This window comes from Lycorma delicatula, chromosome 4 (assembly GCF_047948215.1).
Source record: "Lycorma delicatula isolate Av1 chromosome 4, ASM4794821v1, whole genome shotgun sequence".
NCBI classification, from domain to species: Eukaryota; Metazoa; Arthropoda; class Insecta; order Hemiptera; family Fulgoridae; genus Lycorma; species Lycorma delicatula.
In genome coordinates this window covers 72094268-72238077 of record NC_134458.1, presented here as the reverse complement: position 1 = coordinate 72238077, position 143810 = coordinate 72094268, and the positions used below count along the sequence as shown (strand labels likewise).

The window sequence follows — 143810 nt, the reverse complement described above, 5'->3', positions numbered from 1 at the left end:
TTCTTCTTTAAACCTGTTCATTACCTTCTCATTCCTCATTTTATTCTTACATCTTACTTTTCCATCCCTCTCCATATCCATATCTCAAAAGCCTCAATCTAGTTCCTTGTCTCTTTTATCATCTATGCTTCACTTCCACACAAGACACTCCATACAAGAGTATTTAGCTATTAGCATAGCTAACCTCTTCCTTAATTCTAAGTCTAGACTTTATCATACAGTAATATCAGTCTTCTTACTGAAGGCTTCTTTTGCCATCACTATTCTTCCAATCACGTGTATGGCAAGAATGATTGTTCTGCTATAACTCATAACCTCTATCAGCTGTTCATTGAAAGTATTGTTTCATTGTTAGCTATTTGCAATTGTGTTTAAAAGTCTGTATAAAATGAGTGCTCCTTTGTCTGATTGCACTAAGGAAGAAATGCAAGCAGTGATATGTTTCTACAATTCACCCCCCTGAAACCAGCAGTTTCACCTCTTCTGAAGAGTTGTTTGAGTGGAAGCAAGATCTACAAATGGATTGATTGCTTTAAAAATGGTAGGATTTCTCTGTGTCATGAACAGCAGCAAGATAGAGCTTCTACTTCAAAGACTAACAACAATAGTGAAGCAGTTAAACAAATGATTCTTGGTAATCATCGAATTACAATTAATTTGGATTTACTTGCATTTCTCCTGCGACCACCCTATTTGGTCGCCCTAGAGCATGAGACTGAATGTCTGTGCTATGATGGGCTACTGTGCCTTGAAACAGTTTAAGCGACCTAGTTCCTAATAGCTCCTGAAGCTAACCTAATTGTGTAAACGGTATAAGCACGGTCTATTACAACAGTTGCTTTTGTGTCCAGCTGTTTACATGTTACATATTTTCTAAACGGGTTAGGCGCATCCCGTCTTATAATAAAATGTATGAGCATCATAAATTAAAAATTTCTCTTGTTGATTTAATTAAATTAGGACAGCAATTCGCTGCCACGCCTTGGTCACTGTATGCCAGCAAGTACCTGCTCATGGTCGACCTTTACTCAAGGATAGCTTCCTCCAGCAATGTGGTTGGAGGCCTCCCATAACCAAACTACAGATGCCGGTTGAACAATGCAACTGTATCAAAGATCTCCCATATGATCCAATAGTGTGTCTCACACCATACTGACTCACTGCTTATGAGTCGCCAATTTTCCAGTTGGCCTCTATGTTCCATGGTAATCCAAGCTCTGGCCCCCTCGAAGAGCAGGGCAGTCATACATTATATAAACATTCGACTGGACCGCTCTGAAGACACATAGCTCATCAGTTGCCAGGCAGAATCTGAAAAGATATTGTTCAAATTTACATGGTTGTTGAGCACTTGGGCAACTGTTAAAACCTTAAAAATGCACATCCCATGCGTGGTGTTGCCGCATCCCAAATACCTCAGCCTCCTGACCTCTTTGCAACTTCCACATAGCTGTCTGAACTTTCAACTCTAAATTGATTGCGAGAGCATTTCCTAATACGGTATTAGCCTCGTAGGAGGTTGTTTTAAAAACACCAGAGCATACTACGAGAGCTCTGTGCTGGGTACTCCTTAAATTTAGAATAAGTGCTCTATTTCTTTCTAACCTATGTACCCATGCAGGTGCCATGTATGTGATCATACTTTTGAAGACTTCTTGGTACACCATGTACAATTGGCGGCCCACATCCCATAGTCCTTCCAAGCAACACTCCTAAGTTTGTCACAAAGACAGCTTCCACCGCTACTTGTTTGGTGGTTGCTAAACAGGAACTTTTCATTAAACGGTACATGTACGTACTTGTGAATATTCAGTTTATTTCCCTTAAATGTAGATATTTGAAAAATTAATCATAAGTCCACTGCATTTTAATCAACATTTAAAAAAATGAAGATATTAAGATGCACTGAATATTAAGTTATTAAATAAATTAGAATTATACTTTCTTATCTATAGTTGAGCAGTATTTGTTTTTTGGTGAAAGTGTAAAATTATATAATTTAAGGGATTTAATTAAGTAGTGGTTCCTCATAGTAGTAGTATAGATAAGAGGTCTGTTAACACTATTGTTAAGTGTGCATGAAGCAGAAAGCAAAAGTGATGGTTGATCTTTCTGTGCTTTGAAATAACGGTTGTCTCTTTAACAATAATTTTGTCAAACTGATAAACCGAACAATGTTTCTGACATTATCTCTTCAAAATTCTGCTTCAGTGCTCTTCTAAGTTTTGTGTTAGATAAAAGAAAAGTGAAATTGTAATTTTCTTTCAAATTTGATAAAGTGAAGAATGGTTGAAAGTATTTAATATTGTTTTTGTTTTATTACAGGATAGCAAAATTTTACTAGAATTATTGTTATTAATATTATATTTTTATGTGAGTCTACACAGACTCTTTTATTTTTTAGCATCAGGTAATTATGAATAAATTTAACACATGCTAATCTTAAATTACCATTTGACATGATGAAAATTATGTTTGATGATATCCTTATAACTTCAAAGGATCTAAAGTTTGAATAAATTTACTTTGAACTATGCTACTTTGAACTGTAAAATATTAAATCTTTTTCTAACTGACTTCAGAACTCTTTCTTTTATGGTAAAATTATAAAAACTAGCTTTTACTCTAAGTTAACTTTCTTTAGAGACTGAAGAGTATCTGTACAATATATATATATATATATATATTTATATATATATTTGTCTTATATATGTCTTCTTGCCTCCAGACAGTTTTCTTCTTCTAGAAAAATGGCAATTTCATCTCTTATTTCATAAATATATTGCAAAAATTTCCCGCGTGATAACCATCTTGCCTTGTAATAAAATAGTATCGCTGAAATGGTAGAGCTCTTTGTTCGCTCGATTGGCGATTAGTGTGCAAACAATCACGTGTGTTTAACAAATTACTGTTTGGAGGATACTTCTCGGTATGTTGGAAGAAGGGTATTGTTAGATTGTTGTTTAAAAGAGGCGACAAGGATCCTGCTGTAACTTGGTCGTATAGGCACTTGATGTTGCTGCCCGTTATTGGTAAGGTCTTCAAAAACGTTCTGTACCTGCATATAAATGTGAGGCTGATCTCACAAAGCTTATTAATGTAATGGAAGATCAGTATGGGTTTAGTCATGGATAGGATACCAAGGACACCATACTCCGTGTGATGAGTGTGGTAAGAGCTAATGAGAAGGAATATGTCCTGGAAATTTTCGTGGACATCTCCAGTGCTTTTAATAACCTGAGGTGGCCTTCTGTCACATATCAATTGCAAAAGAAACAATGCACTGATAGTAAACTGCGAGTAATGGAAAGTTACTTCAAGCATTGGGATGTGCTGCTCTGCAAGGCCAGGCATGAGGTAGGCTGTCCAAGGGTTGTCCTCAGGGCAGCATGATGGATCCATTGTTGTGGGTGGTGGAGTTTGATTCCCTTCTGTGGCTGAGATTGCCCAGCAGGTGTCTCATCATAGCTTATGCCAACGATGGGCTCCTGCTGGTCAAAGGCAGTTCACAGAGGGAGGTTGAGCTCCAAGCCAGCCAGGCATGCAGGGTACTTGAGTTGTGGGTTCATCAACATAAGATGACGTTCAGCCTGGAAAAGACCTTGATGATGCTTCTTAAAGGCCATTTGATAGTGAGGCCTTCGTATTAAATATTTTCAAGTTCAAAAGTACCTTGGGGTGTTTCTTGATGAGAAATTGGAGTTCAAAAAACACCTTAATTATGTCGCGGAGAAGGCCTTTTGTTCCTTCTAAGGTATTTGAAGAGTGGTCAATCCTGATTGTGGTCTTAATTTTAAGACTATGAGTATCGTGTGTAAGGACGTGTGTGAGACAATTATGCTATATGCAGTGCCTGTTTGGGCAGATAGGCTAAAATTAAAAAACTGTCGAGATACATTATTAAGAGCTCAACACCTTATATTATTAATGGTAATGGGAGGTTACCGTAGTATTTCACAGGAGGCAGTCTTGCTGATTGTAACAGATGAATTGACTTAAGGAAAAATTCACAAGATAGAACGGCATGGCAATGCTTTATGGCAGGCCAGATGGGATAAGGCAGAGGGTAGGCATTATACTCATGATCTCTTCCCAGACATTGTTGGTTCACCCTAACAAGTATGTGATGCTATTTCTTTCTAGTCATGGTGCCTTCTGAGATAGACTCCAGCAATTTGGCCTGGCTGATTCAGGTGTGTGTCCGGATTGTAGATGACTAGATGATGCATATCATGTAATTTACTATTCCAAAATATACAAACTATTAAGTTTGCACGGAGACTATTTTTTGACCCAGCATTATCGAGTCGACATTAGATCTTCGTGAGAATTGGTTTTGCCAATTGTCACGAAGATCTGGGTAATCATTGAAAATTTCATTGGGTACCTGGCAAGAGAACTTATTGCCAAGGGAATGAAGGGTTCCGCCTGGTCTTTCCTGTGTTTTGGTTTTGTTGTTCATATGTTATAAGGTTTGATGTATTTGTAGTGTTTTGTTTGTTTAATTTTATTTTTATTACTTATTTTGTGTTATGTTATGGTTGCACGTTGAACTCAACTTCTAACCTGTCAGGTAGGTAGTTGTGTTAATCTCAGTTACTCATGTCACTCAGTCTTGTTAAAGACTCAACATAGATGTGTTTTGTTTTAAAGAGTTCATTTCCTAGCAGTACACTGATGGGAATATCACATGGGGTATTTGCAACGGTGACATTCTGTCTGAGACAAAGACAAGGCTGAGACTGAGACTGAGATTCCTTTAACCGTGGTAAAAGATGACCTCTGGTAAAGCCCATAAGGGCTAGTACAAAGGGGGTGGCATGGCAACCGAAACTGCCACATGAAGGGTGTCTTCTCGTATGGGATCAGGATGTACTGCACCCATGTCTTTACGAAGTGGAGAAAAGATTCTTGATTTTAGGGGACTCATTTTTATATAATTTAATATGGTTACAATCATCATTAGCACAATATTCATACCAGGACTCATTTCTTTGGAAGCCAAAGCTTCTCTGTGGATCATGCAATGTGATCCACAGTCACAGTGTGACAGTGGATCACAGTGTGACTAGACAGTCACACTGTGAAGATTTTTGTTTCACAAGTTCTTGTACACTTTGGTATCTTCCAGACATTGAACGAGCACCACTGGTGCATATTCCGATGCAATTTTTCCACTTTTTGTTTGCCTCATTTATAAAATCATTTAAAACATCAAATTGTGCCAAGTGGTGTTGCTTTGAGTTATATTGGTTTTCAGAAAAGTAGTTCTTCTACTGCTGACATACCATCACAAAATCAAGCATATGTAATGAAATGAGCATCTTTATTGCTATCTGTTGACTCATCAAGCTGAATTGAAAACAATTTGTCACACAATTTCCTGAAAACCTGATGCTGTACATCTTCAGCTATATCACCAATTCGATGGGCAACAGTATCATTTAATAGAGGTATGGACTGCAATTGCTTGGCAAAATTATCTCCAAACATAGTTTCTACAATCTCAATTGCAGCTGCCAAAATAAACTCTTCACCAGTGGTGTGAAGCTTTTTACATCTGGCTATTTTATATGAAACTTTGCAAGAGGCAAGTAAAGCTTTTTCATTCACAGACAAAGTTTTTTTTTAAAAAATGTAGTTTGCTTTTCATATGATATGAATTTTAATTTCAAAAATTCTCTGTGTTTATTAACATATTCACTATCAAGCATTTTTTTTCAATTCTCTGTGTTTATTAACATATTCACTATCAAGCGTTTTTTTCAAATGTCTTTTAAGCTTATTAGGTTTCATGCTGTCTACTGCCAAAACTTTTGAGCAAATGACATACAGGGGCCTTTCTTCTTCATTTCCTTCAGTACTGATAAACTCAAAATTTAAGTATTCTAGAAAATAGTTTCTTGATTTTATTTTCAGAACCACGCTCATCTGTGCACTTGTTGATGCTTCACTAATGCTCGCTTACGCCCACTTAAAAATTTATCCATGATTCTGTATAAATCTACTGTGGTGAATATTTAATACTGTGGATTGCAATTAACATGCAAATTACAACATACACATTCATGATAGATTAGATAGCAACAGGATCGACTCAACTGAGACTGGCTGGAATCAAACTAGGTGTAGCATTTATACATGTTTGCGCAAATGGTCACGCAGACATTCCAGAATGTTCAAGACAGATCAGAAATTCTTGCGAATCCACGAGACTGTCTGATATGATAGATATAATATAGAGAGCAATAGAGAGGCATCGATTCTGGCTTTGTCAATGCAGCAGATTGGTGGTGCCAAATATCAATAATTTTATTTATTCTTGGTGATTTGTAAGGTTTCTAATTAAGGTTGTATTATGGCTTTAGCGTCAAAATACATTATTATTATATACATTTTTATTGTATGAGAGGGGGAAGGGCGTATGAGTGAAAATTAGATCGCAAATACTGAAAGGTTGAGAAACACTGCACTACTCTAAAGGAAAAATCACAAAAACTTAAATTATCAGGAAAAACTGTATTATCAAGGGGTATTTTTAAAATAAATTTAAGAAAATCTAAGTAAAAGAAAAACGAAATAGAAATAACAGGACCATAATGGTGTGGGTGGGGTTGAATAAGTGGGATGAGGTAAAGGCCCTCATCTTGAAAATTGTTATTCCTTTTGGATATTTATTTAAAAATTTGAAATGCAAAAAATTACTAATAAGATTGAATACTTCTTTTTAACTAACTTGTAAAATTATTTGTATTGTTGTAAGAAACTATTAGTTAAATAAAATTTTCAAAATTATTGAATCTTTATACGTACTTAACTGGAATACAGGTATGTAAGTGAATTGGATCTTTTAAAAACATAATGACAACTAATTCTTACTTACATTTAATTTTTAAATATATAAATCCCAATTTTATATACATAATCATTTAAACTCTGTTGGCAAGATCCAGTTGTATAAAAATAACATCTTTCTAATGACCAACATTCTGCTTTATACAAGTTTAAATCTGTTGAATATTTATTACATCACTCTTTGCAGAATCTGCACAGGAATACAACTAACTTCTAATTGAATTCAACTCCTGTATATTTGAGTTTTTAAAAAACACCTCCACTGAATGAAAATATTTGTTGAAAGGTCAAGTTGATAGGCCAACTACATCATGTTTTCATAACTAAGTACATGAAAATGTGATTACTAGATAACATAATTATGAAAAAAATCAGCAAACATTGTTGGTCAGTCATGTAATGAGTGGCTAGCAGTTCCATATTTTTAAGAAAAATTATGCTGGATGAAGACGATGAAGTAGTACCAGTTTTTCAAGAACTAAACTGGTTTAAAAGAAGTGAAAATAACAAGCTATAGCAACAATGACAGCCCTTTCTCTACCTTGAAAAACATAAGGCTCAATAATTCCACAAAAAGAAATATTGTGCTTCTTGTACCCAGAAAACTTTGGAATTATGAAGTTTTCTAGCATTAACTACTATCATTATCTGAAGTTTTGTGTATTAGCAAAATCTCATACATGAAGTGATAAACTGTATGAATGATAAATGACTAATATAAAGTGATAAATACCGGTGAATGATAAATTAATTTATGTTTATTGATTTTCATTAATCTACTGAAAAAACATCTGGTGAAATTAAACAGAGGGTTCATATCCTTGTACATGTAGTGAATTATTAACCTGAATTTTCTGGGTAGATTTTTATACAAAATGTACAAATTTCTGTCTGCAGATAGCCTGAGGAATGCAGAGTGGTTAAGGCATTTTTATAATAAGAACTTTTTTAAAAATATGTTTTTTTCTTTTATCAATTAAATGTAAAATAATAAACATAAGAAACACATCAGTTAAATGATGTGTATATAGGACCATCTAAACTCCTTGTTAATAATTATAAGGCAAGAGTCCAGCTTTCACATTTTAATGTGAACTGACTTTTTCATCAAACAGTATTTACCTAAATATTTGAAAATGGTTAATTCCTAATTAGTGTATATTTGGACCTTGTTTTTTTATATGCAATGTTTACTATAACTTCCATTCTAGAAATAAATTTTAAGAATTTTTTTTAATAAGTAAATTTTTTATTTTGATCGGTACATAGTAATACATTATATAGATCACATCAGGAGTGCGTAGAAATGATACCACATGAATAACAAAAAGAGCTGAACAAAATACACAATTAATTATAAAATAAAAAGTAGACATAATTAAATGCCATAAAATTATTTAAAATATTAACAAAGTATAATTATGTAAATTAATTTTGAGTAGTTAATCTATTTTCCATATATTAATAACTACAGGTCTGCAAAATAAAAAATAGAAAGATCAGTGGAAGTAAAACAGTTTTTAAAATTTTGCAGTGATCACATTCTCTCATAAAGTATACAGTTGAAACTGTATCAATAATGTTTTAGATCATTGATGTTTTGGGAAACTGCTTTACTAATTAAATTTTCTACCAGTTATATTTTACTTTTCAATTTCCAGAAGTTGTTACATCCAGAAATTTTCTAAGTGTTGTGGAAATGTTAGGTTGTAAAAAAATGGATATTCCATTTTAGTTACAATCCTAATACAGTATTTATTTTTATATAGCTATAAATAATTTGTATTACAAACAGTTTAATAATTTAATTTTAATTTTTATATTCCATTAACTGCTATGATGATTAGCTACTACAATGTAGCTATTAGATTATGGTACTTTAATTTTGGTGTACTATGGGAATTGCTTTATTAAATGTAGCAGTCACTATTTAAATCTTACCCCATTTAGTTCATTTTCCAAGAAGTTTCTCTGAAATTTTACAGCCATAGCAGAACCATTGGGATATAAAAAATGAATTATGTAATTACTAGTTTAGGTATGAGTACCATAAAAAAATTTATTATTACTACTTGTGTGTTGTGAGTTTTAGTTTCTGAAAAAATGAAAATGAAATGAGATTTTGTAATACTTTTTATAATAATATATACAAATAATATTTATTTACATAATATACAGCATATTCTAGGGAACATCACAAGTTCCCTCTTCCTATTTTTTACATTTTTATATGTTTTTGCGTTTATTTAGATTTTTTATATAAAATTTTTTTATCTATTTTTTCGGGGTCTTCTGCCTGAACAATCCACAATATTCAGTCACTGGACATCCCAAACCCGCACTTTACCTCTTATGACATTGGAGACTCAATAAGTCCCTCCATTAATCGTAAACTACTACACAATAATAATAATAATATATACAAATAATACCTATTTATATAATATACCGCATATTCTAGGGAGCATCACAGGTTCCCTCTCCATATTTTTTTTTTTGCAGGGCCTTCCTCCTGTACAATCAGCGATACTCAGTAAATTGGACATCCCAAAAGAAACCATTACCCATTTTGTTCTTCAATATAGGAATACCTGATGCAGAAGAACCAATTGCCGCTACTGACATGCGATCTACTAGCCAAACGTTACCGGAAACAAGGTCGACGAGCGGTTCAGAAGCCAAAATTACATCAAAATTTTCATCCCAGGATAGGTTCGGTGACTGCTTACTCCAGTTATTATTTATTTGTAAAAGTCTTACCTTGTCGAAGGACAACAAGGGCCACAGTCTTGTGGCCCTCCCTACCACATAACATACATTTCGTAGCATCCTCGGATTGGGCCCGATGGTGACCCGGTTTTCCGCAACTGAAACAAAGGTTTGATCTAGCAACACCTTTGCAGACTGCTGAAACATGGCCGACAGCCCAACACCTAAAACGTCTTCAATCTATCAATTACTCCTCTTCTTTATCTCTCCTATTCTTCATTAACAGCTAGTGAAAAATAATGAGGATATGTTTTTCATAAAGCCTGTCACACAGAAGTTCTTTGTAAATTATTTAACAACCTTGAACAAATTTTGACGTATTTACGTATTATCGAGCACATTGTTTCAATGAAATAGAATTATTCTGCCGAGTGTGAATTTGGTTGACTATCAACTAACATATTTGTTATGCAAATTCTTCTCATCTTCTAAATCTTTGGCTACTGTTATTTGGCAACTTCTGAATTTCCTGTACTAGTGGTGAAAAGTAAATTATATTTAAGCATAATTTATATATATATCAAAGACAAAAGTATGAAAACCAAAGTATGAAAAATCAAGAGTACAGAATTTGATAATGGTTCTTACCTTATGCTTATTATTTTTTCTAATAGCACTTTCAAGGTTTTCCCTCATCATCAGTTAAACTTTTTCTTCCAAATCACACATTAAATTCAAACCATTAAAATTATAACTTATAAAAATATGTAGTCATAAAAATAAAAAAAAATTAAATTAAACATTTTTTAATATGCGGGTAGCTACACATACAATACTGTATTCATGTAAATAGATTTCTGCCACAGCAGCCAATTGAGAATAGAATAGTATATGGGATTACCCATATTCATAAAATTCAATTATGGGTTCGTTACGTTGACTATATCTTGGTAGCCTATGAACCTGTTGTAAATAATGAATGCTTAATAATTTAAAAAAAACTTAATTCCTATCATAATAATTTAAAATTTACCTTTGAAACCGACAAATACAGAAAAATAAATTTTTTAGATGTTGACATAGAAATCAGTAAACGTAATAAAATTATAACAATTGTATATAGTAAACAACTGTATATTGTAGTAAACAACTGTATATTGTAGTAAAAATGGATATAACACAACATTAATTGATAATATTTATTAAAAACAGAAATTAAAATCTAATAATGAAACAACGTTAATACCCATAAATAATAAAAGTGTTGATGAAAATATTTATATAAAATATTCCTATACTCACAATGTTATTGAAAACTTGGTTACCATTTACAATGATAAAATATATAAAATAGCTTACAGACCACACAATCATAATAAAACATTTAAAAATGTATATGATAATAATGATCCTAATAATTTATGTGGTATCTATAAAATAACATGCAATGATTGTAACAAAATTTATAATGGGAAAACTATTAGATCATTTAGGGCAAGGTTTGCAGAACATTTAGATCATATAAAAACAAGTTAGGGTTCTCCAATCTTGCAGACCATTTAATAATCAATAAACGTTTCATCATCGATTCGGGTACAAATTTAATATTTTGGAAAAATATTATATATACAAGTACAAACAAAAGTTTAATTTGATTAATATACAGACAGAATTTGATAAGGATTTTCTTATTAAAACCACCTTACATAGCAGCACATTTATAAAATTTAAATAAATTCAAATAACTTCAGTACAGTAGTACTGCATGTGTAGTTCACCACATAATAAAAAAAATTAATTTTCTATTTTTTTAATATTTATGACTATATATTTTTATATGTTATAATTTTAATGGTTTGAATTTAATGTGCGATTTGGAAGAAAAAGTTTAACTAACGATGAGGGAAATCCTCGAAAGCACTATAGAAAAAAATAATAAGCATAAGGTAAGAATTCTCTACTCTTGGTGGTAAACGGTTTTTATACTTTTGTCTTTTGAGATAATAGTACAGAGGGAAATGGAAAATACAATAACAAAAGAATTGTTTTGCTAAGTTAATAATATATATATATATACATATATATAAATGTTTGGTGTGACTAGCCCTTGAACTATCAACCTTCTTCTGTATGGGAAAACTAGTGCTAACCATCTGAGCAACGATTACAAACAATAATCAGGTACACAAGGTAATTAAGCTAAGAAAAAACTATGTATACATTTCATAAAAACAACATTTATTGAGTCATGATAAAAATATTGTATTTAATAAAATAATAAAGCTGAAATAAAAAATCTTACATTCTAAATCTACAAAAAAATATGAATGACAACAGATTAAATCAATGAAATAAAAGTGATTTAGTGTATTTCAAGTTATAAATTATTTGGATGTATCAGATAATATACATAACCACTATAATTTCACATCTTTACATATTTCAATAGGACGACAAGAAAATACACATGAAACTAAATGAACAATGCAAAAAGCCATTTACATAAAAAATTCTTACAGAATTTGTGAAGTGTCCAAAAAGTATCTACATTCTCTTACCTAGGATTAATTACACCGCTAATGAAAAATACTTCTAATAATGTAAAGGTAAGGCCTTTGTTTCTTCACTAATTACATACACAATGCATGCACGTCTACATCACACAATAGATTAACTGCTACCATAATACAATGTTCTGGCTTTTTTATTTGAATTACAAATTTTAAGCGAATGTATTATTAAACAAACGCGTTCATTAAACACAAATTAATGTAGAAATCTATTTTTACCAAACCAAGATGAAAGAAATTACCTCCTTCCCTAAGAAAATTTTGTTGATTGGTGTAAACTGATATCATTATCAAACTCATAATTAACGACCATCTAGAAAAAAAGTTCAGCAAAATCCTGTTTAACTTATTTATTTTGACATTACACTGCCTCACAACAGGCTATAGGTCTAATTACAATCTGACAGTCAGGTTTCTCAACTCTTCAGGATGGATCAATCCTAACACTGACATTAACTGGAAGAATATGACCATAATGACTGAATTTAACCTAAATAAAAGTAACTGTACTATTTCTCAGATTTTAATCGATTAGGTGTTGCAGCATCACTAAAATGGTTGATATGACACTAACTGCTGCTCATCTGCAGTAGCAGATTTTGTTTTTTTGCAATATCTTGAAAAATGTACTTTTCATTAAGAAAATTTATTAACAATGAAATAGATTGTGATATGCATACATTATAATGGTAATATGAAAAATAGGTTGTACACTAATGTAAAATGTTTTCATGGTACTATCGATCACAGCTTCAGTTAGTCAACACTAGTTAAAACATTCAACTCCTAGTTCTTTCTGTAATTTGTTCACTCTTCTCCCGATACCATTCCACAAAAAATGAAGATATATATATGAAAAAATACAATATTTAAAAAAAACACAGTTTTATTACATGAAAGTACTAAAACCTTCTTCTAAAATTTCTTTCAGGCTTAGAAATGCATAACCATTCCTGTTTCATTAATTTACCTAGACCTGCTGACTATTAATTTCATTAGTCACATTAAATTTTAAAAATTCCAAAAAAATGTAAGAAGGATAAATAAACTTAATTTAAAAAAAATAATAGAGAAATGCTCAACTTTTATAAACAATATCCTAAAATTTTACAGTACAAGGTTAGTTTTAAATAAGGCTAATAAGACTTTTAATTTAGTTGACTTTTTTTTTTTAAGGAAAGAATACAGATTCAATAAGATACTTTAAAGATATTTGATAAAATTAATAACCTTTTGAGGTATAGCGGTAACAAATTATGACTAGACATTACAATAAATATCGACAACTAAAAGCACTTTTGATACAGACTATCACTAAAGATGAGCATACAATAACACCACATTGCATTTATGGTAGCTGATAATGTTAAATGATTCAATTTCTAGTAGTTAAATAATCTGCAATAGCACCACATCATTTTTATACTTATACTAACGTAACATTAAAAACTAAACACAAGACATACTACTATGCTTATCCAAACATAGTTTTTCAGAATCAGTTGAACAGAACATACTGTTACCATCTCTTTTAAATAACATAGGACTTTACTTTTCTTTATCAAAAGTAGCGACTGCTTATTTTTGTATATTTATTTACTTAATTGTAAATAATCACGGAGCAACTCTAAGATTCAGTAATAAGTTAATAGTAGGAATTTTTTACTGTAGACAAAATTGTTTGTATGAATGTAGACAGCTTCATTTCTAAATAGATATAATTTAAACAGCTTTGTATTCATACAAATCAAATTTTTTTTCTGTTTAACCACCTTCACGGTGGCCATACTAAATTAATGTAATTTAAAAGTAATGAATGTTTTAGAAAAAGGTTTTTATGTATATTAAAATAAAGAAAACTTTTCACGTTTGAGATTATGAAAATTAAACTATTCTAATTAATTTATTTTAGATACAAAATGTTCATACAGTTCAAATAATTGATCAAAGGGTGGCCTAATATATACATATATATTAAATACACTAGCCTTGCAATCCTGACAATGTGAAATTAGGAAATGTAAGTAGATAAGAATAACCCACTGGGCTGGTCTAGTGGTAAATATGTCTTTGCAAATCAGCTGATTTCAAAGTTGAGAGTTGGGTTTCAATTAACCAAACATCTCAGAAATGGTCGACCTGAGACTGTAGAAGACTACACTTCACTTACACTCATATATATCATCCTCTGAAGTAATACCTGACAGTGATTCCCGAAGACTAAACAGGAAAAAAGTAAATAAGAATAGTGAATTTCAAGAAAGGATGATTGTCAAATGGTTGAAGCAGAACTAAAATAATTGTTCTTGTTATTGATGTAGTACCTTAAGACAAAAAAAATAAACAATAATAATATTTAACTATTAAAGAAAATACAGCAAATTTGGTTAACAACAGATCCATAATTAAATTTGCACCTTTACTGTTGTTAAAATATAATTAAACATAAAAAGTTGACTACTTTATGGGACATAAAATCAGACAATTAAAATAATGCCAAAAAAATTATCAAGGGGTAACATTATTTTTTATATTGTAACAGAAATTTTTAATTAGAATATGTCTTTCATTTTCCTACCAGTTCCTTATTACTTGATCGGTCTTACAGTCTGACAGAGGAATAATATGTTGTGAAGTGAGATGCCTTCCAAAGTTTTGATAAAAGTACCAACTGTTATATTGCAGTAATTATTAGAATAATATCAATAACATCTTTAACAAAAATGACAGTAATCATTTTTCCAGGATAAACACTAATAGAGAAAAGAATCCAAAATTAGTTGATTTAAAACGAGAGTAACCATGACAACAGATTATAACAAACATGATTACTAAAATAAAAAGCTGTTAAAGGAAGCAAGTGTTGCCTGCTAGATCATCTTCTGCTGGTTCTGTCAGCATTAATGACTTTGTTCTTGGGGAAAATTTCCCAATAGCCAAGTTGAGAAATAATGGGATATTAAAATGTACCATAATCTATTTAAGATGTCTTGCATATTATCTGTTTAAGAATATCATACATGTATTTATAATGAAGAGAAAATTTGAAGACAAAAATGTTTAATGTCAACTATATATTTTTTTATTACTGCAGAAGAAATTATTTATATATATACATATATACAAAATAAATTTTGATTTCAAAAATTAAGGTACCCTATAAAACTTAATAGATAATATAACAATTTATACGAGTAAAACAACTGTTTTCAAAATTCTTGTTCAAGAACATGGTTAGAGTGAATTCTGTCGATATGTTAAGAGGTCATGTGTCATTTATAGCATTTATATTTTGGCATCTTGCCAAAAATACCTAAAGAGGTTAACTATTTCAAACGGATGCGATATGAAAATATAATTTCTGTTCCCTAATTTGCAGGCAAAAGTTAAGAGAACAAAGTATTAAAAAGTCCATAAAATTATTTTTTTTTAAATTAATTAAAAGGTTTTTCATTAATATTAAAATCTTTTTTATATAACAAAAAAAAATGTAGGAGTTAATTTTCTGAGGTTTCACATTCATCTAAAAATATTATTTAAACTGCGTGAGGTGGCAACACAGTTTTCGTTGCTAAAAAAAAGTTGGAACAAAAAAACTCAGGCAGAAGACAAAAGAGGCTGAAATTTTTGTAGTCAAGAAATTCTCTAGAGACTGAATTTCCATACAACTCCATAACGAAAACTTATGTTTGGATTTACTATACCTAATAAATGTACAGTCCTGGCTTTAAATTTTACTATTTGACATAAATCATGTCATTACATGAAAAAATACAAAAAATGTACAATACATACAATTTAAAAAAAATTAACAACATATTCTATGATAGAAACAGTATCAAGAACCATGATAACATGATGTTAAAGGGAAAATATATCAGTTTACAAAATAAAATATATGCTTTTTTATATGTATTTTCATATATTATGTGTTCAACATTATATTTTAAAGATTATAACTATTTAAAAAAATATCAATTAGTATACTTGTTGTGTGTATATGTGAATATATATAAATAAAATCTTAAATTGACTGAAAATGTACTAAATCAAAAGCATTATCTATTAAATGTACTTTCCCTAATTTAAATATCATTTTAAATTAATCATCTTTTTTAACATATAGGGTATTGACCAATTTTTCAAGTTTAAAACTTACACGTGAATCATGAAAGAGTACTAAATAAGCTTTTGATTATTAAAAACGTATAAGCAATGGTAGCATACAAGTGCTAAATTTCCAAATAATTAAAAAAAAAGACAGAAATCCTCAACTAATGACAGTGTCTTAGACACATGAAAGCACTTTTAATATGACAATTTAATATTTTAATAGTTTTGATATTTTATATATTAAATAAACAGTGAAACATGTTTCATATATTTCATACACATATACAGTTCATTAAACAAGCTTTAAGAAGTGTCAGAATAAAATTAATTACCCAATGTAATTCAAAGCTTCAAAGATAGGGTTTATATAAAATAAATGAAAATAGTACTTGTACAAGACTAGATAAAAAAAACCTCAAGCCTAATATACTCATATGATTTCATTAATCCAAAATGCCATATAAGAAAGAAACAAAGTCTTTTTAAATTATAGAGAATCTAACAGTTGAACAATTCTCAGAGATTTAACTTTGTTTATATATTTTTTAGCCATGCACTTGGCTTTCGGTTTATGTATTGCAAATCTGATGTTTGCTGTCAAGGTTGTTTGTCAGTAATCCTGAAATGTTTTATGGGTAGAGGCTGTTTTGTTAGGATATTTACAGAACAATTTTGTATTTATTGCCATACTTATTGCATTTATTATCAATAACTAATTAATTTATAAGGTGCAATATTATAATTAATATCCTGTTGCATCCTGGGTTTGACAGTAAACTGCATTATTTTACAACCTGTTTCTACTGTTATGTGTCACAGAATTCTAAAAATTAAAGGGTGTGAAATAGGTATAAAATTCCAATAGCCAAAATTTTGTCTGAGAAAATAATTTCTACTGATCATCCAATTTAATGACATTTTGCAACATATTTTTTTGCATTCATTAGTGGTTTATGACAACAGTTAATATCACTTAAAATTTATAATAAAAAAAATCCTTTTATGATATGTCTAACTTTATTTTTAATTACAAAATTATAAATTTAGTAAGAAAAATAAACAAGAAATTGGAATGAGTTGAAATTGAGAAGTCTACAATCAAATAGAAATAAAGAATACAAGAGGAATATCAATTAAAAAGTAAATAAATCAAAAAGTTACTTAGTTTTTGTAAAAAAAAAAAATCCAGGCAAAGAGTAATTACATGTAATAAAATAAAACTAAATACACAGGACATTTGCACTCAGGATAGGCATTTTCAAATTGTATCAGGTCTTGTCCAAAAAAGCTGCCCATACCTGATGCAAGAAAAAATAACCCTATAATCCAACATAAACAATGCCTTACTAAATGGTGATAATAAATGTTCATAAGAATTATATTTTATAAAACTATAGATTGTGTTGTACATAACACAAACTTAAAAAAAGAAAACAACACATGTAAAAGAATTTTATACTTATTTTCTAATAATACAAGACAAACTAAAGTACACATCAAATTTACAATTGTAATTATACATCAAATTAAAATATACATCACAACACTATATGCAAAACAGTATAATAAATATATTATACATTTAAACAATAAATAACTTATGAAAATTATCTGTGATTTGTGCATTATATTTAATAAATATAGTTAAAACAATTTATGTAATGTAAATATGATTTTAAATGAGTAGTATGTATTTCATAAGTATCAAAAGCTAAGAAAAACAAAATAAAACAAACAGCATGCCATATGACCTACAACTTATGATATTAAAAAAAATATTTAATCAATCTTGCCTATTAGTCCATTCTTTATATAAGTAATTAAAAACATATATATAATTTTATTTTTTGTTTTAATATAAACATTTTTTATTCTATTTCACCAAAGATGGTTAAAGAACATTATTTTGTAAAAAATTTATTTTATGACTAACGTAATTTGTAAAATTAGGAAGAAATATGAATTTTTATTTATAGTACATATTTTTTAGGGAAAATAGAAGTATTAGTTTTTTATAAAATTTTGTAGAAAAGTTGGCAATTATGGTTAACGGTTAACAGTTAATATATTAACTTTCATTATGATAACCATTTTTGGTCTGTTAGGAATGGTCCAGGAATCTACTCTACTTTTAAGATTGTAAAAATTATAAAAATTTATCATTTAACAATTAGTCAAAGAAAATAATACATTAAAGTGCACATTCTCAAAAGTAATTTTTGACCAAAATTCAACAATCTCAACAAAAATCTTTTACTGCCAACAAAATTATATATAAAATGATATTTAACCACTGAATATTATTAAAATTTATTTTGTTAACTTTAAAATCTAATCGTTATAGAAAGACTTCTAAAATGCAAAACAGAAACATATTAGTTTTAACTATAAAAAAAGTATGCAAAATATAGATCTATACAATTAATTGAGCATATACATACTGAAAGAGAGTTTAAAAAGAATTACACTGACTGTAACTACAGCAAGCTGGGATTAATTTCCATCAGAAAAATAATAATCTTAAAATTACTTATTCTTTCAAAATACTTTAAATTCATAATTTTATTATAACTTTGCACAACAAGAAATCTGAATTTCAGTAGAAATTTATAGGATGGAAAATCTGGATCCAGTAAGCATTTCATATATATAACCTACAACAATTAAAACTTTTTTAAAAGTTAATGCAGTTATTATTAATATGTACAATATATATTGGTAGCCGAGTCTGGCACCAAACATGACGTTCCATCAGGAAAATATATTTAGTCCACTGTTATAAACAATAATTCTTTCTGAGTAAAAGTACTTAAATAACATCTGTGTGCCTTTATTTTATTGTTTTTTTGTTGCTATAAAAAGTAAAAAAGTATTTTTTTTTGTTTTTAGAAAGATATATTTTAAATAAAAATAAAATTAAAAAATGCAAATAACAGCTTGAAGTAGAAAAGGCACCAGTTCTAATAACACTCCATATAAAAGTATAATAAAAAAATGATGAAGGGGTATCGATAAACAAGATGATGCAATCTCATTACTTCCATCCACAAATCACCAATACAGTAAAAAAAGTTCATATACTTTTCAAATTCTGTTAGTAAAATCATTTCATTACCTAGATAACAATTTTAATGTACAAATTTATTTATACTATTTTCATTATGAAACTCGTCAAAATTTGTTGCCAGCAAAATATGAGCCACAAGTAAAATAGTCTACACAAATACACTGTCCAATACCTCACTCTAGAATGAGAAAGATAGTATCCAGATTTTTCAAGAAGGAAAAGATCGGAAAGGATAATAATTACTGTTACCTGCTCTTTTCTTGCACGATTAGTTCACTGAATATCTTAGCATTAATTAATATTAATTACCTGATAAAAATAAAGGTATCAAAATGTAATTTTTTACATTATCAGAAATGCCAAACAGGTTGACTGTTTCGAGCCTCTGCAGACTGTCAAATGTCCATTCAGAACAAATCAATTTTTATAGCATATCTATTCCATAGTTTTACACTAACTGTTAAAGGAACAGATCTGTTATATTATTTTTAAAGGACAATTAATTTTGTTATCATCATACAATTAATTTGTATCGTGACATAATTTCCATTGAAATTTAAAATTAGTTACTAGTTATTAAAAAAAAAATTGTAGTTATAAAATTTAGCTGATGAGTATAAAAATTATATTAGTTTTCATTTAAACTTTTGGGCCAACATAATAACAGTTAATTTAATTTAACATACTACAGTCAGTTCTGGTACAACTGTACATTACTAATTAATGATAAAACAGAATAAAAATTAAATATGATCTCAATTATGAATATACATCTGGAATTTTTAGGTCGTATGAGTAAAATAAATGAACTATTCTGCCAGTTAACTAACAGTGATAAAATATATAAAAAGCTCACTACTTCTCAACAGTAGATCAAAGAAGAATCAGAAAAGTTTTTTTAAATGCTCCAACTATTAGTTGGAGAAATGGCCAAAATGCCCCTGGTCACTTTAACAATCAGTGACCAGGGGCATTTTGGTCATTTCTTTGCTGCTATTTTGGCAGCAAAGAATACAAGAATTCAGTTTTTTGGTTACCCGAAAAAACAGTACAACCTAACAATTTCACTTTACAAAGTAATTTTAGAATTATCAGTACTTTAATACAATTCCATAACTTATAAAATTACCAGTTACCAACACTGACTTTGTATTTTTATTTTAAATCTATTTTCCTTTAGTTAAACAAAAGAAATTAGTGCAGACAAAATTTATAAAATATTTTAAACCAGTTTTTTTTCTAAATATCCTAAATGAGGCAGAAACTGTAATGCATAACAATTTTACAGTAACTATATGCTTTTAGACTTAATTTCCTACATTTTCCAAGAAGAATGAGATGATTATGATGCATTTTTAAGGCTAGTTGTCCTTCCAAATGCCAACTTTCTATCAATAGTAATTTATTAATTTGCAGGTGATGCACAATATCACAAGCTGGAGTTATTTAAATGGCATCTGTGTTAACAAGCTCCTGTATATGTTTCTGTATACTGAATATTAACTAAAACGTAATATATCCATAAGTGTTTAAAGTACAAACAAAAGTTACTTATTATTCCTGTCTAATCATACATTTATTTCATAAAAAAAATTCTATGTAAATTAGACTTTTCACAACACTTGTTTTGGTAACATTCATCCTCCATAAAGCTTCCTTCTATATGCAGGATTTCATCAAATTCAACAAAAAATTTGAAATAAAAAATTATATGTTAACTAATTATATTACAACACCTTAAACACATTTGGATTATGATATGTGTGTAATGCATTTAAGTTATAAATGATTATCTAAGTGAAAAAGTAGAGGATTAACAGATTTAACTTTAAATCAAACCATCTTTATAAATTTCATATACTGAAAATGTAACAAACAATTTTATGTTTAGAAAAAATGTTGTGAATTTTAATGCATTAGAAAAAATAAGTTTTAATGCTATCTTATAACTTAATTTATAAATTAAAATAATAAAATATAACAATAAATTTAAAATGCTGTATTTACAGTAAGCAAGTAACAAATTTTATATGGACATATTTAAAATTTAACACTTTTTGTACTGTTAAATATTATATTATTAAATTTAAAAGCCCATTTCCAATCATTCTCTTCACACCGTAAATATATAAAAATATGCATCTAATAAAAAAAATATATGTTTTTATTTTATTTTAATATTTTTATGAAATATTCACTTCATTTAAAAGCTTTGAAATTTGTTAACTCTAATATATTACAAATTACTTCTTAATTAAAATAACACATTGCAAGTGAGGGCAATAATTTTTTAAGGCGATATACAATTTTAGACCAAATATACATGAAATAATGTTAAACATTTTTGAAAGAAAATCATTTTCAACAAATTTAAACAAATGATTTGATTCAAATTAAATATAGTTATCTTTTATTTTTTTTTTGGAGAAATCCGGTATAAAAATAATAATCCATCATAAAGTCATGATAAAAAAACAATGTAATATAGCAATTAACTGCAGTTACCGAGCAATGATAGTTGATGTACAATACATTGATATATCAATGGTAATGGATGTACTGGATTTATTGTATTTAATGCTCCTGTCTGGCTAATTAGTAATTTCATTTAGCTAATAACATTTCAATTACCTGGGGAAAATAATGATACTGAAAGAGATTTAGAATATGATAACGTGGTAATAATTTTAGGTTCTCCTCTAGTTATCCTGCAGCACCTATTTGAAGAGCCTGCTGCAGAGATTCAACAGTTGCAACCTTTGACATGGATTGAAACTGGCAGTTTTGAACCTCTCCCAGCTGCATCTCTGTTTGATGATCCAATTGAGACCCAATATTTAAGTTCGATTGAAGGATTTTCAAGGTATGTACCCGATTATTTATTTGATCAAATGGCCACTGCCACAAGTAGATTAGTCATAGAAAAACTGGAATTCCTAAGAAGGTAGCTAACTCTTAGCGAAATGAAAAAGTTTATTGACATAACCATCATTATGGGTTATTTGAAATTTCCAAGAATAAGAATGTACTGGGTGAAAAAAACTAGGGTACCACTGATTGCAGATCAGATGACCCGAAATCATTATTTTCAAATAAGAGGTACTTTAAGATGCCGTGAATATAATGTTGTAGATGTAGTGGAAATACAACAGGATAAATTTTGGAAGGCTCATAAGTTATTCGACTGCATAAGAAATGCATATTTGTGTAATCCCCAAAGCTGTAATTTATAAATTACAGCAAATGATCCCATTTTGGTCATGTAGCTGCTTGTCAATACTTAAAACTAAAACCAAACCCATGTGGCCTTAAAAACTTTGTATGTTGTGCATCCTATGAGCTTCGCTTGTACGTTTTTATGTACGAGGGCAAAGGGAGTGAAATTAAATCAAATATTGATGTCATCCATTTGGATGTTGGAGGGAAAACAGTAATGAAACTTGTTCAAACTTTGCCAAACGGTTGCAATATTTATGTTGAGAGATTTTTTTACATCAATTCCTCTGTTAGATAATTTATTTGCCAAAGGATTTCATTGCACTCCTTTAAAAAAGTGTAGTGCCTTGTTCTATTATCAAATGGTTTGATAACAAGACCTTTCTAATAGCATCGAATATTCATGGAATTGCTCCAATTGATAAAGTCCAACGTTATTGCAAAACTACAAAGGAATATATTGATGTAGATTGTCTGCTGCCAATAGGTAATTACAAACATGGGAGGAGTGGTTCTCCTTGACCGGTTGATATTATTTTACAGAATATGTGCACAAAAAAAATTGATAGTAAGTGTATGTTTTCATTTTACTGATTTTGTGATAGTTTCATCATGGATTGAATGGAGAAGATATATTATAGCTAACAGTACACGTACACTACGTTGACTAGACCTTCTTGATTTCCGTCCAGAAATTGCTCTAGCCTTACTTAACCATTGTAATTATGATGTGGGTAGTGAACCAGAAGAGCCATTACAAAAAAAAACAAAAAGTAGTTCCCTTGCCTTCAGAAGAAAAACGGAAAAAAGGTGCATTACACATGTTTGAGATACCACCTAATGTTAAACCACGAAGATGTCAATTCCCAGGATGTGAAAGTCAAAAATGTAGAATTAAACATACGACTTGTAATGTCTTTTTATGGTTGAACACAAACTGAACCTTTAAAAAACTTTCATGAACTTTAAAAAAATCAATTTAGTTTATATGTGCAAGTACTAAATTTTGTTTGTGAAGAGACCTAATGTAACCAAATGGTTACATGCCCTTTTACAGTCTGAATAAAAAAATTCAAAAATAAGTGTCTCTATGGCTTTTTTAATTCTTTTTAACCCATTTATCCATAAACAAAAGTAATTAAAAAAATCCTTGGGTTTGAGGGATTATAAACAAAAAAATATGTAAGCCATACCACTGGTTACAATGGGTCTCATGAGGTTAAATAATCCTATATAACAACAATGTAAACTCGCAATTTTCTTAACTAAAGTACTGTTTTGCATTTGGGAGTTTACAAGAGGAACAGTTTTTTGGCTATGTTTATATTGCTTTCTTTACAGTTTTAAATAATTATTTTATAAAATATATTTTTTATCTCATTTTTTATGATTACTAGTGGTTTTGTATTGTCTATGTTACACATTTTAAGTTTTTTCTTGAAATTTGTGCATTTTGTACTATTGTTGTTGAGTAGAACATAACCTCTAAGATAACAGTAGTTGTCTATTTATAAGTTAGGTTTCAACATTTTGATTTTTTTTTTAATTTTAGTGAGACAATAACAAATTAAATGTGACAATGTATACTAAAATTGCTTGGTTCTACGCTTATAAGGGTAAGTTAAATTTTTAATTTTTAACAGAGGGTGATATTTCTTCTATTTTAAAAATTATTTACATAATTATTAAAAAAAAAAATTATTAATTAAATGTCCATGCATTAAACATATATATATATATATTACATACTAACTTCCATAATTTTTTATCTTAAATGGGTGGTGTTTTATAGGATAAATTATTAAATTTGGATTTTAAATTATTTCAAATTAATGAAATCAATGATGAGCATAAACAAGAATATAACAAAATAAAACTAAAATAATAATAATAATAATGATAAGAATTAAAAATTACATAGACATTACAACAAAAAATAATTTTTCATGATTTTCTAAGACTGTACGATACACTAAAGGACCAGGTAATTACTGGACAGAATAAATATCACTCACAAAAACTAACTACAATTATGTAATTAAGTGTGCAGGGAAGTGAAACTATGCCTGTTGTGGATTAGAGATTTCATCAGAACAAAAATATTTTCTCAATATTACCTAAATAAAAAAAATTACATGAGGGGAAATTATATGATTGATTTTTTTTTGAAAATACTAGCAAAATTTATTTTCAACACCTATTCATTATGCTTTCAAAAAAGCAGAAGTTTTAATCCTTATAATGTAACCTTTTGATAAATTAAAATAGAAAATTTGTTGCTTTTTATTTTCACTTGCTTTCTGATGGAATATTGCTAAAATATTACTTTCAATTCACCTACATAAAGATTTAAAACAATCATTTTTATGGTATACGGCATTCAATGATTGGAAAAAACTAAATAAAATTTTTATCTAGTTGTAAAATTTACAAATTATCAAGAATTGATATGGTCACAAGTTGAATTGGATTGGAAACCAGAACCTTTAGTTTAATAATCAGTAACCCTACTGATGGACCTGGAAAAGCAGTTTATTATATTTAAAAATGTAATACTGCTAGAAAAAAATTTACGATTTGAAGAAATCTGCATTCCATGTAAGAAAAAAGATTTTAATCATTTCAAAAATATATAACAATTAAATAGTATAAACTGATTATATTAAACAGTAAGTCCTGACATGCAATGTGTTAATATAATTTAAACTGTTATAGGTATTGGCATTTGAGTTGTCACAATGGTAAGGAGTTTAACAACTAGTCATCTCTAAACACGGGGCATAACACAGGGCAGAGTGCAAACACTGAAATCTTTGTCATATCGACACTAATGCCTGTTAGCTATTAATTTGTTTTGTCTGGCCACTAATATACCCAATGTTTCTAGATCGCTAGTAGTGATTTGTGCCAACTGAACAGCCTAGTACTATAATAAATATCTGGCTTATCTAATTCATAAATAATCTAGATATCTCTTAACTGTGCAAATTTCACTCACACGTATATACAGGCAGGTTTAAAAAAAATTTCAAGGAGACAAAAAAATCTATATCAGCAGAAAAATCTAGCTTCTAAAAACAACTGGTCGTTGAATTTTTAATTACTGATGTTAAATTAACAAATATTATGTCATTATGCAACAAAATTTATAAAATTAATTAAAGATATTAATGCTACAAAAAAGTTTCTCACAAATACCACTCATACATTTAATGTTATGAGAAGAAAATGCAGTCGTATTTTACTTTATATAAATTAGTTATCTCCTAGATTATATTTTAATATTATCATTATATTTATAATCATCTTATAGTTTATATATAAATATTCCTATACATTTTAAATTATTTTCATAACATAATTAGTGTTAGTTCATCCAAACTGAACTGATTTTCTTATCTAAATTCAAATAAGAAATAACTTTACCAATTTATAAATAATATTTTTATTTCATTTACACAAGGGTAACGAAAAAGTTTATAATAATAAATGATTTTAATTTATTTATTAATAAATATTTTAAATATAGATAACATATTACTAATTATAATCTATTAAAATATTAACTAATTTAAAAATGAAAAAAAGCAAAATAATATTACATAACCTACACATTACATTCAATTCTTTTTCTTTTTTAATAAAATGCTTAAAAATATTCTAAAAATGTACAAAATATACAATTAAATAAACAAACTTGTTTGTTAAAAGTGAATGTAATTAATTAATCAATTTATTTATATAATATAAGCATAACACAATATTTTTTCCATTTTTCTAATTTAAGTTTAATGGTATAACAAATAACTACTTAAATATTCAGTCAATTCTTGATGATATATTAAAGTGCAATCATTGGTTCATAAAGTTCCAAAGTCATGACAAAATCATAAAACTCTTTATGCAGAAAATTTAGATAAGAATTTACAGAGTCAACATAAATTATTCAGTGCACTTTAGGGATTAATAAAAAATGAACAAACTATGTAGCATGTGTTGATTTTTTCAAACATTAGTGTAGGTATTAGCTACTAATACTGACCTTGAATGAAATTCTGGCGCAACGTAATGACACGGAGGATTGTCAATTGAGCAAAGGCTACTTTGCAGGAGAAAGCAATGTGTGTACTATGACTTCATGAAAGAAGATCTGTTATTACTGTTAGTGGATATTTTCATTTAGAGTACAGCCATGATCCTCCTAATAAAGACTTGCAAACACTGGTGTCAGCAATCTGAGGATACAGTAAGTGTAGTACACAAAACAGATGCTGGCGACCTCCTTTCTCCAAGGAAGTTGTGAATTGAGTGAGAAGCCTGGGTAAATAGACTCAACGTATGAGTTTAGAACTGGGAATACTGTAATCAACAACTGTGAAGGTTTTATGCAAGCACCTAAAACTTCATGCATACAAAATACAGTTGGTGCATGCAACTGAAGATGGCAATAAACTAAGCTTTACAATTTTGCTGTGGACATTCTTGATAAAGTAAATGAAGATAATGCATTTTTAGAAAAGTAATCGTTTCTAACGTAGTTAGTTATCTTCTATGTTTCTGGTCAAATTAACTGTCATAATTGTTGGATTTTAGGTACCGCGAATCTTCATGCTTTTTGACAAACATGTGGTACACTGAAGATTAACATTTGGTGAGCATTGACAGCTTATGAAGTGATTGGACCATTCTTCCTCACCGAGCCAGTGGTTACTGGTTATTTAGACATGTTAAAGGAGTACGCAGTAGTATAAGTGGGACATTGGCAATAAAACATTACTCCCAACAAGGTGGTGCATCACCACACTGGGGTTTACATTTAGGGCCTACCTACATGAACGTTTCCTCAATGTTGGATTGGCCGTGATGGATTGATCTCTGATATTATGCCACTCAATTTCTTTCTTTGGGGGTTCGTCAAAGAAAACAATGTTCTGAATGTGTACACAACAAAGGTTGTCAACATTAGTATTCTTCATCAATATTCTTCGTAATGTGTGGCGTGAAATTGAATACTGCCTAGACATTTCATCTACTACAAAAGGTGGTCATGTGGAATTTCTTTGAAGTTAATAAGTGTTGTAAACAAAACTGTTTGAAATGCACTGTTCAGTAATAAAAGATTCATGTAAGTTCACTGCTTTGTTATCTTTTTATTAACACTAAAATGCGCTGAATAATTTATAATCAACCTGTCTAATTTTCAATTATCTGAAGGATAAATCTGGTGGAGATTACATCAGATTAAATAACCTGTATGTCGAATAATCTGCTTATAAATAATCAAAAATTTACTGTATAAATTTGATAAAAATATGACAAAATTAAGACTACCAGTTCTGTAAAAACACATAGCCAATTATGACTGTTACATATTATACATTACTACAAAAGCTAATAAACAATAATAAAATACTGTGCGAAAAGAAAGGAACAAAAATATAATTTTTGTTTAAAAATTCGTAACAGTTTTATTACAACTGTCATATTCTTTTAGGAGTTTTAAACAAAAATTATTAAGTAATCATCAATTATAAAAATAATTTAGGAACTAAAAGTGGCACAATAAATAGACCAAAATTAGAAACGAATAAATTACAAAAATTTTAAATTCCTTGTGGGATTAAAGCCATTTAAAAATAATTCACACATATATAATCATTACTTAAAAGAAAAGATTATCACATTCTAAGAAATTATTATAATTAGATTATTTATACATCTATGCAATTATTTTATTAATGTAATTAGACAATCCCAAAGTTGGTTTTTTTTTCACCATATACTTGATCAGCTAGTAGATTAAGGAGATTAATTATACATTGAAATATGACAAAATAACATCCAAAGAAAAAATACTATTCTTTGATGAGCATGGCAATTTCAGAATGCTTGGGTTTTATAAAATGACTAACTAGGAGCACAATACTTGCTGGAAGACCAGGTTGACCATTCGATTTAAAATCTATTAGCTGGTTTTCCAGCAAGAAAATCTGGTCATAATTCATTTATTTAACAATGACTATAAAATTTTAATCGTACAGTTTTTTTCTACTTAAATCAAATTTTTAATTTATTTATTTTTATTATTTTAAGTGGCATCGACTGCTACAGTCATTAGCCAATTGTATCCTTCACTCCTGAACTTTGTGTACTAGAAAAAATGGTTTATTGAACAGCTTTAACTGCTGGCAGTTAGCTCACTTTACAGCCCTTTCAACTGCCAGTATGCTACAACTTGGATGAACCAGGTATTCTAGAAGAAACACCAGAATTTATTTATTTTAGTACACCCCTTAAAATTAAATATTCATTTTAAGCAAATACAGATAAGCCAAAGAATTTGAACATTTTTAAAGAAAGAAGTAATATTGAATTTGAAATAAATAAAAATATATTTCAGATTCTGTAGTTAAAATTTTATAGTAACTTTCTTTTATGAACAAAATAATTATTTAACTACCATGTTATGTTGAATAAAAGTTTTTATTTTCATAGATTTTATCATGAAGAAAATAATTCTTTATTGTTAAATTTTACTGAAGGAAAAATGACACGTGAGAAGTCTTACCTGGCAGAAATTCTGATTTTACTGATACAGATAAATGACAACAGTTCAAGAACCAAATCTTACTAAAGATATTGTGTAATTTCAATATCTTAAATTTATTAAACAAATAATAAAAAAAAGACTGTATTGTTCATCTTCAAGGAATATCTTGCTTCAGTCGATATATTACTGTAAAACAACCTTGTTCATAGTAATGTTAAAACGGAAAAATCAATTTATTCATTTTATGACTGATAACATGTAGATTATAAAACATTCCTATATCTACAAAACATAATAATTAACACAATTAACATACAAACAAATTTTTTCCTAAAATAAATTCTAATATATTTAAAATAATATTTCTAGTGCTAAAGGCAAAAATATTAAATTTAAAATATTAAACTCCATTATTATTTTTCTTTTGCTTTTTTTTAACTACTTAAAATTCACTGTTCATTAATGCAATCAATCAGCTTGTAATAGGTGACTTTTAATCCCAGTGCTGAAAATTATCTAACCATGCTGAAAAACAAATATTTTATAAAAGGAATAATAGAAAAGTGAAGAGTATAATAGTGCACTTTCTTCATTTAACTAAATATTATATGGCCCAAAAACATAAAAAAAAAAACCACTGAAACACAAGCGAGATGCAGACCTTGTAACTTATACTTTCAATTTGTTCCCTACAAGGACTAAATGTTAATGAGCAACCTAATTATCACAAAAATTTCTTTACATATTAAATAAAACTGAGTCGCAATAAAACTTATTTGTTCATTACTAAACAGACCTTGGTTTTATTATCAATTATGATTAATAATTTTAACCATAAATAATAAATTAATGTTTTCATAAATTAACTCTTTATTTTTTTTGCAGTTTTCCAGATTTATATATTATAAATTCATATACGGTTAAGTCCTACTTATTATTGAAATAACCAAGGACTAAGTATAAGTAGGATAATATTTCAACAAAACATGATAAATTAATGTAACATGTCACAAAAATAAAAAAATTAAGATTAAGTGCCTAAGAAATTAACAATTAATAATAAAAATGTAATTAAAATTATACACCACAATTTCTGTACTGTTAGGAGAAGACTTTTAGACAATTATTCCATGTTTGGTGAAACAATTTGGGCTGGATTTTTCATAAAAATTTAATATTTTTGAAACTTATTACCACATTTTTGGAAAGAATTATAAACCACATATTGTGCAATTGAATTTAAAACTTTTAGGGACTGCTATTCTAAGTTACCATCACCAAACCCAAATATTTTAAATGTTTTTTATTATTACTGATTACATGTCAAGCAGTCATATGCCACGTGGTCATTTGTCTTAGCAATAATGATGAGAGGGAATGTATTTCACAAAAAAAGTAATAATAAGATGCAAGTTCTCTTGACCGTCGTAATACAATTGCAGTATAAAAAGGTACCAATAATGTCTCAATTATAAGTAATTACATTATTATAGCAAGAAATATAATCTGAATTAAAAAAAAAAAAATTCAGAATTAGATACAATAAAACCCTACTGCCTCAAAATACAGTAGGTTTTCATTATTTTCTATATAAGGTACATTGGTTTCAGTCAATTAATCATGCGCCCAAAAAGATATTTTATTATTGCGGTAGAATATTTTTTGATTGAGCTATGAAACCTGTTTTTCAGTTTCTCAAATTTCTACAGTTGTTCCAGATATGATCAGTGGGAATAATAGCAAATTTTAGATTACTAAAATGTTTACGCACTGTTAGTTTAAACATTCCCCCAATACAATACCAACTTGGTAAGTGGAACTAAGAAAGTAGGGCTTAAATGTAAATAAATACTACTTTTAGTCAGAATAATTAAAATTTAACAATAGTTATACTTTAGAGGTAGAGGACTTAATGCTAAAATTGGTAGGCCTTAATCATGATAAACAATAACTATTTCAAACAGAATTTTAAAAAGGTGTATGGGAAGGGATAAACGGCTATGAACAAAATTAAAAGAGAAATAGGCCATAATTATACATTTTGAAGGCCGATGTCCAGAAACAATGAAATGATTTCAAATGATTGAAAACAGGCCATGCAATCTTAAGTTAATAAAAAAATTATATTAAGCAGCAACATTTTTCATCAGTGTGGATGGACAGAAACTCAAAGAACTGTCAGTATTGTCACTAATAAAAACTGAAGTGATTTGAACTTGTTAATTAAAGCCTCAAGACTGAATAATTAACAAAGTTTTAAAAAAACACAGATTGAAACAGAAAAAAGTAGAAAAGAGAATTACCAATTAATAAGCAAAAATAAATAACTAATAAAAAAAAGAAAAGAAAAAACAGATAAACAAACCATAAGAAATACTAATTACAACTCCAGCTTTAATCTTAGAATTTACATACATATCCATTTTAAATAGCAAACAAAACTAATGAGAATTTCAGTTATTATTTCAGCTAATGTAAAAGTACAATACATCAAACTAAGTCTAAATTTGTGAGAAATATACCAGAGCTAATTTAAGACAAACATTTTTTTTAAAGTTTTTTACGTGCTGACATTTCCTGTTATATAAAGAGGTATAAATACAATTAATTGTATTTAAACAAAGATTCTAAAACATACATATCATCACATTCTTTTTCACAGGTTTTTTCTTTTAAATTTATACTTCTTATTTGCTGTTATAAAAGTAATATATAAATATGTGTTAAAATTCACATGATTCATACTTTATACTTATATTTACAAACAGTACTACTTATAACTACTAATAAATATTTATTACTTACATAGTTCATGAACCTAGGCAATATTTAAGCAACTAACTGTGAGGTATAAAACAAAAAACAAATTAGAATATAATCTGACAGCCATGTATAATGAATAAGGTTAACAAAATTGGAAACTTGAATTTTTCCTCTTAAAAAGACAACTATTTGCGATTAATTAGAAAGTAGAACTAAGAAAACTATAAAATACATTATTTTTAAATAATATCCGTTGTATTTGTGAATTAGTGTCGTTTACCCACTCAAACAGCATGTAGAGTACAATACACAAAGGTAAATAGAGAGCAACTCCGGCAGGTAATTTGAAAAACAAGCAACTATCACAGAGGATGCTTACATGTGTACTTCAAGGATTAAACAAGATGACTTTTATGCTTACTCAAAATTAATGAGAAAATCACAGTTCGTTAAACTTACATCTATGATTTAGTCACAAAAAATGAACCATTTTAATCCCACTCAATGTCTGCTTAGAGTCTTAGAAAAGAGTTCAATCTGCTAACAGATCTGTCCTAAAGACTAGATTCTAGCATCTGAAAATAAAATTATATAAATTTCCAACAATTTTGGTAATTGCTAATTAATTAATAGAGAGCTTATGTATGATAAATAATCATAAATTAATCTAGTTTTCCAATAAGAATCAAAGTAAACACACTGGTGTTATACTCACAACAAACACAATAACACAACCAAAAGAAATTCAAACTAAAATGAAATACTACTAGAATTAAGCTGTATCACAATTAATTTAGAATAATATATTTTTTACATATAAATATTTACAAATTAAATAGCCAAAAATAACTAATGTTTAAATTACAGTAATAAAAGAATAGTAAAACCATGCACAATAATCAGCTTCTTTTCTAAATAAATATAACATTTTATACAAAATGTGAATCAGTTCTATTATATATATAAAAATATATATACTTGGCTCACTCTCTATCATCACAAATTTCTTTTACCATAATTTACACAACAAAATTATATGCAAAATATTCCTATAAAAAAGTAGATTTTGAAGAGATCCTCAATGAACAAGTCACATAGAAAATTTTTACATAAGCATCAGTAAAATTAAAATAAGAAAAAATGTATGTATCAACCAGTCCATATAAGGGGTATTATAGAATTCATATAAAGTGTATTACAACCAATTCATAAATAGGAAAATCTTAATAAATTGATTTAAAATCTTTCAATACAAAAAAGTACACAATCTAGCCAAAATAATAAAAAAAAAATCTTATCAGGGCTGGCACTACTGTAAATTTAAATTAGGCGATTGCCTAGGGCAACATGATAACAGACTTTTTAACATGCTACAGAGCACAATGATAAAAAAAAAGTATAAATAAAAAAATTAATGAAACTTCTGGATTAGTATTTATTTTTGTAAGATAAGTAACTAATAATCTTTTACGTATTATTCCTGATTGTTTGAAATAATAATAAACATCTACTGACCATTTCTGAGAGTGAACACAATTGACTAGTACGAAGGATGATGTTCACTGACTCTACTAAGATTATAGTTTTCACTAGTCACCACAGGAGGGGCACTAACTGTTCTAATCAAATGTTAATCTGCTTGCAGATAATGCTACAATAGCTGTAAAGTTTGTAAATGTAAATCATCGTTAGATTTTGTTTTAAAATGAACATTATTTCTACCTTCATTCAGTCAGTGAGATGGATCGGTAGAGTATGCAACAGTCTTGTGCGCATGTTTTTCTTTGAAAGTAAATAGATTGCAGAAACTTACAGGCAATTTGAAGTGTTTTAATTTCAGTAGTGCAGAAAGATATAACTCATTCACGGGTTGAAAAATTTTATTCCACCAGCTCAATTTTTGTTGATAAATCAACTGGAGGATCATCTGAAAATATCAATGGTATCCAGGAATAAGTTTATCAGAGTCCTACATGCTCCATTAGAAACAGAGCACAGGCCCTCTAATGATCTGACCTTAATGTCAGGTGTATTCTGCATGCTTTTACTGCAGCCTTACAACATAGTAATCAAGCAAAAACTGAATGGCCTTGACAAGAATAGGGAATTTCTTTACAAACTAGATAAAGAAATTCTCTTTAAAGAAATTCAAACTAGGTAGAAATTCTCTTAGCCCATTTTTATGTTTCTAGGATGTAAACAGAATTACTGATACTGGGCTATAAACAACCCACAGCAGAACCATCAAAGATAATTACATCCATGGTAATGATATAAACTATAATCTCAGTATTCTAATTCATAGGTCCATACTCCTTTGAATTCAATGAAACTGCTATAGCCAACTGTTATAGTGATGTTACAAATTTTATCTCATTTGATATCCATCATTATCTTACATCATGTCCTTCAAAAGTCATGGATCATTTTTGCATGTTGCATACAAGAGTGTACCGAGATAAAAGGAGGGCAATAATGTCATTTTTTTATGAACATGTATTTCACTTACAGGAATTAAAAATTCATTAATGATTAAATTGTGATTTTTTTTCAATTTTTTAAAGACATGTGATTGGTTATATCAAATATGTACAAACTTCAAAAGTTTCCTCAGCAGAAATAGGTGTGGAAGGAGGGGTGACATGAAACAAGTCTTTTGCCTGGTGTTCCAAGTTTTCTTTCAGTGGTTCTGAAAGTTACATACAATTCCACATCTTATAATAAATAAATATAATATAAAAATATATATATTTTTAATTTATTACCAACAGTTCATGTCAAAACTGGGATTATTTCAATGGTTAAATAAACAAAAATGTTAAAAATAGAATTTAAAATATACTACAAAAATTGCTATCAATAATACACTAGACTGCTTAAATAAAAATATGTAACAAATAATTAAAATACTTAATGAAATTTTTCTTGAAGAAAGGGACAAATATATTTTGGCACTTTTAAAAACCAAGATTGTTATAACTAATGAAAATTAACTAATTTTAATGAGGTTTTTAAATTTAAGCCTTGAATACTACTTCTACACGTAACTCATACATATATATGTACACATAACACAGACAAACTCACTCATCAATAAATAAATATATATACAAATATCCTATTATATATTACACATATTACGCAATTTAAAATAAAAAAGAAACAAACTAATGGGATTTTTAAAAAAATATATTTTTATTTACACAGGAATAAAAATACTTTATTTTTTTATTTTTATAAATACTGTTTTTATTTCTTGTTTCTCTAATAGGAAATAAAAACAGTGGCAGTGTTTAACTAAAAGAGTTAAAACAGATTAAATTTTTTACTGTCAATAATAAAATGAAATAACAGATACTATACTGTGTGTGTGTGTGTGTGTATATATATATATATATATACATACACACACACACACACACACACATATATATATATATTTATTTATTTTTTAATATTTCAATACTGTAAATAATTACACCCTAATATCATTAAATCTGAGATAAAATCACAATTTATAATAATCAAATTAAAATAAGTAATACACAATAATCAATGTAATACTTAATTTATATAAATATAAAATATGCATTAAAAATAAAACTACTAGAAATAAAATAAAATTAAGAAAACATTCCTTAAAATTATACATAAAGAAAATTACCTAATAAGTGATAAAAATCCACAGAGAAGATATTACAACCAAAGAAAATATTTCTGTAATAAAAGTAATTATTAAAAATATCTTAAATTATATTTCAAGAATATTGGTATTATTTTTCAGTCTATAATACAAATTTCATTTTTTCCAAAGAGATTACTACTATTTAGGCCAAACATGGAATAAAAAGAAAAAGAAATTGCATTTAGCTATGTACAAATGCTCTCTATCTTTATATAGCACGTTTGTTGCTCTTAGTGAGCACAACTCACTAATCACAGAACCTATAGATCTGTGCTTCTTAGAAGCACTTGCAAATTTTGTGCTTCTCAGATGGTTACAAAATTTACATGATTAAGAATTTTCTGAAGATGAATGAAACTATTATATTTTTAGCTGCACCCTTTCTTGTTTTTTTTTTTTTTTAGCTGTACATCACAACATACTATTGGCTACCTACTTCCCTCCATCTCTAAAAATATATCCTGGGGTACATTGAGTCATTTGTGGTACTATTTAATGAAACTGGTGTGATTTCTTTTTAATTACCAAAAATATCATAGTCCTCAGACATTACAAAAAGTATCCTTAAAATCTGGGGACTCGAATAATTGTTTCATATAATTTCAATCTACAGGTTTTCTTTCAGCTATTCGATTATCATAATCATGTCAATATCTGGATTCAAGTATTAAATTCTTAATAAAAATGCTCATTCTGAACTTATTATCTTTGGAATTAACCAGCATTCTGCATCTTCAGTTTCACTTCTTTTTTAACTATAATTAGAATCCCTCTAATCACTCTTCCTTTCTGTTTCTCTTTTATGGGCTTGCTCAACTCCTTTACTCCGTATACTTTGTTAAAAAATGATGGCAACAAGTGCCCTTCATTATCCAAGCCTTACCGCAGCATAAGATATCTGTTTTCAATAATGTCCTACTCTCCTGTTCTAAATTTATTAAAGTATTATAACCATTATTTTCCAAAACACTAGTGGGATGTTCACACCATCATTTGAGCATCCTTCTGTAAGAATTTTAGTACTTATGCTCATTAAATTTATCAGTCATTACCATATTCAGCTATATCTGACTTTTTACTTCCTGCCCTTGGCTTTTGATCATCTTACCTTTTCTCTTTCAGCACAAATTTCTCTGCCATTCTCCACAAATGTTGGGTTTACAATTTTATCTTGTTAGGTTTCTTTTTCTTCTATAGTTTCTTCTTGAGTTACACTATCTATTTTGAGCAATTCTGAGGATTATGCATTAAAGTTTTTCATAAATTTAATTTTCTATTTATGTCTTTAGTGTATAACAAATCATAAATATACTCAGTCATCTAGCTCCTGTAATCGTTTTTAATTAAAAAAATTGAAAGTCCACACTTACTTTCAGTTCTACAAAAATGTTTTTATTTTACATCACAAACTTTAATTATTTAATATTTAAATAATTATCATGAACCAAATAATTTCTTTATTCACTACTTCCATTACTGTTATCAACCAAAAGCTTAAGTATAATTTTAATAATAAGTAAACTGCTCTTCAATTAGAATTTCCCATTATCAACTAACTTTATAATCATCATTGTCTGTAACTCTCCCACTATTGAATTTTTAAAAATATAAAAACAGGCACTATATCAACTAATTTTAATTGATGTTATTTGTAAAAACTGTTTACAACCATTTCTAAGATTTGAATAATATGTCAGTAAAAAATAATTCTTGAACTGCCAATGAATAATATGATGAATTGTGATACAACTTATAAGAGTGATAGTGGTTTCTATAAACCTTTAATTTTAAATAATAATAAATACCTGTACAAAATAAGGCAGTGATAACTTTAGCCTGACTCTACTTTTACTTATTAAAAAGTTATAATAATAAAATGATGGTGATTGTTTTGCATCTTTGTATCTTTTGTAGACTATAAATAAATTCATATTCTACATGAAATTTACTCAAAAATAACTGACAAGTCGGCTATCATTTTTGGTATTAACTCCTCCCAAAAATTTATCTATGAGAAGAGCTGCAGTACCCAAAATGTGAAATATATTGTTAAGTATAAATTACTTTTAAGAAAAAAATAAATTGATGACAGAGAGTAAAGCACACTATATATATAAAATTGACCAACACTGAAGGGCAGCTGTAACTGTAGCTAGACAACCAATCAAGAGTCCTAGATATGTGAACAACATAATAAATAATTACAAATATATAAAAACAACAAACAAATTAAAATTAATTTTTCTCATATCCTTAGTAACAGAATATGCACTAAAAACACACTTATCAACATACAGTATAAAGAAAATACAAAAGAGGATATTAAATAATTACAAGTAGATCACAACATGGAACAATAATTCACAGTAATATATTTAAATAAATAATCTAAATAATTGTTTTATATGAGTAAACAATTTTCTTTGTTGAAATTAAACAGAGGTCAAATAATGATGAAAAAATACACAAACATTATTTGTTAAAAAAGTATTAAAAAAAAAACGAGGCAGTTTAGGTAAAGAAAACTTGACTATGTTAAGAGTGGAGGTGTAATAATGAACACCCCACCTTACATTTACCTACAGACTTCAATGATTATGTACAAATAACTAAATTAATAAAAAGACAAATGACAAGAAATGACTATCACATGTCCATACAGAATGCTTACAAACATATCTCACTCCCATTCCACCAGAATACTCTTAAGAGTCACCCCTCGTCATTCTTTCTTCTCTCACTATGTGTTTCATTAATTTTACCTTCCACCCATTTTGAGAAAATAACTGAATTATTTATTAACTTTACCAAAATTATATCTAACATTTTTAACTATGAACTTTACCAAAAATATACATTAAAAAAGCTGTATAAAAGAATTACACATTTAAAAAAACACTAGGACTATGAATAAGAGATGAGTTAATATCCTCAAAGTTACTCACAGGGAATGGAAATTCTTTATTAATGGATTTTTTAATGTTTGTACTTGTTTTAATTAAGATTACATAAACTTTGCCGACCACACCAGGAATGACTTTTGTCACTTGATCTGATTTCCAGTTCATAAGTGAAATGCTCTCTTCATAAACTACTAGGTTCAGACGTTGAAATAATTTGTGGATTATCTCCACAAACATCTTCAATTCTACTCTTGAATGCATTCCCTTCTCTAGCTATTCCAAAAATGCACTGCAAGTTGATTAATTTGAGTTAAATGTGGTGACATTTTCTTCAGGTAATGCTGTTAGTAGTGGCATATCAAAAAAGGCCCAGAAATAAGAGGATTAATTAATATCGAAAGGGTCTGATGAAAGAGAGGAATGATAGAACGGTAATTTAAACAACCTTCTATGTTACAAATAGCAGTATATAATTCTTCATGTGTTAAAAATGCCTTAACAATTATTCTTACCAGATGATAATTTACTGATGTCACTTGTATCTACTACAAACCATTAAAATGTGTAGACCTTGGAGGAATAAAATTCCATCTAATATTTTCTTGAGAAGTATCCAAGAGCATCATTAGTTGTCTTGAATAATATTCACTTTGAATTTTTCCAACTTTAAATGGAACCTATTAAGTGATTATGTGTCATCAACCTTACATATAATCAAAAATATTCTGAATCGTATGGCATTTGTCTTTATTAGGGCTCTGGCTTTTTTAGTAACAAGATTAGCAATAGATATTTTGAACTATATTTTTTTTATTCTTCAAAGTAACAAAACAATTGTATTATTATTCATAAACCTGATTAAATATATGTTGTATTTAACAAATTAGTCATGAGATTAATACATTTTTGAAATGAAACTGATTATACATAGTTGTTTGTAATAAAAATATTGGATATAAGATGTAAGCTATTACATAATTCTAAAAAAATTTGAATTTTAAAACAAAAAAAAACAAATGAAATAAACTTCATTATCAAAAAAAAAACCACCAAATAGTATTTTGTAAACATAACAATAATTGATTACAAAAATAACAGAAGGTTGGGTTGTTTATGAAATAAATTAGAAATTTTGTATAACAAAAATATGGTTATGAGATAAATGTGATAGGAATTCTTAGAAAACAAAGGAATGCACACAATTGCTTTGATGGTAATAAATGTGACCAGTTGTATATAGATAAGTAGTAGTGCTAATGCATGTGGCTGTGAAGATAAGATTGTATAACTGCAAACTGAAGAATTTTTCTCATTCTGCATGTGTACAGCATGATTTAAACAATGGTACAATATTAAAGCATCCATAAATGGTGCAATATTAAAACATTAATAACTGCAATACAAAAACTAGACCAATTTAAGAAAAACTCAAAAATATTTATACTGTTTACAATAAAGTATTTTTATGATTGCCAGTCCACCAGTTGGTTTCGGCACCAAAATGTTAAGACCGTGGTTATAATAACAAAATTATACCGAACCTTATACTTCTGTAGACACTTTAATGAAAATGTAAAACAAACACAATCGAATTAATAAAAAATGAATGGCAATAAATAATATGGATAAATATGAGATATGACTGGTAAATGTCCTCTACTATATGTTCACACATACATACACACACATGCGCACACACTTCTCTACCCCTCCACATGAATCTCAAGTCACTTCTACCATTATTCAACTTCTCCCACTCTAACAAACAAGTTTTCAATTATCTAATAGATCAGTGATTCCCAAGCTGTGTGCCATGGCGCCCCGGGGAGCTGCAGCCTCTTCACAGGGGCGCCATAAAAGCTTCATAATTAATTGAACCAGGACATTTATAATTATTAATTTAATGTTAATAAAGTAAACAAATAATGAAGATACATGAGTTTTATTTATTTTTATCTCTTACTTACAAGTAGTCATACTTTTACTTAGGGTAGGGTGCCATGGAAAAATTTTAATTGAAAAGGGGTGCTGCGACTCGGAAAAAGTCTGGGAACCACTGTAATAGATAATGAGATATTTATATTTATATATATTTTTATTTTCATTAATTATTGTATTTCATTAAGTATGTTAAAACTATTGTTATTGCTTAATTAATATGATGTAAATAATTCTACTAACATTATTAGAAAATAAAACAGTACTAAATAATGACCAAATCTGGGTTTTATAAATCAAAATAACTGATCTAAAGTATTATCTAATCAATATTAAATTGAACTTCTGAAATGCATAATGATTAAAATAAAATTATTGTTTTAAAAGGAAAACAGCAAAATGTAATTAACAATAATGGAATACAAAACACTAATTTGAAAAACGAGTAAAAATTACACATAAAACTTATATTAAAATAAATAAGACATCACAAAATAATCAATACATATACTAATTATTTTAAGAAATAGAGTAGTTTCAGGCACTTAAACCACAAACAAAATTATTTACTGACCTCTTATAAAAACCATTCCAACACAAAAAGTAGGAAGGATTTAAAAGAACAATATGGCTAGAGAATAAAGTTAAAAATAACAAAAAAAAAAAAAAATTAGAACTAATTATTTTTATAAGTTTTATCTTATATTGACAGGTGACCAGTTACAATGAGTGCCGTGTTTAGTAGGCCTAGGGATAGTTTCAACAGTAATTTGGTCTCCAGAAATTGAACAATTTGACAAATAACTCCAAGCTACATGAAGATCTTCAATAGTTAACCTATGATTAGTTAAATGACGAGGGTTGCAGGATTCAGAAAGACGACGACGTTGATAAGTAAATCCTGGATGATTTCTAGGCCTGATACCAGCTCTTTTTGCACAAATACCTATTACAAAGCACAGATGTTATACAAAATGGTAATAAGGAAATATTATATGAAGATATTTACAGAATTAGTAACATTTTTACTGATTTTAAATAACATTATTTTGAGAATTTTTTCAAATTCCATTATCTTTCAAACATGGTTTTTCAAAGAAATTTCAACAGAATATGATAAATTCAAACATTTAAAACACACTCACACCAGAATTTTGAACAATTTACAACATTAAATAATACTTTTCACCTCAGCCAGAATAACACTAAAATCTGGCTCTTGATAAAAATAATTCAGAAAATTCAAAATGTAGTACCCAACAGTATCAGATATAAATGTAAAAATGCGATAATTTATAGATGTATATTTGTGTAGAAGATAAATTTAATATTTTACTTAACTGAATTGTTATATATCTTACAAATTTTCATAAATGTCCTAAAATCAATAATCTGCCTGAAGTATAATACTTGACAATTAATTAATACTGATCGGTTGAGTAAATCTGCTGCAGCTATTGATCCACTCAACTGGTTTCAATTTTACATTCACTGCTTTTATAAAAATCTTCATGTCTATGTTCAATGCAATCTTTAGCAACTTCAGCATTTAGTATTCATGCAATGAACTGCTTGATGCCAATTCTCATATTTACTTTTATATACCTTTGTAATTAGTTAGGCAGGCTGGAAATATTTGGAATTGTCTATTGGAATTCAGTAGTGCTACCTTCCTATAAAAATTGTCTGGAGCACCTTGCAACTTGGAATTTTTTGGTAGATTTTTAAAATTCCACATGAGACATGCAGTTGCTACTGTTTTTTAATTGGTTAATTTTTATTGTACAGTATTTTTTTAAAGAAATATAATAATTTTAATTACTGAAAAGTAAGAATGTTCAATTATTTATGGTAATTTAAAAAAAAAAGGCTTTGCTATACTTTGCAGCTGTGTTCTGCTATATAATGTCTACTTCACAGACACTTTTCATACTTTTTATTTATTAGGGTAAACATTTAAAAAATTGTTTTACTTTTAAGTATTAGTTTTTTTTTTTAATTTTTACATTTATTATTTTATAATTTTTATATTATTACACAATAAGTGAATTAGTTGTGCACAGATTTGTTATGTATGTATAATATGTTAAATATGAAATTTTAAAATAATATGAAGTTGACTTTTGTACTTTTAATTTCATTTTTTTATGTATAATGTGTGCAAGACTCATGCATTATATACAGGTGTGTACAGAAATTACAAGAGCTAATTTTGTGGCTTTTTGGGTGAATAATAAAAGTCACAGTACTCAAAGATCTGAAAATCACGAACATAATACACGACCTGAAGATTATTTTTTAAGACATAAAAAAATAATTTGAAGTCTTATAAGATGTTGGATCAATAAGTGTTTGAAGACAAGTGGTGCTTCTGAGGAAAGATGGCATTACTACAGCATACTAGTATCTATCAAACAGTGCCATTCAAAATTTCAGACTGATTCACAGATTAGTTTTTATTTGACAGCCATTTGTATTTAAACGTGTTTGGTGTTTTTTGATACAATGGGAAAAGAATAGTATCAATCCGTTATATGCTTTTTATTTTTGGTTGGAAAAGAAATAAATGTAAAATTGGATTCTGTCTATAGGGACAGAATTGAGGGACTCTTCACAATTTATGACAACTGGGAGATATTGGTTTAATGAATTTCAACGTGACCATACATTGTTTTTTTATGAGGAGCGCCCAGGCTGCCCAGCAATGTGGTTACTGAGGAAATTGTTGAAAAGGTCCATGACATGATTCTTGCTGATCGCCCAACAAAAGTGTGCAAAGTAGCAGAGGTCGTAGGTGTGTCGTATGGAACGGCAATAAACATTTTACATGATAAGTTAAGAATGAGAAAGCTGTTGGCTCGATGGGTGCGGTGATTGCTCGGACAACAAGCAAATACAGTTATCAATTTCAAAACAGTGTTTGGACCTCTTTAAGTGAAATCCACAGGAGGTTTTATGTCGAGTTGTTATCGTTGATGAAACCTGGATCATTACAAATATTACAAAAAAAATAATAGTAAAAATATAGTACAAATATTACGTATATGCCAGAGACCAAACAACAATCAAAACAATGGGTTCCAGGCAATCTGCTCCAAAGAAGGCCAAGATGGTTCCATCAGCTGGGAAGGTCATGGCTATGATTTTTTGGGATGCAAAGGGAACAATAATCCTAAGACTTTCTGGAAAAAAGAAGTACAATCTCGGGGCAGTACAACAGTGAAGATTATTGAACCGATTCAACGAGAAATTGAAACAGACACGGCCCCACTTGGCAAAGAAAAAAGAACCATTTCATCATGACAATGCACCAGGTCCTGAATCGTCACAGCCAAATTGCATGAATTATGCTACAAATTGATGCCGCATCCAGCATACCCATCTGACTTGGCTCCCTGAGACTTCTTTCTGTTCCCCAACATGAAAATGTGGCTCGCGGGGAAAAAATTCAGCTCAAACAAGGAGGTTATCGTCAAGACAGAAGTCTATTTTTCAGAGTTTGACAAATTGTATTTTTTAGAGGGTTTAAAAATATGGCAGGGATGTTGGGAAATGTATAAAAAAGGAGATTATGTTGAAAAATAAATGATTTTTCTGAAAAACTTGCATTTCATTCCTAACACGAGTACTTATTGATCCACCTTCATACATGTTTTAAGTCATACATACACTAGGTGTTACAAAAAAAATATACATACATTCATGCTATATTTTTCTATATAGTAGATATTAATTTCAAAGCTGTACAGTATATTCAAAATCAGAAGCAGCAATATTTATTTTGTTATTGCCCCATGGTATGAGATCTTTTCACATAGCCAATTTCTTTGCTTTTTGCAAGATGTTCACAGTTTTTGGTACATTCTCCTTGTACATCAGGTATTCATATCAATCCTGTCCTACTTTTTCAATTTTCTGTTTTGACACCACATTTGGCGTGCGTTTTCCAAAAAATCATTGTCCAATTCAGCTTTTTCTTCAATGACCAAGTGTATGCCTTGTTACATCATCTTTGTCTGTTATCATAACCATTTTGCTTTCATTATCCTTACTGCAAATTCTATTCATGTTATCCACTAAGTATAATATTTAATCCGATTTTTTTTGTTGATTTTCCCCACCAAATTATTATTAAAGTCGCTCTATTGCCATAATAATCAAGTCATTCTTTTTGCTTGTCTGTAGCATTTGACATGACATAACCACCATCTTATCGTAATGTTAGAAATGTTTAATGTTTATCCAATCTTGAAATTTTAATGCATTTGGTTTATTTGAATGATTTATACGGGCAGACAATCCACTTCCTTGAATTAAAACAGTATGATGGAATTTTAGAATCATCTTTCATAGAAACTTTTCCAAATTCAAACCAAGACTTTTACAATTCTCAAATATTTTTATCATGGCTTATCGTAGATTTTGATATTCAAGGAATGATGCTACATCATGGTCTTTAAATCAAAATTTTGTTTCATTATTTTCTTTCTGTATAATAAATATCCAGTAATCAAATTAATTCCATCAGATAACGAAGAAAAAAGATTGTCATGTGGACAGATGATGCCAGTAGCATCATACAACTAATCATGTAAAATTATAGTTTATGCATAAATTATCGACTGCAGTATGCCACTGAATGTGTTTAGGTAAGATAGTATTAACTCTGTTTTATAATTTATTTTTTAATTTTTTTTGTCTTCAATCATCTGACTGGTTTGATGCAGCTCTCCAAGATTCCCCATCTAGTGCCAATTCATTTCATTTCGGTATACCACCTACATTCTACATCCTTAATTTGTTTTACGTATTCCAAATGTTGCCTGCCTGTACAATTTCTCCCATCTACCTGTTCCTCCTATATCAAAGCAGGACTATTCCAGGAAGCCTTAAGATGTGACCTATAAGTCTGTCTCTTCTTTTAGCTTTTTTTTTTGCAAATGCTTTTCTTTCTTCATCAATGTGCTAAAATACCTCTTCATTTATCATTTTATCCATCCACCTGATTTTTAACATTCTCCTATAGCACCACATTTCAAAAGCTTTTTCTTCTCAGGTACTTTGATCATCCAAGTTTCACTTTCATATAAAGCTATGCTCCAAACATATACTTTTAAAAATTTTTTCCTGACGTTTAAATAAATTTTTGATGTAAGCAAATTATATTTCTGACTGAAAGCTCATTTCGCCTGTGCTATTTGACATTTTATATCACTCCTGCTTCGTTCATCTTTAGTAATTCTACTTCCCAAATAACAAAATTCTTTCATCGCCATAGTCTTTTCTTATCCTATTTTTATATTCAGTGATCCATCTACTTTATTTCTACTACATTTCATTACTTTCGTTTTGTTCTTGTTTATTTTCATGTGGTAGTTCTTGTGAAGAACTACCTCCATTCATTGTTTCTTCTAAATCTTTTTTACTATCGGCTAGAATTACTATATCACCAAATCATAGCATCTTTATCTTTTCACCGCACTGTTACTCCAGATCTAAATTGTTCTTTATCATCATTAACAGCTAGTTCTATGTAAAGATTAAAAAGTAGTGGGGATAGGGAATATCCTTGTTGGACTCCCCCCTTTTTTATTACTGCTTCTTTCTTATGCTCTTCAATTATCACTGTTGCAGTTTGGTTTCTGTAAATGTTAGCAACTGTTCTTCTATTTCTATCTTGAAACCTAACCTTTTTAAAATGCTGAACATTTTATTCCAGTCTAAGTTATCATATGCCTTTTCTAAGTCTACAAATTTCATGTATGTCAGTTTGTTTTTCTTTAATCTTCTTTCTATGACCAGTAAAATTGCTTCCCTTGTTCCTATACTTGTTCTGAAACCAAATTGGTCTTCTCCTAACACTTCTTCCACTCTCCTCTCAATTCTTCTGTACAGAATTCTAGTTAAGATTTTTGATGCATGAGTAGTTAAGCTAATTGTTCTGTATTCTTCACATTTTTTTGCTTCTGCTTTCTTTGATATCATGACAATAACACTCTTTTTGAAGTCTGATGGAACTTCCCCTTTTTCGCAAATATTACACACCAGCTTGTATAATCTATCTATTGCTTTCTCACCTGCACTGCACAGTAATTCTCCAGGTATCCCATTTATCCCAGAAGCCTTTCTGCCATTCAAATTCCTTAATGCTCTATTAAATTCAGATCTCAGTATTGTATCTCCCTTTTCATTCTATTTGACTTCCTCTTGTTCCTCTATAACAACAGTTTCTAATTCATTTCCTGTGTATAGCTCTTAACATATTCCACCCACCTATCAACCTTTTCTTTTGTATTATAAATCAGTTTACCATCTTTATTTAATATATTATCAGATTTTAACTTATGTAACACAAAATTCTCCTTAATTTTCCTATATGCTCTGTCTATTTTTCAAATTATCATTTCTCTTTCCACTTCTGAACACTTTTCTTTAATCCACTCTCCTTTCGCTAGTTTGCACTTCTTGTTTATAGTATTTCTTAATTGTCGATAGTTCCTTTTACCATCCTTCATCACTAACATTCTTATACTTTCTACATTCATCCATCAGCTGCAATATATCCTCTGATATCCAAGGTTTAGATATCTAAATTATGGTCACTGCTAATTTCTGCTCCTGGATATGCTTTGCAGTTGACGAGTTGATTTTTTAATTTTTGCTTAACCATGATATAATCTATATGATACCTTGCAGTATCGCCCAGCTTTTTCCAAGTGTTTATTCTTCTATTATAATTTTTAAACAGGGTGTTAGCAATTACTAAATTACACTTCATGCAAAACTCAGAAGTCAGTCCCTTCTACCATTCCTTTTGCCCAGCCCATATTCACCCACAATATTTCCTTGGTTGCCTTTTCCAATGCTTGCATTTCAATCCCCAACTATTATAAAATTTTCATCCCCTTTTATGTATTTAATTGATTCGTCAATTTCTTCGTATACACACTACCGCATAATCACCATGTGCACTTGTAGGCATATAGATATTAACAATTGTTGTCAGCTTATGTTTTGATTTTATTTTGATTACAATGATTCTATTGCTAAGCTTTTTGAAATACTCTACTCTCTTCCCTATCTTCTTGTTCATTATGAAACCTACTCCTATCTGCCCTTTATTTGATGCCGAATTAATTATTCTAAATTTATGTGACCAAAAGTCATTTTCCCCTTCCCACTGAATCTCGCTAATTTCTACTACATCTTCATTTAACCTACCCATTTCCGTCTTTAAATTTTCTAACCTACCAATCAACCTTTTTTTAGACTTTGAACATTCCACACTCCGACTCGTAAAATGTTATTTTTTAATTTTCTGGTGACCCTTTCCTTGGTAGTCCCCAACCCAGAGATCCAAACAGGGGACTAGTTTACTTCCAGAATATTTTATCAAGGAAGGTACCTCCATCTTTGTTGCATGAAAATGCAGATAGCTACATTTTCTTGGAAAAAAACAGCTGTAGTTTTCCATTGCTTTCAGCTGCGCAGTACTCAGAAGATTGAGTGATGTTGATATGGCTGTTTAAGTCCTCCTGACCTGTTCCCTTAACAACTACTGAAAGAGCTGCTGCCCTCTTTCAGGAATCATTCCTTAGTCTGGCTCTCTACAGATACCTCTCCGATATTGTTGCATCTTCAGTCCAGCTACTCTGTATCAGTGAACACTGAAGCCCCCTCACCATCAGCACGGTCTCATAATCCGTGAGGGAGTTATAACTTTAACACTGAAAAAAAAATGAGTCATACAGGTATACACAAAAAGAAGTTGTAATACGTTTGCAAAGATTTTAAGAATAACAGTTGAGGTTTACTGGTGGTAGTGAGTATATGGTTTTAGAAAAATTTCATCTATCATGATATTTGCCAAACTTACACATTTCTTCTCTTTTCAATTCATGTGCTTCCTAAGAGCAATTCATCCCTAACACTTCATGCTTTTAGAGTTTGCAATGTTACACAAGACATCCTTATTTACCTGCATTATAAACTAAAATTAAATCTAGAAAATTCCTACATTAAATCTCCTGAATTTATCCACCTTCCTATACTCTCAGTATATGCACTATTTTTGAAGGAATTTTATCTTTTCGTTTCTTTAAAATATAATGCAAATCAAGAGTTAAAAAAGGAGATGCAACAACAAATCTTCACTCCATTTCATGGTCCATTCTTGTAATATACTAACAAAAGATTAAATTTTGATCAGTAATAAAAATTTACCTGTTATATACACATCCTCAATATGAATTAATGGTGTTTCTAAAGCTGTTTGATATAATCTTGTCACGACATCACGAGACATAATATATCCGGTTCCAGATAAATAGTTAGGATATATCTGACCATGATACATATAGTGAGGAGTATACCTTTAAAACAGAAAAAATACTGGTATAAAAATTGTAAATTAACTTAAAATGTTCCAAAACATTTTTCTTATTTCTTTTTTCTGTGAACTACACAATTTTAATGATTTAAAGGGGCTGTCTTTCTTAGCAATTCTAACAACTCAACTTATGACTATTAATGGAACTTTTATTTGAACAGAGAAGGCCAACAGAAGTCAGTGCTATGCTGGTCTTGCCACTCAGATGTTAGAGTCAATCATCTCCATAACAGTATCTGTTGCAGCTCTAAGCAACTGTCTGTAGTAAAACTTACATAACAAGAAAACTATTTTCTCATCAATTTTGACTGGGTAAAAACAACTGTTGCATCTGCTATATAAATTGCATTTAAAATCAACAAACTGGCAAATTTCTTTGGTGAAAGATTTATTTCATCAATTCAAATCTTTCTACAGACAAATATATATTGTAGAAGTCCCTTCTTATCTGAAAGAGATAATGTGTGTATATATATATATATATATCTAGTAATTTAAAAGAATAAAATTAATAATAATAAGATAATTTAATAATTTAAATGATTAAGCTCTTTTGAGCTTAATCGTTTAATCGTTTAAAACTCTAAAATTAGATTTCCATTGTGTAAAAACTTTTTCTGAGAAAAGGTAACTTTAGTAAACTAAAAACAAATGGTAAATGGCATACATTTACTAAATAAGTTAAAAGATTAATATGGATACAAGATATAATCAAATCATCAAACACACAAGATTACGACTACAATTGGTGAGAGAATGTGCTAAAGAGAAAGGAATATAGAACAGTAAAGAACATTTTTATTAAAAAAATCTGGAAAAGGATGAAAGAAAAGAACAAGGAAGACAAAGTTCAGTAATACGGTATATAAGACATGAGGAAGTAGTGATTGAGAAGGTTAACTTGAAGGGAGAAAATTAGGAAATGATTCATACAACCATTTAATACCTCAATGGCTGCAGCACCTTAAAGAAGGAAATGCAGCCAAAGAAAAGAAATAAAAAGATGACAAAAGTTATAAATTTATATGAAATATTATAATATAAAATATAATAAATACTGCAGCATTCTTTACTTTCCCAGCTTTTGTAATATTTGGCTTGGCAAAAAGAAAATATTTGAAAAAAAATTACCTCAACCAAGATTTTTGTATTTCATGATGTTTTGAGCGTATTTAAGATCAAAATTAATAAAACCTAACTTAGACAATTCCATACGGATGTGTACTGAAATATATTTTATTATTATATATGCATAATTAATATATGATGAAAAATTTAACAAAAAATAATGTACTTTATATGATTGCTTGTGTAAAAATAGATAAGCAACCTAAATCTATTAAATATTCTTTAATAGATTCTATTAAAGAACTGAAAAAAAAAAATCAGGACAGAGAATAATGAAGAGGCGCTCTCAAGCGGGGATTAGACTTCATTTCAAGCTGTCATGCTAGAATTTTTTAAGATATTATTTCTTTTAATGAGATGTTACCAAGGTGAGAAAAGTTTTTTCACCATTCTCACAAGGGCATGAGATAATGTAAGATGTTCTAATAAGTAACTTTTTCTATTCATGTAGTTTACATGTAATTAAAATATTTTAATTTCTCATTAATAGAAAAAAATGTGATAAAACTACTATTTATGATGTGTTTGGTGAATTTACAAGACTTTTATACTTATTTACTGACTAAGTTAATAAGTTAACTGACTAAGTTATAAGTGGTTACATATTTTAACCACTTTAACTAGTCAAGATTATACGTTTAAAATATTACTTTTTATTAGTATATATATAAAAAAAAAAAAACAAATGAAAGAGGAAATATGCAAGACAAAAAATAATTGTTTAAAAGGAAAACTTAGATCATAAGGGTAGTGTAAATAAATCTCAATTTTCATTACCATAGGTTTGGGGCCAGCTTTTTTAGACCGAATACTAGAATCACATAATAAATAAATAACTGATATATTAACTAAATACTGTCAATTATTAAAAATACAAAGATAAAATCATTATCATACCATTTACTTCCTGTATCTAATATAGGCTTAGCACTACATATCAGGGAACCAAGTAACAGATTTGAAGATCTGGTAGGTGATCTGAGTAAAGCGACAAGAGCAGGTAAATTAACAAACATGTCGTCATCTGTCTTCATAAGAAATTTTATGGAACTGCAATACCGCTGGACCCATTTTAACATCATAACACTCTTCAACGTAAGATTGTTATATGAATCAACAAATCCTTCTTGTATTATATCATTCATTTGATTACTTTCATCTTCAACTCGAGTCTAAAACCAAAATTAATCACATATAATAATTGGTTTAATATATTAGAAAATTTTAACATATATCTGTAACAAAACTAAAACTAATACCTAAAACTAAAAAAAAATCTTAATATACTTATAATACAATGAAAATTGGGCATAACTAGCTTTAGCCATAATTGGGCAAGGGACTGAATTTGTATCAAATTTTTCCAGAGAGTCAGCAACAAACAACCAGAAATCATAAAGAATCTTATGAAGGCATTTTTAAATATCCTTTTTTATTATCACATGCATAATTAATAGGCAGTTGTTATAAAAATTAAACAATAAATGTGCATACATTAAAAGTGAAGATAACAAAAGTCACTTAATAACATTAAACATTAATATGAACACATATTATGTATGGTGTCTTTTGAGTGCAACTTTAAAAATTATCTTATCTTTTTCGTCATTAACTCTTCTTAAGAATTAAAACACTTTAAATATAAGTTTTTCTAAACTACTTAATTTAAAAGAAGAATACTCTGCATATTTTTAACTATTGATCTAAAAATTTGTAATATTAACAGAGTTTTTAGCACTTTGGAAGCTACCACGGCATCCAGTATGATGGCGTGTTTATTTTCTTTTCTGAGTTAGCTGGATATTTACAATTAGGGATAGATGTGACACTTTTAGACTTGTACTTAATATTTAACAAAAATGGTAACAGTAGCTTAAGGTACACTGACTTTGTTCCTCAGTAGGTAACAGCAGCTGATCTTACATAGGCTCATAATAAAAATAAAAAACATTTTATAAATAAAATTAATTTTAAGTATGACTTTTACTCATTCTTTTTAATTGTGCACATATATACTCATTAAATTCAGAGAGGGCAACATTTATACAAATAAAAATGTATGCTTGCATTTTTTTTTTTTAACAAGAAAAGCAGCTTTAGGATGAGTTGAAATGTTAATCTGTAATAAACTGTAACACTACTTATATAAAATCACTTCAAAACTAACAAAAATACAGCCTGATATTTTTCCTGAATACTTGTGGGATAAATATATGAAAAAAATTTGGTCTTCTTAGAATACATGAAGAGTCATATGGCATCCAAATAGATTTATACAGAAGATAGGTTCAAAAGTTCCCAGAACTGCCTTTTACTGTTTAAAATAGCAATTGTAATAAGAAAATTTTTGTTTTTTACGGTGGCAGCACTCATAACATCATGATATAGTCACATCACATATTTCTGGTTTTACATACAAAAATGCTAAAGCTGTTTGTTTCATATCAAAAATGTCACTGATTATACAATGCAGATATCAAATTTGTTTTTCTTAAAAAAAAAAAAAATAATGTACTTGAACAAGCATTATGGAGAACTGAGAATGAAGAAGTAGAATTAGCAGCTTATGACTGTCATAAGCATTTTTTAATGATATCATGTGAAGATGACATTTATAATGGGTGTACATCTTGAAAAATGAAGAAAATATTAAGAATCTTGAAAATGTTATTTTAAGAGAAAAAAAACTGTCAAGGAAATAAATTTTACAGTATATTTTAAATTAGTTAAACCTTACTTGTAGAGAAACCTTATCACATGTATCCATGAAACTGTGTGACTGCGCATTTGACACTCACTAACATCAGACCTCCAGTCAAGGAAATAGCAGCAATAGTCAGGATATCAGTCAAAAATTGCCATAATGCACTGAACATATATCGAATTTTTCAACACAGCCAGTCATAAGAAAGAAAAAATCATCTCCGTGGTCTCAGAAATTTTTTTTGGATAGAAGCAAAGGAAAAGTTGATATCCTTCATTGTTAATGGGCTGCTATAAGAAGGAAGAATCCTGAAAAGAGAGAAGTAAAGAATTGCCCAACCATACAAAAATGCATGGCAATGCACCAGTATATCAATCCATGCTCATCAAAGAGTACCATTGGGAGGAGACAATGTAAATCATTACAATAATGAAACTGAAAGGTACCTGTACCTTTTTTTTTTTTTTAAAACGATAGATTTACTTTGTTTAGTGTTTTACAAGTATTATTTTCCCCTGAATCATCTACTATGAATCCTTAACAATTGAAACACACCACAAGTAGTTTTATTCTTATGAATGGTTTCTGAACATTTTCTATTTATAACTGTTTTCAATAATTATATCTTTGTATTTCACTTTATGTTAAAAAACACATTAAAACTAAGTAATTAATTTCAATATAACAATAAAAATACATGGCAAAACCTTTACTTCTGAAAATAAAATAAGTTATTTATACTTTCATTTATTTCATAAAATTATAATGCTTTCATAAATTAAATATAATATTAGTTGAGAGAATTTTAAAAACTCTGATGTCTTTTTGTTTAAGAGTTCAGAGATAAATATGAGTACATAATTAATACTATTGTTTTAATGTCTATGTAAAAGGAGAAAATATTTAATATGCCATTCTTCACATATTATCTATTGATGCCAAGAACAAAATAAGAGCTTCCCAAAATAGTAACAAAAATATAATAGAGTTATAGACTGGTACACTTAAATTTAATATATAAGAATCATTACAGAGTTAGTAACTTATTCCATTTTGCAAATGCTAAAATTTTGATTGCTTTCTTTGTTTTAAAACAATTAAGTAGTATTATCTATAAGAGTGTTATACATTCTTCTTACCTTAAATTACTGGGTCAGCCTATTTTCTTGTTTTTTATTTTAATCAATTTCGGTTGAATATCAACATTTATCACTTTTATTACATTAAATTATTAAGAGAGTAACATGTTTTTACGGGCCATTAACAATTACATCATAGTTCTAGGGGTAAAAAAGGACACCATTGGAATGACAATTGCTGATGCACATATTTTATGCTTAGGTTAAGATGACACACATCTTTTATGCTTCCTGTTACATTCATTGAACTATGTTTAGCAATGCAATTGAATACCAATTTTACGTTTATTATGATATTTAAAAAATTTTATTAGTCATTATATAAAATAACAAGCCAAAATTACTTTCTAGCTTAAACAACCTAAATGACAGCTTATTGTTTCATTTTTAATGAATCTTACAAGATAAAATTTGAATTAAAATAGTATGCCTTTCATTGACTGGTGTAATGGAAGCATTTAACACACACACACACACACACACACAAAATTATAATTTGCAATTTTTTCCTGATTTTATATTAAGTAAACTGGAATTATTAAATAAATACTCAATATTATATGATCAAAAGAGTTTTCATATAACAATAACACATGAATATGGTTATAATTAACATTTTTGAAATAATTTTGTAAAAAAATATATATTAACAAATAACATAAGGGCTGAAAATAAATATATAACACTCAGACTTATTAATAAGTGATAAACTGTTAAAATTTATAATAAAGAAAACTACAAACGTGTATTTAAATCAAGTAATATTTATCTCAAATATTTTAGAGATTCACAAAACTGTTATAATAACAATATGATCAAGTTATTTGTAAGATTAAAAGTAAGAACTGTACTTCTGTATGTATTTGTGGAAAAGATAGATCAATCACGATAAATTTGAAGGAATATTTTATGGTGTAAACAAAAACAAAAATAGTAAATTATGTAATGAAACTGTAAAAATGGCAAATAATGAAGAAGAGATAACCAATATACTGATAATACGGTGGTAATATTAGAAAACTATTATAATAGAACAGAAATAGAGATAGACACGATATGCTGGTATACATTCATAAAATATCTTTGAACAGTCCCTTACAAAAAATACGAAAAAATAAGCATAAAAGTGAGGAAATATGTAAATATTCCAATTTGTTCATGAATAGTCATGTGGTATACAAATTTTACAAAAATTATGTATAACAAAAATGTAACTTAGGAAATGGAAATTTGGAACTTTACAAAAATGAAAATATAAAAATGCAACAGATATGAATCATAAAACAAGAGTTTTTCAAATTACACCATCAAAAATACAAAATACAAAAATGTTTTGTAGAAAATCACTACAGAAAATGACTTTTGCACAGGGCTTGACTGACAAATAGAATCCAACAGACTAAGAGGTATTGAAAATATATAAACATAACTCTAAACAATCTTACAAAATACTGGCTTAATAAAACAGTACATAATATACAAAAACATAGTTTGAAAATATGGGGGACAAAAAAATGAAACAGGAAAATAAATTTGTTACAATGATTCCAACACGTGAATGGGAAGGATTAATCATTAATAATTGATTAAAATAAAGGAATATGTGTATAGCGGGTAATCTATAAATCTAATTCTATAATAGATTTGTAAAATGAAGCTTTGTGTTTAAAAATGTTTGATATTTTCTCAGTTATACTCAATCAAAGGGAAGAAAGTTAATATTTAGAAGAGAGCTTGAAATAGCTATACCATGTGTAAAGAACTCGTTTAAGCAACAGAAAATACTAAGAAACATGCAAAAGTTGAATTTATTTTTGTACTGGACAAGATAGCAACTAAATGATTATATTATTTTACAATTAGAAAAGACCTAATAATTTTTTCTCTATTTTGGCAATTACAAAAGTAAAGATGAATTCAATAATAATTAAACAAAGACTGGAATATTAATGTCTTTTAATTGAAAAAATATATTATTTTAGTTTGTATAATTTAATTTTCCAATTAACACAAACTTTTAACAAGAACTAAACCAACTAAAAATTATAAAACTAATGCCAAATTAAGGATTGGTAAGTTAGTAGTAATTTGATACCAACATCCAAAAGTCAAAATTTAAATAATTGAAGTATTTAATTTTTGGTGTATGTTTTTGTTATGGAATATTTTTCCAACAATAAACACGCTGGCTCATCCATCATGTTTACTGTAAAATAAACATATTTTTTTTAGTAAAATTTGAAACTATAGTGTATGTAAAATCTAAAGGCAGATTCTCCCTCTAGCGAGACAGCTAGTAGAGGAGGCAAGTAGAGACCAACTTGCCTCCTCTGGCGTGGTGTACACCTATAACCTGGTACACAAAACACATACTACTGGTTGCTACAAAAATAAGACTCCAAATGATTCAGACTTGTATTTATTATTTTTATTTTTTTACTATAGTTTATTCTACAACATTAATTTATTTCTGCTATTACTTATTTGTTTAGATTTTCATTTCATTATTAATTATAACAATTTTGTCAAACATGGCCCATTGGTATGTTTATATAATTAATAATTAAAAAACTCACTTACCAATAATTCTTTTATATATACGTTCAAGCACTTTCAAAATAAAATTCCATCATCAGGAACTTAAAATAATAATATACTTAATATAATAACTTAGAAATACATATTTTGCCAAGAAAAATACCACTAGATACTCTTAGTTGCAATTTCAAGAAATGTGTACAAAAAACTATAAATTTAGTTTAAAATTGAAAATATATTACAAGTAAATATATAACAGGGTACCTGAAGGGTAATATTATCTGTTCCACCAAGAAGAAAGGCAATTCTTACATCAGGATCAAGATTGGAAGCCCACGTTTCACGAATAGCACTCCTCCTATCGAAATGAGGTACAGCAGAACAAACAACAACTAGAAGTAACAAAGGATAAGTGGATGTCGTATGGCATAAATCAGCAGATGCTATAATTGATGTATTGTTTTCAGGTCGGACATATAATCCGGTGTCTCTGCTAACATTCACTTCCCAACCTTGTACCATACTCTCCCGCTGTTGTGTCTGTTGGTAGATAGGTGAATAAAGTGCAAGTACGAAGCACAGACTAAGAAAACACAGCACCACATAGCGCAGAAACCTCCGCTCCGCACTGCGGACCATCTAAAAGAAAAAAATTTTAATGTAGAAATTATAAAAATATATTTAAAAAAAGTAAATTAATGTTTTCTTCAAAATCTGCATCATCAAATTTTTCATCAAATCAAATTGGAATGTCTACAAATCACACCTACAATGACTAGCATAGTAGCATAAGAAGGGTAAAATGACTGAAGCCACAATTAATAAACTGGTTCCTGTAGACCCATTAAGTTAATGGCGGTTTAACTGCATGCTATCTGCATTTATAAATGGCAAATGATTATCATCAGAAAAAAAGGAACTAAAAACTAAGATGAGAAACCCATAAATGTACCTGTTTAAAAAAAGGTACATTCAAACTGGTTTGGAGGGTAAACTGGAGTCAGTTAAAATGCCTACAAGATTTTCTTCTATTACATATCAAGTAACATGTTAAAGATTTAACCTTGATATTAGAAAATATTGCTAGTATAAATTACAATATTAGAAAATATGGATAATATAAATATATCTAGTTAATTAATTGCCTTAAATCATCCAGACATTTAGTGTGGTCCAATGCCCACACTCAAAATTTATTACTCAGATTCTGAACAAAGAGAAAAAAAATATTTTGCCTTTACAGTACAAATTAAAAGAAACTAGAGTATATGTACACATAAACATAAACTGAGTTGGAAGTCTGTTAAAATTGTGAAATTAATGCAATAAGTGGTTTACACGTGTTCTTGTTAAATTATGTGTAATTATTCTGGACCAAATGAAGAACATATAAGATAGATTCTTTATTTTTAATAAAAGCTTACACACATTTATCTAAAATAGTGATAACAATATACTTTAAAATATGCAAAATTATTTTAGTTTTATTATAATATACCTGTAGTAAAAACACTGGTTAATTCTAGTGTAAATGCCCAGGTTACATATTTTAATAGTCAATCTATCCTAACTGTAAAAGAGATAATGAGATAAACTGCAACTTACTCTAAACTCTTTTCAAGCATTCTTTAAAATATTTATAATCTACATGCATAGACTAATAAGAAAGTAATAAAGACAAAGAAAATATTATTTCATTAAAATATCATCTACTGATCAGGCAGTGGTACAAATCACTGTCAATCAGAGATTCTGGGATTCTGCAAAATTCAAGTTTATATCAGTTGAAGATACTTTTAATTTTATTGTTGATGGTCAATCTTTACAGTGCATTAAAAATGTTGATCACAGACAGGGCAAGATCAATTGCAAATCTATGAATATGTATATACAGAATGTTGTGAATCAGCATAATACCTATAAAAATAAACATGCACACTCTACATAACAATTCTTCAATAAATAGGCTATGAAAAATAAACTGCATACTAGATTAAGTAAAGCAGGATTTCTGTTTTCAGTCTTACTGAGATGCTGGCGGGCCTCAACCCATCTTTTTTATCTGGTAGAAAAATTGACTCGGGGTCTTTTCATCTGTTCAGTTTTTACACAATTCTGGGGATGGGTCTAAGTTGTTCTAAAATAGTTCTTCTAGGAACCATGAACCTGCTCTTTGATTTCTGGAGAAAAAATAATTAATGCCAGCTTCTTTGTTGCATATACATGAGCTGGTCAGCACAATGAGGATCAATAATGTTCTGCTCCTACTCTGGGTAAAGATACCCTGGTCTCCTGAATAACTTTGGACAGAATGGTTGGCCTCTATTTGGAGGGGCCTTGAAGCACTTTTTGGGTAGCTTATTTGTCAAATTATTCATTTCCTCTGTTGATAGATTGTCTCCATTCTTACTATCCACCCATTTCCTTATCTTTGATATGTTTTTCCATGGATTTCTGCGGGTTCTGGATACAAACACACAAGATCTGAGCTATAAGGAAGTGGAGAACCTCTAAAACTACTGCATTCTTGAATTTGTGAATTTCGGTGCGGCCATTCTGCCTATGAATCTGGCAATTTTTCAATACAGTGGTTGAACAAAAGGTTCTACTTGGAGCTGGGGTGCTTTTTTGAGTAATGGTGGACCTCAAAACCCATCCCAACATAGTAGCTAATGGCTATAGCAGTTAATACCTCTAAAAAAAAAAAAAAACAGGGTATGCATCCAAGACAAGTCTGGTTTTGACAAACATTTTTTACAAAACATAACACAATACTCTGTATTATATTTAACAGAAGAAGCAACTAAATTTCATCAGAGTTAACAACTAACTAAAATTCAAAAAACATAAGCAGAAACAGCTTACATGAAACTAAACTGATATAAAAATGTGGAAAGATTTAAGACTAAGAAAAGCTATAAAATAAGATCGAAGTAGTAAAAAAAAAAAAGTGACATAACATCTAATAATATTGCAATTAATGTTATCATTGTAACTAATCTAATTCTACATATTATTGTTTATTATATTATTGTTGAACATTACAATTTTATTGTATTCAAATGCTTACTGGTTCACTTAAAAATGTAAGATTCTGTTAAAAAAATATGTTAATTTTATTTAACAAATAAAAATGTTTAGATTAAATTTTTAAATATTTCATAGAGTAATACAATGTTAATGATTTATTTATTCCCACTTTTCTAGGATTTTAAAAAATTTAGGAGGATATTTATAGTCAGATGCTGTTTCTGACATTAAATAATAACAAAGAATGTAGTATGAAAATTTAATGCTTATAAAAAATGCCAAACCTGTCTGGGATTCAAACCAACAACCTTAAGTGAAAAGTTATGTTACTGTTTCTCCAGCATGGTTCATAATTAAACTGTTAAAATCTATACATTAATCAAGATTAGCATAAATCTGTCCAGTATTAAAACTAAAAAGATTAGGCCACTACATCTTACTTTATAAAGAAGCTGTCCTTGAGTACAGTTCTCATTAATGGATAATTTAGTATGTACTATTGCTGGGTCCTGGGCAAGGTGGTAAATTACCTTAATAGGTAGATTATTTTTTCCCCATTCACCCATTTTCCTAATCCTTGATCCCTTCTTCCCCATTACAAGTTCTGTCAGTGCAGGTCTACCATGCAAGAATCTCAATGCTGAGCATGCCAGGATTTGAGCCAGTTCATCCTTGGCATTATCTGGTAGGGGATACCTATGGATCAACTCGGGGACTCAAATTTCCTGCCCAGTGATAGCACAACAAATCTAATGGTTGAAGCACCTATCATTTAAACAGATCTTTATAATCCCTCCATCAAGCATTACAGGCTATCAAATTATTATTACTAGATTCTAAGATTGTAATAAATCAAACATTTTTATTTGTAATTATGAGAAAACACCGGCAAACTAAGTGGAAAGCTCAAATATTCTACCATACCAAACACACATTTTATTATTTTATTCAGAGCAGGAATAAAAAGTTTAAGGATCAACTTTTAGAAGCTTTGAATAAGTTCTAGGTTTTTTCAGAGAGAAGAGTAAATAGCAGCCTATGAAAACAACTATAAGCTTCCCTTTCTTTACAAGAATCTCTCTTTCAGAGTCTAACTGCCATGCTTTTTAACCTTTTAGTGACCCTACCATTCTTGAGGTAATTTAAAGCTGCTTTGGAATTCACTAGAAGTATTCCTTGCCTCTTCATCCGGTTTACGTTATTTTAACCGTACAAAAGTTTCCTGTTTTGGAATTCTTCATATTTTTTTTAGATAAAAAATTTATAATTTGACTTATAGTACATTGTTTAGAAGAGCAGATAAACTGGATGACAAAAAAATTAATTATTTTACTTCTTTAACAGAAGCACTGAAAATCATCAAAAAAATATTTTGGTTATAAAATTAAGCTGAACAACTCATCTGTACATCAATGCAAGATGTCTTAGCAAGAAAATATCTGAGCTGCATAGACATTGAATAGTGACAGTAGCACATACAACATAACAGCTATAAAAAAAATACTAAACTTACCGATAAAAATTACAGAAAGAAAATTGCTTTATATGAAAACTCATTTTTCATGAAAATAACATTTCCCTGGATATATATATATATATATATATATATATATATATTATTATATATATTATATATATATATATTAATATATTAATTGACAAAAAATAATTTTCATTATCTCATATTAACTTTTCAACTAGACACAAAGAAAAGTGAAAACCAAAAAGTCAGCTTTGCATAGGACTGAAAACGCTATGAACTATGGAAAAAAAGATCAAATGGATACTATAAATTAAATGCTTCCATTAATGAATCATACTGTTGTCAAAAGCAATGATGTAATATAGCAATAAAAAATGGTAACCAACAGCATGTTTGATTAATTAATGTACACAAAGATTAAGAGAGAAAAAGATCACCTAAATATCTCTCTATACATTTAACGATATCAATTATATGAAAGCCTCAATACATCTATTACTATAAATAGAAAGAGCTGTTTAAAATAATATTTTAATGAAAAATGGTTTCATTATCATTCTCTAAAAAAGTAAGTAAGGTTCTTTTAAAAAAATATGTTATTATTTATTTAACAATTAAACAAACAGAAGTTTTTAGATTAAATTTTTAAATATTTCATAATACAATACATTGTTAATAATTTACACATATAATAGTGTATACCATAGATAAATACTTTATTCATGTAAATATAACAATAATCTTTTTCTCAAAAAGATTTTATCACCAAAAAAATGGGGGATTGCCTTAGATTTTTGGTAAATCTATACTATTGTATAAAGAAGAGGGGTTTTGTTTGTTTAGGCTAAACAAAAAAACTACTCAATCAATCATAACCAAATTTTTACCCATGTTTCTTGGCATAACTGAGAAGGTTTTTAGATATATTTCACATCAAAAAAATCTTGAAGAACCAACTGACTGCTTTAAATTTTCAGCATACACTCATATTACACCACGGAAGGTTTTAAGCCACAGACTGAGGCCTAGATCCTAGATCCTTTGTGGATTGAAATATTAAAAATATTAATTATTTCTTCACCCCCAAGGAGGTTGAAGTTATAAATTAAGATATTCATTAAGGAATAAAAAGATTAATCCTTTTTCTTCATTATTATATTTCTGCCTCCATGGCAAAGAAATAAGTTATGAATTTTTCATCGTCAAAGGTGTGTGCACTTTAGTTACCACAGCTACTATTATTTTGTCTTTTATAATTTAGTTTCGTTTTCAATTTATATAAAGCCTGAATACTTTAGTTGTTATTTATCAATATTACTCTCGCAATCATGAGGATAACGAACAGTGCAGGGGTCCACAAGGCAGAGCCCTCTGGTAGATGGGAATGGAGACCAAAGTGAGCTCTGCGCATGTCCAAGGCACCATCCTCCTGTGACACAGGAATGGTGAGCAAAGCAAGCTATGCAGCCCAGGGGTAGGCCGTGTGGCCCTAGGAGAGCCTGAGTTGACTCCGGGGTTTGCCTGGGCTGACCTGGGCCCTAAGGGTCCAGGCTCTGGCTAGATAGGCCAGCTAGTTATAGAAATAAATTTCAAATAAAAGAATAAGTTCAAAACTAATGAACATAATAAAATAAATAATAAACAATTCATGTTCCACAACACCTAAAATGTTTCATAAAGAGCATCCAGAAAACTGAAAGGTGTGATTGATAAAGTGTAAAAATCCTACACAACATTTAATAAAATGGTTCTTACAGAGCAACTGTATGAAGTAATATTGGGTGTGGATTTGCTGAATGATGTTTATAATATTAATGGCTAATAATTATAGATACACATGTTAATTAAAAAAAACCCTGGCAATGATGTTACTGAACTTTGCATGCATTTGCATAGAGCTTAAAATTTACCGCAGTGATGAAGTACATAACTGTTACTTTATGTCATCACTTATTTTCTTTTATAATTTTCAAATAATTATCTTGCATATAAAATAGTTTTAGAATGATAGTTAATGTGTTAAAAAGTTACAAAAATTGTAACAAAATCAATTCTGTACTAAGACATTATAAACACAATCTTGAAAGTTTTAATGTTTTCATTATTTCTGAAATATTCTGAAAAACAGAGATCTTTGTGAAAGTACTCAATGGATGAAAATAAAAGGAAAAATGATCAGTACAAAAATTAGTTACTTTTTAACAAATAATCATACATGCAAATCAGTACACATGTGTGCGCGGACACAAACACAAGCATTTTGAATTTAAACTATTTTTAGATTAAAAATTCTAAGTGTATTTGCAAAATTACATTTATATATTACAAAGATTTACTACAAAAAAAAATAATTTTCTAAAAATATATTAACAACCCTAACCTGCTAAACTGATTTTATAAGAAAATTTAAACTTTGAAATGAAATCTTATAATTGGCGATTTCTTTTATGAGAATTGAAGCATGTATGGATAAGTTTTTAAAATGTTTTTAAGTTGAAAAGTTTATTAGCACCTTACTAAATTAGCATCTCATACATGGTATGTTTTAGTTTTTAAGATGGCCTTGATTTAAAGTCATGAGAGGATTAATAACAATTGAAATTTTATCACATCGCTTCCAATTTTACACATGAATCTAGAGAAAATCTACCAAATCTTTCTTCTACGATCCATTATTCCAATATTTTTGATAAAATTCCTGATTACTACAATCATTTGATCAGAGCGGTTCAAATTCAATTATAAGTAGATTTCTTTGCAAAAGCATTCAATTGTGTCAAGTGGGATAAATTAATGGAAATGTTAAAAAGCCAAAGTACAGATTGGAAAGAAGAAGCTTAACTGAATCAGAAAGTCGTTTAAGAAGAGGTGATGCACAAACTGAATGGTTTGGCACAGGAAGAGGAGCAAGACATGAGTACTGCTTATTCTCAACCTAATAGATATGGAAGATTAAATAAAATGTTCTAGAATAGGATGAATGGATCAAGATAGAAGGAAGGAAAATTAATTGTATAAAATTTACAGATGACTTGGTATTTTACGAAATGAAAGACAGGATATTCAACAGATGATTTCAAAATTAGGAAACATTATGCCAGAGATAAAATGAAAATGAGTGTTAAGAAAATAAAAATAATGAGGATAGGAGATAGAATATAAAGAAGATTTTCTACCAAAAAAAATTGAACAGTAAAACAGTATGTGTACTTAGAATCATAACAGAAAATTCATGAAAGTGAAGACAAATTAATATTAGATAACAATGGCCAAGGACGGATTTAATAAAAAGAAACAATTATTACATAGTAAGATGAAGTTAGACTTGAGGAACTGTCTTGTTAAATGTTATGTTTTTGGATTTTATTACTTCTGAACAGATATGAAACATGAACACTAAGAAAAACAGAAAAGAGAAGAATAATGCATTTGAGACCTGGGATGGAGGAGATTGAAGAAGATTAAATGAACAGAGAACATGAAAAATGAAGAAAGTGAATGAGAAGAGAAGCTTAATCAGAACAATTCAGAATAGTAAAGCAAACTGGCTGGGACATATCATGAGAGAAGAAATGATTAAAACAACATTAGAAGTATCAATAAAATATTCAAATAAGAGAGGTTGGAAAAGATTAAAAATGATAGATGATCAAAAAAGAAATAGGAGTTATTAAGATCTCAAAAGTTTAGCTGGAAACAGAAGAGAATGGAGGCACACATGGTTGGTTTAAGGGACCTGTATCAGGTCAGATAACCGATTATGATGTAGATTCCAACTGTCAGTGCAAAATGCAAGAATTAGAAAAAAATGGTGAGCAGAATCAGATAACAATAGTGCCATAACTATCAAATGCATAATAGAATTTGTTTCTGATTATTTGGAGTACTTTATAAAGAATAAAACGGCTTGTGTATTGTTCTACAATACAATATGTTTAGCAGTTTAACTAATACCTTATTGAGTAAACAAGCATGCATATTTACATGATCCACATGTAAGTACAAAAAATACAATACTGTTACCTTAGAAAATAGGTAAATCTTGACTTTCAAATATTACAAATACCTTCAATTTATGACACAATCTTTCCCTTATATTTAATAGAAATAAACAAAGAAACAAGTGTGAACAGTTTAAAATTAAAAGTTAGAAGAGTTTCTTCCAGTACAAGGAATAATTAAAACCTGGCTTATCATTAAAAACTACACCCTAAACAATTAAAAAAATAAAATATTAAGTAAGGTATTAAATTTCTGAAATTGATAAATTGAAACAAAATTATTAAACATTTTTATATTCAGGAAATTTTAACCCAACTGCAGCCCAGTAACTAAATAAATATTAAAGTTAGTCAATGCAGCAACATCGGGCAAATCTTTTATTATAGTGGGCAGTATAAAATAAGTGAAAACAAACATTTCTGTGAAGTAAACATTTATCAATAAAAATGTAACTGTTTTTAAGATAGCAAATTTTCTTCTTAGAAGATCTTGAATAAAAACTTTTCTTCTAAACAAAGAAAAAATTTTTTTTAAAAATAATAGAAGTTCAGAATCAAACATCCTCTGGAAAAAATCTGAAATGCAGGTGGTTATAAGAGCCACCACATTTCATTTTAACCATTGTTCTAAAAAGTTGTACAGAAAAAATAATCTCTGTAAATGAGAAAAAAAAACAAAAACACTGTTAATTAAAATGAGAATAGTGTATATACACAAACCTTGATTAAAAAAAAAAACAATAAAATAATAAAAGTAGATATAATAGTACAACGATACAGTGTTCCGGTTAATGTCACATACACAGCATAAATGAATTCTAAACCAAAGGGTAATATTCAGAGAATCATTTATTTATATCAGGAATAGCTGAATTATACATCAAGCACCTATGTCAGAGCGTTATTCAAGAATTAAATAAATTATACAGAATTTATAACAAAAGTCGACTGCATTCACTTAAGAAATCTATCTTTAATGTCTATTGACATAGATCCAATATATTCTATTTGACAAACTGAAATAATAGACAACAAAAAATAAAACCATTTATTATTTTTATTACTTTAATAAATATGACAGTAGTACAATGTAAATCCAAGGGGGAAACCATGAGCATTTAATATATTCTAAGATGTGTACATTTCATTTTCTCAACTAAATGTAACCATGATTTCTTTGAACAAATAAGTTTTAAAAAAACAAAAGGTTGATTATGCATTTACTCATACATTACTTTAAATATAAATGGTTAAGGTTATGCTACAAACAGAAGAGATCATTTTAATACCAAACCTATAATTTTTTACAGTTTATATTTATAAGAGATGAAGTTTGAATGATCCCCAGTCACATACAAAAAAAAAAAATGTACTAAAAAATATACTTTTTTTAAAATTCCAATCCCTCTTCCACTAGATTCATACAGTATGAATCTTGACAAAGACAATCAATTGAAGCCCCTTGCACCTAAACGTTACAAAACAAGTGAAAATACCTAAAAAGTAACATCTCAAGAAATAATTAAAAATTTATGACATAAGAGAGTTAATGATAATAATAATCGCAGCAAAATCACATAAAAAGATTAAAAAGATTTAACGAGCACAGCTAATCAAAATAGAAAAGCATTTACAATAACAAAAATATACTTCACTTAGCGGCATTATGCCAGATAACTGGGCAACCATTTTCTTCCACAAAATGACATTTATATGCTGCTGTAAAGAAAGATTACAAATAACAGTTTCTATATTCACTAAACAGATTTGCGTATAATACACGTATTAATATATATACATGATTAATACTTATATATCTGTTATTTTCTTTATCAATTTATTATAAACGAAATGGCCTGTCAGCAATTTACAATGTATGCATAAATAAATTATTGGTTTAAGTGTTATGCTAATAATATATGTGGAATAATACAATATTGTAACAACATATGTTTTTGCTACAATATTATAAAAAACGTTTTTAAAAAATTTAACTTTTTTTTCTACCCTTACAAAAATGCAGTGAAAGAATGCATCATAACCCAAACAAATTTTTTATCAGACAAAATCAGAAGCCAACCTTAGAACTTAGCTGACATCAATCAGTGGACTTAAATAGGTGGTCAAAATCTATGATTTTGTAAAATACATGAAGGAAAACTGTACAAAGAATATGCAAGAGAAATAAGGAACACCTCAAAAATAGTATGATGAAAATAGTGTCCTGAGAAAGCCATTTATAAACTACGCAACTAACATATATGTATTGTTAAATATTTAATTGTTTATTTTTTCTTATAATGTAAACGGTAGTTATATTTTACTTACTAATGCAGTTTTTTTATGATTTATGTCGATTATGGCTGATTTTTCTTCATACTTCAGGTATATATAGATCAAACACTTAATTGAGTCAAATGTTTAAACCTGATTCTGTGTCAAATGTTTGAAACATTTGGTACTGCCAGACATAAACATGAATGTGCTTAAGCAATTATCTACGTTGCTAATCAATTGGTGTTCTCTATGTTTAAAATTAATGTAAACAAAGCACTGCAATAACAGAAACAGTTTTATTAATTAGTTGTTTCACAATATCTGACCCATTTTATCTTATGGATGTGATGCGCACCTGAAGTAAGAAAGTCATTGGTTAAAACTGCATGTCTGAGGGATGTTCAATCTGGTGTCATAAGGCTGAATGTCAACATCACTTCAGAAAACTTGAAAAGGTAACATATGTAAACAGTCTATTTGGCTCATTCAAGAAGACAAAGGGTAATCTAATAATTTTACACTCTCTTTCCCACTGTCTGGCAAATTTTGCTTGGAGTTCAGAACAGCTGAACTTTTTGTTGAGAACAGCTATAGTTTCTAAGCAGACTACTTCCAAAAGTCATATTATTAACAATCATTATGTTTATGGTAATTAACAGATTAATTTTGGGCCTTGTTTGACACAAGATAAGAAAAAAAAACTGATGTAAAATATGTAGAAGAAATAAAGCGCTTGAAGTTCATCTTTGTATGGTATGTTCATCTTGTTTTGAAATCATTTGTAGGTAGATAATGCTCTCTCACTAGCTGTACAAATATCCCAATCCGGGCTTTGGCTTATCAGGTAAAGATAGGCCTCTTAATTAAAATAACAGAACTAAAGGGGGACATTGAAAGACGAGAAAAATCAACCCGACCATCTCTAATATGCTCTTATTTTTTATCAAATCCTCTTCTTCCTCAATTTCAGTTACCTCAAGGGATTACTGTTTTTCTCAAACTAATTTATCTAGAACATGGCAGAAGTTATTTATTACACTTTTGTATGGCTACTGGACCAGTCAACATTTGACAATGTGTGTTTTCGAAAGGAAAGCAATCATAAGATTCTAGATCTGGTAAGCCATAAATGCCCCTAAGCTTTCTATTATTGCTGATGGTAGCATCGGTAAGGGTCAAACTTATATTCAAGTACATCTCATATATATGTAATTATGAATTTTATATAATTATAAAAAAACAAGCACTCCTAACCAGAAAAAAAGAATAGAACCTATCTGCATTAAAGATAGTCCAGGCAACTTAATACAAACATTGGGCTAGCAGTAAGGGAATAAAAATAATTTTGGTGAATTTCTGAAAAAGAAATACACTAAAAAATTAACATGGTTTTCTTTTAAACAAAACAAGAATAGAATCCCCATTAATAAATTATACTTTTTATGAAAAAATAGTAATAAAAGTCTTATAAAATTAAATTACAACCCATTGTATTAAAATTTTGTAAAATAATCATTCACACAATATGTGAAGAAATATAAAATTAAATACAAACAGGAAATACTTTTTACATACAACAGTTAAAAAATATAACATTACTTATATACCCATAAATATTGTTGCAAGTATACTTATACAAAAATAAAAAACTCTCTCTCTCTCTCCCTCTCTTAATTTAGTACATTAGCACTATTACATAACTAAAAAAAGAACAAAAAAGAAAAACTAACATGGACTAATTAAAATTAATTAATTAAATTAAATTGCATCATTCACAAAGCATTTTTGAAGAATGCAGTAATTTTGCCTACTTTACAGTGAAATGTACAAAATAAAATTATAAGATATTTTTACGTATTATGAAAATCAGCTAAAAATTTTGTTTAAAAACAAAAAAAAATTGACAAAAAATTTACACAATTTATAAAAAAAAGTTACACAAATGGAGGAAGGAAATAACCATTAAAAATTTTTTTGAAGTTGAATATCAAAACAAGTTACCAGGAAAACATTTAAACAACTTATTAGGAATTTTTTTATTAAACCACACAACAGTCCATCATTAACACACCACACAGATTCAATCACAAAAAATGAGGTAAAATGCTCAAAAAATCTGTGAATGAAAGAAAGTAATCAGATAAAATGTAACTTTTGAACTATTTCATAAAGCATAACTTGACACTGAAAACTTTTTATTCTGATTTGATGTTGAAGTATATTTCAACAGCAACCACGATAAAAAAAAATCATCTGTTTAATTTATGTTGAAAAATATTCAGAAGAATATTAGTAGATAATATTCTTTTACATGCTGCACTGATAGTAGTTACAATTTATCAGAAATGAAACTGTAGTTCGATTATCAGGCTGAGTGTAACTTCTTGATTTTTTTTTGGATGAATCGCATCACAGGAATACATCATATTGATGGTCTGAACAGTAACCCAGTTTTAATTGTAATCCCATTAATTTGCAATGTGGTAGATGAATTACAACAATTAACTGAAAATAATTAATGTGAAACTGGCCAACTTCTGAAAAAATCACTTCAAAGTTAAATTTAAAAAAAAACCACATAGTGGTCTACTAATACAATCTGTAAATTAAAAAAAAAATGGTTGGTAGTGCAAACTTTAGTTTCTCTAATAATTCTATGAAATTGATTGATTGATTTTCAGTATGATATGCGAGAAATCTTTAAATACAAAAGTTTATTTACTATAATATGCTTTATTGAACTGGAACCAAAGGTAGGACCCTTCATTCAAAAAGTAGTGTATATTGGTAGCTAGTTAAACCCTAACTGCCAAACCAAGGAATGTTATTTAATACAACAGAATTACGGGTAGGAAATAGTACTGAGAAAATAATAATGAAATATTATCGATCAGTCAAGCTTGTTCCGAACCACATGTGAGTGGATAATATTTAACAAATATCAAAACTGAATGTCATTCAGAAGGTCTGGAAATATGGTAATAAAATTCTAGATGTCTGTAGAATCTATATTCAAATAATGCTGGCAAAAATACAATTCTTTCAAGAAATGAAGCTGAATCGGAGCACAATAAAGAACAAGAAGAAACTGTATACATTAAAACCAATGATTTTTCAAAAATAAAAATAAATACATTTGATGGATAGTAGGTTATAAATGTCCAAATAACTAGAAAACACTGTTTCTCGATAGAAGTGGTGAATGAATTTGTCACTTCACATTATCTGTCCTGCTCATTATTATAACTGAGATGCATATCTTTATATGCATCTACTTGAGGAACAAAAGATACTGATTACAGTTTTTTCCCTTAAAGTAATGTTGTTCACTACACAACCAGTCCATATGGTGAGGTGATCAACATGAAGGTGTCTTGATCACATGACAGATACATGGAACAGTAAATTTAGTTCAGTGAAGAAGACAACAGAAAACCACTTCACTTCTCACTTACCCAATAAGCCTGGCATTGAATTCTTGTAATTCTTGAGGGGCAATGTCATCTTTGGGAATGACGAGTGACTCATGTCAAGATTGCCTGCAAGCATTGGTTATTGGACATATATATTGATACATGCATACACACACACACACACACACATGTGTATCAGAGTGTGTGTGAAAGCAGCCCCATCACTCAGTAGTTTAAACTAAATTTTTGTTAAAATGCATATGTTTCTTATAAGATGGGTAAAATAATGTGAAAGTTGTTAGTACAGGACTGTTTATTGCCTGCACATTTGAAAATTGCCGGTCTGTGTCGAGCAATGACTTTTCTTTATAGAGCAATGAACTTTAAAGGTTGTGTAATTGTGTGTTGTTATTTGTAACAATGTGGTTAACTGATAAAGAATATGTATTTGTGATGGAAACTTACTTAAAGATGAAATCTCATGTGTATGTGTGACAGTTCAGGAAGAAATTTGCAAAGGAAAACACCAGTGAAAAGTGTTACTCAGAAGTTAGTTAAAAGATTTTGTGAAACAGGTTTGGCGTTAGGCCAGAAATGTGCGACACAGATCAGTTTTAACAACAGAGGTTGTGCAGGACATTAAAGCAGCAGTTACAAATTCTCCTCATAAATCTTTGTGGAGAATTAACTGGGAAAAGAACGTTTCACTAGGTTCAGCCCACACTGCAATTAGGAGAATGTTGAAATGTTAACCATATCGAATGCAGGTTTTCCATTATCTAATTAATGCCGATTATGCTAAAAGGGTTCACTATTGCCAGGTTCAAGAAATTTTATACGGGCAACATTGGAATTTACGATGAAATATTTTTCGCAGATGAAGTGTGGTTTCACCTTTATAACAGTCAGAACTACCGTACCTAGGGTACTGAAAATGCACACATTTTCTTTGAATCTTTCTTACATCCACAAAAAGTAGGAATATGGTGTGCAGTTTCAAGGCAAAGAATAATAAGAGCCATGTTTTTTTTTAAACTGTAGATGCTGTCATCTATCAAGAAATTATCCAAAAGTTCATGGCACTTTCGCAAGAGGATGAGCATGATTGCTGGCTGCAACAGGACAACTCCACTTACCATACAGCTTGTTCTACTATAGAGATGCTACAGGATTTTTTTCGGTGGAAGAATCATTTCTAAAGGATTGCGGCTATCAAGATCCCCTGATCTTGACTAGTCCAAATTTCTTTCTGTGCGGTTATTTAAAAGAAATTGTTTACAGGAGCAATCCACACACCCTGAAGGGATTGAAAAAACATTACCAATGAAATCCAGGAAATAGGCAGGGTACAGCTAACAAGAGTAGCCAGGAATATGGTCAAACATGTTGATAAGTGCATAGAAGTGGATGGACATAATTTTTAACACCTTCTACAACCATAGTAAAGGGTAGACCCACGATTTGATTTGACTCATTAAACAGAAAATACTCTTAATGTATCTATAAAAGAGAATCAAGATCACGGTTAGAAGAAACAAACCAGATAAAATTATGTTTTGATAAACTTTGATTCAAGCATTAGTTCAATGTCAGTATGAAGGAAATATTGTAAATACTTTCTAATAAGAGGATTGAAAAATACTGCAAGTGATTACATTCTGGACCTTTTAATTTACATCAGAAAACAATATAAATTAACTAATTATTAGGAAATTTCTTAACAGGTAAAAACAATGGAAAGTTACTTTGATTGAATCAATCGTCACTAACCAGCTAATAGTCACTATTAATACCGTGGCTACTATTGAGTGACTATTTGTGTCAGTATAGCTTTTTCACTCTGTTATATATTTTGCTTCATCATTTTTAATTTAACAACATATTACAACATAAATGTAGGATGTAGTTTGCATATTTTCTTCCTTTTACCCTATAGTGATCATTCTGCTTAAATATTTTTAAACTACGTTTTCAAAATTTGCATTCATATTAAGAAAATAAGATTTCACATTACATGTCCATAAGTTACTCCTAAAACTCTCGTCCATAACTAGTATATTTTGTAAAACATTTGAAGGGCTGATGAAAAAAAACGATTCTGTAAAAATTTTGTACGAACATGAATTAAAAATTCATTATAAGCGATCCAATACCAATAATTCTAAATCTGATTTTTACAACTGGATGCACTACTTGTCAAGTAAGGAGGTCCACAAAATGGCACAAAAATCAGGTCTATATTAGTATTTTAACATGCTCAATTTTTTAATAATCTTAAAATCTCCTTAATAAGTATTAATGCTATTACAGCACATATTTTTATCAGGTAAAATTTTAACATAAATAATAACCATTAAAAATTTACTTAGCAATTTTTGAAAATACAATTTTGTTAAAATTCTGATCATTTTTTTCTTTGTGTTTTGTTTTGTCCGTGACAATATTTAACCGGTAATTAGAAAAATGTACATTCGTAATTTTAATAATCAGAGATGTCTCTTTATCAGTATTCTGATTAATGTTGTGGCTGAAGTCCCATTCGGCCGTAAGTAATTTCTATATACATGCTAAGGATGAAATAAATTAAAATGACTTAATTTATTATCTTTCAGAGAATTTTTCTGATCAGGTGACCAGTTCATACACGCCGCGGTTAACATGGACTTTGAAAGATTTGTACCGCTTACACGAGCTGATTCTGGGCGAAACAGTGTCATTTTTCCTGCATTTTCTTATAATACTATGGGTTCTAGATATAACTAAACTTCTCATTATTCCGTTTTTGAGATTTATGTTACTTCGTTGTTAAGGTAATGTGGAATCAGAAAAGTATCACCTTTGTAATTTAAGTTTCATACTTAAAAAAATATAAAATACATAAGTAAAAACATATAAAAAAACGTGTAAAATTGACAAAATAAAAAATTGATTTCTGTACGTTAGGTTTATCGATTAGCTATCAAGACTTGATATTAATAGTTAACTCTATTTACGAAACATTACTGCTTGTAATGTTTCACTTGTTTCATAAATTTTTCGTATGTAATTGTTCGTAAAAACAACATAAGCCTACATCCGTGTAGGTCGACAAGTATCGTAACTTCAAATTTTGTATTGATTAGATTAAATCTATACGACACGATAATATGTAATTAAAAATTATAACTGCCACATTTACAAAAGCGTTTCGTCAAGTAATTTCTATCGGATGGATTTTACTTTTCCCTTAGCGTCTTTTCAGAGCTCCGTGCTAATTTTATTATAACGGTATTTTTCTTGTAAAAAAAATTTGTCTGTTAATTTCTTCAAACTAGTTCCTGACTTCTATAACAGTCAATTTGACGTTACAATTTACAATCAAGATAGGATTGTATAGAAAACGTTTATTTTGTTCAAGCGGGAATTAATTCGGCATGTTAATTTGTTAAAACCTCGATCACATCAGCGTCGCAAAGTACGCGATTAATTATTAAATAAAACTGTTTAAAGTACATCTTTTCAACATATAAATAAATGAAATAATGTCGAGGTGAACACGTGAAGATAATAAATAAACAAAACACCTACAAAACGTAATACAATTCAGAAGGCGTTAATTAAAACGATTCCAGCACATATTTAAGGAGATAATGAAAATTTTGGTTTATTTTTATTCTCGTATTATTTAAATTAATATTGCTTAAACACCCGGGTAAGTAATTTTTACAGAAAAATATCAGAATAGTATTGTTTCTGTACTACTTAAAAATATAATTTTTTAATTTTATTTTAAATAAATCGAGCGGAAGTTTTTAGGCGGATCAATAATTTAGTAAAAATGGCAAGCATAATAAGACCATATCCTTCTAAAATGTCCAGACTGCTACAGGATTTAAACCCGCACGTAAATATATAAGTTATTTTTACCGCGTAAAGCCGAAGCAAAGGTAAGTCGACCGTCAGATTCACAACTAATCATAATCGCAACTAAATATAATAATAAACAAATAAAATTACAGAATATAGTATACAAAATTAATGTATTATACAGTAAACCAGATTTATTTATAATTACATATAAAATTATCGCTAGTAAGAACAATTATCGGTAGATAATGGGCAACAATAATTCAGAACTGGAATGTAGATATTTTGTCAATCAAGTACGTTTTAATTTATTTTCAAAGCTGCCGAAGCCCCTTCAGCAGTTTTAATAAGGATGGCAACGCAGGCTAAAGTACGATGAACTTATACAAATACGTCAATCTCCGTATGTCTTAAGCGATAGCTATTAATATTATTAATGTTTCTCGTGAAATAACTTTCCGTCTGAGTATTTAACACAATAGCCATTAGTAAACTTGTAACGCACACAATTTAGTACGCACCGGTATAACTAGTACCGGGAAAATCGGCTCGCTAGATTCACTTGTCTCGTTCGAAAAGATAATCCTACGGGCTTTATTCTGTAAAATAAATAGTCGATCCGTGAATACCTCAGAACAAGACCCCAAAATACGATCACGTCGGATAAATAAATAAAATTTATTTCGGTACACAAATCCTATAATATGAATCGATCAACATGTAAATTCCGAGAAACTTTACCGACTTCAAATGCGAGTTTTTTCATTTATTTTTTGCGTTTCTAATCATAAGTGCACGTAACATGGCCACGTCCTCGAAATCCATATAAACAAATGATAATATAAAACACTATTTTTTAGATCGACTGTCGCTCATTGCGCGCTCAAGTACTTCGCGATTACAAAACGCATTATATAATCAGTCGCGTAAAACACAGCAGTATAAAGTCGAATGCTTAAATAAATATAGACTCGTATGAGATTGCGCGACATATGACAACATCGGAGAACGACAAAAAAAAGATTTTTGATTAAAGCGTCTTTTGACTACCGTTCATATGCGCTATCGTCCAAACAAACTTAACGCTTTAAGTTACTCTCTCCTTGTCAGTAGTACGTATCTACAGCGGTTTTTTCTTTAATTAACATTTTATTAAAAAAAATAATTGTTTTTCCTTTTAACTATTTCTTAATATTGACTTTTCGTCGAGTTCTTAATTAATTTTACCACATTTACACTTAAAATAACTTCGTACGATAGAACCTACGATAACAAAATTTCATCGGAAAAATCTTTAGATTAAATCATTATTATATGATAAATTGTTATTTTATTCGGTTAAGTAATACGTATTGTACTTTATACCGTCTTGATGTATGCACGCGCAACTCCGCGACTAAACTATTTGGCCGTGATGAAATCCTTGTGCATGCAAGACCCGATTAAATATTTCAGTCGTGATCCAAATCGAATGTCCTTAGGGATGTTTACAGTATTATTACGGACCCTAGGAGATACTGTTCATTCATATACAGGGTCCTAATATCATTCTTTATTAACACGGTAAGCTATCATCGTTGCTATTTCCAAATTAGGTTACAGTTTAATTTCTATTACGTTAAATGGTTTTTAGACTGAAATCCTTAGTGCAGCGCTACAGTAAATAAATACTTTAATCGGTTAAGGGCATAGTTAGTTATTTATTATTCATGTCAGGAACGGTAGAGAGGCTATTTCACAGAAAACAAAGGAACTACTCCAGAATTTGCGTCGAAAGATCAATGGAAACCGTGGAAAGACCTTGATCGTACGTCAAGGTCTTATACGTAACATAAAAACGTGAAAAATTACAATAAAATAAAGGCTTTTATATTGATTATAATCAATATAAAAACATATGAAATAATAGGGATACAAGAAATTAAAAAAAAAATCTGTAAAAAGTAACATTTTAGGTGTCGGCTGAAAAATATTTCAGCACGTATTTACGTACACTTTAAACGAATACGAAGAAAAAAATTAGGCTTATTTAATTAATAATATTAAAAAGAGAAATAATTTTTATTTAAAAACTGCTGGTAGGAAAATATTTTAGATCGTCAGGAAACTTTTTAAAAACGAAGAGTAAATCATAATATGCTTTCTGGTAGGGCGAAGTATTACGTCTAGCGCGACTGAAGCTGAAAAAGCTTAAACGGCCAAGCGACAGAAATAATTTATAATGTTCATAAATTTATGCGTGTACAGAACAAAACGGAGCGACGAAATGGCTACGGTTAAAGTGTGGGAACATACCGTCGCGACATTAGCTTTATGGCTTATCAGGTAAAGAAATACGCGGTTTACCGCGATGTTTCCGGAATGCGATCAAATCATCCGGCTCGGGACTAAATGACATTTTCTCAAATAGCCTCTAAAAGACGGAATATGAAAATGATTTCATAGAAAAAAGTATTATACATCGTAATATAAAAAAAGGTGTCCGATGTCGTTAATTCTTTTAATTTTTCGACGAAACCGATAGCGGCAGCACGATTCGTCTTCTCAGCTGGATACATGAATTCAGAGGAGAAATATTTAAATAATTGAAATAAAATAAGCAGTGAATTCGTATTAAAACTTGAATGACGTGTTATACTACAAATTACTGTATAATTATTCAAAACTGATTACATAAATTTCAGAACGGTGCTGCGTAGCTAATCGGATAAGTTTTATATTAAACTTACAATTACGTGGCGTTACTGTAATTCTATTAAAAAAAAAAATTAACTAAAACGTTTGGTTTAATAAAATCATTAAATGTATTATTAACGAATAAAAGATTTATATTTTCTATAGATTTATGAATCTAATCGAATATAAAACCTGCTACGCGTACAAGCGGTATCGAAGCGAGGGGTTCAGTCTTAGAAAAAAATCACATATACACTCGCTCCTTTTAATGGATGCGCGGGTAATCTAAAATAAAAATCTATTCGTAGGATAACAAAAACAAAGCATCCCGTTAATCTACCACAGAAATTGGTCATCTGTATATACAGCAAAAGTGAAGGGAAGTATTTTATTCGGAAATATACTGCAAAAAATGAGAGCAGACACACACACGCACACATCTAAATTTTACACCCACAAAAGGATCTATGTATGCAAACAAATTATTTGTAATGTCAACCGATATGAACTAAAACAGGCCGTTACATCATATTGTAATTATGTATCAGCTATATAACTTAAGCAATAGCTATAACCATAAAATTGTCTAGATGAGTACAAAACTATTTTTCATTAAATCTAACAACTTGTTAATAATTGTTGATGTTCATTACATTAAACATCCTCACAGAGAATTTATAATACGTAATTTATTGTAATATACGACAAAATAAAGGTCCGACACAACCGACTGAATTCGCTACAATAAATTTATTTTCAGAATAATAAAATGAACATCGATGTAAGTATAATCAAAAATAGTGACAATACATACAATAACGTTACCTTTTTAAACAGTTAATATTAAAATTATAGAATAAGAAATAATTTGCGTGGATATAAGGCGTATCAAGGTTGGTCAAATAGAATAATAGAAAGGTTTCGATTTTTAATCCATAAAAGAAAGGCGATCGACAATATAATGTGCCTATTATATGGCGACTTCAACACAGCCGATTCGACTCTACTAACACAAAAAGTAAATTTTAAAAATCGCCGCTTCATAATAACTACTAATAAAATAGTGTTCTATCAACCCGCTAATATTAGTGTATATAATTTTTTTTTTTATTCTAAAATGGATATTACAGCTAACCATTACTGCACACTTTAATATTTCGTTTTGACAGCTATAAATTCGGTGAAAACGATACCGTTTTTTAAACCGACTTAGTATGTAACAACTTGGTTGCAGAGTTATAAATATTCAAATTAGAACATTTTACAGCTAAACACAAAAATTTGTTTACAAAAGATTTCTTACGAAAAAGTAATTAAACATCGAAACTTAAACGTAAGACGATTAAAAATTAATTCCATTTAATTAATTTTTTTACAGCAATTTACGTTTAGAACGTAAAATAACTATTCTCTATTCAAAACGGGTAAAGCACGATTAACTCTCCCCAGAATAACCGATTTTGCGCCTCATTTAAGAGGCTTACTAAAAATGTTTCTACTTTTTATGTCTTTTTCTAGAGTATTTTCCTTACGTCCACCTAATAAAGAGAATGAGGTAAGGAAAATTTTAGCGTACGAAAAAAATTACAATAAAATAATTACTATAATTTTTATAAAAACTATTGAAAATACTTCGTAGCAGTCTTTACATTCGTTTGAAATCGAAAAACTTTCCAAGCGTCGTAAAAGCTATGCTATAAAACGTGTAACTATGGCTAAGATAGCGCGACAAAAGATAACAAATTTGAAAAACAAATGATCCGGCTTTTTAGCGACTAACCACCCACGAAGAAAAAAATATACCCAGACTTACTATTTAAAAATCTCGTACTAGCTTTCTGCAAACAACGGATACAGCAACGGGCGTATCGAAAAAACTATCCTCTTCATCTGGCTGATAATATTGTCGACTATCTGAAAAATTTCGCCGTCAGCACCGTCTTTTCTAACAGAAAAATGTACTGAGTTTACAGTCTCCTATTATCGCTTCTCGGCCTCTTGGCTAAGATCAAAGTGTAGTCTCTTATCTATTATGAAGCTGATGTAGCCGAACGGTGTGAAGCGACAGTCTCCTATCTGCATTATAACTGAATCGTGTGTTATTTATTTGTATGTAAATTCGTGCTTGATATGAATAAAGATTAAACGTTTAGATCGACATATTGTGGTGGGACACGACTGACATGTAACGCTTAAGAATAAAGATAAAAATTATCTTAAATCATGATTGTAAAAAGAATTAAAACCCCATAAATTCTTGCACTGTACTATCCGGTGGTACAAGTTAACGTTTCGGTGGCGCGCTAGAAACGTTTTTAAAAATCCGGAAACTTAATGCTATATCGTATACTAAATTGCTTATAGAAATTAGTGAACGGGAGAAAAAATTACGATTAAAATATTAATTGTAGTTAAAAGTATTAATGATACATTTAACATGCAGATTCGCAGAGGTCTAATTTTGATGGGAACAAATTAAACCGGCGATTTCCATAATTATTGTGCATGATAACAACTGATTTTAATCGCACTATCTTCTCGCCGAATAAATTTTTACTCTAATCGATACATATAAAACAAATACAGATTTCTTCGTCGAGTACAGTAGTACTACTTCCCGTCATTTATTTTCTTCATTATGGGAAATTTATATCTTTGGTTTTCATAAAAGGAAGCAAAAAAGAAATAAAGAACCTAATATTTCGATTTAGCTGATTTTTTTTTTCACGAACAGCACAACTGATTTTAATGAAACGGGATAGTTTAACAAAAGAAGAGGCCTTACTTGGAGCTGTCATAATTTTATTTAAAAAAAAGTAGTAGCAATAAAATTATACTGCAAATCAATTTAAAGCCTGTTCTCAAAGTTAAATTAATAAGATATCACTTTGCCGACAAGAAATGCAGCGTCATTTGAAGTATTTTACACTCGTCTATTGACGAAAAGTTTTTTTTCATTCACTATAAAAAAAGCATCTCCATCAGGGTCTTAGGTCCAAGTCGGTTAAATTATCGTTTAGTTCGTAAACTTTGAAATACATAAGCAAAACATATTTTAACGGGGAAAAACATTAAAACGACTTTTAAAAAATCAACTTTTTAAACGAAGTCTCAGCTCTCCTTTGGCGGTAACCGTCTCCCCCCGCCCAGTTTACACGCTGGGGAGGCGCTTTAGCAAAATAATATTTCAGAGAGAGATCAATTAAAGCAAGCAAAAATCGAAAAAAATGTGTACCCTAATAGAAATAAGGAAGTATAAATTACGACCGATTTCGATTTTTTTCTGTTATTATGAAGAACGTTATTAAGTTTTAACCTAATCGACAAAGATAAAACGCGACTGTTGCAGTAGGAAACATATTTAGAATTTTGACCGAGGGTTCCCCGTTCGCGTAAAAAATAACTGATGCCCGAAGAAACCCCGGGTAATTTAGCTTCGTTTCAAAAATTGCGTTAGATTTTTTTCTACGTCTGCTAATAGTCTCGTTAATATACGTTTAAATTTTCAGTATTTTTAAATGTAACTATTCCTTTTTAACGATTCTCATATCATCTAACTTATCGGCTGTCGAGTACCATAAAATACCTGTTATCGGAAATAAAAAATTATGAACACCGATCGTGTAATCCACGAATTACGTTAGTAGACTGAAAACGAAGCGACTGCAAGTACGTTCGCGAGTGCTATTACAGGATTCATTTCATGATGCGTAGTTAAAACTTGAAATGAGTTACTGAAAAATTAACTATTTAGCGACGTTTTACTTAAACAATTCGAAATATGAATTCGAGTAACACTTAACTAGATCTACATACTCGAAAATATTAACGGATAAATGTTTTACTCGATGTATATTATCTTTAATAAAGTCGACATAAATCGGTAAGTAGAATACTTTACGACAAACATAAATCTAAGGCGTAATTAATAATCGGATCTAAAATAAAACTTTCTAAAAAAATGAAATGAGAAATATAAAGGCTGAAATTGTTTATAATGAGCTCGACTCGAGGTACCGGCTACCTCAAGCGATTTCAAGCGTTGTGTAAACATAAATTAATTATTTTTATAATGGTACTACCAACAACTTTCAAAAGCTGTAGATTACAATAAAAAATAGTTAAAATAAAGCCGCAATTTTCTAATTTCTGAAAAAGAGTTGCTTTTTATAAAATACTAACAGGTCTGCTAAATTAATCTGGGAATATTCAGTTTAGGGTAATTAGTTTATAGTAATTTTATTTATATTTTTTCCCATTATTATTTTCTTTACGTTCATAAATTCATTAACGCCTGTATAAATGTGCGATACATTACTTACAACACGCACGTCATGTGTACATGCAAATATAAAATGTTTTGTTTAAATAAATGATAATTTTACATTAAATCGTTTCGGATTAAAATTCTGTTTCTCTGACTTTACCAAAAAGGTAGAACATACATCAGAGAAACAGCAGATCCCCCTCGCGGACGACTGACCCCCGATCGTAACTTCTTAAGAGATCGTTCGATTGTATTTTGACTCTCAAAAATCAGTTACTTACAGTCCAATTTTCTAAATCTGTAGCATAATTAATAATCGGAACTAAAATTATGAAATGAAAAATAATCAGCTGAAATCGTTTGTAATGAGCTCGACTCGAGTTACCGACTACTTCAAGCGTTGTGGCCGACAAAACTAAAATGAAATATTACAGCGGTATAAAATATCATTCCGTTTAATCGTTTCAGGAAAACCGTAACGGTTGAAGGAAACCTGACACAAGACACAAATAACTTCTGAAAACGGGTTAATCATTCTACGGATTAACAAACATTCTGCAACAGATTTACCGAGGAGAATAGGAAGTGAACCAGTATCTAGTAGTCTTCACCGGTCTCGCTCGTTATGCTCCCTTTTTTAAGGAAAGGGAGAATAACGATCATCATCGAAAATCATAGTGACCTTGTTTTAATTCCTCCACCGCAGCAATAATAATAATTAACGATACATAATTTATATAATTTTTTAATACATTTTTTCAATCCTTTTAATTTTGCGATTACAGGTTTTAATATTAAACAGTTAGCTGTATTATATTACAAACGAAAACGATCTATGTTTGCTAATTATTATTAAACGGTAGTCGTTCAACCGATTCCCTTCATTTTTTCAATTTACAAGTCAGTTTTCAGTTTATTTCGGTCTATTACGCGCGTTGCCTAGATAAAGTGTTAACTTTATCAATCGTCAGACTTACGTTAACTTTATTACAATCGTCAGATTGTAATATGATAACGAGATACTATTTGATAGTTAACGATGTCCAATAATTCTGATTTCCAATCGTTTAATGATTGTGTATAGCCGAGGGGCTAAAAACACAGCATCGTTTAGCCTACCTTCACTCTGTTCACCGCCGGGACCGGGTGATTTTTACAGTAAACAATTACTCTTACAGAAAGTAAATTTAATTTAAGCCTTGAGTTTTTTATAATCCTTTTACCCGGAAGAAAAATTGGGAAACAGATTCTAAAAACAATTCGTTCGGGTTCGTTACGAATTTTTTTTATAAAAACCGGGTGTAAATAAATTATGGAAAATTTAAAGTTATCTCATAGGATAAAGTATTTAAACGATGAATAGAACAACATAACGGATGGAAAAAATTACTTTACGAACCGATTGAAACACATCACCGTTTTGAAGTACATAAATTAATCGATATAAAATATGAAATAATAAATACAGACTGTCCCATAAGTTTCCTTACATTATTTTTTTTTTTTTTTTTTTTTGTCTTCAGTCATTTGACTGGTTTGATGCAGCTCTCCAAGATTCCCTATCTAGTGCTAGTCGTTTCATTTCAGTATACCCTCTACATCCTACATCCCCAACAATTTGTTTTACATACTCCAAATGTGGCCTGCCTACACAATTTTTTCCTTCTACCTGTCCTTCCAATATTAAAGTGACTATTCCAGGATGCCTTAGTATGTGGCCTATAAGTCTGTCTCTTCTTTTAACTATATTTTTCCAAATGCTACTTTCTTCATCTATTTGCCGCAATACCTCTTCATTTGTCACTTTATCCACCCATCTGATTTTTAACATTCTCCTATAGCACCGCATTTCAAAAGCTTCTAATCTTTTCTTCTCAGATACTCCGATCGTCCAAGTTTCACTTCCATATAAAGCGACACTCCAAACATACACTTTCAAAAATCTTTTCCCGACATTTAAATTAATTTTTGATGTAAACAAATTATATTTCTTACTGAAGGCTCGTTTCGCTTGTGCTATTCGGCATTTCATATCGCTCCTGCTTCGTCCATCTTTAGTAATTCTACTTCCCAAATAACAAAATTCTTCTACCTCCATAATCTTTTTTCCTCCTATTTTCACATTCAGCGGTCCATCTTTGTTATTTCTACTACATTTCATTACTTTTGTTTTGTTCTTGTTTATTTTCATGCGATAGTTCTTGCGTAGGACTTCATCTATGCCGTTCATTGTTTCTTCTAAATCCTTTTTACTCTCGGCTAGAATTACTATATCATCAGCAAATCGTAGTATCTTTATCTTTTCACCTTGTACTGTTACTCCGAATCTAAATTGTTCTTTAACATCATTAACTGCTAGATCCATGTAAAGATTAAAAAGTAACGGAGATAGGGAACATCCTTGTCGGACTCCCTTCCTTATTAGGGCTTCTTTCTTATGTTCTTCAATTGTTATTGTTGCTGTTTGGTTCCTGTACATGTTAGCAATTGTTCTTCTATCTCTGTATTTGAACCCTAATTTTTTAAAATGCTGAACATTTTATTCCAGTCTACGTTATCAAAAGCCTTTTCTAGGTCTATAAACGCCAAGTATGTTGGTTTGTTTTTCTTTAATCTTCCTTCTACTATTAATCTGAGGCCTTACATAGGAAAAATAAATATTTTTTATGTTATATCAGGTAAAGATACAAAACATAAATCATCTCAAAGAACGTATCACAAACACCATTACAAGCATAACTCCAGCACAGCTAGTGGCCTTAAAAAAAAAAGTTTATTTTGGGTTACGTGTTCTTCAGCAGTGGAGGACACCCATCGAAATGTATTTTGAAAACAATGGTATTTATGTAGAGCATATTATATAAATAGAAATGGTTTTCATAAAAAAATGTCTATTTCTCTATGTATGGAAACTTACGGAACACCTGTATAAAGAAAGAGTTACACTAAACAGTTATCGAAATAAAAACGCAACGAGAAAATTCTCCGAAACCGTTTAAAGAACAGAAAAATTTATAATTAAAAATATGTAGATTTTTACAGTTTTGTAATTTAGAAGTTTTTTTAAATTTTTTTATTTTTACGATTTTATAAGTATTAGCGAGAAAAAAAAAAAACATTCTATCGTTCCCGGTTATGATACCGATCGATGCAAATTAAAAATACTAATCAAAAGAATTAATGCACTAGAAGAAAATGAAGGCGGCGTTTTCTTAAAATTCTTTTAAATCTGTAAATTCAATAGAAAGTTAGAAATGTCGTTGATTAATCAACGGGTAAAATCGAACAGAAATTTATGTTGTGGAAAACAACTCCCTGAAAATAGAAGGTATTCGAATATTAATCTCGGGATGGACTACATGTTATTTTTTCCATAAATCGCTACGATTACAACAATATTATTTTTTTATTACTTCGTATACGGGGAACGGCCAGATTACTCGAATAGTTTGTAAAATACAAATTATATGAAGAAAATGTTAAAATAACTTTTTAATAGATGTTACACGACGAACACACAAATTAAAGTATATATTATGATATCAACGGTTACTCTATAGGTTTCAGACGAGTAGGAAACGTGTAGGTTTATATAAGCAGGGAATCTGTATTCTGTACCGAGCGATATATCCTGTATAAATTTTCTACTAAATTGATTTATTTAATAAAATATTAAACTGTACATCCTGTTGTTGGAATAAGAGAGGAAATATTTTTTAATATTAACATACTGATAAAAATATTATCATGTGGCTTAAAAAAAAAACTGTCAGCAGTGGTTCTCGAACTCTTTTTCTCCGCCGTCTCTTTTTCAGCCAATAATCAGGTCACTTTTATTTCGAGCTTTCCATTCGATTAATACATCGTCGGTAAAATATAATTTATAAGAAAGAGAACGGTACACGCTACACAATATGAGAAAAATTAAAAAATTTTAACGCAAAACCATGTATATGAATTACTAGTAAGTACAAAAACAGTTTTACGGTATGTTCTAAAGGTTTTAATTTATCATTTTTTAATAGTTAAAACAAAAATGTTAAAAACCATCAGATTATGGAATCGACCGGTAAAAATTACCAAAACGGTAACCCGTATTTTAGTAAAAGCATAACGATAACACATCCCTATTACTTTCCCGTCAGATAGCGCTATAGCTCTAGAAGGGAAAATATTGTAATCGGTCCGATTTGGACGTATGCGGTTTTCACTAGATCTTGACGTTTTGGAACCTAAACATAAGGAACCCAAGAAGATAAAAAAAATAGATGGAAATTTTTTGGATGTTAATGTTCGTGTGTGTGTGTGTGTTCGGTGTTGGTCTCTAAATCACCTTATATCTCCACAACTATAAGACCTTTTTTGACCAAACTCGATTTGATTACTTCTATACATGAGGCAGTGATGACATTAAATTTTCAACTCAAAAGGTCAAAGGGGCGAGTCTGTAGAGTAAGGTCACCCTCAGTATCTCGAGATTTCGCCTAATTAACATCATATTTTCTAAATTGTTAACAATTATAAATAACAATATTTGCAAAAAAGCTTTTGCAAAATTGAACTCCCACCCCAAAAAAAAAAATGCTGTTGTAGTCGTTTGGTACTTGCGACGTCAGAGGTGAGCGGTAGAAATTAAATAAATGAATAATATTTAAACGGTCAATCCATTTGAAGTGTCCCAAAAAACATAGCTCTTGACCAATTCAAAAAAACTGAAACTTACCCGCTTGCTTCCTACATTTTTCAAAACCTTAAAATTATTATTTTTTTAAAGCAGTTTACCTTTGGCGGCCATTTTTGTTATGGTGTGCACACCTAATTTTGTGGTTGTAAGGGTTTACGGAAAAAATCATAACTAAAAAACTATCGGTCCTGGAAGGATGAAACAAAAAACAATTTCATCATATTCTCTCAAAAGATTGGTCCAGTGGTTTATTTACCTATCTCTCTTCTTTCTGTGAGAAAATTACCGATAAAGTTGTACATGAAAAATGGTGAAATTTCACTTTGTTTCAAGAGGCAGGGATGGCATAAACAATTTGAATTATTTTTTTTAATGTAGGCGTATGTTAGTAGTTTTACCATAAATAATATTATCGGTGATATACTTAGCCCTAAAGTTTTATGAATTTTTGAAAACTAATTTTTTTTTTAAATTAAAGTTTTGGCATCAAATAACTCTGATAGGGCTGGTGTTAAAAATCTCAAATTTGCACAACTTGCAGTGTTTTTGAATATGTTTATGGCAAATAAAAACGTTTCTTGTGTATTGTAATAATAAAAAAGTTACAACCTCTCAAAAATCATGAAAAAACTGTTAAAAGTGATACCGTTTTCATTCACTAAATAAGTACTCCAAGGGGGTTTCTTGTCTTCTTTGCACTTCTCATTTTTTATATTTACCCCCTATTTTATTGAAGCTGACGTTTACAATATTTTTAAAATAACTTTTTTTAAAATTATTAATGATAGGTCGTAATTTAACGATAACTTAACCAATACCAGTAACCTAATACAATTTTGATTCAAAAACTTACCCAAACTGAGATATCAATGAGTAGCCTACATATTTTTTCAAGAATTCATTTTTATTTTTATACCGGTTTATTTTTGTAAACACTATCGAAGAAAAGATAAATTGTAGCAAAATTTTAATTATTCTTCAATGAAATAGCCCATTTTTGTAGCAATGAAAGTTTATTATTTAGTGTAGTTAACAAACAGCTGTGATATCTCTTCTGATAATTTTCTTGAAATTGTATGAGAACGACCCGTCACACGTCGTTGTTCAATATTGTGATGTAGGACAATGTATTGCTCTTGGTCTTCGCATTCATATAGTTCTTTTTTCTGCTGAGAAAAAATACTTTTGAAACGGCTAACACAAAGAGACTTTCAGGAACTAAATTTAAATTTGGAAAAATGTGTTCTTTAAGAGCTTGCTCTAATGTTATTTGTTTTAAGTATTTCTTAAATATATTTTGATGAGTTCTCAAACGGTCACAACAGAACTGTCCATACAGGTGACTGAATTTTGACAAAAATAGTTTTTCATGATGTTTACAAACACTAGTGACATCTGAATTAACATTAAAAAAAAAAATAAGTTGTTTGTTTTCATCACTAAAGTCATAAATTTTAATGAGTTCTTTTGGCACTGTACCATAAACTGTTTTATGACACTCTTAATTCACATAAATTCCTATGGAATATTGATTGTTCTTCCATTGTTTTATATGAAATTACTTGAAAATAATGTAAAAATTTAACTGATTTTAAAATTTGCAAATATAATATTATTAAGTAAACCTTATTTATTTAAACAGTTCCAAACACAGGATGAAATTTGAGACACTCGGTAAAGATGTGAACAGGTCACTAATTGAAGTCAGACTGACCAGTCTGTAACTGGAAATCTAAATGACCCAACTAGCATAAATGAACATGTTGCAACATGAATTTTCCTGACGACTGGAAATGACTTCAAACGCCTGTTATAACATGAACACTGCAGTTGAATTGTTCAAACAAGTCTATTTCAACTATAGTAATAAGTATAAAAATATTAAAGTGTGAAGAAAATAACTTATTTAGCGAGTCAAAATGGTATCGCTTTTAACAGGTTTTTCATGAAGGTCAGGTGGGACGAATCCCCCACAGGTCGCTACACGCATGGTATATTTCCTGTAGTATCTGGTTTAGGTGCGATTAGACGGGTTTCCCCCCGTCAGTATATCACACAGTTTCTCTCCAGGCATGGTGCCTTTCCGGCGAGGTTTCGTTTGGTGGATTCGAGTCAATGCCCGGATTGTGGGACTGATGATACAGTGGACCACGGCCTCTGTCTGTCCCCGATACAAGGTCGAACGTTCACGAGCTGTTAGGGAAATTAAGAGAATGCATTCCTTTCTGGATCTTCTTATTAACTAGAAAATCCGCGAGGAGTGGTCTATAGTGGCTAGTTTTCTTCGCGTCCTTGCGGTGTGTAGGTCTGCAGAGGGAGTTTAATCAAGATACTAGATCGTGGTAGGATCCCGGGCGGCTAGGGTTCCGGCCTAGACATTGGATTGGTTGGAAGTAGGCGCATTGGCATTATGCCACGGTTATATTGGTGTTTGCGATTCGATTTGAGGCTCCCGCTGGTAGGGGTAGCCGCACCGCCAGGGTATGGTAGCCCGTAAAACCGGGGGCGTTATTTCGTTCCGCCAGTGGCGGTCCTGATCGTGACCTGGTAATGCCACGCGAGACTCCATGATGGGACCGGGTAGGAGTGTGGGGTTTGTCCCCGGCTCCTACGCGGACCGGAATGAGGTTACGTTCCCCTTGTTAGGTGGATCTAAACTGGTCGACTTATTTGGGTGTAGGTCTGAATTTCTGTTGCGTAAGACATAATTTTGATCGGTATGAGTGTAACACTGATTTACCTTCCAACTCGTTCGTTTTCTGAGGCATTCACAGTCACGAACGGTGCTGTCAAATCTGGACTAGGCGCGGGGTTCGCGCCTCCGCGGTTTTGGCCAGTTAGTTTGAGGGAATCATGTTTGGTTGGATGTGAAGATGTCCGTTTGAGGCCTACGTGAAGGCAAAATTTGATTTGTATTTTACCGATGCAAATATCTGTCGAGGCATTTCCATCCGACCGAGGCCTGGCTGATGACTGAGAGATGTAATCAGTTAGAGGGTCTAAAGACAACCTCCGGTAAAGCCCCTCAGGGCGCGGAGCGGAAAGGGTGGTGTGGCGACCGGTAACGTCACAAGGTGCGTCTTCCCTCTACGGGGTTGGGATGTACATTATAATTAAAATTTAATATTAAAAATTGTCAAAGCTGGAGATGAGTATGATCTGTCGCGTCTCGCCTGTACCGGTGCGGTGTATAGCAGGTTCGACAGATTTTTAACAGTCACATTTATGACGTTTCACGAAAAAATCATTTTTAATTTATTATAACGCCTCTAAACAGCGAGAAGTTTTATAAAATAACTTATAACAATAAATATATGAATTTTCAACGAGTACTTGAATCTATATCATATCATTTCATATCGTTCGATGACAGCAACTCAAGGGATTTTACGCTCTCTTTATATAACTGTTTATGCTCGAATAAATATAAACGCTTACAGTTTAATTTAAAATTTTATAAATGTTCAAACTGTATCGTATAATTGTTGGTTTTCATTTATCGATTATAATATTTGCCATTTATAACCGATTAAAAATGATAAATACACACAATGATAAAACCTTGATGAATTGTGCGATTCATAGATAAACACGCAGTTATTTTCTTCGGCAATACCAATACAATCCCCAACGGTTTACGTAAGAAGATAAAAAAATACTACTGTTATCAAATTTTTTGGAAAATTATTTTTATTTTACGATAATTGTTTGTCCACATCGATTCTTGTGATTCTGTAGACACCGTATTACTCTTAATATAATACTAATCTTGTAATGAAACAGCTATTAACCGAAAAAAATAATTTATTTTATACTAGCAGCGTCCACAAAATCGAACATAAAGCGAAATTGTAAATAAAAGTGACGATCTCATATCATATGACTCCGCTGTACACCGAGAAAGACTACCTCTAGGCCGACCGACACGAAAGGTTTTTTTATTTTTATTACCTAACTATAGCGTAATTATGCCGTTCTATACGGAAATGTTATGTTTTTCTACCTATTAAAGAAAGAAATTCCCAAGATATGCTGGAACTCGTTGGAGATCCGTTCCGGCTTCATCGACCTGGGCCCCGTAAGTAGTTGCAATCCTAGTTCATCTACATCTGTAACTTGTTAACATCACCGGTCAGCTTAGCCGATATACGTTGTTATATCAAAACGACAACAGAACGGTGATCGCAACATCGTAATCGGGAACGGTTTGCCTTAAAATAAAACCGGTCCGATCGAACTTCGAACTATCCGGAACGCAAGCGCTAAACCGTCTGCCCAACTCCCGTCGCACTGCGTGCATCTAGCGTAATAATAAAACAATAACTTCACGGTCGGGGTTTACGATGGAAATAAGATGTGCGATCGGCTCGATGTCGACATCGTATATAATATTACCTGATGCGTTTAAAAGTATATCCGATAGCGGCAGAGAAAGTACCAAAAAGTCGTTTTTAAAAATAAAAAAGATGTTTCATTTTCGTAAAGAATCGTCACAAAGTCTAGTTTTGGGATTCAATACATTCCACGTTATACTTAAACAACGTTACTCTGATCGTTTGTTCTCGACCGGTTCCGGTTTATTAGCGACCAAAAACATTATTTTCGCTAGGGTATCCGGTCAAGGAAAAACAGAGACGGAATCTAATTAACTACCTGTCTGAGAAGACATCGACAACAGATTGCAAAGTACTAACTGCAATCTTTTTACGCCTATAACTTCTCGGAAATTTGAGAAGTTCGTTACAATCTTTTTACACGGAAATAAGTGTTCGTCTTAAAATGCATGAAGACAGTACGACGCATAAATACGATACACGACGATCGCTTTACGAGCAAGTAAACGACCCTGAAGTTTCCAGGACTGCTGTTGCAGTTTTTATTTAGCCAAAACCCACCCGTAATCGTGTTCAAATTTCGTTAATAGATAACGTACCTTCCGTGTAACTTTATGCATTCCGGGTTCGCCAGGCAAGAGTATGACATGATTACAAATGATGGCCGGAATTCTGAACAATTTTACACATACACACACAAAAGGAACAATTAATATAGTCATGCCACACTAAATACCGTCAAATTATAGTGTTTTAAACGAAATACTTGAAGAAAGACGAATACGAAAAAATATTGGATAAACTGAAATGTTGAAGATTTGGGTCACGTTTTACATTTATCTTTAGTCCGTTCTCTTGAATTACTTCCTATCCACCAGAACTAAATCGTTTTCAGGTTCACCAATCGACCGTCAATAGTTTCGACAGGACACGTTTTGCTGTTATACGTTATCGTTTGACTAAACACGTATACTGGCAGAAACCAAATAACGATCAAGATTACCAAATCGATAAGGGCGCCTTTACTTATTAACTATTTTAATCAGAATTCAAAAAAAAAGATCATTACATCATAAATTTACTAAAAAATTACAAAAAATCAGTAGGAGAAAGTATTGAACAGTGTTTCGCTATACTTTAACCAAAATAAACCAATAAAACGCACTTTAAAAACTAATGGTAGTATTAAAACCGCAGTTTTGGTACCGGATTATCTAGAAAGTAGTTGGGTTTTTATCGAGACAGTAATAAAAATGCCGGCTCAATATTTGAAATATTGCTGTAAGTATTGAATAATGTTTACTAATGGACCACATTACTCTTTCTCTCTCGTGGTTTCTAAAAGGGGAACAGAGCAGGTCGAAAAGTGCAAACATTCGGAACACTAAAAAGAAAAAAATCGGAAGAGTTGCAAAAATAAAAATAAGACGACAGAAGTTTTTAACATAATAAAAACTCCATACAAAATGGTACTCAGTTTTTGCGGTTTGTGAAAGAATGTTAACTTTGAAACAGTCTGCTGTAAAAATATGAAACGTGGGCCTTAGTTAAAATATAAAAGGAAAAGATAAAAAAACCTCAATCGACATGGAAAAAGAAGAGAATAAAACGAGGGGCTGAGTGAGTAATAAGGATATACTAAATGCAGTTATGGAAGATACTGCATTTACGGATTATGGAAGATAATGCAGTTGTTGAAGTATAGAATACTTCAACAAACGATCCGGAAGAGGAAAAAGTTCATCGGACATTAATCGAACATAAAAGGATAATAATAACAGCAACAAAAAAGAAAGAGAGAAGAGGATATAGCAGAGAGACAATGTTAAGTAAGAGAGGATAGTGACAGAATGGGCTGATGAACACTTCCAACGACGTAAAAAACCTGCCAATCTGTACATGGTCGCGAGTTATTTTTTATTATACTAAATACATAGGATTTAGTATAATAAATTCAGCGCATTTCTGGCAATTTTACATCACAATTTTAGTCTTATAAATAAATATTTTATTCTGATCGATACGCAATAATACATTATACAGATCGTGTCGGGAACGGATAGGTACACTACCCCAAGGATAAGAAAAGGCCCCGGCATTTCTGGATGGCTCAAGGGAAAGCGCAGTAAAAACTTCATAAAAAAAATACATATCCGATCGACAAATAGTTAAAAAAAAAAGAGTACTTGCTGTTCATATTAATAATTTAAATAATAAATAACATCAAAGAAATGATATGGCATATACTTACAAATACAGATGTAGAAAATTTAGGCTTTTTTTAATCGGTATTATTTATTGTTGCCGTAAAAGAAAATCTTTTAATTTTATTTTAAATAAATCAGTGAGAAGATCTTTTATACGAGTCGGCAATTTATTAAAAACGGCAATATAAGGATAATAAGGCCCTTTCTCATAAGTCAAAGTATTGTGTGTCGAGTCGCATGAATACAGCTCTTTTGTCCAGTTTTATAGAGGTAGATTGTTATTTTTTTTTAAAGAATAAGTGGCTATTATTATACTACATCCTTTTATTATTCAGACGTTTTTAACGCGTAAAACGTAAGTTTCATTTCTTTTTAATTCTCTGTACAGACACCCTTTATATAATGCTGACGGTTTCCTCATATTTATTTTAATAAACTCCACATTGACCCGACTAGATCACCGATTAATTTGCAACGGCGCAGGCGATGCATGCAAGTTTAATGAAATTTAGAAAATTATGTAACCGAAGAAAAAATTGTACTAGGAATTCGATCCGTACGTAATAATCAAGCACACAACTCTACTCAATCGTATCTCTGTTCGATATTTATTCACCCGTCTCATAGTATTATCGACTAAGTTTTTACATTAAATTCTTCTAACAAAACCCTTTAACATTATTATAGCTGACCCCGAACGATACGATTACAATTCCTTATAGCGTTAAACTATTCTAAAATCGAGTTTCAAAGCAAAAATGGTAAATTTTTTAATTTTAAAAACATTAAAGACGATACCGTTTTGGGACCGATGTAAATTATCTTTCGGATCAAAATACATATTACATAATTCGAGTCAGAAATAGTAAACGATTTATTTCACAGATAACAAAACGGAAGAGCTCAAGCGTTTGCACGAAAGAATCAAAGAAAGACTTGATCAGAGCAAAATCATAAAATAAAAAATAGACGTGCTTAGTGCGAATAAATTTTTTTTTTTTAAAACAGTGATGCGAATACCCGTAGATAGTCGGCTAGTTGCATCTTGAAAGTAGAAGAAATATAAAGAAATAAGGAAATATGAGAATTTTTGATTTACTAAAAGCAAGTCGACACGAACGATAGATATTTTTCAAATAAAGAAGTTAGCCTACTTTTGTGTCCTGAAAAATCCATTTTGGCTTTTTCAAACAGCCCCATAATGTAAAATTTTATTTTAAGGGGTATATATAGTAATATACGGTTTGATCTTGATACAAACGAAATCGATTCGGTCATCTCATGAAAATTTACCTAATACAATCAAAATGTTTACACTGCGAACGACATTAATGAGTATACTATCTCCACGATTAGCGACGGTACAACACCCGAGAACCAAATCCCAACGGGTTTATCCATAGGTATAACTTGTTAATCGCTAGACATACAAATAGAATATGTAATGGGTATAATGATTAAAGAACAGCGGAACAAAATTTCTTCTTCGTTTATCCTTTCTACCTGTGGTATCAAACCATCCGGCCATTTCCTGCACTTTTCTATATTTCTATTCTCAGCTCTCCCTTGCCTCTCTGCCTCGTTAGTTCTACCAGGAAATCCTGCCACAATCTTAACGGATGTCTTCTTTTTTTCTTCTTCCCTCTATACTCCCTGATGCGGTTTCCACGAGTCACTCTTCTTGACCAGGTGTCCGTACCGTCTTGGCTATCTCCTTCCGAAAATATTGACTACTGGTTCCTTATTCGGCTACTCTAGCAAGAATACTCTTTGCAAACTGTCCCTTCTTATGTACTTTATTTCCGAACCGGTCCCTCGACTCTTTAATTTATCTTAACAAAATTGTTTAACTAGGAATCCAACACAAATAACTGGTAGTCGAAGCATATTCTATTAATTATTTCATGAGATTTAAGCACGGTACTACCTCCCTCAAAAGAAAGAAACCTGTCAGTATTTTGATAAAATAAAACGTAAACGTAATGTACATTTGTAAATGTAAAGTGAAAAAATAATTACTGAATAGTAAGCGAATAAAACGAAACAGTAAAGTAAACAAAATACAATATAAGCAATTTTTACGGTTTTGAAATCACTTCATAAAACATAAATGTAAGATCCTGCTATCAGCCGAATGAAAAGCTCCTAATACTTTTGCAAGATAGCCAGAAGCACTATTATGTAAAACTTTCAAGATGAATTTCTTAAAAACCAATTGAAAAAATTTGTAGGTTATTTTTAAGCATAATATTATATTTCAGCAAGTATTTTTAACGCATGAAAGCAATTTTTATATAATTATGAAAGGCAACTATTTCATAAAAATGCTAAATTTAAAAATTAATTTTTTAAAGAAAGCATACACTTCTATAAAAAGTAACAATTCTTTAGTCCAACTACTTCGGCTGCTGTTTAAATACATTAGTCATGATTTACTACAGAGACGAAATCAAGTTTCTACTATGATAAAAATTACCAAATTTAATGCAAAAGAACTGAAACATACACTCACACATATACACTATCTAGTGCGTGTTCTGTTTTCAATGAAGTTCCATTTTTGCTGATCGTATTTACATAAGGTAAGACAAACTTCTTTTACCTATTCAAAGTTATTACAGATAAAAACCATGAGAAGAAAATAGTAAAAAAACACATAAGCAGCCTTTAGGCTATAAAAAGGAACATAAAAAAGGCCTTTGATAAGGATGTACAATAGTGTAATTAGTTTTCAAAAAAATGTCTTAATTAAAATTAAACCGTTAAATTTGTCCTAAAAATCACAACTACAGAAAGTAAAGATACATCTTTTTCTATATAAATAACTTGATAGCAGCTTAATTCTGTTATTAGGCATAAGAAACACAATTTTCAATACAATAATGCTGTGATACAACAGTTACAATCATTATGAACGAATGACAATTTAAAAACCCACTATCATTTGGTAGATGATAGTCAGATAGATAACAGATTATAATAAGAGATGATAATCTACCTCGGTTTCATTTCCAATACAATATAAACATACGGGTTCTGACTAAGTCAGTAAACCACTCCAATCTACAAGAAGATCTTCCATTCTCACTAGCTTTCTCCATTCTTCATCCCTGCTTTCCCATTATTATTTCCATGGATCCTGGTCTGACCTGTACTAGGTTTACCACGTTAAGGATACTGGACCCAAAGAACCAGCAGATACTTGGTACTAAGTATTGGATGCTACCTGTGGACAGTCAGACTCCGTTTCCTATGGTTGTACAATAAGCCTAATAGCTGCAAGTTTCTATCAAGTAAAGCCCACAACAGGCACTTTGACACTGTCCTAATCCAGCTCCACAAAAAATAATAACGGACATAAATCAAGTTTTTTATGAAAGTTAAAAAGTAACTCAATTTTAAGAAATATCAATTATATGACATAAATTTATAACATTAGAAATATTCTAAAATTAAAACACCAGAATAGATATTAAAATAAATAAACAAAAACACTCTCAGTGTATTCCTTAATCAGTAGCTCTGGATACAACAGAAACCCTGATCGGAGGCAATTCCTCTGTAAATTGAGCACCCCTTTCTTTTCTTATCATTTATTCCTTCTTTCTTCAATGCTCATCGTGAAAATTGGGTCGGCTGCCTCCTTAGCTCAAACTGTGACGTCATTTTAGAAGCTGAGCTGACAGGGCAGCTATCGCTTTTTTAACTCTGAATCCAACACAAATACCTGGTAGTATTCCCAAGGATTTTTTTCCGTTTTTCTTAAAGATCTATCAGAGGCAGTCCTGAGAGTAGACCGTCCTCTTATTTTTTCCTTCCTTTGAAGAGTTCCATGTATGTTGGTTCACTTTTTTTGGCTTTCTGGGGTTGCAAAAATTATTTTCTCCCCCACAGCTATCCAAGAACCTTTCAACTAGAAATTTCATAAAAAACAAAGATAGTGGCTGAGGTGCCTAATGGGTAAAACAATCCTCATACAATCTTATCTAATCTAGTGTATTTAAGTAAGAATATTATACAATGTGTAGTTGACAGGTACCAATATTGTTTTACAGAATGTTGCTATACTATGTTTGGAAACTGTTTTTTAGAAAACAAATTTTTTGAAATTTCAATAACATTTGAAAAACTTTACTAAGAAATATCTATTATTCCAAATGATAATTTATTACTGTCATTATTTTTAGTAGTTTGATACATTTCTGATATTTTTTTTTTATAAAAAATAATATTGTCTAATTTTACTGACAACCACATTTTTTAATTTCACATATAATTAAAAAATCATTTTTATAAAAGTGGAGATAAAATTTTTCACAAAAGTCCATTGTTGCAGAAAAAATAAAATGAGTTGTTTAATTTGATGGAGGTAAAAAAAGTCTATTTTAACACTAACATAACTATTTTAACTATTAACTTATTTAACTATTTTAAACACTAACCACATATTTTACAGAGTTATGTCAAAATTAATGAACTCAAAAATTACAGATAAGAGATCAAGAAAACCATATATATCTACATTTATTAAAATTCAGTAACACGTTTCTCGCTGTTTAAACCAGATTCTAGAATATTTTTCATGATGGTTTTTTCTTTTAATAATCTTAGCTACAAAATTACAATAGTTCCAGCTCGTGTCATCTTTCATAAGCCAAATGTTAGTCACTTAAGTGTAAGAGTTTGGTCAAAAGAGTATTACAAATTATTATTGCCTATGTACAGACAATGATGTCAAAGCATCTACTTAAGCAATTTAGATTAATATATTGTTACAGCAAACGTGTTTTTTATTTAGTTTTTAGAACAATAAATTAATTTTTATTCAGAATCCTGACTAGCAGAATAATTTATTGAAATATATGAAACTATATTTGTGGTGGAAGCTTATTATCCACTATTCTAGCGATAAGGACTGAAAACTTCACACTCCATTTGGAAAAAAAAATTTTCTGTTTTTGTTAAAGATTCATCAGAGGCAGTCCTTGTCAGAGTAGATTGTCCCCTTACTTTTTCCTTCCTTTGATGAGTTCCACGGTTCGGCTGTACTGAATCCATCGATAGTATCATGCTGGCACTTTCTAGTACACAAGGTAGCTGCTTCTATAAATGGGGTTAGTGTAACAGCAATTCTACTTAGTTACTGCAAAAAACCAAACTAGCAGGTGAAGCGCCTACCAGAGTTAGGTCTCCTATGCTTTGTAAAATCTAATGTCACTAATGATGGCCAACAGAAACATGGTAGCTGCCAATTCAATTTCCATGACACTTGTTCAATGAAGAAGAAATAAGATTAGAAAATGGGAGATAAAAGAAAGGTGACAGGATCATAAACTCAAAGATGGTTTTATGACAATTTACATTAAGGTAGTTCATCTTTACAATCTTCCCCAGGACACAACAGCACTGAAGTCAACTATTATACTGACCAAGCAAATTAAACTTTGTTCTAAATGCGGCTAATGTAAATGCCCTATGAGGATAGGCATATTTGAACTTACCTTCAGCAGAACTTAACTTAGGTTGTTAATAACTTTAATAAACTTTTCCAATACATCTAAAATTCCCAGAAAATGTGAAAACTGCACAATATTCTTTCCAATAGTTTTGCTTTATAGCTTGCAAGTGACTTGGAATGTGAAGAAATTCTTAAGATTACAAAAAATTATTTTATTTCAATCATTTTACAGTTACAACCATAAAATTATGATAATGGAACAATTTGTTTTTATTAATCTGTTTTTTCTATATTTTTAACCAAACTCTAAGGTTTAAGTAAATCTTGATTCTTCTTTCATGCTTTTACAATTCAAAAAGTACTCCCTGAAATATCAAAGCCCATAAAGGAAATTACCAACCTACACAAGGAATACTAAATAATTTTTATGACTGAATTTTTAAAATGGCAGTTTATATATATAATTAATTCTAAAAAGCGAAAGAATATTACCAAACTACCAGTAAAATAAATTCCCAGCTGTAATAAGAAATGTTTAAAGTATAATATTGTGAAAAATTGTACAAAGTGGTCATTTAAATGACATACTAAATTAAATTTAAACTTATTAAAGTGTTTTACTTAATAATGTTTCAATCATACCAACAGTTACATCACTGTAGTTATTACACCGCAAATAGTTCTAGCTGATTTACCAGCAATTATTGGTAATTATTTTTAAGCCAAGAAGAATATTTCTTGATATCAAAATACATGTCTTCCTGACTGAAATATAAAAACTTCATCTGAAACTGCAGAGCAATATCAACACTAATATCAGAATGATAACTACAGACACAAACAAAAACTCAACAGAACAGCCACAGTAACTGGTATTAAGCATGATGATAAACCACCCTGAATAGTCGCTACCCCGGAGGTTGATTGCATCCTTACTTTACTCTTCTCCTTTTCTTTCCTTTAACCCTTCTTCCTTGGATAGGTATGATAAAAATTATTTTATCCATCAAGCAGGCAGAGCAGCTGTTTCTTTTACTGGGGATCAAGGTCCCACAGTCTGTATACTCCAGGCACACTACACTGAAGTTCCCAACTCTGTCCATAAAACTGTCCAGGGACAGCACAAGAAACCAAACTATTGGCTGAGGTGCCCATCATGTAAAACCCAGCTTCTTACTACTTCTAAAATTTAAATAAAACAATTTTTTTAATTTTGTATGGTTTGATAGAAAAATTGATTTTTTTTTTAATCTTCAAGAACATTGTAATGATAATAAACCATTGTTTTTTGGCCAAATTCATTTTTTTTCATAAAATATTACATGTAATTAAAGTATACAGTGCCATGAAACTGCAAACACCAAATATTGAAATATGAGGCAAGTTCACTTATCAATCACAGAGCACATAACAATACACATAGGTGCCACACTGAATCTTGAAGCCTGAACTACGATGGTTAGTATGGTGCCTTTTATCCAAACAGGAAACATTCAGTAAATGTTCCTTTTCCCATGTCAGAAAAGGAAGATAATCACCTGAATAACATTAAAAAATGTAAAGAAAGAACAGCAGCTGCGTGTGGTGAGGTCGTGATCCAAAGTCCGACAACTTAGAAAAGAGAAAAAGCAGTTACTAGAAAAATTAGTCAAAAATTCAGCGAAGACTTCCTTCTCTACTCCAATAAAATAAAAAACCCCATGAAAACCCTGCAATGGAACTAGATGACTTTGACAAATGTGTGGTGATACGGACCATAAACAAATTTCGTGAAATTCATAAACTGCCAATGGTGATAAAGACAATATAAGCACTTAAAGACACCAACGGTAATTCAGGTAAAGAGACAAGCTTGAGAAAGATAATCAAAGGATTGGGCTTTCGGAGTAGAAAGACCGAAAATAACAGGAAGGTTCTCACTGAGCGACTTACATATGGTTAAAATGTATTCTGTATCTGACTGCCTTAAAAAAACTTAGAACTGAAAATAGGCCGATAGTGTATCTCAACAAGTCATATTATCTTCTCACATTACAAATAAATTGCGGTGTAGTGATTCAGGTGACAGGCTGAAAGTTCCTATTTCAGAGGGCAGCAGACTTACAGTACACGCTAGAGGAGAAACAGGTCTTGTACTAAACACCTTACTAACGTTTAAAAAGTGGAGATTAAAGAGGCCAAATGAAAGCAGAAAATTATTTAAAATGGACATACAAGATATTAATTCCAAACCTTTACAATAATTCTCTGGTAATTTCTGATAATGCATCCTATTACAATGCAATTTTAGAAAAATCATTAATTTCTAATTCAAGAAAAGAAGATTTAATAAAGTGGTTGCAGAAGCATTCCGTTCCTCATTCTCCCTTTATGCGGAAACCACAGTTTACAAACTGGTAAAAGCAAACAGGGAAGAGTTGGTGGAGCTTCTTGTTCACTCAATTGGGGTTGGTGTGAAAAGAATCACACATAAGTTTAACAAATTACTGTTTGGAGGATACTTCCCAGTAAGTTGGAGGAAGGGTATTGTTAAATTGTTGTTTAAGGAGGCAAAAAGGAACCCATTTTTCATCATATTGGCGCTTGACATTGTTGCCGGTTATTGGTCTCACAAAGCTTAATGATGGAAAATCAGTACTAGTTTTGTCTCGGAAAGGGAACAGAGGATGCCATACTCCACATGATGAGTGTGCTAAGAGCTATTTGATTAAAGCCCATCAGGGCTATGAATGGGGTGGGGAGGCTATGACTAACGGAATCATCACAAGGTGGGTGTCTTCTCCTACAGGGGTTGGGATGTGCTAAAAGCTAATGAGGAGGAATGTACTGGGAGTTTTCCTGGGAATCTCCAGTGCATTTAATAACCTGTGGTGTGGCCTTTTGTCATTTATCAGTCACAAAAGAGACAATGCACTGATAGTGAACCGCAAGCAATGCGAAGCTACTTCGGGCATCAGGATGTGCTGCTCCGCAAGGGTAGGCAAGACGTTGTCCAAGAGTTGTCCTCAGGGGGCGTGTTGGGTCCATTCTTGTTAGTGGTGGAGTCTGATTCCCTTTTGCATCTAAGATTGCCCAGCAGGTGTCTCATCGGGGCTTACGGGGCCTGGTGGATTCAGATGTGTGTCCAGGTTGTGGATAACTAGATGAAGCATAACATGTAATTTACGAATGCGTAAAATACGGACTTATGCACACGGAGGCTATTTGTCGGCTCAACATTAGATTTCCGTGAGAATTGAAAAAACCGGGCCGAATGGGTAATCGTTGAAAATTTCATCGAGCATCTTGCAAGAGCACGGATTGCCGAGGGAATTTAGGGTTCCGCCTGGTCTTTGCTGTGTTTTGGTTTAGTTGTTATTGTGTTATAAGGTTTGATGTTTTTGTGGTGTTTTGTTTATTTAGTTTTATTTTAGTTAAGTTTTTTTTCTTGTTTTGTGTTATGGTTACGTGTTGAAATCAACTTCTAACCTATCGGGTAGGTAATTGCGGTTTTAATTTCAGTTCCTTCAGTCACTCAGTTTTTAATTTCAGTCACTCAGTCTTGTTTAAAGATTAAATATACATGTTTTTTGTTTTAAAAAGAGTTCGTTTCCTAGTAGTACACCGACGGAAATATTACAAGTGGTATTCGCGTCGGTGGCATCCTGACTGAGATGCCTTTTGCCGAGGTTCTGAAGATACCTCCCGGTAAAGCCCATAAGGGCTAAGTACGGAGGAGGTGGCGAGGCAACCGAAACTGCCAAACAGAGAGTGTCTTCCCCTTCGGGGTCAGGATGTTCATGGAGTACTTCATTTTAATTCAACAAATGATCAGTGAATCACTATTTTTGATTTTGATGATATTTGGTTTATGATAACTACCCGCCTTGTAGTGGCCAAAAAATCTTTTTTTATATTTAAAAAATATACATGTATATATATATTTACATGTTTTATATTTTTTTTAAATCTTTTTCTTGAGTAATCGACTATTTTCTAACTCACCAACAGGTAAAAACAGTAATTTTCCATGAGCTGTAGCATTGTTGTTTTACATCGTACAGGTCAGAAAGGGCTTTTTGGAAAGAGTAAAGATGGAACTTCATCTTAGTCTACTCAAAATTCATTTTGTTACATAAGAAAATCTTGTAATGTTTACTGAAGTTACGTTTACAGACTGTTGTTTTTTTTTCAAATTTTGGGTCCAAAATAAATAATGAAGCGCTTAGAGTAACAGGCCTGTTTTTTACCTTTTAACTCATTGGTACTAGCAGTACTTATAAAAAATAAACTTGGACTGTTACCGAGTGTCCTTCATTAAAAAAATGGACGCCAAATCGTAAGATTACGAAACGTCTCAATTTTGGGGCCCAAAAACATGTGAAACAGGTGGCAAAAATCTGAAATGTTTGAAGCAGTATGTACTTTTTACGTACTTTAAAACCATATAAAATTTATTTTGTTACTCAAAGGGGTTGACGAATAATGAAACCATCAAAACTGCTAAAAACACCATTCCTTCTAACCGTGAACAATGTAGCATGTGAATTTCCCCTGAGATTGCGGAAAGAGATAGGTTTGCCACAGGACAAGGAGACGCATGACAAGGGCGTATCTCCCTGCCCTTAGAATTGGCGGACAGATATCGCGAATGCAAGAAGGATCTTGTTAGATGCATTCGCGATGCTAAAAAGAGATCCTGGAAGAAGCTAATTGCGGATGTAGAAATAGATCCATGGGGCAGGTCTTACAAGATATTGGTAAGCAGAGCCATAAAGCCCAGAGCCCCTGTCAATCAGAATGTCCAGGAGATTCGCAATATAATAAACGAGCTTTCCTCCCAGAGAAGAGCAACTTCTCTGGGAGAAGTTGCCAAGATCCCAAGCAATCTTGGGATTGATGATAGAAGTGATGGGGACACAATTGAAATTTTGAAAAACATTATAAAATGAACATTAAGGAACTTCACAAAATTTAACCTTTCACTTTTACCCTTTCTCCTTATTCCCATTTTCATTTTACCATATTTACTTTTCCCAATTTTCCCCTTTCCTTCTCCTATTTCTCTTTCCCCCTTTCTTTTTTCTCCTTCAATTTCATTTTTCCCCTTTTACCTTTTTAGATTCTTCCCTCTTTCCCTTATCCGATTTTCCCTTTCTCCCCGCGCGTAAATCGGTCCAGTAGTTTTGTAGTCTATAGCGGAAACACACATCGGAAACACTGAAATGGAATCGTAAAATATTTAGTATAGCGTGTGTTGCTTTTACGTCCAACAGGAAGCGCTGTTTTTTAAAAAAGAAACTATGTTTTCACTTGTCACAGGTGTGACATCTTAGGTATATAAATAGTAGATACATAAAAACACAAACGTATTCGAATGCAACTTTGTGTCAAAATTTCAAAGCAATATGAAATTATTGTATGTGAAGAAATTTCAGGATTTAAGATTTTGAACAAACGAACATTTACATTTTTATATATATATATATAAAATGTATATGCTTACAACATATTTTATTTTTTATTTTTTTCTTGGGATTATTTGTACATATTATTAGAACTTATTAAATTTGACAGAACTTATATATATATATATATAAAACTTACAGTTCTATAAAATTTAATTGGTTCAATGAAAAATTTTTAATTAATATCCAATCATTTTCTGCTACAAAAATATGTTATTATGCATTTAAAAAAATGGTAAACATGAGAAGAATTGCAGAAGCACTTATGTGAAGCTGGGAATTAAACAGTAGTAGGCCTACACATATATATAATTAAATCAAATTACGGGTACTTACATATTAACGCCACCACAGCTACAGCTTTATTTAAAAACAAAGTAGTCAATCGGATTTCGGTGGAAAATGGGCCGATATAGAGTTAACAGGAGTGTTTTGATTATTTAAATAATAAATAATTGCAATAATTACTGAATTTATTAAATAAATACTCAAAAAATTACAGTGTTAATTAGTCAAGCTTAGCGAGCGTAGGTTAAGTTTGGTTAAATTATATTTATAAAATAAATAAATAACCATTTATTAAAATTAATAAAGAGACTGTTCATTTTCCACCGAAATCCGATTGACTACTTTGTTTTTAAATAAAGCTGTAGCTGCAGTGGCATTAATACGTAAGTACCAAATTAAGTTTAAAAATGTAAAAATATTAGCTATAAAAAAAATTTTCAAAAAATTATGTTCTGTGATCCAATACTAACACCACAAAACATTTTATGAAGGCCCATTTGCTGTTAGGTAACATTTGTAGTTAGCACATGTTATGCTAATCAAAATGCGGCTGTCACTGTCATCGCACCAAACATCAAGATTGGTTGCACCACTTGTACCATGGTAGGGTTCGCAGTGGTAAGCTACTAGAATCATACTGTAACAGGAAGAAATTTTAGAATAAACAAGGCTTTATATAGCTGCTAATAATTGTTGTGTATAATTTTAATGCACAATTATTTAAGATGATAAAAAACCCACTGAAAGCATTCAGTCACTAGCACAGAGGTTTTATATTTCTAAGTCTGCCAGCTGCAGTTGATCTAATCTATGTAATTCAAATTTAAAATCAAGGTTAGTTATGGGACATAAAAACAAATATGTCAATAACAAACTATTTCATTTTGAGTCATGAATTTGCATGCTCAGATCCAAATAAAAGAAACGTTTATTATACCTCATTTTGTACTACAGTATACATGTGCTGCCTCATTAAATTTCATTATACATCATAAGACACTTTTAAAAAGTAAAGTAATAAAAGTTAAGAACCATAAAAAAAACATTTCTTTAATTATTGACAAATATGATATTGTGGTACCTCAACATTCACAGTTTAATCTCTTATGTATTACACCAGCTGAACTACAAAAAATTTAATAAAATATTTGGCAATTCTTGTACATATAATTAGGCTATTCTATTATAAAAATATACAGTAGATGAAACAAATTTTATACAACGTATATAATAAAAGTAGTAACACATAGTATATTATAAAATAATTCAGTAGAATAACATGTATGCATAATTAATAAAGACTATCAATTTGAATTCAACTCTTTCCTGATAAACAAACATTTATGCATATACAGATACTCCACGTTATTTTTAACGTTTTAGTACAAAAATCTGCTTTTTATTAAATGACTATAGTCTTATAGCTACAAACCCGAAACATTAATCCTCAAAAAGTATTTTAATAAGGTTTTTAATATCATACACAAACCCATTGAAGATGACTGCACCGGCATTATGAACGGCTTCAATTCACTATTTTGAAGGAAAAAATTCACCTGACAAGTGCAAATGAACCACGAGTTAATTACTAAATAAATAGAATTTACACATGTATTTTTAATATTTACAACATACTAGAAATCGGTCTTTCAACAAATTCACCCCACTGCATTAAACCTTGAGGTAGAACAAAACCTAGGTTACTCAGAGTAACAAAAATACGGGTACTTACTCTGTTATTGGCATTTTCTCTCAAAGATGGAAATTCAATGCGCAGAACAGAATGAAGTAATACATTACATCTATACAAATTACATCTAATACATTTACACAATTTACAAAGCTTCATATAACCAAGTACGAATATCACCTCACCAACTCCCACAACATACTGTTACAGTAAGTGATGCAGGGATGCCAAATAGTTGGCCTTGAATTATCGTATACGGTTTAAAAATGTTCAATCGCCAACGATTAATAATTTTAGTTACATAACTATAGAATTAACTTAAGCATGAATTTAAAAAAAGGAATATACACCCATCGGCATATTTTCTTAAAAAAACAAAAAAAAAACAATTTTATATATATATGTATATATATATATATATGCAGAAAAAATTATCAGTTTATGCAGTTATTTTGCTTTACAACCTATTTTATTTTTATACTATTAGCTGGATCATTCAATATTCCTGACAATAAAGGATACTCGTTACAAATCAAATGAAGGAGGGGGATTTAGTGTGTCATGTTGGTCAGGAAAACAAGCGCGACGGTTAAATACATCACAAAAAACCGCTCAGTATAACTTAAACCGTATGTTTATTCTTTGTAATTCAGAAATCGCACACGTTTCATTTGCTTAATAAACATAACACTAGTGTTTATAGCAAATATTTTTCTAAAATGATTAATGAACACCATTTTATTATCAATCTTTTTTTATAATTAGACAGAGGTAAATGACATATGCAACTTGCAATCCGTAATGTCATGCAGATTTTTATCTCAATCTACAGCGTTCAATCGGGAAATGGTGTTTCCAGCCCTTCCTTTATAATGGGGATGATGAATTTATATAATCAGGACAGGTTAAAAAGAACTCATTTCCTTAATATCTACCAATACACAGTAATATTTGTTTAATCACGTTTATGTTCAGATCAAACTGAGACTATAACATCAATTTTGATGAAACAAACTGTGTTCTTTATTATTTAAAAATGTCAGAGACTAGGAATCATCATTTTCAAAGATGTTTAAAGTCTCATAATGTTTCAAGCTGGCACAAAGGGTTAGCTTCCTTCAAGTGCAGAAGTTTAGAGCTAGATCAAACAAGTTATTTTTTTGAATTTATTAACTTCTCAGATAGGAGTATATAAAAATGTAGTGATTACATTATATAATAGGGATAATAATGTCCTATAGCCACCAAACAAACAATTAACAAAAAAACCACACCAGTAACCTCACCAAACCAGTAACTAAATACCAGTACACTCACTACATGAACAAGGTTTGCACTGTCTATGGGCCCTGATTCAAGAAGGTGCACAAAGTTCTGGAAACTTCTAAAATATTCATATGAATAAATTGAAATATGGTAAGTAATTGTACCAAATAATATTATTTAATGAGGCGTTTCTTGTTTACATTTTTTTATACTTTTCTGTGAGTGAAATTCTTTGATGCTTGTGTAATAAATTTCAATTAACTGAAATGTGCTGTGGGGAAGAATAACTGTTTGCTAACAAATAAATTTATTTATACTGCAATAAATATGTACATAACATTATTTTATCTCCCTTCAAATTTTGGGATATATTTCATAACAGTTTCAAAATATTTAAGTACAAATTTAATTTTTCACTTAAAAAATTTGATTACATCATTAATTTATATCTTTAAAAAATTAAAGAAATAATTACACAATATTTCTTAAATGTGAATAACAGCTTTAACGGTTAAAAATCTCAATATTCATTTTGAATAAAAAAGGAAACATTTTTTCCAAAGTTCAATTTGAATGAAGTGTACACTTAAATGTTTAATGAACAAATTAGGTTACTGAGTATAATTTATATTGTTCTAATCATTTATATCAATTCCTAAAAAATGTCCAATACTTTTAAATACATTTTTAAATTTATCAAATAATATTATAAACACAGTTTTTATTTTTACTTTACTATTTTCATTTAATTCACTTGTTTTTCTCTTTAAATTGTTAAGATGTTTATGTATATTTGGTTCTTGTCCAAAAATGAGGAGAAATCTATTTGCAACTATCTCTGAACTATTTTGTAGGATCTCTTGCAGTTTTCTTGTTGCTTGTCTGGTTTTATGTCCGATTGAATACGAAGCTCGCCCCAAAGCATCTGTTGCATCATGCTTTATTCGATCTAAAGTCTGTATAAAAAAGGGAAAATTATGAACATGTATATTCATTTTATTATTTATTCAGAAAGATACGAATATCACTATAAAATAATTTAATAAGTTTGTTATGAAATAACTTCCCAAAATTTGTAATAAACCAATTATTTTATGACTAAATATGCAGTACTAAATGTATTATCACTAGAAAAATTATGATAAATGAAAATAATATGCAATTAAAAAGTATCTGTAAGGATGATTTTGAAAGATCATAGACTTACTGCATAAGCTCAAAAGTACAATTTTGTTTAAAATAAATTTCATACATTATCTTACAATTCTGTTGAAAAATATAAAACATATAATAGCAGTATTTTTATGTGTTTGGTTCCATAAAATAACGATGGACATTTTACTGTTTGAGGAATTGTATTTAGTACTGTTTGAGGTTTTCCATCTTGCATTGGATTCTCTCATTCTATAAAATTTTGAAAAAACTGACTAACAGATGGCTCTTCCAGCCATCTTCAGAGACTGATGCTACTGATTGTCACCATGGTCTCACTTGATTATATTACTGGCACTTTTTTTGAAAAAGGAAGATATTATGTAAAATGTCACTGAAAAATGCATTGGATTAGAATTTTATATGGTTATATAGTACATTTTTGTTGTGTGTTTATATTTTTCTATATGTTTCATGATTTGTTAAGATGTGATTTCTCACACCCTCTCTCGCTCTCTCTCTCTCTCTTTCTTTCTTTCTGAGCATGTGTCTGTAAATATCAAGGTTGTTGGATTTGTGATTTGCAACTATGAAATGATTGGCAAATGAGATGAGTCAAACAAAAATATATGTAAAAGCAGTATATAAAAATAGAGAGCCAATATTTTTTTAACCATCTCATATACAGAAATCATGAATCTACCACCATCAACAAATATCAACAACCTTGTGACACCTATACAAGTCACCTAGTCACCTAGATGCTCTTACAAGAAAGGACATATCTTAACACACCTGAATATCATAAATTATTATAAATAACACTAAACAAAGCCTAGATTAAAGACTTGAATCAACCTATTAAAAATAACCATCAGTAACAATGTCAACTGACACCAAGATGGGAACATCAGTACCAGTTACTGAATATGGGAACCACAGCAAGCAACTGAAAATATTTTGAAATTATTAACATTTTTTTGTACTACATTTTGTTTGGTTTGTTGTTTGGAAAGTTCATAGCTTTAAATAAAATAAAATGCTTTTAGAAACAAAAATAAAATATTCTTGAATATAGTAAAACACTTCCAAAATATAAAAATATAGTATTAAAAACATTGAGAACAATTTAGATATTCTAGAAGTAAATAGTGTAAAAGATAAATAAATTACTTAAAAAAAATACTGTTTAGATTTAAATTTAAAGGTTTAAATTAATGAAGCATCAGAGAAATTTTGAGAATGATTACCTGTAAAACTGGTAAGTAAATAACATAGCAGGATGGTTAAATATGGACATAAACATGGTTGACAACAGTCAACCATGTTTATGTGGTCGTAACCATCAATTATGGTTATGTTGTCAAACATGGTTGACGACAGTCAACCATGTTTATGTCCATAGGATCATGTAAGTGCAAACAGTTATTTTTTCTACAAGAAAAACCAGATGATGAATAAACAGATGACATGTAATCAGATGATGGGGCAAGAATACTGCGAAGGTTTACTATCTCATTGATAAGCAATTTTATTTTGACTGTCTTTTTAATTTTCATTAATTTATATCAAATAAATAACGCATTAAATGTGTTCACTAAATTAATAAATATTATACATTTATTATTCATTTATATTGTTAATATACAAATTCCAATATATATTAATTTAAATATATTCTTCATTCTATTATATTGAGTATCAATTTTAATATTAATGATTCTAATTTTCATATTACATTGGTTATAGTTCTTTTACATTATAAATCTTAACATAAAACTACTAATATTCTCCAAAAAGTCATACTCTAATGTATGACCAGATAAATGTTTTTTAATTTTTTTCTTTACATTTAATATTGTTATTTTTTCATTAAAAATTTATAAAAATAAATTAATACATTATTTAATATCAATAAATTATAATTATATTTATGATTTTGTATAATTGTAAAATATGCCACATTAATCTGTCCGGTATGCTGATGATTCTGCTTCATTTACAAGTAATAGAATTTTGAACACCTGTTAATGAAAGAGTCTCTATCATTTAATTAAGAGCAAAATGGGCTTCTATGCATGACTTTAAACTAAATGAAGATAAGTCAAAGAAGTATGTTAAGTTTAGGAGAAATCACTAATGTTAATATGCCAGGAGTAAACCTGAATGGATTTCACATTCATTTAAAGCTTACCTGGAGAAAAATCATGTCACAAATGTATACACCAGACTATCAAGGGTAATTTATTTTCTAAGAAAATTAAAATATTTGATTTCTGAGGATCATTTTTGAAGGGTCTATTTTGCATTATCTCAATACTATTTTAATTACAAAATTCATCTCTGTTGTAGTTTATCTTTCTTAAAGGATGGTCAGACATGATTAATATTTAATCATGTCTGTGCAGGTCTAAACATATAGCTGAAATCACAGTTGTGTTGTTTGTTTTAAGCAATGGATTTAGGAATGAATTAATTTTGTTCAGTTTTACGTTTGTTAACAGTGCAGTGTCATAATGCCTTGAAATTGTGTAAATGATGTGGATGCCTTTTTTTATGTATGTGTTTGAGTTAATGTTATGTAATGTGTTTGAGTTATGTATGTGTATGAGTTTACCATAAAATCAAATAGAAAAAACATTACACCTTTAAATAAAAAAGCATATCATTTGTACTTTCAGTGTAAAATTGGTGATCAGGATAAGACGTGGGCTTCTCATATAGTATGCACTAATTGTTCTGTATGTTTAAGAGGATGGCTGAAAGGTACACAGAAGGCTTTATCATTTGGTGTACCTATGGTTTGGTGTGAACCAAAGGATCATGTAACCGATTATTACTTTTGTTGAACAAGTGTGTCTGAAATTTCTAAAAAATCTAAACATACTGTAAAATATCCTTCATTGCAATCTGCAATCAGGCCTGTACCTCACAGTGAAAATATTCCAATTCCTGAGCCACCTGTGAATGTTTTGAAAGCAGCGATGAAGAATCAGGCAGTACTGAAGAAGACAACAATGATTTTGATTTTGAATTATCTTCCAATAAACCGCATCTTATACCACACGGTGAGTTAAATGACTCTATTAGTGATTTAAATTTATCAAAAAATCAAGCTGAACTGTTAGGATCAAGACTGCAAGGTTGGAATTTAGTTCAAAAAAATACAAAAATTTCAGGCTTTTGAAGCCGACAAAAAGAACTTTCTTAGCACTTTATTGATGAAAATAATTTGTTTTATTGCACAAATATTGATGAGCGTATGTTGCACTTAGGATAAGTTCATAAACCTGAAGACTGGTGCTTTTTCATCAATTTGTCCAAGTATAGTTTAAAAATGGTTCAACTACACAATGGTAACCAATATCCTTCGATACCAATCGCTTATGGTATTAATTTGAAAGAAGCATATGATGTGATGAAAGACGTTCTTGAAAAAATAAATTATAAAAAACATAGCTGGAACATATATGGTGATTTGAAAGTTATAACTATTTTGTTAGGCATGCAGTTAGGCTATACTAAGTACATGTGTTTTCTTTGCGAATGGGACAGCCAAACGAGGGATAAACATTATGTTACCAAAGAGTGAAAGAAACTAGATAACTTAACTCCCAATGGGAAAAAATATTATTTATGAGTGCTTAGTTGAACCCAAAAAAATATTTTTACCCCCTCTCCATATCAAGCTTTTTTTTTTGTCTTCAGTCATTTGACTGGTTTGATGCAGCTCTCCAAGATTCCCTATCTAGTGCTAGTCGTTTCATTTCAGTGTACCCTCTACATCCTACATCCCCAACAATTTGTTTTACATACTCCAAACGTGGCCTGCCTACACAATTTTTCCCTTCTACCTGTCCTTAAAATATTAAAGCGACTATTCCAGGATGCCTTAGCATGTGGCCTATAAGTCTGTCTCTTCTTTTAATATATTTTTCCAAATGCTTCTTTCTTCATCTATTTGCCGCAATACCTCTTCATTTGTCACTTTATCCACCCATCTGATTTTTAACATTCTCCTATAGCACCACATTTCAAAAGCTTCTAATCTTTTCTTCTCAGATATTCCGATTGTCCAAGTTTCACTTCCATATAAAGCGACACTCCAAACATACACTTTCAAAAATCTTTTCCTGACATTTAAATTAATTTTTGATGTAAACAAATTATATTTCTTACTGAAGGCTCGTTTAGCTTGTGCTATTCGGCATTTTATATCGCTCCTGCTTCGTCCATCTTTAGTAATTTTACTTCCCAAATAAAAAAATTCTTCTACCTCCATAATCTTTTCTCCTCCTATTTTCACATTCAGTGGTCCATCTTTGTTATTTCTACTACATTTCATTACTTTTGTTTTGTTCTTGTTTATATATATCAAGCTAGGACTAATGAAAATTTTTTAAAAGCAATGAAGAAGGATAGTCCTGAAGTTTTGTACATTAGGCAGAAATTTCCAAATGTAAGTGAAGGAAAACTTAAAGAAGGAAATTTGTTGGTCCTCAAACAAGAGTATTAGTCAAAGATGATGTATTTAACTCAATGTTAAATAATATAGAAAGTGCAGCTTGGACTTTATTTAAAGATATTTGCAAACATTTTCTCGGCAAACGAAAATCCAACAATTACCATGATATTGTTATTCAACTTCTTACTTCATACAGAGGTATGGGATGTTAATGTCTTTGAAAATACATTTCCTTCACTCACATCTAGATTTTTTCCTAGACACCCTCAAAGATGTAAGTGACAAACACAGTGAACATTTCCGTCAAGATATTTCAGTGATGGAAAGACACTATAAAGGGAAATGGAATACTAACATGTTAGCTGATTACTGTTGGACATTAATTCGGGATGTGCCTGAGGCTATTTATAAAAGAAAAGCATCAGCAAAATCATTCTAACACAGGTATGGCTATGGAAAATTATAAAATTTACAGATTTTAACTATATTTTCCCTTAATTTTTTTTTAAGCATAATTTGTTTAAAACTAAGGGTGATAGAAAAATTGTATTTACAGATCTGTAAAGTAAGCAAAAAAGCAATTTAAGAAATGATATCACACTTAGAGAAACATTAAAATCTTTTTTTTCTATCAGTGTTATTAAGTCAAAGAATTATGAGTGCAAAATTTAGATTTAATCTGGATCGTCTTAGATGTAAAGCTAATAGAGTTCAAAACACATGATTTTGTTAATGGTATTAATTTGTCCAACAAATTGTCTCTGCAAGGGATGCATCTTTGAATATATTTAAGAATTGGTTATTAATATGATAAACAATAAATCCCCCAAAAAAGTATAAAAGAACAAGAGTGATGTGCTTAATGAACAGACACAATTAAAACCAAACACACTTTTCACTGAAAATTGTGTTCATCTTCAGAATCACTGAAAATGGTTACAAGAGCAGCACTAAAAATATGCACCTTATCATTACAATATATAAACCCACAACAACGTTATACTAAATGAATACTTAATTCAAATCCAACATAAATTTTGACCTCATTCTAAATTCATATCTAAATATATGTTTGCATTATGTGGCTGGTTGATAGATCATATAAATTGGAGGTATTTTAAATGACTATGATATTAAATCTTAAGTTTGTTGTCTTTGTATGTATTTAAATTGTTATAAATTATTATTTTTTGTACATTCACTTTATTTAATTTACAAATGTGCTTTTAAATACCTGATGAACTCAGTTTTTAATCTTAACTTTAATTTCAACTTCTTAATTCCATGCTGAGTTGAAGCTGTGTATGTAACACATTGTTTTACAGCAAAAAAGGGTACATTAATTAGTTGTTTTACACTATCTGTCCCAGTCTTTCTCATGACTATGACAAATATGGCTAAGATCTAATCATCACCAATCAGAGTTGCTTTCTTTTAGAATAATGATGCTAATTATACAGTCAGACCCTGGCTTCACTCTGAGTGAAGGTATAACTTTTAAGGCTAAATATAACCAGCATTTTGATGGGCTTGCAATGCAAATATGTAACAGATTGATTGAATCAGTGAAGGCAACATGAAACCACCTTACTACTCACGTATTTTTTTTTTTTATAATATAATGCTGTTATTTCTTTCACTTTTTATTTTAGATTTCAGTAATTTTCATTTCTGTGATGTTAATATATGTAATTAGAGTTACAACTTATTCAGTTATTTTCATTTGTCAGTAACAAAATAGACACTGTAAAGCAAGGAAAATACATGTAAAATTAAAAGGTTTTGCTGGCACTGAACCAAATTTTATATAATTTATATAAATCTACAAATATGTAGATATTTATATTAAATCTACAAATTATGTGATATACATGTATGTATATATATATATATATATATATATATATTTAAATTAATCCTTTCAAACCCATATCACCTCTGCACTAACAATATAAATTTAAATATATACAATTCAACTTAATCCACCCAAGTACAGATAAAACAACTCTTACCATATTTGTATAATTATATAATTTTTCACGAAAGTACTTTCGTGGAATTCTGCATCATCAGTAATGTATAATATTTATAAAAGTACATATTAAACATAAAATTAAAGAATTCAAAGATTAAAATTGTGATTACATATACAAGAGTATATGAAGTCATTAAATTAAATAAAAACAAACATTTAACATGTTTATGGCTAGCCAAATACTACAGTACTGTACTATTTAAATAGATATTTTATGTAATATCTATGAAGGTTCTGCTATCTACTGCAGATTTTATGAGTGTCTCTCCTTCAAAATCTGTCTGTTAGTTGATCAAGTTGAATCTTTGTTTATGTTTATATATAATATTTTTCTAAAATATCTAGATTTTTAGTTATGTTTCCTTTTTTAATTTATAATATTTCTAAATTAGTATTAACATCAGAAATGAAATTTTTATTGTTTATAAGATGATCTGCTACATTAGAGAAGCCCAATTTTTTTATTTTTATAATACCTAAAATGTTTATAAAATCCGGCTTTAAAAGATCTATTGGTTTTACCTATATAAATATTCTCGCAATCATTACACTTTATCATATAAAACCCACATAAATTGTATAAATCAGTATTAGTATTGTTTTTCAAATATTTTATTATGTGGTTGTTAGTTTTATATGCAGGTTTAAATTTATCCTTGTCATAAAGTTTGGTTATATTCTCAACAATACTGTTAGTGTATGAATATTTTAAGTAAACTTTATCAATCTTCTGTGTGTTATGTAATTGTTTTAAAGTTATTGTACTATTAAGTTTTGATGTTTGTTTTTTATATATATTATCAATTAACAAGGCACTATATCCATTTTGAATTCCAATTTTTTTATGATATTTATTTTTGTTTAATTTTTCTTTATTATTTTATGTATAATGGATAGCTATGTTAATCATATTTGAATATATGTTAATTTTATGAGACTAAGTTAATTTGCTATAGGTTTCCTGTGTACCGAAGTTACAATTTGGATATTTTTGTTAATTTCAATGCAAACATCTAGAAAACTGATTATTCTGTTTATATCTATTTCAAAAGTAAATTTTAAATCATTATGAATTAAGTTTGTTTAAAATTATGAGGTGTTCATTACTTATAACCGGATCATAAACAAGAAAAACATCAACATGAGTCCATTACAAAACCTTGTGTGTGAATAATGCCATAAACTATTTTATTCTCAATATCTTGTAAGTATATCTCTGACATAATAGCTGACAAAGGAAATCCCATAGGCAAAGTATTTTCCTGTGTATAACACTTGTCATTAAATTCAAAGAAACTTTGTTGACATATATTCCTTATAATAGTGACGATGTTATCAATAAATTTAGGGTCTTGATGATTATTTATTAATTTATTTTTTTATTATACAAATTGTTTTATCAATAGGTATGCTTGGATACATGTTACTTATATATTAACTTACCATCCTAGTGTTTTTGCTAACTGTTAAGTATTTTAATTTATTTACAAATTCATACCCAGTTTTTATGTTTTTAATGTAAATTCATATTTATCCTAAAGATTTTATATATTATTTTTGAAATAGTATAAGATGGAGCAGATATAGTAAAATCAATTAAAGGTTGCATTGAGATGCCTGGTTTATGCATTTTTGGGAGTCCTGTTAATTTTGGAATGACCAGTTTAAAAGAGTATAATCTAGTTTGATATCTTAAATTATTGTTATAATTAAAAACAATTTGATATTTTGCTATTAAACTTTTTTTTTTTTTTTTTTTTTAGAAATTTATTAGTAGGGTCTTTTATTTCTTTAAAACGATTATGTATTGTTTCTTTAAAATATTATATTTTTCAGTGTGTATGATAACAGGTGTGTTAGTTTCAGATTTTAATGTAACACATTATAAATACAATACTAAATATTTTAGAAAAATATTATATATATAAGTATAAACAAAGATTCAACTTGATCAACTAACATACAGATTTTGAAGAAGACTCACTCATAAAAGCTGCAATAGATAGCAACATCTTTGTAGATATTAAATAAAATACGAGGCATATTCATAAAGTAAGGGCCATTGAGTTATATTTAATAGTTGGGTCTGAACATAGTTTCACCCATGTAGGGCCATCTATCGGCTATTTACGAAGCCTCTGCAGTTGTTTTGTTATGGTAGTCGTTTGCCTGCCGGTGAATGAAGATCGCAATGTCCGCGACAGTCGTTTCTCCCGCCAGTTGTGAAGTGTGCGCTGTAATTCGATTTTTATGTGCAAAAGGATCTTCAACTGCTGAAATTCATCGGGAGTTGTGCCTAGTGTATAAACCTACATTAATGAGTGAAGGAAAGATTAGACAATGGTGTCGAAACTTTAAAAGCGGTCGCACAAATGTATATGACCATGACAAAGAGCGGAGTGGCAGACCCAGTATTCAGACCGACGAAATTGTTGAACAAGTTAACCGAAAACTGCGATGTGATCGGCGATTGAATATTAGTGCTCTGGCAGATGAATTTCCTCATGTTGGATGCACCTCTACTATACGATTGTCACAGAAAACTTCGGATATCACAAATTGTGTGCAAGGTGGGTACCGAAAATGCTCACCGACCAACTCAAAGAGCAAAGAATGTGCAGTGGACGAGCGTTTTTGAACCGCTATCGACAAGATGGAGATGATTTGTTTTCCTACATTGTTACGGGTGACGAGACGTGGATATTCTACACCAACGCAGAATCGAAATAACGGCCAATGCAGTGGCGCCATTCAAATTCCCCAAAACCGAAAAAGTTTAAGCAATCTCCATACTCGAGTCGAAAAATGTTGGCTACTGTTTTTTGGGTCGAAAAGGGCATAATTTTAGTTGATTTCATGGAACGTGGACCAACAAATACAGCTGATATGTACTGCGAAACGCTCACCAGAGACGATTGCAAAATCGACAACGCGGGAAACTATCGTCCGGTGTAATCCTCCTCCACGACAACGCGCGTCCTTACACCGGTGCCTTAACCAAAAAGAACATTCAAAATTTTCGTTGGGAATATTTTGACCACCTCCATATAGTCCCGACCTTGCATCTAGTGACTACTTCCTTTTCTTGCATTTGAAAAAGTGGCTTGGTGGACAGCATTTTGAAAACGACGAGGAACTCAAGACTGCCGTTGTCAACCGGTTCAATTCCCAGGAGACGAACTTCTATGCAAAGGGGTTAAAGAAACTGCTGCAGTGTTACGAAAAGTTCTTAGAACTTAATGGTGATTATGTGAAAAAGTGAAGTAGATATGTAGTAAACTAAAACTGCAAGTAAAAACCTTTTCTCACGAGTTAATTTTTTTAATGACCAACGGTCCTTACTTTATGAATATGCCTCCTATTTATTTAAATAATACAGTACTGCAGTATTTAGCTAGCCATATTCATGTTATTAAATGCTTGTTTTTATTTTATTTTATTTAATAACTTCATATGCCCTTTTATGGGTAATTGCAATTTTAATTCTTTAATTTTATTTTTAATATGTAATTTTATGAATATTATATACAACTAATAATGCGGGATTCTGCGAAAGTTCTTTCATGAAAAATTATATAAATATACAAGTAAGAGTTGTCTTAATATACTGAATTGACTATATATTACTATGTTATGGTGACTGCACTGTGATATTTTTCTTCACTTGGTCTTTGTAAAAATATGTGAATTGAATAAATTAAAATTATTTTTGTAATTATGATTGAAAATCAAGAATGAATATGTTGTAGGGATTAAAAGACATCTCTCAATTGGCGAGTTCTGTTTTATTGTTCTGTTAGATGGTTCACATTATTTTACTACCAGTATCCCAATATATAATTTTTTATTTACCAAAATCAGATATCATCAGATACATTGATTCAGATCTTCAGTTGTCCCATTTTTTTTTAATAAAAAATTATTATAATCACTGCTTGAATATGAAATATATTTATAAAAGTATATTTAATTTATATAAATGAAACACACACACATATATATATATATATTTATATGTATACATACATAAAATAGTTTTCTACTGATGTATCAGTAGATGATAGATAGATCAGTATCAGTAGAATCAAAGATGGATCTGTGAATCTGGGAAGATCTTATTTTGGAAAGAAAATTACATTTTACCAGCTCAAGGTAGTAAAAAATTACTTATTATTGATACTGGCACAAGAATAATCAATGGATTTAGTATTTTTTTTTCTACTTTTTAACAATGAGATTCAGATAAATGATCATCAGAACTTATACATCTTCAACTTTTTAGAAAAACCCTTTGAATTGTTAGACTTATTTTCAGTTTTATAAAACATTGCAATTAATAAAACTGATTGTGAATTCAAACAATTCATAATTACACTTTTAATGATATAAGGACATTGGTGTTCAAGTTGAGTTTACCATTTAATAAAATTTAATTACATGTAAGTACAGAAAACACTGTAAAACCAAGGAAAATACATGCAAATAAAAAACTCTTGCTGGCACTGAACTAAATTTTACATAATTTATATAAACATAAACTATAACATAGAATATCTGTTGCAGTCTGTGTTGCAACCTGTTATAGTTACTACTGTCATCTAGGAAGTATTTCTTACGTTATTTTGCAACACCTAAAACCCGGCCATTATTTTAACGAGTCCTGAGTTATAGGAAAATTAAAGTATAAATAAAAATAATGATCTAAAAATGTACATTGTTTATACTAATTAATTATGTACACCAAATAATACTTTACAAATAATTCAGAACAATTGTTTTACTACCTTTATCTTGGGACTCAGAGTTTAGAGTAGATGAGGTATTATTCTAAATCTAAACTTTTATAAGCTACCTATGATTGTGGTTAGAGAAAAATTCTAAAAATAAAAATATTTTCAGTTAATAACAATTTGTGAGTTAATTTTTTTAATTTTATTTTATCGCAGATCCTAATGTTATTAGGTAATTTATTCATGAACTTTGACCCAGTATAAAGTGTTTATATTCAAATAATGTCTTCTATGGATTGGAAAAAAATTGATTTTTCCATTTCTTATGTTAATTAGATAACCTGTAACAAATGTTGGACCTTGGAAAATATAGTTGACTACAATCCCTTTTAAACAGATAATTCTGTTATAAATATAACATAAAAAACAGAGATTCCCAGATAATACATTAAAGGTAAAATAAGGATAAAGATCAATATCAAAAACCACATTCACATCCAATCCCACATGTGTGTATACACACATTTATATCCTCTCATTTGAGTATTTTACAGTTTGTGGTTTCCTATTTAATGAGGTCTCCTTATCAGATATTAATGATTTTGTTATTAAGAAGCTCTTATATGTGTAGTGTTTAATAGAGACAGATTTAAACCGACTTAGAATGTGAACAACTATGTTATGTTTTACATAAAATTTACCCCTAATAATAAACTGCTTACAAAATGAATACCCAAAACTTCATTACCTCCACATGTAGCAATTTCCAGAACTGTTCTATTGGTATTTGATTTGGTAATTCTTAATCACCCACAAATATCTGAAGCATATGAAAAAAAATCTAAATTTTATTTAATATACTGAGTATAAAGCAGTGCTTCATAACTTGATTTTGATTTTATATATAAACAATCGCTGCCTAGATTTATATATAGCTGATTGTTTAAAAATAATTTTTTTGTTACATATAGGTAAGTGAACATTTGTCTATATTATTGTAAGGGTTCCATCTATTAGGATTATATTAAGGGCAGCTTTAAGGTTACTCCTATTTATGTTTGTTCTGCTAGTGTGGATTGGTCTTAAAACAAAATAAACGTTAGAAAAATTAATTCACAATGTTATAAATAAATATTTTCTTTTTTTATACCTGTTTATTTAAGTATTTTAGGGTTTAAACAGAAAAAGTTTGGGAATATAACCACACATGGTGTCTTAAAGTTTGATTAAAATTTTGCAACATTGTTACAACAATGAATGAAAGAAAACTAACAAATATAATAATCACACTTACCTGTGTAATTTGAAATTTTTGTATGGGTGTATTGTGCTATTTATTGCAGAATGGAGTTAATATTCAAGTAATTAAACACTGGGTGTGTCCTATAATTATGTAGCATTGTTTATAGTGCAAAAATTTCAGAAATTTTTTTCTTCCATGTGAAACATTTTTGATAAAAAAAAAAATGGTTTGATAAAAACATGGTAGAAACATTTTTGATAAAAAAAAAAAAAATGTTGATACTGGGTGATAGTAGTAGTAAATACTTTATTTTAATGAGGTAAGCATGAAATAATTTTGTGTTGTCTTCTTTGTTGAGTATAAGATATTTTAAGGACAGTATATATAAAGCATAGTTAACATACCCCTTTAACTTACCCAGAAAGGGGGTATTAATTTGTCATTTTACACCAACTGCTTCCATTTTTCTCATTGTTGTGATGTATGTAAAACATCTTAAATATACAAGTGATACTAGTCAGAGTTGGATTCTCTGAGAGTAATAATATTTATTTACACCCAGTCTCTGTGGTGAATAAGTGTCACTTGTAAAGCTAAACATAAACTGAATTTCAGAAGGTTTGTTGTGCTAGTATGCAGCAGTTTATATACAGCTCAGTGAAAAATGTTGGTACATTTGTGATTTGCTTTATGATATTTGCTATTTGTGATAGGTTGGCTTAATGTTGCCATAAATTGCTTTAATATGATCACTGTATCTTTGAAGCTCTTTCCAGTTTTCTAATATAGAATACTCTGCGGTTAAAGTAGTTTGGTTTATACGTTTTAGAAGTTTTGTGATTATTAATTGATTCTGTGTGTGATAGTTATTTTTAATTTTTTTTCCTGTAAAGTCCATTGTTTTCTACAGTTAAATAATAATTAAATCTGTGAATTATTCTTTCTGAGTTTTTATTTATGTATATTAATAAAATATATTTTTTGCTTTGGTTATCTTTGTTTAAGTTTTATTTTGTGTGTGATGTATTTAATAGTGTTGAGTTCTTCCTATGATCTTTAGGTAACATAGGTGAGTTGAGTAGTTTGTGGTTCGTAGTTCTAAAAACTGAGACTTTATGTGAGGTTAGGTGGTTTGAGGTATAAACACTTGGGTGTGTTGTTAGTTTTCTGTATATTTTCAAATTGTGTTTTTGTAGTGGTAAGGTCAAAAAACTTATATGCTTATTGAACTCATAATCCTGTTAATCTTATTTTATGGTGTTTTTTCTTTTATATATATGTAAGTTATATATATATATACATATGTATACATACAATATATTCTCATATTTTATTCCTATTATATATGTAATATACAGATCTAGGCACATGGATCTAGACACACTTCACACAATGGAATCAACTTTTACATGTCACCTCATAGAAGCAGAACACATATACAAACACATTAACCACAATTTAAAATTTTACAGACTGCACATAAAAACCAACATCTCAACATATTTGAACATAATGCAATTTATATTCTTTGTAATAACTATTTATATGTAATTTGAAAGCGGGTTGTTTTTAAATTTTAATAATTTTAAACTTACCATATATTTGCAATTATGTAAAATTTACAATATGGCAGTAAGAAAATAAAACATAATTATATCCCCTTCTTTTCTTTAACTATTAGGCATAGATTCTGAAAAAATATTTGCTTTGTCTTACTGCCATAGGAATTTGTAAATTAAATTAGTGATTGGCTTAATATCCAGATTTTACAAATTTTCAAAAAATTGTTACTTAAAATTGAAACTTATATTGTATATAACTTTTCATGCCTTAAAATTGTTCATTAAGGAATCTTTTATTAAAATTATAAGTTTAATTTATACTATTTAAAAAGTGTTTGATTTAAAAGTTTTATTATTACAAGTCAGTGATCTAACTTCACTCTTCAGCATTTTATTAAATATAATATGCAACAATCAATTTAATTAATTAGTGTTCATGATTTATCTGTGAAGTTTTCAGAATGATTTTTTTTTCAAGGAAAAATTAAAAGAATTAATTGTACAATCTTGTGGGTGACAGACTTCAGACCAGTAAATATGCTGGTTTGATGTCAATTATTTATTTAAGTTACAGTTATTTATTTAAGGAAAAACTGTACTGTTTTTTCTTTCAGTGTTAGACAACATATTTTATTTTTTTTATAAACATCAATTTAAAAGTAGTGAAAATGGAAAAGTATACTGCAATTATCTTTGAATTGAATGTCTGTTAGTGGTGATTGTTGTAGCATGAAGTACTGATTTGTGATTCTTATAACACCATCACCACCATGCTAAAGTAACGAATGTGAAAAATCGCATTCTGCAGATTTGTCAGTTCACAACTAATCTGATTGTCCTGCATCTTCTGGTGAATTATCCAATACATATCTCTTTTAGGAAGGCTAGTTTAAACCTTTTCACTTTTACGAATATGCATTCCTATTTAAAATTTAACATTGAAACGGTTGTTTAGCTCTCCTGACAAGTTTACTTTTTTACATTCATTACTTTAGCATGGTGGGAATGACATCATGAGTTGTGATATGTATCTAATAAATTTAAATTACATAAAAGATATTACTTATAAGATGAAATAAATTAAATTTACACCTAGAGTATCTGTCACTCGTGGCTAATGCTTGTGGAATTTGAAGGATTGCTGATTTCCAATTTTAAGGGAGTGTTACTGTCTAAAGTTTTTCAAACTGAGAAGAGAAGAATTTTTAGAATGTAGTTAACAATTATACTGGATTTAAACAGAGCTTTTACTTTATTATGGGCAGAAAACCAATACAATTTTGAAATTTTTTTGCCCAAAAGTTGTTTTGAATTATACTGATGATCTATTGTAGGGTTTTAGATCCCTACTTATTGCCTGTGATTGCATTTTTTCATTTGTACTGCCAGTGCACACTCTTGTTCTGTAATGTAAGAATAAAATGCCAGTAGCTAAAGCTGTATTTAATAAGTCTACTTCCTGCAGATTATTGAAATTAAAAAATATTGGGTACAGCTTCACACCATGCTGTTAGTATTTATTCTTAGCTAATGAGTATATTAGTATATGCTACTTCAAATTTATATACATAAAAAAAAGTATTATAAAAAACAAAAGCAAAAACGATAATGTAATATGCATATGATAATGTTTATCTAAGGTAACTAGTACCATAAATGGCTGATATGTTTTTGAACACAAATTTTTCCTCTTCTACAAAAAATAGTAAGTCTGTATTCTATTTCAAATGTGAAAATACACATTATTTAAGAAATTCAACTAGCAATGATGCAATACCTGAAGTATACATTGGTAGAGGATTTGGTCAATCCAAATCTGAGAATAATGAAATGACATGATAGAAGAACAGAATGGAGAAGAAGATTATTTAAGAAGAAAAAATTAGAACTATTTTTAATTGTATAATTCGATTTTTTTTAATTTTTTCCAAAATGTTTCATATTTACATAATTTATGCCTAAGAATTAATTTTTCATAAATGTTTGTTCTGGAAAATTAATGCAGAAATATAAATCCTAATGCATAGTAAATATATTGCATCCTAAAAAATATATAGTTGTCAATAATAATACATCTTATTATTAAAAGTACTCACTTCTAGTGGTAAATCTCTATCAACTTGAAGCTCTAAAAATTTTGTGTCTATGTAAGAACACACAAAAATGCCAGTTAAAAGTGCTGCTATTAAAGCAAAATAGTTCATTTTATTAAACTATTTTATTTAGATTTTCTTTGAAATATCTGATCTTCAAGTGTAAATATTTATCAGATTAACTGTATACTGAGACAAAAAATTTTATTGATCAATTAAGATAAAACATAATTTTATATATAATATATATGATACAATAATGTTATCTATTAGATATGGTTTGTAATAAATTTAATGATGGGATAATTTTTTAAAGATATAGCTCTGAAATACCTCCTAAAAAAAAAAATAAAAATTATTTAAGAAAAAACATTCCCTTTTAATTAAAAATTTGCCTGGATGCTTCTTTAGAATTAGTTTTTTTAAATAATGGAGATGAAAGTACAATATATGACTGGTTAGTATGTAGTAGGTCTGGGTTGTAGCTAAATAATTACTGAATGGCTTATATCTTTGTTGTAAAATGATTGACATGACATTAATTTATGTCATTTACGACAACATTATGTCACTGAACTTAAATAATTGGCTGCATTATTCCTAAACTGCATGGTTTTAGTTTGCAGTGATGTGATTTTCCATCAGATTGTATTCAAATTAAAATCTTATTGTTGTATAAGATTTTCATTAATCAAAGTTTTGTCATACATTTAATCTTTAACTACTATAACTATTTGACAGAAAATTTTATGGAATAGAAAATGATGTTAGGGCTGATTTTTAGAGGTAATATGTGGAATTAAAAATTTCCTCTACATCATTCTTTCAAGGAACATGTGAAAAATCAGTTAACCCCAAAAATGACAAAACTAGTCTCAAAAAAATTATAACATACTGTGCCAGGGATGTTAAGGAAAGATAGGAGTGAACTGGTTTCTTATTGCATTCTTCAGTGAACCAAATATATTGTTGTGCTTCATTATACCAATCCCACCATGCAACTGTACAAGTGACAACTTCACTTCACCACAGGGAGTGGCTATATTATAAACATTACTCTCAGAGACTGCAATTCTGACTAGTGCCCCACTTGTATCTCAGATGCTTTACATGTGTATAGCTACTTGACAGACTGAGATATTATAAAACAATAGATTAACCCTTTCTGTAGGAAGCAGTGTGTTATGTAAAATGTTTACATTTAATAGGGGAACAGAACTACTGTAATCTATATATGTAGGTTAAGTACCATAGCCATAACAGTTGCAGGTGACTTAACATGAGTCATAAGTCACTTGCAAAAATGGGAGATATCCATGTCAGACTAACTAGAGAAAGTGAGGAATGAAGTTGTTTCCTGTTACCTTCCTCACTAAAAGATTATCCGATCATTCATTCAATGCTGAAACATACTTTTGCGATTATAAGCCCTGGAAGATTAATTTTATAAATACCACTTAAAAAAGCTTATTTTCAAGGGAAAATTTGCTTGAAGAAGGCCAAGTTAAATGATATTAAAAATGTTTCAGTCTTATGTACCAAGAAAATATGAAGAGTTCTATGGCATAATTTATTAATTGAAAATGGCATTAGAAAAAATGATATAATTAAACAAACCATATAAACATTGACACAAAACATTTTTAACCATCTAAGTAGTCTAATATAGTTCAAATTTCATCAAAATGTTATCTTACATATTTTTAAAACAATAAAATGATTAAAAAAAGAAAAAGTTACCTGTGTCTTAATTTACCATTTCATGCTATAAGGGATTAGTTAAGCGCTTAAATGAACTTTTTTTCCAAGAAATATTCTTTTTCCCCCTATTTAAACAGATTGGTTTATTTTACTGGAAATCTTAAGGTTTTATATTAAAAAAAGCACTGCTGTAATTTTAAAGTAAATTTTTTGTACAATTTTTTTTTGTTTTTCTTAAAACTTGGTTCAACTGGCTGGAACAATTATAGCATAACCAATTCAACTATAGTATACTAATTTACAAAGTGAATGGAATTAATGATTCAGTTTTTATTATTTTATTTACTTACTTATATTTATATATACTTTTATTTTTCACATATATTTATTTATTTACTCTACTTATTTTATTATTGTATTTTTTAGATTTAAAAATATATTCTTTTTTTATCCATCAAATTTATCAGATTGCAAGATTTCAGCATAATGGTATATGCAAGACTATCAGAGGAAGCAAATAATAATACTTATTTACCACTAGGTTTATAATATCATCCCTATCAGGCCTAATCAATAACATAACAAAATGTGATTTATCACACTTACCAGGTAATGTATGATGCACAGATAACTTCATTTTTCAATTTATTTTATGCAGTAAATTCCTCGTGGAGCATATGTTTAAACGAAAAGTATTGAGGTGATAAAATATCAATTTTATACAGTTGAAATTTGCTTGTATAAAAAAAATAAATGAAAAGTTGTTGAATTAAATGAATATTCTGGTAATTCTAGAACCAAACAATAATGTAAAATTTGAAAACTAAGACGTGAAGTGAAATAATTAGTGTTCATTCTTTTAATGGAAAAAATGATAAAAAAATTTTCTTCATTTATTCTGAATGAGATATGCAATACTTTAAATAAACACATGAATGTTATACCAAACTCCATCTATAGTATTCAAATTTGTAAGGTCTATTTCTAGATAACATACTACCTGCTTTTCCAGACAGTTATCTTCTCTATTATACATTTAAATCAAAGTTTTATTGTGCAGTAAAAGTGTCATAACTCTGAAATATATTTCTTAATTGCAGAATGAGTAGGCTTTATACAGTTAGGCACTTAAGCCTAAAATTAGGTTTATTTTGCATCCCTGGATTGATGTCAGTCTCTGGACAAACCTATAGGCAATCACTATCAAACTAAGTAGTGGCTCCACCACTTGGAAGAAGATAGTTCCAGCAACATGCTATAAAAGGCTAATGTAGCAGTTGACACAAATTCCAAGGTATTCATTCAGGTAAAATGGGATCAGAGGTAAGGAAAGCTGGAGCTTGGAAGTAGGAAGATAAACAACTCACAGAAGGGCTGCATTGGGAGAATAGGTATTTTTAACATTTTGCCTAGAGTCATCAAAATATATCAGCGTGCTATAATAGTGTGCTTGAAAACACTGAATTTTTTTTAACTTTTCATTAAAACAGTAAGAACTACATATTTCATGTTGTAAATAAGAAAAGAAAACTCAAACAAACTGTCCACTTAAAAAGATAAGAATATCATCTTTTATAGAATAAAATTCTATTATATAAAACTATGAAGATAAAATCTATAAAATAATAAATTCAGAGTTAAAATTATTTTTGGGTATCACTATCAAAATATAATGCTGAATCAAATAACCATACAAGTATATTCAGATCAGTTACATCTGTTAATATACCATGTAGACCTATAAAAAGCCGACCCTTGACAAAATTTAAGATGGAATATTTAACAACCCTTCTAGATGCTTTGCATTTATTGAGTTTTAGTTATACTTGAAAAATAATTAACTAATAATTATTAATTAACTTTTTATTTGAAAACCCAACAAAATCAGACCTTACATTATTTTTTTAACTTGTGAATATCATTTTGTTATCAATCTTGAATTAACATGAAACATACCAATTAATTTTTCATGATTTATTTAATAATAGCGTCATTCATAATGTTGTCACACTCATAATAATTATAGCTACTCTGGTTGTCTATTTCATCATGTTTCCCCATAGTAAACCAGTTGTAAAATTATGAATAAAAAATAATAACCTGATAAGAAAATAATTGCAGCATAAATGACTTCTGTGCCATAATGTTAGGGATATTTGTAATTTTTTATGTCCTGAATGTTCACAACTGAATCCCCTGCGGAATGTCCACTGTCTTAGAAAATAGCAGCCAAAAAAGTTTATAACGAAAAGTATTCCTCATAAAATACCATATTTGCTTGATGACCTTTCTTTACATCTTATAAAGAACATTTTTCATTTAAAATAATTTTTAATAAAATTGCTTGTTTACTAAATATTTGGGAACATCTTAATTTGGCCACCAGTTTCCAAGATCGTAGACATTCCCCAAGAAATTCAGATGTGGACTTTTAGGGTATAATAAATTACACTGTTCCTAAATTATGGCACAGAAATCATTTATATGGCAATTAATTCTTTGCAAAGTTGGACATTTTCTCTACCAAAATGATTTTTGATTCAATAATTGCATGCAAAAGATTTAGATTGTTAATGTTAACAAATTAAATTTAAAATTTCTTAGTTACAGAAACCCAACTACTTATAAAATGAATTTATAGAAACTATATTACTAAACCAAAAGAAAGTAAAGTTTGAGCAATTAATTTTTATATTAACTGATTATAAAGTTTTCTGATCATGTAGCCATTAAACTGGCTATGTACGGTGTCAGTTTTAAAACGCTGTTACAAAATCATTTTATATGGTATCTAAGTTGGTTATTTTGTTTTATATTCACAAAGGAATCAGTTTTATTACACAATTTGAACGAGGTTTATGCAATGTAAAATGTTTTATTTAGACTAGAAAGAATATGACCATTTTTTCTCAGAAATGTGCTTGTGTGTGTGACTTGTGTATTATAATTGCTATGAGGGTTACGGATTTATTTATTATTTACAAAAATAGCTTATTATATTAGCAACATATCGATGTATTGACATACATAATAAATTATGTTATACGGCACAAACAAAAAAAAAAAAGGTTGTTGTGGTCATAAATATGTCACTTTTACTTGAGGTCTAAAATATCTTTTCTGACAAAAGATATCGATAAATATGAAACACGTAACGATTCGTAATGAATAACAGTATACAGTAAAAATTGTTTTTTGTCAATCTGAATAGCCTTTTAAGTGGTGGAAATTTTTATAAAATGTAGTTTTCTGAATCTACTTTAAGTTATATTAACATATGTGATTTATGACACGGGGTTTTCATCATATTTAGCCCAATTTTCAACCGATTTGCCTGAAAGTATTATTTTTAAAATCCGCAAACTATGTTTAATAAAGACAAAACAAAACAAAAAATTTCACTGATAAAAAACGCGGTAGAAATGCGCAAAAAAATCCTGCAATTAAATTATCGTATGTACTGTTTCAATTTTTTTGTTGTTACAGGCATAAAAAATAAAAATTTTTTTAAAATATTTTTTTAAAAATTTCATAAAAATTTTTTGTCAGAATCTGTTAATCTCTTTAATATACTGTAATTTTTTGAAATTATTTTCATAAGAGGGTAGCATAAGAATATGAAGGGAGGCAATCAGATACCAACATATTTTCGCGGAGCGCTAATCAACTGCGGATCATTGTGATGGGAAAAGGTAACCAACAAAAAGACTAGTACAATTTTTAAATTTGTGAACGCTAAATTAAATTATAATTTTTTTTTCACAGCTATTTAATATTTTTCAAAATTAATGAAAAGAAAATCACATCTACTAATTATTACTTCTAGATCAATATCAATAGTATTCTGATTAGACATTATTTTTATGGCCCATTGTTAATTTCTTATTGATCAAGTCTATATTTTATACCTATGATATCATAAGACTGTGCTTCATAAAGCTATGATGTGATAGAAAAACATCTGTTATAGCTATATTTATACTTTACCGTTAATAATTAATCTTTAGAATTACCATCATAAAACATCATTTTATTACTTTTTGATTTATTAAAATTGAAGGCATTAAAAAGGTTGTTTAATGTATCATGCAGTTTCAAAATCAAACTGGAAAAAATATATATCAATTTATTTTATGTATGGATAAATATATTTCTAATAATATGTACACACACACACACACACACACACACACACACACACACACACACACACACACACACACACACACACACACACACACACACACACACACACACACACACACACACACACTTCCATAAAATTTTACATCTTCTATTTTATCTATTACTAGGTGTTAGAAATATATAAACACACAAATCAAACATCTAAGTTACATAAAAATAAACAGCTATGCTAAACAATAATTGAAATAAATTGGAAAACAAGATTACATTCAAAAACCGTTTACAAAGAATTTAATTAAAATCTAAATCTAAATGGCCATTTTTGATTGGTAATTAGTTATTATTATCATCATCAGTAAACACTGCGGAAAAAGCATACATAAAAAATTAATTAATGAAAAAAAATATATTGACAAGAAACTTTTAATTGCAAGACTTCAATATTATGGAAAAAAGGGTTTAATTATCACTTACATGGATATAAGTGAAAAAAGTGGTAAATAAAAAAAAATAAAATGAGGTTGAAGGTATATTCAGATATAAATATCATTGATAGTATTGATAGCAATGATTAAACATAATCATACATTACTGGATTTTGGCCTTTATGATCAACTGGGTGATTGAAAAGTAACTTCCTATTTTAATACTTAAAAAGCTTTTATTTATGGAAATTTTTGTCTCAAATTTTTTGTGTTTGATCTTTAATGCTGAGAACTACTGCCAATTACTCTCCGCTGAAGACTGTGACATTCGCATGAAGTTTGGAGAGAATATGCTGGTTTGGTATGAAAATTGGTCAGATCTCTTTAAAAATATCCTCTGGAGTGATGAAGAAATATTTCACATCGGCAGGTTTGTGAACCATCCATCACAACTGCCATTATTGGGCAGGAGAAAATCCTCTTGTTATCTCTGAAAAAATGCAAAATCAGCCCAAATTAACAGTGTGGTATGGGGTAACACTGGAGAGTTTTTTTTTTTTGGGGAGTGTAAAACATTTTTATGTTATCATCGCTCAAAAAAAAAGAACATATAATAAAAACTTAAACTAAAATATTAAAAATAAAAAACAAACCACTACTGCCATAGCTAACATACAAAAAAATGGTTTATAACTACTATCACAGACAAAATCTTAAAAATCTATAATATTTAAAATATATATATATATATATATATATATATATATAAAACTAAATTAAAATAAATTTAAAGAAGTCCGAGAGGAGTGTAAAGGGCTCCTTCTTGGATAACAAAAAGAATAAAGATTTAACATAAAATTCATAACAATTACAAAAAAAAACAAAAGAAATAAAAACACCCAGGTTAAAACTTCTTTATCATTGCCCAGGATTTGAGGAATGTTACTGGGCAATTTAAATTTACAATGCAAGATTGCATAATACATGCAATCTACAAGGATGTGGTGCACAGTCAAGTGGCAGTTGCATCGTATGCATAGTGGTGTGTTTACTGCTGACATCAAATATCCATAAGTGACTCTGGTATGTCCTAACCACAATCGACATAGGACCACTTCCTCTCGACAAAATTTTCTGCATGAAGAGTCCAATGGCAACACAGTATTTTAATATGCCGAAGTTTATTATCCACTGTAGCAGTCAGGTCACCCTGCCATTTTGTTCAGAGAGTGTGTTTTACACAATTAATAAAATCGCATGTAGTAACACAAGTGATGAAGGACAATTGACTACATGTGTCTTACGCAGCCAAATATGCACTTTCATTACCCGGAATTCCCATGTGGTTAGGGATCCAGCAGTAATTCACATGTGTGTTGCGATGGTCCAACTCAATGCTCAATGATTCCATTATAGATATCTATGACAATAGGATGTCTAGAGTACAAATCTTCTAAAACTTGGAGTGAACTACACGATCGCTACAAATAAGGATATGACGGTATTTTGGGTTAATGATATTCAAAGCCTTATTGATAGCATACAGTTCAGCAGTAAAGACACTTATAATACCAGGTAGACCAAACATATAGGTTCTGTCATTAACTACAAATGCACATCGTACAGTATTATTCTGTTTCGATCCATCTGTGTATACTACTGCATCTGGATTTGTCTTAGAGGGAAAATGATGTAACATTTGCTGAGAGACAAAAGGAACTGTTGATTTTTTGTTGTGTATGGTAAGATAAAAATTAAATTCTATAGGGTTGATTGTCCATGGAGGATATGAACAGGGAAAAGTTGGAAAATTAGAAGGTGTAGTAAACGTTGGGTACCACCACCTACAGGTGCAGTATAACGTGGATGGTTGTCATACCTTTGTAAATTAGGATTTGTAAGGACTGCATTGAAAGCCGGGTGATTCAGTTGTTCTTTAAGATGGGCAAAGTAAGATGGTATAAATTGGTCCTGTCTATCCCAAAGTGATGGTTCATTGCACTCAACAAGTATGCTAGTGACAGGACTTGATCTAAAAGCACCTACATCAAGACGAAGAGAAGCATGATGCTATACATCATGCTTCTCATGACATTGTTGAACTTCTTCAGCGTAGTATGATGTGCTGAAGAGTAGGTGACACAACCATAATATAAATGGGAATGAACTAAGGAATAATAAAAACACAACATACATGACTGATCAGCTCCTCGATTGGTATTGCTAAGGACTTGCAGCATATCTAGAAGTTTGGAACATTTTGTTTTTAATTGTTTGATGTGTTTGACCCACGTAAGACGGCTATCAAAAAATAAATCTACAAAACTTAACATCAGGAGAGAGTAATTAGCTCTCCATTGAAAAAGACTTGTGGAATAAAAGGGTCCTGCAGATGAGAAAAGACTACACATTTTGTTTTCTCAGGTGAAAAAGTGAAGTTTGTCACCTTGGACCCAGCTTCAAGGAGAGATATAGTGTTCTGTAGTAGTTTCTTTGCTATGGCTATTGAACAGGGTGTAATGTACTCATATATAACAAAATTATCAAGAAATAAAGAACAGAAACAGGTGTGTGCACACACTTAATAATACTGTTAATGGCTATAGCAAACAAGGTGGTACTTAAAACACTTCCTTGAGGTACTCCATTCTCCTACATGACGCTACCCGATAAAGAATCTCCAACACGAACACGGAAAGTATGGTGATTTAAGAAAATCCTAATAAAAGCAAGGCTAGTGCCCCTGACTCCCCATTTTTTAAGAGTGTTTAGAATACCACATCACCAGGCCATGTCCTACGGTTTTCTGATATCAAAAAAGAGAGCAACAAGGGGCTGGCGAAGTAGGAAAGCATTTTGAATAGCTGCTTCCAGTGACACTAAATGGCCAATGGAAGATCATCCTTGGTGGAAACCATACTGTTCTAGAGATAAAAGGCCATGTCTTTCTAAGTACCATGTAAGCCTGCGGTTCACCATTCTCTCCATCACTTTGCACGAAACACTTGTCAAGGAGCAAGGAGGTTAGGGCGGTAGCTTGAGGGCCATACTTTGTCTTCACCAGGTTTAAGTACTGGTATGACAATGGCTTCCGACCAGATGGCTTGGAAGACTTTTGTGGAGAATAAATTATTATAAATACAGAATAGGTGTTGTAGTGCTGAATTGGGAAGGTGTGACAGCATACTGAAATGAATGTTGTCAGGTCCAGGGGAGGAGTCACGTGAATTTTTTTTAGTGCATGTGGCAACTTGTTGAATACAAATGGAGCATTTAATTCACTGACCGAATCACCAACGTTTAACAGTAATACTTCCATCTGTGTCTTGTACCTCTGAAATTTGTTAGTGTATAATGAGGTGAGAGATACTGAACGAAAACAATCTGTGATAGCAGAAGGTGGCCCACCGGGCTAGTCTAGTGGTTAACTCGTCATCGCAAATCAACTGATTTTAAAGTCAAGAGTTCTAAGGTTCAAATTCCAGTAAAGGCAATTACTTTTATATGGATTTGAATACTAGATTGTGGATGCCGGTGTTCTTTGGGGGTTGGGTTTCAATTAACCACACATCTGAGTAACAGTCAACCTGAAACTGTACAAAACTACACTTCATTCATACATATTATCCTCATTCATCCTCTTAAGGAATACATTACGGTGGTTCTAGAGGCTAAACAGAAAAAGAGAGACAGCAGAAGGTGATGAAAATCCTCCTTCATGAATAAGTCTGAGAATAGATTGTTTCGGTGATCCGGAAATAGCACGCAGCTTCTTCCACACAGTAGGTGTAGGAGTAGTGTGTGTAATTGTGTCTACGTATTTTGTCCATGATTTTCTCCTAGTGTCTAAGAATACCTGATGACATACAGCTATAGTGTTACGGTACAAATTCTGATGTTCACTGAAGGCCTGCAGTTAAATTTACAAAGTGCCAGCCGTCGTTTCCTAATAGTGTTTTGCCAGCCACCATTCCACCAAGGAACAGAGGGATGTCTATAGTTTCCAGATGTTTGTGGAATGTATCTACTAGCATTTTCAAGTACAAGGGACATAAAAAACGTAAGTTGATCAAGGGAATCTCTACCATCATCATACTGTGATGGAAAGGCTTGAAGGTAACCATACCAAGTCCATTCATTCTTAGTAATATCATGAATGCTGAAAGGTACCTTACCGTGTCGCAAGATGAAATCTTGACCAGTTATCAATGCTGGGAAGAATGTTGAAGTTTTGATTTTCATGCAAGATGGTACCCATCCACATTTTGCTATTGTCATTCGTGAATGGCTGAATGCCCACTTTCCCAGAAGATGGGTAGGTAATTGTGGTCAGTATGAGTGACCAGCCAGGAGTCCTGACTCACAGCCTGTGACTTTTTTCTGATTGGTTAAAGGAACAAATCTACTGCACCAAACCAAAGACTTTGGAAGAACTTGAAGGGCAAAAACGAGAAGTTATGTCTTCCATTCCATAAGAGTTCCTGTTGAAATCAGTTGATGTAATTCCTGGGTGGCTTGAGAAGTTGGCGAAATCTGGTGCCCATATTGAATTTTAAATAGAACCTCATGCTAAACGGTATCCTTTTGTATCCATTTCTTGTAATATGTTTAATAAGTAAAGTATAAGTATCTTGAAATGGGGAGTAACTTTTCAATCAATTTGTATATGTAAGGTGTTTAAATTGGTTTCAATGTTATATAAATGCATTTGTTGTTATTATTATATGAATTGAAAAACTGGACTATGACCTGTAGTGCACCAGTACTTAAGAACATTCTTTGAAAAATGAGTGGGGAGAGAGCGGGGAGCTTCTACATAAAAAAATATAATAAAGTGAAGTTTATATAAATAGGAGTAATAGTTGTACATCAAGATTACTATCATTTCACAAGTTATATCTCGTTACAATACTTTCTTGTATTTTTTTTTTGTAAATTTCTAAAATTATTAGAATCTACCATATTTTGATCTATTGTGATCGTAGTAATTTATATACGGTACTCTTATTTAAAAATAAAATAAACTGGGATTTATCTCAGACTGCGTACATTTAATGTTCTCAGAGTTTCAGAACAATTGAATCTGAATTTCTGTGTAGAGGTACTAAAGCAGTATGATGAATGAGTTAAATAGTGAAAGAGTGAGAGGGTAGAGGAAAGAGAGGGAAAAATAATTAGAGAGAAGGAGGAAGCTGAATGACAACAGAAATTGCACAATAAGTACAATAATTAAATCTACTGATAAATAATATTTTATTGAATTTTATTTATTGAACCTCTCCTTATTCCATATTTTCCTGCTTAATAAAACTGTTTTGGTGGTATTTCAATTTTCATTATTTTTCATTTTAACTTAATTTACAGAATTGCATCTCTTGAAAAAGTATACAAAAATTGGTTGTTAAAACGTATATTTTAAATTGTGATAGAAAAAATTACTGGTGACAAATGTCATTTTGAACTCATTTTAAATGAATTTATGTCATTTGTAGGACTACCTTGAAGGCGATTAGTGAAGTTGCTTTCTAGATAATAGTATCTAATTACAGCACTCTATTGAAAAGCTTTACTGTTGTTCATAACCTTGATTTATACTAGTTATTTATTATTTTACTTTAGATTACATTCAGTTCTAATTTTTTACGTTGTACTACAGTTAATAAAGGAAACGTAATTAATTTTCTACTTAAAAATATCTAATTTTTAACGTAATAATAATTTATTTTATTACTATCATGTAATCCTCTAGAAATCACAAGGCCTTGTCATTGTGAAGAAGCTTGAGAGCATTTTTGAAGCATGTAGCTGTGTTGTGTTTATTAGCATAACAAGTAACATCTGTGAAGAGGCCAGACTAAGGAATCATTGCTTAATCTGAGTTCTTTCAGTTAGCAGTTCTTTCAGTAGTTATTAAAATCGCTGTCTGATTAATGTTTGACACAGCCGAAATAACAAAAACTTGAAGCTTGTTAAGTTTTGAGTAGATGCAGCTGTAAGAAATGGAAAACTACAGCTTCATTTTCTAAGAAACATCTTCGTTCCTCTTCCTTTTCTGTGGAATGAGGTGGCATTCTCTAGGGTACAATATTCTAGAAATAAGATAGTCCTTTTGATCTAATAGATAACTACTCATGGTCATCAATAATACAATTATTGTGATATTCTTTGAGTCATTGAACATGACAGTCGGGCATGGAATGTCAAAAGTTAAAATAAGAACAGTAGGCTAGACAATTTAAAATGAGAAATGAGTAATTTAAGGTTAGAATTGTTAGGAATTAGTGAGGTAATATTGTAAGAAAAGGAGAAACATTGGTCAGTAGTTTATAGAATAACTAACTAAGAATTAAAAGGAATACAGAAGTTGGAATAACAATAAATATGAAGGTAGAACAGCGGATATGCTGTTACAAGACCACAGAGAGAGAATTATTTTTGTAAGGACAGTTTTAAAGTCCAAATCAACATAAATTCTGCAGGTTTACACACCAACCTCTTCAACAGAAGATAAAGAGATTAAATAGATACAAGAAGAAATAAATGATTTAGTCAAGTATACAAACTGTTATGAAAATTCAACAGCTTGAATGAAGATATCAAAAGTGGGCCAGCACAATTTTAGAGAACTTTTATATAGAACTGTCATCTATTTGCTAAATCCATGTCAGACATAGATTTAGGAATGAGGAAGAAAAAATGAGGAAGGAATTTTTAAAATTATTTGTGTGGGGTGTAGCGCTTTTTGACAGTGAAACATGGACAATACACAAACATGGGGACATGGACAGAAAAGCAAAGAATAGACTTTTGAAACTCAGAGTAGTTGGGGATGTTGGAAATTAGGTTGGTTAATAAAATTCTAAAGAAGTTTTATGATAGAATTAAAGAAACGTTTTTTGTGGAACATTGTCCATAGGACAAGATGGGCTTTAGATTAAGCTATACAGGATTACTGAATTTGGTTCTAGTAGGAAGAGTAGTGTTAAAACAATAATGAAAGATGAAGATTAGAGTACATGAAAGAAATAATTGAAGATGTTATGAGATTTATGCTAAGGCTAAGAGATTAGCACAGAATAGAAAACAATAGAGGAGTGTATTAAAACTAGTTAAATGACTGATGATAAGAAATAAACATGTTAAACTATTTTTAAAGTTATTAAACTACTTTGAATTCTTAGGATTTCATGCACTTTGGTAGATTTAATTATACATCAGGGCAGGGTGAGGAGAATTAAAGGTGTATATATTATCTTTTTGATAGTGACTGATTGATTTTTTTTTTATAATGTTTAATGATTACATTTTTGATAACTTTGTTGAGTATTAAGGATTTCTTATAAGGGCTACTTTAAAAAGTGATATTCTGTGAAAAATGAACAGACAGTATATTGACTATTGCTAAACCTCTTATGTTGTCAGCAATCAGAAAAGTTCATAGAGGGCCTATGAATGTAAAAACTAGTCGCACCATTTCTAGAAGCAAAGAGATTAGTATAAGAGTTTTCTATTATATTTGTCCCAGGGTTGGAGAAAAATCAAGTGGGGCTGTGTCAGAGCGCACCGCCGTTTGTTTAATGTGAAACATTACAGACCTTGCATGAAGTTCCTCCGAACTACAGACCGACCAACTTGTATGTAGAGTTAAATGGGAGAGCCACCATTGTATTTTTTTTTGAACAAAACTGAAAGTCTACAATGGAAAATTTTAGTTCCTTCATTTGGCCAACTCTACAGATAAATCGGTGGTCTGTATGTCGGCGAGTCACTTTTAGTGTATTGAATTGAAATAAAAACGAGACATTGACTGCGTACTAAATTTAATTTTAACATAAAACAGACACCAAATGGTACATGATATTTATTTCGAGTAATATTCGACAACAATTTTGTTCAACTTTGGTCTATGATATGAGAAGTAAGGGACATAAGGCATAATATCAACATCAATGTGCCTTGAAACGTACAATCTATATTGATGTTGCCGAGCGTTATTGGTTCTGTGGGCACGTACCTGGGACTGAATTCATTCTTCATAAAGTCAACGAAGGAGGTGTTATATCGTGGATCGTTACTGAAATCGCCACAGAGAAAGATCGGAGTCTCCAAGTCTGGCGAGAGCTTGGTATTAATTTCAAGTTCGCTGAATATGGCAGGAACGATTGATAAAGACGCAGATTAATATCTTTGACCGACGCTTTGTGATGTATATATACGGCACCGAGGATAAACAGCAGATGATCTTCGACTTTCACGTCCACCAGGCATATCTCACCGACGTTATGTTTTCTCAAGACGGAGTTGTCGCACAAACTGATGGCATCGACGATTTCTCAGCAGCTTGTGAAGTTTTGTAGGTTTCTGTAGATTGCAGAACCTCTGGCTGCAGAAAATCGTGCCATAGGCGGTTTGGATGAGGTAGACGGACGATCTCTACGGTATTCAAGCGCGGTATTATTACTTGCTTTTAATTCGAAGCTGTTAGCTTCACAGTGTTCGTGTAATCCATCCAAGTTAAGCTAACTGCCACGTAGTTGGAATGTTTGAGTATGCTGTCGTTTTCAATATCTCCTGCGTGAGCCACAAACTTTGTGTATTGAAAGCAGAGACGATCAAAACTAGTTGCGTCGTCGAGATAGGTCGTCCCCGTCTTCATCGTCTTCGGCTACGACATCTCACTTGCAGAAGTCTCTTGCTCGCATCGTCAGCGTAAGCAGCCGATGTTTGGACATCCGCTCGTACTCGTTGCGTATTTCTTTCACCGTTGGCGACACACTGCCTTGCCCGTGATAAAATTTAAAGTCGTCTGTGTCGTTGATGAGATACAGACCGTTGATCGATGTGACTCTACTGAGCGTAACGTACACAAGCTGGGTCTATTATGACTTGTAGTTGCAGACAACTTCGTTGAATGTACCATCTTGCGATTTGTGAATGGTGATCTCGCGTGCTAACACAATTGGGAACTGGTTACGTCTACACTTTACAGTCCCGCTGAGAGCGGGATGTTAGCGGCTCTGGTTACGATGGTTACGAATCTAAGACATCACGCTTACACATAACGTGCGGCTTTGCTTTCAATCTGAATAGTTGGTTCATGCTTAGATTTGGAAACTCTAACCAAAACGGACTCTCTTCAGAATTCCAATTGAGGTTGACGGCTGAGGTTCATCATCCTACGTCTACCGTTTCGTATTTTGCCGCTTGCTCGTCTTCGGTGAGGTGTTCTATGTACTTAAGCGTGCCGATCGCACTATTCACGAGACCGCCTTCAAAATCAAGGTTCATGGTAATCATATATGGATAGCCGACAGCTAGTTTCAAACTGTACGACAAGCCGCCCGACTAGACAACGCTCATCTTGTGCAAATTGCGCCGAGCGGTCGCAACCTCCGTTAGCGTATTGCATCCAATCATCTGGTCGTCGGCGATGATCACGAATTCAGGCACGAAAGCGTTATTGTTGTACGCGTCGAAGTCATGATTGCGATGAAAGAGACGAACAGCAGCCGATAAGTTTTTTGCACCATGCTTTAATTCTGAAGCGAGTTTCGATTAGAGCGATTTGTTCAAGATTGATTCTTTCACCGTTTCCGTTCCTTGTGAGTGTTGCCGAGAAGGTGGAATCACTTGGTCTCATTACCTGCTCGAGTGGATAGTAACTGAGCGATTGCCACAACGCCGCTCCACCGATCGCGTTGCGCGGAGCTTTGTTTATTAGTGTGCCATTTACGGATGGTAACTGACGAGTTGATGTTGAGATGGCCAAACGGTTGGTCGTATGCGCCGGTGGTCTCTTACAGGCGTAGATTGATCTTATGTAGCACGTCGCATCCGATCATGCTCACCTCGTCGATTACGATGCATTTGACACCGACGAATATGTTTTTGTAATTCTGAAGCACCTCTCTTGCCATCGTGCCGACTCGTCTTGATAGGATTATCTTGAATGCACTGTGTTTGGTCACGCCGCCCGTTTACGACTGCCTTGCCAGTGGATGCGCAGGCTACATACGCGTTGCGAAGTGAATTGTGGTGTTAGGTGTATCGATTATACGTTTCTCCATTAGCAACTTGAGCACATAGGTCTTGCCGCTGCCAGCGGGGCCGGTGAAGAAGATTTGAATGGGATTCGAATCGGGCATGTGAAACCAATGTATTTCCTCTAGAAGCATTCACGTTGGCCGTCATTAGCATTGCGCATCATACGGCAGTACTCTTGCTTAGACATCACGTTGCTGCGTTGGCAAACACACAATATACCGATTGTATTAATGGTATTCTACAAATTGTCGTTATCCTCCGTATCACCGGGCCGTAAAACGTTTCGCACGAACTCATCGCCCTTGTTGCTTGCGTCTAATGGATCGGGGTTGTCGAAGTTTTCGCAGATCTTCTTCAGTTTCTCAAGTACTTTGGCGATGTTGATGTTAGACTCGAACTCCTTGCGCTTGGCCATGATCTCTGCTTCCCTTGCGTCGTACATCGTGAGAAATGCATTGCGGTTCAGAATTTCGACCCTTCTTTCTTGAATGGCAGATAAAGCGTTACCATTTCTCGCTTATAGTTTACGACATTGTCCAGTTCGTAGCATCTATAGCGAATTATTTCCGGTGTAGACCGTTTGGGGTACATTGCCGATTGTCGAAGCTAACTCGTAAGTGTCTTATGCAGGTCAGCGCAGGATAACGTGCCGTTTTCCTGCGCTGGCTCGTCATCGTTATCTACTACATCTTCGGCATTGAGTGGTCTGCCTCTCTTGGCGACTGGTGTGTACCACGCCACGAAGTCGCCGAGACATTTGTCTTTGAGCTCGACCGTCCTCTCTTCGTAACGCATGTTTCATAGTCTTGGGCCAAATGTCTGTGTTGTTTTCGTCTAAGTTCTGCTGGTCCATCACTGCCTTACGGTTTCATTATTTCTGACGCTCGTACGGCCATACAGTCGGGATATAGATCACTTAGCGACTGTTGCGTCTCATTGGTTGGCGAAGCAAATACCAAGCGGCCTCCTGCGATGACATTTCCACATTGATGAGAAGCTTCAGGTCGAGTTTTTTCATAAGCTGTACGTACTCCTCGGGATTCTGTTCTTGCAGTTTGGTAAATTCACGATGCAGGTTGCGAATGCCGCGATTCGACTTAGTGACGTATTCCACACATAAGCCGCGCAACTGTACTCCTTGAGTATGAATTGCAAATTACTGTTGGAGTCCAGAGTACGCGGGATTCATGAGTTGAACGTGTTAGTGTAGATTCGCTAAAGTCGCGTTTGAATACCGCGGTAGGATGACGCAGCATCGCTCTGATGGTGTCTAATTATGACGCCATCTTGAGCTTGTTGTAAACTAGAAACTCGCCGAGTGTCTCGTAGTTCTTTTCCTCTAGCAGCTTGCTCAGTTTGGTGGCTCTCGATTGGAGCTCGCTTTTCGTCATTTGGTTACTGCAGCAGCACTATAATCTCAGTTTTTGGCCAGTATGGTATGGTGAAGCGGCAAGCGGTCTCTTCACGCTTCGTGCACATGAACGTGTGTGCATGGACGGTTTGCGTACATCTCACCGGGTAGATCTTTGCGACTGACAGAGCAGAAATCTGTCAACATGTCTTCGACATTTTTTCGGAGATCTTTCCGCGCGGATCGTTTTCGAGCCACAGCAGGACATACGCATGGAGACTTCCGTGATACTGGAATTCATTGCGAAGAAAGTAATCGAGAACGGGTTGTATCTTGTCTTCGCTTGAAGCATCCCCATAATAGCGTCCACAAGCTTGTTGAAGTACACGCAACACGTTAACGGATCTTCATTAACAAGATGGCTACGCTGAGATCGAATCAAGTCGATTAACGCATCTTCGATGTGCACGTCTTTAAATGAGTCGCTGAAGTCTTGTAGTATTTTGAGTAGCTTAGGTCAGTGGATCTCGTGGCGTTCATAGTAAAAAAGACGGTAGGCTTGCCAATCTGGCGCATCATCGCAAAGAAATCTTTTTGCGATCCGCCCAATATTGGATGGAGTTCGGTATTGACTTCAAAAAGGCGAAATTCTTGTTGATGCAATCATCTATACATTTTCGGTCCTCGAGCATCTACTCAGTTTGTCTTACACAACAAAACATGTTGTAGATACCTTCGACAACGCAAGTGCGAAGCATTTTCATGTCCATGTAGAGAACATAGTTCGGAGTTGCACCACGCCGATCGGTACGTGAATCTCGCTGGTTGACATCATGTATGGAGTGACTCGCACGTTGAGGTCGAACTGGCGGACCATACCGTAGTATATTTGATGGAAGGATAGTTCCTCACTGTAGATTATGTTAATCGGAGACCAGTTCTGCCCCAGGGCAATGTCCAAACGTTGCTCCTCATTTCATAGCATCGTATGTTATCTGGCGAGCAGGATCTATGATTCGGGGACAGAGTCACGGTCGATAGACTAAATCTGATACTCGATCCCGATATTGTCATTCTCGTCGTTGTCGAACGGACCCCAGTCTAGTCTATCTAGTACGTTGAAGTGCTTGTACAGCGGCTGATTTATCAAGTTGCGCAGCCACGTCTTGATCATTGACTTGCGTACGAAACCGCTCAGATAATTATATTTGTGGATGAGGTTCTTCTTTATGCTGACGTTGAAGGCAAAGTCGTCGTCTACCCGCCTCGGTAGCTACTGCAATATGTTGTTCACATCGACGGGTACGTTGATCACCCGGCCAACTATAATTACCATAAAGGGACAATTATCTTCGCAGCGTAGACGACGAATTTGCATAAAGAGTAAGCGCGGCGAAATCAACTGAACACTGATCAGTTCAAGCGGTGGCAGGCCGTCCGGCTTCGGGATATATCAAAATCTGTTTGAACGCGACAGCGTCGGGATTTTATTGGCATCTGTCGACTTGGTACATCTACCTACAGGAGCTACATAAACGGAATCCGCTACATTTTCGCCAGGGAATTTAGTCTGAAGAAGAGGAATGTTGCGAGCTTTCGCCTGCTTTAAATCTCTGTCGAACCAAAGTCGATCACAAATGCTGCAATATAGACCAAACGAATTGTTTTCAAACACTGTTTTGAAGCATTTGTCCGCTGCGCACCAATGGTCCTGCATTGCATCAATTCGACTAACGTTGATATCCATCAGCACGGGAACATCTTCGACAGATGTGTTATCTTCACTCGTTATGTCAATTAGTTCGGCCCCTTCCTCGCCAGTGACGCAAACTCAAAGTCGTATCGGCGAGCTGACCATGTAAGTTATAAAATGATACCACATTTACGTCTCTGAGACTAATAGTTAGGGAGTTATTAATGCAGGACAGTGTAGACCTTTTCGTTGCGCTAAAGGTTTCTGTTCTGGTATCTGAATGTTTAGGTGTGATTTTAAAGACGTTTTACGTCAAAAAAGGTTGGGTGTGTTCAAAAGTTAAATTTGCATTATCAAAAAATCTTTTTAAATGTTGTTTCATTGATTTTGCACCTGCTTCCTATAAACCTCCAAAATGAGGTGATTTATGGAGGAATGAAGGTCTGGTATTATATAAGTAACAAAATTCTAGGTTAAAAATAAGTTGTTTAACACTTAAAGCTCCTTCTGGGCTCCAGCTAAGGTTATACTATCGT

General features: G+C 30.5%; 2 protein-coding genes across 3 annotated transcripts; both read right to left on the bottom strand.

The window, feature by feature from the left end:
- Nucleotides 1-39523: 39523 nt before the first annotated feature.
- Nucleotides 39524-105617, bottom strand: LOC142323548 (beta-1,3-galactosyltransferase 1-like). 2 transcript variants are annotated; one of them, XM_075363324.1, is made up of 5 exons: nucleotides 105411-105617; nucleotides 56532-56906; nucleotides 50784-51058; nucleotides 48593-48741; nucleotides 39524-41315 (listed from the first exon to the last, which is right to left on the bottom strand). In XM_075363324.1, the coding sequence occupies exons 1-5, from the start codon at nucleotides 105525-105527 to the stop codon at nucleotides 41065-41067; spliced, it is 1167 nt and encodes a 388-aa protein (XP_075219439.1). In that variant the 5' UTR covers nucleotides 105528-105617; the 3' UTR covers nucleotides 39524-41064. The 2 variants fall into 2 exon arrangements, with proteins under 2 accessions (XP_075219439.1, XP_075219441.1); XM_075363326.1 differs by lacking the exon at nucleotides 105411-105617 and adding an exon at nucleotides 78807-78921.
- A 211-nt stretch (nucleotides 105618-105828) lies between these two features.
- On the bottom strand, nucleotides 105829-124111 carry LOC142323549 (uncharacterized). Its single transcript, XM_075363327.1, has 2 exons — nucleotides 123918-124111; nucleotides 105829-107590 (listed from the first exon to the last, which is right to left on the bottom strand). Exons 1-2 carry the CDS (start codon nucleotides 124023-124025, stop codon nucleotides 107270-107272), a joined length of 429 nt encoding a protein of 142 aa, XP_075219442.1. The 5' UTR covers nucleotides 124026-124111; the 3' UTR covers nucleotides 105829-107269.
- Between the last annotated feature and the right edge of the window lie 19699 nt (nucleotides 124112-143810).

Coding starts and splice junctions, on each gene's coding strand:
- LOC142323548 (XM_075363324.1), bottom strand. CDS start 105,527: ATGAAGCTTTGTAAATTGTGTAAATGTATTAGATGTAATTTGTATAGA. Junction 48,742..50,783: donor TTAGATACAGGAAGTAAATG/GTATGATAATGA, acceptor TCTGTTTTAAAG/GTATACTCCTCACTATATGT. Junction 41,316..48,592: donor TGAGGATGTGTATATAACAG/GTAAATTTTTAT, acceptor GCTTTGTAATAG/GTATTTGTGCAAAAAGAGCT.
- LOC142323549 (XM_075363327.1), bottom strand. CDS start 124,025: ATGAACTATTTTGCTTTAATAGCAGCACTTTTAACTGGCATTTTTGTG. Junction 107,591..123,917: donor ATAGAGATTTACCACTAGAA/GTGAGTACTTTT, acceptor TTTTTTATACAG/ACTTTAGATCGAATAAAGCA.